At 40.8% G+C, this 144,179-nt stretch overlaps 4 protein-coding genes across 7 annotated transcripts; 1 reads left to right on the top strand and 3 right to left on the bottom strand.

Moving 5' to 3' along the window:
- The first annotated feature begins 2,376 nt into the window (after positions 1–2,376).
- LOC115374175 (CCN family member 3-like) lies at positions 2,377–7,487 on the top strand. The gene is made up of 6 exons (XM_030072952.1): positions 2,377–2,526; positions 2,875–3,141; positions 3,422–3,650; positions 4,507–4,761; positions 5,531–5,760; positions 6,017–7,487. Exons 2-6 carry the CDS (start codon positions 3,097–3,099, stop codon positions 6,308–6,310), a joined length of 1,053 nt encoding a protein of 350 aa, XP_029928812.1. The 5' UTR covers positions 2,377–2,526; positions 2,875–3,096; the 3' UTR covers positions 6,311–7,487.
- Positions 7,488–10,290: 2,803 nt separating this feature from the next.
- On the bottom strand, positions 10,291–13,803 carry LOC115374174 (CCN family member 3). 2 transcript variants are annotated; one of them, XM_030072950.1, is made up of 6 exons: positions 13,686–13,803; positions 13,090–13,378; positions 12,254–12,482; positions 11,554–11,808; positions 11,191–11,420; positions 10,291–10,936 (listed from the first exon to the last, which is right to left on the bottom strand). In XM_030072950.1, the coding sequence occupies exons 2-6, from the start codon at positions 13,135–13,137 to the stop codon at positions 10,643–10,645; spliced, it is 1,056 nt and encodes a 351-aa protein (XP_029928810.1). In that variant the 5' UTR covers positions 13,138–13,378; positions 13,686–13,803; the 3' UTR covers positions 10,291–10,642. The 2 variants fall into 2 exon arrangements, with proteins under 2 accessions (XP_029928810.1, XP_029928811.1); XM_030072951.1 differs by having other exon boundaries at positions 13,090–13,415; positions 13,686–13,793.
- Positions 13,804–28,701: 14,898 nt separating this feature from the next.
- Positions 28,702–42,763, bottom strand: LOC115373795 (secretagogin-like). The gene is made up of 11 exons (XM_030072368.1): positions 42,611–42,763; positions 42,040–42,110; positions 39,998–40,090; positions 35,953–36,042; positions 35,219–35,275; positions 34,433–34,510; positions 32,595–32,650; positions 32,346–32,391; positions 32,151–32,210; positions 29,913–29,981; positions 28,702–29,345 (listed from the first exon to the last, which is right to left on the bottom strand). The coding sequence occupies exons 1-11, from the start codon at positions 42,684–42,686 to the stop codon at positions 29,217–29,219; spliced, it is 825 nt and encodes a 274-aa protein (XP_029928228.1). The 5' UTR covers positions 42,687–42,763; the 3' UTR covers positions 28,702–29,216.
- A 3,003-nt stretch (positions 42,764–45,766) lies between these two features.
- On the bottom strand, positions 45,767–137,253 carry LOC115373899 (F-actin-uncapping protein LRRC16A-like). 3 transcript variants are annotated; one of them, XM_030072528.1, is made up of 39 exons: positions 136,857–137,253; positions 130,888–130,985; positions 104,401–104,451; positions 97,016–97,075; positions 95,153–95,274; positions 94,468–94,565; positions 93,922–93,992; positions 93,465–93,538; positions 93,186–93,261; positions 88,499–88,587; positions 87,952–88,046; positions 86,233–86,319; positions 84,283–84,386; positions 82,798–82,875; positions 81,299–81,375; positions 77,339–77,443; positions 76,525–76,594; positions 74,594–74,605; positions 73,917–73,998; positions 73,676–73,775; positions 72,373–72,427; positions 66,259–66,431; positions 65,456–65,524; positions 62,501–62,594; positions 62,204–62,302; positions 61,408–61,536; positions 60,825–60,956; positions 59,962–60,137; positions 59,685–59,772; positions 58,808–58,948; positions 53,797–53,863; positions 53,404–53,630; positions 52,866–52,975; positions 52,015–52,314; positions 51,652–51,862; positions 50,287–50,323; positions 49,483–49,752; positions 49,184–49,327; positions 45,767–47,296 (listed from the first exon to the last, which is right to left on the bottom strand). In XM_030072528.1, the coding sequence occupies exons 1-39, from the start codon at positions 136,894–136,896 to the stop codon at positions 47,121–47,123; spliced, it is 4,287 nt and encodes a 1,428-aa protein (XP_029928388.1). In that variant the 5' UTR covers positions 136,897–137,253; the 3' UTR covers positions 45,767–47,120. The 3 variants fall into 3 exon arrangements, with proteins under 3 accessions (XP_029928388.1, XP_029928389.1, XP_029928390.1); XM_030072529.1 differs by lacking the exon at positions 74,594–74,605 and having other exon boundaries at positions 77,339–77,446; XM_030072530.1 differs by lacking the exon at positions 74,594–74,605.
- Positions 137,254–144,179: the final 6,926 nt, after the last annotated feature.

The following is a 144,179-nucleotide window of genomic DNA, read 5'->3' as shown; positions in this document are numbered from 1 at the left end:
GGAACCTATGACAGACAAACATAATGAACAGGTTGTCCTGCAATACTACAGTAGAAGAGTTAGAGTTTACCTGCTTACCAATATTTATTGTATTCTTGGCCTGTATGACCAACCCATTGCTTTGGGTGAACTAAATTCAACCTACTTGCACTTTGCTGCACCCAAATGAAGGTCCACACAGCAGGGAGTACACAGAGGGGAGCTGCCCACAGAAAAGAAAACATGTCGGTGTCTTAACATCAGACACAGTAGAACTCAGGAGTCATCAAACTGACAGCCCACAGGAGGAGCATCAACTCAAGGCAGCCCAGGAGTCAGTGTTACATGCACACTGTAAAACTAGCTCCTTCTTATACACTGCAGTGATTTACAAATTGGAGGATTGGTGTGTGGGTCAAGCTGCTACCTCACCAGTGGGATTCCTACAGAGGTGATTTCAAAAACCCATTAAGGACCACGTTCCCTGTCACATATACTAATGTGGATTTGTACATTCCAACATTTTTTAAGCTTAGCAGCTTCTACCCCTGAAGAGAGTCAAATACATGTCATTCTCCAGGTTTTGTTGTGCTAGGTCAGAGTGAGAGACAGATTTTGCTGGAACGAGTGGTGTGAGAGAACAGAGATGCGTATATGTTCAGAGCCAGCAAACACAGCCAAGCTGTGAATTCTTCAGCTTCCAGTAGCAAACTGTTTTAGCAGCATTGAATCGAAGATTTGCCAAAGCTATTCACCACAAGTAATTTAGAATATTTTCTTTGTCTCTCACTCTGTCCATCTGTCTGTCTGCCACTCATTAACTGAAGAGAATGACTCTGGACAGACGGCAGCCATACCGCCGACCACTTGTTTGAAGTGGTATTTTCTCTTAGGAAGAGGGAAAATCAGGGCAGCATTGGAAAGTGGGAATGGAAGAAATGAAATTCAGGAATGTGAGGTATTAAACTTGAACATGCATCAAAATGTTATTCAAAACAGCTTGAACGATCATTTGTGTCAGTATTTTCTATGTTGCAGATACTGGTTTCTATTGAGAATAATAATAATAATAAAAATGTAACAATAGAGAACATACAGTATATAACAAAACACTGAAGCAGTGACCAGTTATCACCACTTGTGTTGCCAAAAGCAAGGAAAATAAGAATCTCCAATTTAATGTAGCATTGTATAAATGTAGTAATAGTGAAAATTATTTTAAAGAAAAGGAACTAAAACAGCTCTAACTGGCTTTGGCACTGTGGCAAGAGGATAAACTGTGCTGGCTGTACACAGCTTCAGTCTATGCTCCTGATTCCTGCCGCTCTGTTACCATGGTGACTCCCACACATCTGGATGGGAGAGGCTGCCCATCCCAACTGCTCTTTCCTGTCAGACAGACAGCAGGACTCCTGACGTGGGGCTGGTTTGCTTGTCAACTCTCTGTAATATGAAGCTCAGTATTAGAGAATGTATGGAGATCAGCTTTTACATGTAGCAGTGAACTCAGCAGCTGCTGTTTAGCTGGAACATGCAGGGGAGAGAAAACACACAAAGTGTTGCTGTAAAGAAAATGCCACCTAGCAATTCCATAAGTGACCCAGGCAACTCTACAACTTAGCCTCTTCAAGATATATGGCAATAATTTACACACAGAAAGAGTTTGATGTTGATTTCTAAGACAAGGAGTAGTACTGAGCAAAAATAAATAAACAGTCATTTTGAACAATTGCATGCAAAATATAGGTATGACAAAGCACTTACACAGTTTGTCATGGAAGGACATTGAAAAAGTCTGCCAGCAACTCTTTCACTGTGTGGCTTTTTACTTTTCCTCCAGCCTGCTTTCTTTCAAGCCTGTGTACAGAGACCAACATCTCTGGCAAATGATCAAATTACAGCCAACAAGCAGATGAACCACTGTCAATGATGCCATGTAAGCGCTACAAGATTAATTCAGCATATGCTGAATGCTGAAGATTAATTCATCATATGCTGAATTAATCGCCTCCATTATATATTAACGAACACAAATATCTTGCATAACAGTAATTTGTACACTGAGCATCTGAACTGGACTCAGCATGACAGTGGCGCAGATTGCTGGTGGTGCTGTTCATCTCGGCCTCACTGCTGACCGCTCTGTTCAGGTTCCTAGAGTCAAACATTATATTTACAGTACATTTTAGACATTTGGTTATACTGCAATGAATGCGAGGAAAGACCAACCTACTAACCTTTAACTCTTACATCTGCAAACATTCCCAACATGTCACCCTAGTCATTAATCCATTCACACAGCCTGCTTAGAAGAAACCATCAAAGCTAACAAAGCTGGGGCCAGATGTAGTCACTACAGTGTTGATTCAGGTCTGAGAACTAGTTTCCACTGTGCAGCTATTTCAGGTGGGGTTCAGAGGGAAAGAGGTCAAAAGGTCACTGCACCCTGTCAGTGGGGCTCAGAGAGATCGGGAACCTCCAGCTCCCAGAGAATAACATGAACATCCTGGAGCAGTGTTGGAATAATAAGCAAAAAGGGAATCCCCAGTAAGTGTGAAAAGTGAAAAAAAGTGTGTGTGTGTGTGTGTGTGTGTGAGAGAGAGAGAGAGAGAGAGAGAGAGAGGGGTGTTGGTGGTGGTTGGGGGAAGTAGTAGTAGGGAGCAAGGGGAGACTGAAATTGTGACTGAATATTTAAAAAATTGAATTAATAACATGATCAATAATTCTCTCTCTCTCTCACTCTCACTCTCTCTCTTTCTCTCTCTCTCTCTCTCTCTCTCTCTCTCTCTCTCTCTCTCCCTCTCTCTCTCACTCTCTCTCTTTCTCTCTCTCTCTCTCTGTGGTGCCCTCTCTGTCAGGATCTCACAGTAAAATGTGACTCTCGTCTCCCTCCAGAACTCTGGGCGATCTCTGCAGCATTCCTTCCTGTTTGTTGTCATGGTGCCAGCGGAGCAGCTCTGCTATAAAAGGTCGTCTCCTCCAGGCTGCTCGGCCAGAACGACAAAAAGATTACAACCTTCTGCAACGCCACCGCCAGAGAGGAGGGAAAATTCAACCACAACCAAAGGAGTCGACTCAAGACAATTGAAGTGAAAACAAGTTAACTGGTACCACAGGATGTCAGAGCTCGCAGCATCTTTGTTTTTCTGCATTTCAATACAGGTAAGACATTTCATTGTTTTTGCTATTATTTCAAATATGTAAAGATTTTTTTCTGTCATCAGTAGGGGAAATTTTAGTTGATGTATCTCTCATATCTCATCTCACAATATTAAATGCATATCATAATAATAATAATGATAATCATTACTGTTTGTAATAGACATGATTTGTTCCCTGAACAAATGATTTGAATGTGACTTTATCTACCTAAATCTGTTGCCTTGTCACGAATATTTAAAAAGTATTTAAAAAAGTAAAAGTTTTTCTTGTCCTCCCCCAGATGTTTACACTGGTCTGGTCCCAGGTGTGCCCTCAGAGGTGCCACTGCCCCCAGGATCCTGCCCTCTGTGCCCCCGGGGTGCCCCTCATCCTGGACAACTGTGTCTGCTGCCTGGTGTGTGCCGGTCAGAAAGGAGAGGTGTGCTCTGAAACAAAGCCGTGCGACACTCGTAAAGGGCTGCGGTGTGACTACACAGCCGACATCCACAAGAGGACCGGCGTCTGTGTGGGTGAGTGGGCTGCTGATAGCCATGGCAGGACTTGTGGTGACTCTGTATGCGTGCATCTCTCTCAGTTGATCAGACATGTAACTGGGTTTATAAGATGTTTATATGAGTAATCTTTATCTCTGTCAAGAAGGTGAAAGCTCCAGCATGAGCTTATCTTATTGCTCTGTAGATCTGATTGTCCCTTTTCAGGATGCCTCAGAAAATGCTGGATAGATTTGCATGAAACTTGGTAGGGACGGTTGGTCATGGACCAGCGAAGAAGTGATTAACTTTTTGGGCCAGTTTGCCTCAAGGTATGGCAATGGGCCATTGCCCGCTATATGCATCTACGAAATGTCACAAAATCTGGTTTGGCAGCACTGTCCAACATTCCATGCTCATTCACTTGAAAGAGGCATGTCCTTTACAAGAGCGTTGCTGAAAGGCAGCATTGCTTAGCACAAATAGAGCCATAACTTCAAGCTGTGACCTTGGTGAATGTCTGTGCCCTTTTGAGTGCCATTGTTGCCATGCCATGTTTTGATTTTGAAGCTTTGTCTTACATTAAGTTTGCTTTGTCTTACTTTGTCTTACATATTGGGGAGCTAACTGCTGCTATGTTTAACTCCATTAAAGAAAATCATCTTTCAGCTTTATATGTATCCTGATCACTTTGGGTTAGATATCTATTATAATGAGTTATCTATTGACAAAACTTCCAACCTTTTTTTCATCCAAGCCCCTCACAGGTGTTTATGGACACAAAATCAATAGATCCCATATAAGTGATGCAACATACTTAAGTTGTAAAAACCCCTGTAACCCACACAAAACAAGTCAACTATCTTTCTCTTTTTCTCTCTCTCTTTTCTTCCAGCTCATGAGGGAGACGTGTGTGTTTTGGACGGTTCTGTCTACCAGAACGGACAGACGTTCTTCCCCAGCTGTAAGTACCAGTGTATGTGTCGTGATGGGCAGATCGCCTGTGTGCCGCGCTGCAATGTGGATGTGATGCTGCCTGGGCCGGACTGCCCCATGCCCAGAAGAGTTCAGGTGCCTGGAGAATGCTGCGAGAAATGGGTTTGTGAACCCCAGGCTGAGGCCAGTGCACTGGGCGGCTTTGCTATGGCTGGTGAGCATGCTGGAAATATACATAAGGAATTTGGTAAAACGCACACATGGAAGCACATTCCTCTCTGACGTTGGTGTCATGCCAGTGCGAGACACAGAGTCAACAGACAGACAGCTACATTCCTCTGAACCATACAGAGAGAGGGGACAGCCAAGGAGGTAAGGAAGGATGAAAGGAAAGAGGAGATGAGGAGAGAGAGGAGGAAACGCACAGGAAAGAGACAGTGTTGTCACTCCAGTCTGGAATGTGAGGCAGCAACGTGACGGATCATGCTGCAGTCAGTTGAATGTAAGCACAAGTATGCAAGTGATCTTTTCACAGATGGGTTTGTTCAGTTTATATTCTTTTGAAAGCATTCATTTAGATGAGGCTTGAATACTGAGAGAAAGCTCTGTCTGTCCTCCTCAGGCATGGCAGGAGAACAGTTGAAGAACAATCAGTAGTTCAGCTCTCACTTACCTAAAGAAATTATTTAAACAGTTAATTAAACAGTTCACATTAGGAACTCCCCAAACTATAATTTTCTACACAATGTCTGAATCACATTTTGGATACACAGTGTCATCTTTATCATAATATTCATACCTTGTCACTGGTGAAAATTTCTTGCACTTCTCATTGGTCACATTCAAGTTCAGTTTTAAGCTAATTGTGATACATCCAATTTTTACATTAGTTTTTACACTGTATTACATTTTAATTGTTGTTTAGTACATTTCCTACACTGACACCCACCTTCCTGTCTCCATGTGTCTGTGTGACCCTCCAGCCTACCGTCAGGAGGAGACGGTGAGTTTCGATGCCTGGGACCCCAGCCTCAACTGCATTGAGCAGACCACAGAGTGGGGCGCCTGCTCTCGGACCTGCGGCATTGGCGTGTCCACCAGAGTGACCAATAAGAACCGGCGATGTGAAATGGTCAAGCAGAGTCGGCTGTGCATGGTCCGACCCTGTGATGACCAGCTGGACCAGACACAGCTGACACAGCTTGCCCCCAAGGTACATTTTGTGTTTTACCAGATTTAATGATGATAAAAAGCTTTTCTCTTTTTTTTCCTGCCCCAAAGTCTTAAGTCATGTAGTTGCAAGCATTGCGTAGTTTTTTGGATCAGGAAGCATACCATCGCTGTTGCCTTCTGAACAAAATGTACAGTGGTTAAATCATTCCCATGTTGTTCCTCACTAGCTTATTTCCTATTCTATGTATGTCCTAGACTGGCATCTCTGTTCTAAACAGTCTTGTTTTCCCTTCCAGAGAGGCAGTAAGTGTCAGAGGATGGTGAAGAGCACCAAAGCCATCCAGCTCTCCTATAAGAACTGCACCAGTGTCCAGGCCTTCAAGCCTCGCTACTGTGGCTCCTGTACAGACGGTCGCTGCTGCACCCCTCACAGCACCAAGACCGCTCTGCTGCAGTTCCAGTGTGCCAACGGTAAAACTGCCAGGAGGCTGGTCATGGTGATCCAGAGCTGTGCCTGCCACCACAGCTGCCCCCAAGACAACGCCGTGTGGCAGGCCTCAGACCTGGCATACAGCGGCATGAGGCTATAGGCTCACATTACACACCCAAATTGCATAGCAGTTGAAAAGCTGAAAAGCCCATTTCTATGAGAAAAGTTTCGCTGCACTGTGCTACATGTCTGTGATAAGATGAAACGTGGTTTAGGGAACCATTTTAATGTGATGTGGAGGTATAATGTCAGGCTATTTTCATCTAATTGTTTGTGGGTGTCAGATGCCTCCCTGCAGGTTGTGATAGTTGGGACTCCGAATCAGGATGCTTATAGTGCAGCATCCAACTGCACAGACGATGGATGGATCAAATAGGATGTAAGCACTTAAATTTGTTGGTACATGCTGATGTGGACTTCTTAAGCCAGTAAAGACTGAAGGAAGAATATACCACAAGAAACTGTATAAAAGTGTAGAGACACAGAGGAGTGCAGTGTCCTATGGGGCCTGTATATTAGTAGAGCTAGTTGGAGCCACCAGTGAATCTGATTCACTGGCATTCTCATCGGGGAGCCACTTGTTATTTTCTAAAAACAAACGTTGCAGCTCATCTATTTAAACTGTTCCTCTCAGCCCTGTTTACATCGCAAAGATGGATTTAGTAATGCACCAAATGAATACCTTCAAATACATTGTAAAATACATCTCATGGATCCTCATCTTTTTACAAAGTATGAAGGTTATTTTGCTCTCTTTGATTTAGGCAGAGATGCACGGATGAAGAAGGGATATAAAATGTGAGTATTCCCAGCAGTTACCTTTTGGGGGCGCTGGCATGGAATTACTCCAGTTCCGCCGCCTGTTATACAAATGTGTATATGCTGGAATTTGTCATGAGTGTCTGACCTGCAAAAGTGAAAGGTCATTCTCATCACATAATGCAAGTTTCTGCAGCTGCTCGAAATTGCACCACTAACCTATGAAAATCAACATTTCCTCAGTCTACAAATGAAAATGTGTATTTTCTCACATTTTTCTATTGCTTGATGGTTTTTCCAAAGTCTCAGTAAAGGACACAAATACCTGGCGTAGAGCTAGTTTAAATAAATGTGTATCAAATGCACAACTTTATAGCTATGTAAATATTATTTATATATAAATGTGTTGTTAACCTTTCAGTTGTACTGCTTTTTCAGACTGCTTATTATGAATTACTTTATATGAACAGTGAACATATTCTGTATTTGGAAATAAAGCATTATTTTTTATATATACATTTTAGTGTAAATTATATTGTGTTTTATTATTTGTTTTAGTGTGGGATATAAATAAAGTTGACTTGACTTGTCTCTTTATTATCAAATATACTATAACACCAGATATTGGCTAAAACAATTAGAGAGATCTTGTCACATAGAGCACCAATAAATGTAGAGCATCTGAAATATTCTTAGATAATACTTGACACACATTTGACTGACCTAAAACCAATAAAACCCAGCCATGAAAACAGAACCTGTAACAGAACAGCTGTCACACACTTCTTACACATCTTTCTCAGCACCTGGATTTACACAGCCACAACAATATAGTTTTCTTTCTTTATTTTTTAGATTTGTTGTTTATCATTCTCCGTTGACTTATAGATCATTTTGTACACAATCATATGATTATTTTCGTTAGGGTCCCTCAAGAATTTTCCTTTGGGGAAAGCAGGGACTGATACTGCCACAAGGAGGAACTGCACCCCTAGTTGGGGCTTTACTCTGATCTTTCCTACATTCACCAGGAACTTATGTACTGAGAAACCAAAGTAATAGGTGCTGGTTATCCACCCATCCACCAGATTATGCATTATATATTTGCAATGTAAATATACATACACATATATTCAGTGCAGCTATTGTCACAATTCAGGTACACATCATGATTCTCTTGTCTCTTTGGCTGAATTTACACAGGAACAGTAAAACCTTGTTTCTTCCAAGCTGCACTTCAACTGTTTGAATTATTTGACTTCAATCAGTCAGTCAGTCTGTGATTGCTTTAAACTCTAATGAAACCAAAATTACAAAATAGGCATAATGTAATGTAACGTAATGCTGCTGAGGCCAGGTGTCTCTGGATGTGCTCGCTCACTGAAGTCGAGGAGGGACATTTCTTATTTTCCTTGACAGCACAATAGACATATCCACACACTTCATTTATTTGAGCTGAGCTTTCAAAACAGATGTTCTGATGAAGGTGTTGCTTGACTAAAAGCGCAGCTCAGTAAGTGTTATTTGCAAAGGAGATTAGTGTGTGGTTGGATTTATCCTTTTCCTTCAGCGTCTGTCTCATTTAGGGTCATTTCATTGTTATTTGAATGGGGATGAATAAGTCTTTAAGAGTGCTTTGTGATTAGATTTGTCCTACAAGGAGATACACTGGGACTAACTAAGCATATACTGTCTTCCACATCTTCCTTCAGAAACCAAGCCAAGCCAGTTTGATGCTCATCTGAGCTGAACACCACATGGTTGAAATACATGAAAGCTTGTGTATCAATAATGTGTTATGTGTAGAGTAAGTCCAGGTGCTGAGAAAGATATGTGGCCTTATAATTTTTGCACTCCTTCATATTGTCTTAAACTAAACTGAATGACAACTGTTAAAGAATTTATGTCATACAAATATATGCCAAGAGTTACCTATTAATATAGCCTTTTATTAATGTTGTAAGAATTTGGCTCTGCTGACAACAACTCTCTCTACAATTCATGATACTTTGTTTTAGTCAGTATCTCTGATTTCCAAATTGTAAAATAACAAAGAGATTAAAACTTTGATACAAAAAATACATATTTATTTTCAAATATTGAGTCTGTGCAATATTGTTCATACATTTACTGGAAGAAGCAGTGTGAAATACAATTCAAACAATAAAGGTAATTGTTACAAATACTGTATGTACAGTCCATATTTACACTGTTACTGAAACACTGTGTATTTGATACACACTTAATAATACAAACTATACAGCAAGTATTTACATAACTTTTGTCATTCTATGAAATAACCTCTGCAATTTATACAGTACTGTTAACAAAGACCAAAGAAGTTGTATCATTTTGCATTTAGTGAATGGTAAAATGTATACTACGCATTAGCCATTAGGGAGAAGGATTTCAGGCAGGTGTAAAAAATGCCACAAAGTCACAAGAATGACCTTTCCTCTGTAGGCTGAGCACTTGCTTTGGTTAGGTTTGAAGCCCACAGGTTAGTTATTTCAAAAATGTGCTCTGTAGTTGGAAAATTTCCATGTCGGTACCCATAAAAGGTAACGGCTTGGCATATAGTCCCCATTTTCCATCCCTCCTTTACGGCTGCATCTCTTCTTTATATCAGAACAAATGTAATTTTATCAGGTTCAAGATTCAAAGGTATGTCACAAAAAAGTACAAAAGGTTTTGTAAATACTCTGAATGCAGTGGTAGTATTTGATTTTTTTTTGAAGTTGCTGGTTAGTTTATAGGCCATGTTGCCTAAGCTTTCCAAAATTCTAGAAATGCAACATAGGCTCAACAAAATCATCTATATTTATAGCCTATGAAGAGTTTAAGCCAGCTTGATTATGCCAACCCTGATGTTAAACCAAACCAGTTAAGGTTAAATGCAGATGTTACACCTTGTCTTGGAGCACATGCCGGTCTGCACTGCCCTGTGACTGTGCACCTTCATATTGGCTGACCTCTTCAACAGAGACTGTGTAAAGTTAACCTATGAACTCGTCAGCCCTAAATATCTGAGGGAACTCTTGAGAAAACTCAAAAACAAATAGACATCTGTGTTCTCTTTGTCTGTTTCTCCCTGCAGACTTCAATGGCTACATAAGCGGACAAAATCAAAATCTATCACAAGCATTAAGTGCTTTCATTCAATTTAGCCATAGTGAGGACAACACTACTTTGTACACAGGATATTGAACAATAAAATCCCTCTCCAGGAGAGGGAGATAGAGAGTTATTTGATTACCTACAATCACAACCTCAACAGAGGAGTGTCATACTGCACACACAAGCATTATTCTGACCACTGTAAGCAGGTAAGTAGGCACTGGACATGAATACAACACGATGTTTCTCTCTACTGTAACTCTTGCTGATATGTATCACAGTGTGGAGAAACTCCTTTTATAGTTCTTTATATGGGTATATATGACACATAGATGGGGTATGGTGGGCAGTGCAAGTGTTGCTTCCCTTGACTTATTATCTAAAATATATAGTTAATATATCATCTATAGAAAGGAGGGTCACAGTCCATCATCCCAACTCATATCAGTTCCTGAATTACTGAATTTTCCAGCTATAACCCAGACTTAAATTTGATAGAACCTCATCATTATCATATGATGACTACAGATCTAACCCCACAGTGTGTGATGTGAGCCTATAGCCTCATGCCGCTGTATGCCAGGTCTGAGGCCTGCCATACAGCATTGTCTTGGGGGCAGTTGTGGTGGCAGGCACAGCTCTGGATCACCATGACCAGCCTCCTGGCAGTTTTACCGTTGGCACACTGGAACTGCAGCAGAGCGGTCTTGGTGCTGTGAGGGGTGCAGCAGCGACCGTCTGTACAGGAGCCACAGTAGCGAGGCTTGAAGGCCTGGACACTGGTGCAGTTCTTATAGGAGAGCTGGACGGCTTTGGTGCTCTTCACCATCCTCTGACACTTACTGCCTCTCTGGAAGGGAAAACAAGACTGTTTAGAACAGAGATGCCAGTCTAGGACATGCATAGAATAGGAAATAAGCTGGTGAGGAACAACATGGGAATGATTTAACCACTGTACATTTTGTTCAGAAGGCAACAGAGATGGTATGCTTCCTGATCCAAAAAACTACACAATGCCTGCAACTACATGACTAAAGACTTTGGGGCAGAAAAAAAGAGAAAAGCATTTTATCATCATCAAATCTGGTAAAATACAAAATGTACCTTGGGGGCAAGCTGTGTCAGCTGTGTCTGGTCCAGCTGGTCGTCACAGGGCCGGACCATGCACAGCCGGCTCTGCTTGACCATTTCACATCGCCGGTTCTTATTGGTCACTCTGGTGGACACACCCATGCCGCAGGTTCGAGAGCAGGCACCCCACTCTGTGGTCTGCTCAATGCAGTTGAGGCTGGGGTCCCAGCCATCGAAGCTCACTGTCTCCTCCTGACGGTAGGCTGGAGGGTCACACAGACACATGGAGACAGGAGGGTGGGTGACAATGTAGAACTAGCACATAAAACTTTTAATGGAAAATGCCATACAGTGTGGAGAGATGTGATATCCTTCATGTGTTTCTGCTTCACTCACCAGCCATAGCAAAGCCGCCCAGTGCACTGGCCTCAGCCTGGGGTTCACAAACCCATTTCTCGCAGCATTCTCCAGGCACCTGAACTCTTCTGGGCATGGGGCAGTCCGGCCCGGGCAGCATCACATCCACATTGCAGCGCGGCACACAGGCGATCTGCCCATCACGACACATACACTGGTACTTACAGCTGGGGAAGAACGTCTGTCCGTTCTGGTAGACAGAACCGTCCAAAACACACACGTCTCCCTCATGAGCTGGAAGAAAAGAGGCAAAGGAAAGAGATATACAGTTGAGTGGTTTTGTGTTAGTCATAGGGGTCAACTGATTTTATATCTAAAGCATTAGACAGAGAAGAGAAGCTGGATATGGGAATTCAGTGAGAACAGAGAATACTGTGTTTGATGGTACCAACATAGCCAGGACCAGCTACTAAATGGTGCTTAACTTGGATTTGTGAAAAAACTAATGTGAAATCATGCATCCAAGATCTTTCACATCTTGCAAAGCTAATTACTGCATATCTGACCAACTGAGAAATGTGCAAAGCAGGTTGTGGGAAAATGGGCCTATAACAGGGAGCAATGGTCATGATATAGATTCAACCCAACTATAGATGATGCAAACAGCATGCACTTTGGGCACCAGTTGCCCATCACGCCAGTGTTTTCTGCATGCCATGGCTATCAGCAGCCCACTCACCCACACAGATGCCGGTCCTCTTGTGGATGTCGGCTGTGTAGTCGCACCGCAGCCCTTTACGAGTGTCACACGGCTTCATTTCAGAGCACACCTCTCCTTTCTGACCGGCACACACCAGGCAGCAGACACAGTTGTCCAGGATGAGGGGCACCCCGGGGGCACAGAGGGGGGGCTCCCGGGGGCAGTGGCACCTCTGAGGGCATACCTGGGACCAGACCAGTGTGAACACCTGGGGGAGGGAGAAAAACCATCTCTTAGTATTTAACTTTTGATCAAATGATGATGATTCTTGAAACCAGGGACAATGAAAAATCTATTTTTATTAAATATTAATACTGCTGTTTGTGGTGATATCCTTTTTCATATCTAACTCATATTTAACTGTCATGGTACAAAAAAGGGCTAACATTTTGTAGAGAATACAGTTTTATAAATTTGGTGAAAATCAGCATCATGCCAAATAGTACATACAATGAACTACAAAAGAGAAAAATTCAGATCATTCAGATGTGAAGTGGCATATGAGCATCTTTCGCAGAAGTTAGAATACATCAAATTAGGATATGTCTCTGCTTGATGTCTTAAGTTTCATAATAACTATCATATTTAAAAAAATTTTGTAGCATTGAAAAAGTTGGTTTGATATCAAAGAGCTTGATCTAAAAAATGATCTATTTCATTTAAAACATTTTGCTCCCAATACATAAGTGCGCCTGGTCTGGTTGAGCTAACAAAAAAAAAAAAAAAAAAAAAAAAAAACACTGTCTGATAAAGGGAAAATTCAGCAGAAATCATGTAGAGCTTCCACAAAATCATGTCTTTGTTGTAATACATACCTGTGCAGAAATGCAGAAGACAAAAAGGGCTCTCTCCAGGTTGGACATCTTTATCTTGAGTCAAGTCAGACAGGGTTTAGTTGTCTTTACTTCAGACAAGTGGAGTTGAGCTGATTCCTTTGGTTGAGGTTGAATTTTCCCTCCTCTCTGGCGGTGGCGTTGCAGAAGGTTGTAATCTCTTTGTCGTTCTGGCCGAGCAGCCTGGAGGAGACGACCTTTTATAGCAGAGCTGCTCCGCTGGCACCATGACAACAAACAGGAAGGAATGCTGCAGAGATCGCCCAGAGTTCTGGAGGGAGACGAGAGTCGCATTTTACTGTGAGATCCTGACAGAGAGGGCACCACAGAGAGAGGGGGAGAGAGAGAGAGAGAGAGAGAGAGAGAGAGAGAGAGAGAGAGAGAGAGAGAGAGAGAGAGATTTCACCCTTTGATTCTGCAAACAAAGCCTAACAACCCTTTATACTATTGTTTCATGTATTATTAATTGAATTTTTAATTTTCTCTCACAAATTCACTAATTTTCAGTGACACACAAGCACGCACGCACACACACACACACACACACACACACACTTTTTTCACTTTTTCACACTTACTGGGGATTCCCTTTTTGCTTATTATTCCAACTCTGCTCCAGGATGTTCATGTTATTCTCTGGGAGCTGGAGGTTCCCGAGCTCTCTGAGCCCCACTGACAGGGTGCAGTGACCTTTTGGCCTCCATCTCTGAACCCCACCTGGAAGGTCACAGTGGAAAACCCTAATATTCCCTGAAGGATCTTTACTGCTTCCTTAAATAGCTGCACAGTGGAAACTAGGGCTCATCAGTAACCTGAATCAGTGGGGAGGGGTAGTGGTTGGGGTGTGGGGGGACTGACACACATCTGGTCTCAGCTTTGTTGTGATAGTTTCTTCTCACCAGGCCTGTGTGGATGGATTTGGGTGTAAAGCTGAAGAGATGGAAAATTCTTTTCCATCATCACAATATCACAATAATAATATTAACACTTGCATGTAGCAGTACAATTTTTTTAAAGTGTGAAATAGGAATTGGATGAAATGAGATTATCATTAGTGAAATCTCAAAACTGTCAGCGTTGTCATGAAAGCATGTGAAGAAAATGTTGCGTATCAGCGTATAATTAGTATTGGAAAAGCAAGATATTATCAAGTGGCATTACACAGTAAAAGCAAAAGAAATTTTGGTCTGTGTGACACTGATGACACTGGTGTGTATCATATCAAGTATGATAAGTTGATTTGACAAGTTGACAAGTTCTTATGATTTAATTCAATATGCTAATTTGATTTTGTGCGAGATAAAATTCTTTGTTTTTGGGCTACCTAATATGCAGAATTGCTGACGCCTGCTGCTTGTACATATTTCACTATGGATAAACCATCTAATCCGGATCTGCTCTATGTCTCAGATCTTGTGTTGTCTATCATAACCAACAAGGGCTGACTGGGTGCCACCAACTTAGATGATTGTCTAGGTGCCTGGTGGACTGACCAGCTGTCCCTGCTTAGATTTGTTGACTGATTGACTGACTGCTGACTGACTGACAGATGTATTGACTGGCCAACTGGAAGATAGTGGTGAAACTAGCTCACCAGCTGAGCAACCGCCAAGCTGTAGCACAAACACCCCTGACATCATAAGTGAGTAAAGCCTAGTTAGACTGTTTTTACATTGTGTTTTCTTTGACGCCTCCCTGTCTGAGCAATCAGCCACTGAATCTGGGGCAGCATACAGACCAAATCTAACACGTTTTATGACTGCAGGTTCTTTGCCCTGCTGAAACTGGAAACTGGGTTTCGGATATGAATGAGACCCTAAAACCAAGGATTTGCACAGCTGGAGATGTATTGGGCTGGAAAATGGGAGGAAACTAAGCTGTTTTCTAAATTACACCACTGAAACTCAGTGGTTTGGAAAACAGCCCCTTCAATAGAATACCTCTGAATCTGAATGCTTAATTAACCAACATGTTATGGGCATTCGATGTAAATTTTTTTTTTGTTATTGCTATTTAAACAACCTTTGTGTGTCCTTCATTACTATACCTATGCTTTTTATTCAAAGCAGAAACAAATACCTAAAATACGTGACCTAAAAACTATTACAACCAAAAAGATCAACCCAGCTGCTTTGGATAACATTTTGATGCAAGTCCAAGTTTGATATCCAACTCAAATTCCTTCCAACTTGCTTCCTCACATTCCAATCCTCCCTGGTTTTCCATCTTTCTGAGCGTACATCAATGAAAGATCTCACCTCCAAACACCTCAAAGAATGCCGGGTCTGGACTTTCTATCCATCCACAATCTGTGAGAGACAGAAAGAGAGAAAGAAACAGAGATTCTAAATGACTTGTGGTGAATAGTTCTGCCAAAGTCTTGATTCAGTGCTACTCAAACAGTTTGCTAGTGGAAGTTGAAGAATGTCAGACTTCACAGCTTGGCTGTGTTTGCTGGCTATGTCTGGGTGTCTGTTCTTGTACTCCCTTTATTTATTTACCAAAATCTGTCTTTGTGTTCCACTGCTATGAAGAGACAATATACCAAAAGTCCCAATCCAATCACTTTCTTCCAAAGATGAATAATTAGTGAAGACTGCACAATGCATCTTTGTGTATTTTCAGTAACAGGAATGATTTTGGTGGCTGTAACATAACAGAGAATAGATGGGTAGCGAATTCAAATCTCAATCTGCATCATTAATCTGATCAAAACCTTACACCCTTGACCAAGACATTTAGTCCCACACCATCCTTTACACATATGACCTGGCCTGGGTTACATGGAACTTATATGTCACCTGTCCCATTTTGGGCAGCAACACATACAGTAGTTAGCTGTTGTGGTTGCTTTCTCCTTGTTATCATGGCCAACGTCTCTGTCCTTAGCACATCTTTTCCTCTGGTGTTCCTCAAGGATCAATCCCAGGGTCCCAGATTTTTTTTTTCTTAATGAAAACTCATCTTCTCAAGAAATGCCTTGCTCCTCTTTCCTCAAAATCACATTGTTCTCTTACTGGCATTCTTCCACTACTTATTCTTACATGCTTTTGTCATAATGTGTAAAGCAAAACATAGCCTTCTACCTACCTCCTGCCCTATTTTTCTTTTCTTAGCAATTTTCCGTTGATCTTGTGGTGTTGGTGATGCTTTCATTGTGCATTGCTCTGTATCAGAGTATCAGCTAAATGTCTACACTGAAAATATACATTCTAAATACTAAACATTAGGCTCATCAGCTACGTAACAGGTTGTCTTGTTACTTCCAGGGGAATATATTCTTCCAGAAAGACGCTGGAGGGAAATGGACAGATTGTGTACCTAACCAGTTGGGATATCTCCTTGAAGTGAGGTGGGAAGTCTAGCTACGCACATTCATATTATCTGTGAAATATTTCCACTCTGCTCTGCAACCTGAGGTATGAGAAAAGACGTGGGGAGGAGGGAAGAACATATGGAAGAGGACAGACAGGCGGAGAGACAGCTGGTGGAGGGAGAGAGGCGAGAGAGATGGATGAAGAAATATCAAAGTTGTAGGAACTGAAGTGTCTAGCAGTGTCTTAACTATCTCCACTTGTCTATATGTCTGTCTGCTTGCCAACATGTTTTTCTGTCTGCTCGTCTATCAGAATGCTTGTCAGTCTATTTGTCTGTACATCATGTCTTGATGCCTACATACCTGTCTGTCTGCCTTTCTCCCTCTCTCGCTGTTAGTTTGTCTGGTCCCGTAGGCCAAATGGGTCTGTAGCAGCAGTTTATTCTCGCATTTGTCTGTTGTATACCTTGAAAAGCCGTTCAGTGGTAGGAAATGGCTCAGTGTCACTTTAAATTGAGGTTTGACACAGTCATTTCTATAAACAAAGATGGATCACACAGTCAAAACCTTTGACTAACAGTCTGTCTGTTGGCCTGCTAGGTGTTGGTGTTGGACTCTGCTGTAGGGCTCCTAGTCTATTGCCAAGCCGTCAGGCCACACACTTGATGCCCCCCATGAGAACTCACATTAATTCCCTCAAAGTCCACACTAAAATTCCTACAGCAGTAAGCAATATTGTTTTTGCATCAAAGCCATAACAGACAATAAAAATTCTTGACCAGCAGTTTGTGTGGTAGTCAGATGAACCTCTTCTTCGACCTCCTTGTCTTTGGTTTCTTGGTTCTTCTTCACAGCAAGGACCTGAATGGAAGAAAACAAAAATCAAGACACAAGTTCTTTTCACTTTCAGAGTGACATAGATGTTAAAGTTGTCTTTGTGTTTAACATTTATGGTTAATATACTGGTTTCTTACACAGTGGGCTGGGACCCAAAAATGGATTGTAGGCCTTAGACATTAATCTGGGTCATAGCACAGGAGGCAAAATTCCCTGTTTGGATTCTGGGATAACAATTTTAAGAACTGTTTCTCTTGGCAGGTAGCATTTACTGTTGTTACCAGCTCTTGGATGCATACAGTGCATTAATTTATGAGTTCATGCCTATTAGCCCATGGAAAGATGAACTCAGAATAAGGTAACCTTGTTCTGACAAAAAGGACCAAAACATCAGGCTATTTAGTTATTATTAAGTAAGGTCAGGTACTCACAGCCAATAATCGCTGCCAAGCTTTTCAGTGTTGCATTTAATACCTCTGGCTAAAGCATGGGTGAAAAGGAAAAATCCCACTTCATTAGAATGTTAAATGTTGCATGTCGGGCAACTGACAGACTGGTGTTTCAAGATGTAATGGCAAGTGGACCCACAATGTGGTATAAATCCGGTTTAATTGAAGCTGAAGCCTTTCACCAAAACAGATTTTAGGTTGTTAATTTAGAAAATTTAGTGTGAAATGCTAGTCTTGGCTGAGTACTTCTGTAGATTTTAGGAAGTATTTGGTCAATTAATTTTAAGGACTTCTCAAACAAAGCTATTGTACAAACAAGGCCATGCTAATCCCTGTGGATAAGACCATGAATGTTAATGACCAAAAAAGAAAAACAAGAAAAAAAGGAAAGAAAAGTCCATTGAACTGGAGCAAAATGGTTCTGCAGGCCTGGCAAAGGGCCTCGTGCTAAAGTGGAAATTTGGTAATAGTAGGATGAGGTGGGTGAAGAGGCATTGCATATTTGGTGTCATGTAGTTTGGGTGTGTCATAGACACACACACACACACACACACACACACACACACACACACAAGGGGAATATAAACATTATACACAAGCAATCAAGCCAAGCTAATATGCGCACATGTCCATGGCATGACGTAACATAGCCATGACATGCAGGTGTATTTTATTAAAGCTACTAGTAGCAGAATTTGAAACTTGTTGACCCCTCGAGTCCCACAGTGGTAATATTTCACATCAGCTGTTGCAAAGAAATTTGCCATTTGTTCCCCCCTCTGCAGACTATTGTGAGAGGTCATATGCAGAAGATGTGATGTGAAATTGTCTTAATGCAAAGTGAATAATGGACTTGGAACAACATTATATAAGGAGAATTATTTTTCCCATGGCACAAGATGCATTCATTTGGAGCCAAATTCCACTCTGTCAAATGGTTCTTCCTCATGTCTTGGTGCTTCTTGCTCATCCACTCATCCAGCAGAAAACTAGAAACTGCAGTTGCTAGTTTATGTTTGAAAACAAAACATTTTTTGTTGTTGTCACCTAAATTTGGTGAGAAAAGCTGCTATTTGCATATCAGATTTGGACTTTATCAAGTTTTCCAAGTGCTAACAAAATGGCTACAACAGAACAGCTGGTTCATTAGGTTTTAACCTTATATTATTATAGAGTGGATGTCTTCTACTAGACAATGATCTGATTATTTATATTGTTATCCTGATTATTCCATCACTGTAAGTTCAACTTCAGCAACAGTTGAGCTAGGCACAGCACCGACACTGCATTCTGTATTTGTTACTTCAAATATGTACAGTGAAGCTATCCTCTTCTTGATGTGGTCGAGGACCAGGACACACAGATAAAACACACAGAAATCAACACACAGATTAAAACAAATTTCTCATTCCTGGGAAAACAAAATTGTTTATCTTCTTTGCTGCAAAACAGGTGTCTCGTGAACCGCCTTTTTAATACTGCATGCAAACTTAGATTTGTTTGGAAAACCATCTGGGACCACTCATATTTGGGTCTAAACAGTTTTGACCCGAAGTGCAAATTTGGCTTCAGCAACATCTGGACTTTCTGTAGAAAAGTGATGTCATTATGGGTGCGTGTTCTTGTTTACAGTATTTTTGAGCAATACCTGCAGCAATACTTGTAATGGCATGACATACTAGTTACTTACTGCCTCCTGAAAGATTCAAAAGTGACATGTTTTTCTATGGTTTAGCAAAAACTATTTGCCCCGAACTTATATTTATACAATTACGTTGTGCTATGTGCTGTTAAATATTTTAGTATAGATACTGGATGCTTAAAATATTGAATCAATCTTTTAAATATAACATTTTGAAAAAAAAAAAAAATACTATCTTTGTTAAACAATGATATGATAAAGAGTGATGTATAGTAAGGACTGGTTACATGTTCTCTGAAATTAGTTTGATCTCTCCACTACAATGACATGTCATACAAAATTAAGGCTTCTCCTCATGATGCTAAATAATTTCAAGGGCATATATTGCAAAAACGTGCCAAATATCTGCGCTTTCATATAACAGGTAGAATGACAATTTGCTTGTTCAGTGCTCCAAACAATGGGCAATACAAAAATTTGAGTATATCTGCAATGGAACATCTATAGCTTGCTCATTTTCTAATGCAACATGTACTTCATACATGTTTTTGACAAAAAATGTTGCATGGTAAACAAGTGTTCAGTTTTTTTTTTCTTTTATTATATGCTCTTTTTTTTTTTTTCTAGGGACTCCTTCAATCACCACTGAGCAGCATCATGTGCACACTGCAGAAACGTGTGCAAAGCAAATCAAAGAACACAAGTCAGTTGGGGGGCAAGCTTTATTAGTGTCCTTCCGAAGGAAACTAGTCAAATAACTCGAATAATTTCACATGGCTCACAAAGGAGCATTTCCTTTTGTGCAAATATTGTTTCTTTCCGATCATTAAACCCTGGCTTCCAGACTTCAGAAATAACTTTCGGCATGTAACCCCACAGCACTGCTATTGGTTTACACATGACATCGACTGAGCGGAATTTTAATCACTGTTGATCCATCCGTGTTGCTAGACACAAAATAGACACGTCAGCTTAATGGCCTATACAACCAGCGGGTTAAAGCATTACAGATGTTGCTAAGGGGATTGTTTGGAGACAGTTTCTATTTCCCAGTGAGTTCATCTCAGGCTTTGGTTAGGTTCACAGAGAGTTGAAAGGTCTCAAAATAGGAGGCTGCATGGTGGTTGACCCCAACTGTTGGCATGTTTGCATCGGACCACATAGTGTGTGTGTTGGAGAGAGGTGGGCGATGGATATCACTCACTCTCTCTCTCTTCCAGACACTTTCTCTTGATCTTTCACTCAATCGCTCATTTGCTCTCTCTGTCTCACCGCCTCACTCATTTTCATGCTTTGTCTATCTGTCTTTCTCATCCCTTTTCCCCCCTCTTTTTTCTCACTCCCTCCCACACACTTTTTGGCTGTTAACCTTTTCCACAATTTCGCATAACAGGAGTCGTCTTCATAAATCCAGTCACTAGCCAAGTGACAGCGAAGCAGTGGGTTTCACAGCTTGGGAGGCCACCACAAATCTCTTACCTACTTGTTTGTGGTACGCCACTGTACATGAGCTGTCCTGTGGTGGGTGGTAGTGGATGGAGACAAAATGGAGCTTCCATCAACAAAACAGGTACTATGGAAAATCACATGGGATGCATTTCAAAAGGATGTCAACAGACTTGAGTGCTGACAGAGACAGAGCAGACATGGTGGTACACTCCATGAAAGAGTAGGGATGGCAAAATAGCAGAAAAACATGATGACTAACAACGCATTATGTGGTGCTGCCACAGAATGGATTAAAACTATGAGTCACCACCAATGGTTAAAATAAATACGAGGGGTGCAATTATACTAAAAAATATTTAACTATTTTGTAGAACAACAATAGAGGAATAGAACAATACTTTGTTACTGGTACTTTGAAACCATTCCATATAGCTCAAAAATGTATTAAAAAAATTTGAAAAAAGGTTAAAAATAAAATTTAAAATCACAGTAATGAATCCCTGTCTTATAAAAACTGCCAGGAGCAAATATGGATATGCAGTACATTAATCAATGCTTGCAACACATCTGTAAACTGGTACTTAGAAAGCCTATCATAGCATGATAATTCTGTAAAAAAAAATTGAGAGGAATAAAAATATGATACAAAACGCAGTCGGCTGTGAATGGAGTGACAATATGATGAGGTTCATCAGACTAAAGCCACACTCTCACACTCAGCAGAGCTGTATGAAATGAGCAGATTACACTTAGAGTTGTCTATCAATCAGATGATCAAATAAGCATTCTGTTGTTTTCTTTTTTTTATTATTTCTGTGTATAGATGTGGGGGAATGCCGCTCCTTCGTGCTCGCCAGCCACTACCCTCCTGTTTAGAGAGTGTAGTGGACTGCGTGGTTAAGGTTAGGGAAGGGTCATGGTTGATGTTAGCAAGCTAATGGTAAAAAGACAAGTTGTGGTTAGGTTTAGGCACCAAAATAACATAAATTAACATAAATAACACCAATTAAGATCTCAACTGCAGAATTTGAAGATGGCATGCTTTAAAAAATCAGTTGATAATAATTTTGCAATGTTGAAACTTCAGTGGCTATTGGAAAAATTACACGTGATCAAGAACTCATGCTCTTGCTCTACTCTACTACGTCACTCTGCCTGAGCTGTATCTCCTGTTTGTGAACACTTCTGTCAAACCTCTCCACTGCATGCTTATGAATTTGTAGTATCTGACAGCTAGTTAACATAGCTACTTGATTGCTATATACAGTACCTGTCTGGAAGGGGATGATGACATGATGTTGCCACATGCCCGACCAGCTGTAGGTCAGATTAGTGATTTATGTTCTGTTTCACGTTCATGGTACTCATGGCATGAACCACACGGCATGGTGTCTGTGAACAGCAGGTCATTTATGGTTTGTGCAGTTGAAACGGCAAGAGACAGCACATAAACCAGTCATCTGTTCGCTATGTTACATTTACAATAATGGCGAGGTGCACGGCACGGCTACAGGGCTCTATTTTGACCACTGTTCAGGACGTGATTGCGTCATTCTGCTGTTCACGCTGTGGACATGCACAAATCAGCCTTTACCTTTCTAACCATACTGTCATCCATGACTACACAGATAACTGCTGTTAGCTTTTAGACATCATTATATCAATTTGGCAGCTCAAAATATCAAATTGAGAACATAAAACGTAAATCAGGCACACAATTAGGATAAACACCAGGGCTACATTCAATGCATCACGGAGCTGGTATTTTCAGTGGGAAAACTTAGCAAATTGAAAGATGGACAATAAATTGAGAGGCAGTTACAAGTAAGAATAAATAAGTAAAATGGCTATTCTTATTATTGATGGTGGTATCTCATTTTTTACATATATTATTTTTAATCTCACTGTTGGTTTTTAATTCTTGTGATGTTCTTAAATAGGTGAGGGTTGTGCAGTAGGTTTTGTTTATTATTTATTGGTGCTGTATATTGTCTCATGCCTCATGCCATGTCTTAGTATAGATATATTGCTTGTCATGTGCCTGTACTGTGATGTGGTCTCATTTTGCACTGTGTTTTCTCTGTATACGATGCAGTCCCTTTGCACTATTTTGCCCACAGTGAATTTCCCCCAGGGGACAATAAAGTACATCTTAATCTTAATCTTAATCTTAAATTGTTAACAATATTTTGCTCATTATTTCAATCAGCGGCTTTGGCCATGATCCATCAGTCAAATTGTGGATGAAGGGTTCAACACTGATACATGAGTCTACAAGTCACCCAGATTTAGAAATATTAACCCTTATCAGTGAAAGCAATGTTGCAGTGTCTACGGGTTAACAAAGATAATGCCACTCCCTCAAGTTACTCTCTGCTTATTTGACCGGGTGTTCACAGAAAGAGAGACACCATCTACTTACTCCATGGAAACGTTTGTTTTAACTTCTGGTGGACTGGAGAACTAGAACACATGGCTGCCACTTGGGGCACATCTGTTAGGAAAACAAAAAACATTCAAATTTATGACCACATTTTTACAGGTAGCCTGTTATTTTTAGCTGCGCACCAAGAGCACTAAAAACAGAACAAACCCAGGGAGGTCTTACTGGAGGGATGAAACACAAATATTTCATTGAGGGATGGGGCTCAAGACACAGCTTGAACCTAGATTTTGAAGGGTGTTATTTATCTTACAGATTATCACTCTTTGGATTACGGTTTTCTGAGAATAGTTTACTAAGTTTGGTAAGATTCTTTTATATACTTAGCTTCCTCAGCAGCTTTTGAAGCTTTGTTGCAGTGTTAACTACAGAGTAACATCCCTATTTGGACATATTTTACTATACTAATTCAGTAAGACATTGCCAGACATTTCAGATTTTAGCACCAAACCATGGCACTTTGAGACACGTGTTTTGGGCAGTGCTACATTTTGTTTTTTATGTCGAGTTAATCAGACTTTTTTAAGGAGAAGCTCCTCTACAGACTAATTATTGAAATAGCCAGAAACCCTTGTTGCATTTGGGCAGTGTAAATGTTTGAAGTGCTTGTGAACCACATGAGAATGTCCCATTTCAACAGAAAACAATGCAAGTTAAGGCTTTTCTGAGAAATCACCATTCTGGATATTTACCTTAAACCGTCATGAATGCAGGTCCCCTTTGGTCAGTTTACACATTGTGAAACTGTTAAATTGCCTGTGACGCACATGGACATCACACTTCATCCACAGCAATAGACATACTGTAAAAAAAAAAAAAAAAGGTTTTAGTGGTCTACCACATTACCCTAAAACCCCTTTATTGAGTTGGTGTTCACACAAAGAAGATATCCAAAGTCTTTTGTATGCATTTTTGATTTACATCTCTCTGGAGGAGTTGCATTATGGCTCTTGTGATATATCAGAAATAATAGAGTTAATAGGAACCAAGAGTGATCACATTAATGTTAATGGTTGATCGTGTGTGTGAAAATATCATACATGTGCAACACATGCTGGTTACAAAACATATATGAAAATGACTGCAATGTGCTGTTGTCTCCACATAATTCAATAGACTGTGGATGAGCCCTCAACTGCTCTGAGAGTAATGTTAATATATGAGTAGTTAACACTGAAATAACTCAACATTATTCCCAAAAAGAAACAAAGAAACAAAGAAAACAGGTACCTTCAGCAGTCCCTTCTTTTGTCGCACATTCTTATCTGTTTCTTTTATTTGTATTTAACTTCAAGATATATTTTTAAATGCGCTCCTACTGTAAAGGTCATCAGTCTTCACACAGCACCATGGAAACCAGCGACCTCACTGATCTATATGGTGTGTTACCTTACTGTCCATAGATCCTGTGAACCACTCTGGCATTTTAGGGGTGGGAATGTTGTGTTTCACCTAGGAGAGGGCCAGAAACGTGGCCCTCCAGAAGGGCAATGAGGGGACTTTTAAGGGTTACAATTTACAACACCTGCCTTATTTGCTGTTTACTCTGTCAGCATCTTCTGGTGAAAGAGAAGAAAAGAGAGAGGGAGAGAAAAGAGCTTGAAAAACAGGCAGGGAAGAGTGACGTGGAGGGAGACGGGGGGTCACAAGGGTCATCAGTCTGTCCCTGGGAAAAATCTGGTGATGACTGGTTGATTACATGCTGACGTGTGTGTGTGTGTGTTTACTTCAGTGTATGTTCAGTAGATGATTTGCACGTGTGCCCTTACACAGTGTGAGAAGTAATGTCTGCCTGGCCAAAAGCAATGTTCAGAATTGTTCAGAAGAAAAATTCAGGTGAAATGAGCTGTAGCAATACACACAATGAGGAAACAGGCATATCATCTGGCTGAGGAACATTTCTCCGTGGGATAATAGATCCGTGAGTGGTTATCATGCATTCGTACTGGCCACAACACTGGAACTTTTTCAAATATTGCACAGTGTAACTACCTGTGACCTGTGATGTGCATGCACATTTGTGTAGAAATGATGGGTCTGAGTGTAACACACAGAGTATATGTTGCACAAATAGTGCTCATCATGTGTGCCATCAAACTGGTGTGTTTAGGTGTATACTACCCTCTTCTGGGTAAAATTACACAATACAAGTATAAAAGACAAACTGCTGCCATATTATTTGAAGAATACTATGAAACAATATTGTTAATCAGTTATATTCCGATTGCTTGAGCTGGGTGAATGTACATCATGTTTCTATTTAGCAAAATATTCAAAACCAAAATGCCATTGTTTTATGGCTGCATCATTGCATCATCATTATTAGTTTGTTTTTACATGCTGGCAGTGATAAAAAAACCAATATTAGACTATATATTTACTTAGTATTGGCATAACATCAGTATTGTCTTTGTTGCTTACCATTCCTGCCTGTAGTGTAAGTGCACAGTCTGATTATGTTGAACACGGTGACAATTAAGTAATTTAGACAACATTTATCGCTGAACTGTTGAATGTTTTGCTCTATTACAAAATCTCTTCATTATTATGTCAATTAAAAACATTAGCTTTGCATGTTCACTTTACTAAAAATATGTTTTGAACGCAGACAGACAGGATCAGTGCTCATAGGATTCAAGAGGAAAAACAGTTCCCAAATCTGTCCACTAGAGTGCAGCATTAGAAGATTTAGACTATTAGCAATCTTTTACATGGGAGAACATGTGTTTTTTTCTTTTAAATGAGAGGGAAATACTTCTAACACACACACGCACGCAGACACAAACACACACACACACACACACACACATACACACACACACTCAAAGGACATATGCCATTGCACCAGCTGGAGCCATTATTAGTTCATCAAGTAGCCTCAATACAAAACTGGCCTCTGGCAATCAATTTAAAAATTGAAAAGTGACAGTTGTGATATTGTCAGTGCTGTAGTTTTGATCGAGTTCATGTAACAGAGTGCCAGCAGCTGAAGGTGCAGGTGAAGCATTGTTATCTATCAGTAGTGTTAATGAAAGACCTCTCTCTATCTCTCTCTCTGGCTCTCATGCCATTTTGTGGGTGGATGTACTTCCCCTTTTTTTTCTTGTTTCTTTCCTTGTTTCACCGCTTGTGTTCCCAGCTTCACCTACAGCAGATCACGTACTGGAGCCATAAAGCCTCAGGTAAAGTACCTGGTAATGTGGCAGCATCGGAACACCACTAAATGACTGGGGGTCATTACTTGAAAATGTGATCTGCACTAACTGGTGCTAGCCCATTTAGAAGCTCCAAACTACTCATAGTGCAGCATCAGTGGAAGAGTGTGTTCCACTGAGGCCACAGTTCAAGAAGTACCACATCACTCCCAGCTAAATGGAAACACATTAATGTCCATGGAGACCTACAAGTCATAGACCGGACATTACTCATATTATGCAGCAGCAACCCTTGCTGGCAGGGCTCTGTTTCTTGCTTGACTGTCTCAACATGCAGCTGTAATTTTTACTTGTGCTTTTTCACATTTTCAGAAACACATTTTCACATTTTAGAAGCTGCACATTACATTCACAGAACATTAAGGCACTAGTAAAGGGTGTTTTATCCTGCACTGTCTGACTGAAGTCACTCAGAAGACAATGTGTGTGGCTAAAGATATCATGTTGGTAGGCAGGCAATAAAAATGCATAATAGTGGAAGGAAAGCATATGAATTTTCTGAAATGAAATTTAGTTCATCAGGGACTGACAGCTTGTATAAGTCATGGGAACTGCCATTAAATAAATACATACATAAATAAATAAACTCATTTTTACAAGCCTAGGATGAGTTTTTGCATCTAGTATAATAGTGAAAAAATAGCTGATGCTGATGAAATGCTAGTTAGAGCTGGGTGTTAAAAGACCTCAAACACAGTACTTATGTAATGCTGGCCTTGCACCCAGCAGAGTGTTACACTTTTGCTGCTGTCAGGTAGTTTCACCTAAAACAGGTTGTAATGTGTAGAAAGTGTTGTTCCAGCTTTTCAAGAGCCAGAGTAAACAAAGCTAGAGATACAATAGAGAGCAAAGCTTTCAGCTTGAATGGGAAATGTTTGCCCAGTCGCAGCCATCTGGCAGCTGCTCTGCTCACAGCCATACACAAACATAAGCACTTACAGTACACACACAAACACTCGCAGTACACATTTACTCTATGACCACATACTGTATAAAAAACCCTGTGTTATTTGTGCATTTGTCCGTGTCTCTCTGACTTTCTTTCTCTCTCCCTCTCCCTCTCTCTCTCTCTCTCACACACACACACACACACGAACAGGAGTTAACAAGCCAAAACCCACAGCTTTGTGAGGATTCAGAGGGCAATCAGGTGGTCTGACGCAGAGTAATGCTTTTAGGTCCGCACCATTAGCTTCCTTTCAGTGGCCAGAGGGGTTTCCACCTCTTCAGCTGTATTGCTTTGCTCTCTCTGGCTCCTACTTAACAAACAAAGACTCACCCCCACCTCTCCTGTTGTATTTTCAGATGAAAGGCTCACAGCAACCTGCTGCCCAGGATATCTGATACAATATAGTTAAATTCAAAAGTTTAGGCTACAGTTTATCTCTATAACTTAATTATATAAGCCCTATGGTGACCCTGCATTGAGTTAGCTATTGCTTGACATTTTATTTATAAAGGTGTTCAGCATACATTTTCATTTTAAATGTATGATAATGATGTCTTGGCAAAAAAAAAAAAAGACAATTTCTACTACAGAGAGATGCTAAACAACAGCCTGAGGTCACAGTTCCTCCACTTTGTCACAAGAATGTCAAAGCGTAAAAGTAAGTGTATAGGAAATAAATTCTTCATTCTAGCATTCAGTCACAGTATATTGTTGTCTCTCACTACTAATGACTCATACATTTCTGGTATGTAGTGTGCAATGTGTTGGAAATGCTAAAAATAGTGTCAAAGACTACCAAGGACCATCAACAATATATGGACCTTGTAGCATGTTACCATGTAATATAAGCCAGAAAATAGTAATAAACTGATGTTGACCAAAATGGGTTGCATATGTAATTAAATCCATTAATGTGCTAAATTCTTATGACATCATAATACTACATTAATTAGTGATAATTACTTCATAACAGGGGTTCAACATAATTTTAAGTGATGCAATGATGCAATAATAATACTGACTAATAATGATATATTTGATACGACTATAAAGAATATATAACTCAAGTTAATACATTATTACTCATTATTATTATTACATCATCATCTGTTCTAGCAGTAACTGTGAAAGAATAATGTAATACTATTGCATTGTTCAGCACATTATTACATTAACAGGCTGTATTGCATGTTTGACCCAATTAGATGTACTTTTCATTTATTATTATTATTATTACTATTATTATTATTATTACACCATCTAGCAGTCGATTGAAAACAAACCACACCCAACATTTACCATTAATATTTAATTTCTGAACAGCACATTATATCAAAATTAAATATGACGTACTTCAGACATTCTAGACAGACAAACATGCAAGTGTCCAGACATCAGTAACGGCCAATGTTACTGTAGCTGGAACCTAAAAGAAAAAGACTTTGTATTACAATTATAAAACACTGATACTTTGTTGTTTTCCCTCTGTTTCAAACATTTCCATAAATTAATAAACTGATCAATGTGCCACAAACCATCTAACACAGGAACTTACTTTAGCCATGGAAAAAACACATCTCAGACCTTCTTTTTCTTTGCCTACAACACAACATGCACAACAAAACACTGTCTATCATGTGCAGCCAGTAAAGATGCAAGTGGTCAGTTGTAGTAATGGGAGAAAGAGTTTTAACACAGAGGTCAATAAAGCTAAAAATGGGCAGTCTCGGGTTTCTCTATTTAATACAGTGTCAAATCATATTTCAAGGTTCAAGGTTGTGTGTGTGTCATCAGACTGCCGCTCTGTAACTAAGCATTGAGCTTGACTCCCAGGCATAGAGCAAGCTCATTTTTCTGGATCTTTCCATCTTTGTTGACGTCACAGTGGCCAAGAAGAATGACCCGCAGCTTGTCCAGCTCAGGACCTGTGATGCTGGGCTGCAGGGACAGAAGGATGGAAGGATGGATGGAAGGATGGATGAAAGAGGAGGGAGGAACAGGGAGAGATGGAGAGAGTACTGTAAATGTGGTGTTCATAGCAGAGGAGGAGCTATAGTGTTTATGCTTTGCATCCTTGAATCCAACTGTTGCCTCTGTTAAACACTAATTTGTGCCAATACTATGCCAATGTAGAAATGAGCTGACATCACTTAAGGGTAATTTAAGACTTTTGAATGCCACTAAGTAATATCATATTTTTGTGAGGACAATAAACACCAAAAAATCAACACTTACTTATAATGATAAATATATTCAAGTCTACAACATGGATTCAGCTGAACCAGAAAACTAGCGGTGATAATGCAAAATCATGGCTGTATAATCTGCTTAACAATGTACAGAGAATCTGATATGACTTTGTAGAGGCTGTTATACTATGTGGATTGTTGGACTACTCTAATTACCTCTGATAGGTGTGGAAGTACATGAACAGAGTCTATTTTTGACGGTGAGTCCTTTCACAGCAGCACAACTGATTCAAAGAATGGCAGCGTAGAAGCTTACCCTGACCAGTTCCATCATGTCTTTAACAAAGCCGTCCACCTCAGCACCCTCCAGAGCTCCTGTCTTGCTCTAAACAAGAAGGGAAGAAACAAACAATCACACAATAAGGCAAAACAAATTGAAATTTCTGTCTGAAAGCAAAGAATTTCCATTGTGTTCTTCCAAATCCAGGCCTGAGTGATGTCCATTCATTACTATTGCTGATGACATATCATAATTTCCATCCAATCCCACCTACGTTACATCCACTTGACAGGTTACATATGAGCTCATGCAGATTTAAACCAGTGCTGTCCTACTCTATCACAGAGAGAGGATAAAATATGAGGCTTCTGTCCCTCCCTCTCGCTGCTGTCAAACCGAACTGACCACTTGGGCTCAGCTGAGCCCCAAATGAGAAATATAATATCTCGTCTTGGGACCTAGGCTCAGTAAACTGTGTAGATATTGGTCATATAGAGACCCCGTTTTATGCCCTGACCCATAGTTTGAGAAACCAGAGGTGATTAAAAGCGGACAGCAAGTACAGACGACTCCTTATAATGCTTCCCAGAGAAAAAAATCAGACCTGACATTTAAGACACATACACCACTTGACTGTATAAAAAAGATAATGTAACTGTGATTATGATTATATGGGAAAGAAGAAGCTAGTGATTCTTGATGCTTGATTTAAAAAAAAAGAAGTACTAATGAACTCTCTAGAGCTGCATGGTGAAGGAAACAGTCTGAGAGTTAACTCATCAGCCCAGAGAGTGACTTGACAGCATAATGGGTGCTTCATTTTATTATGTTTCATTATAGAGATAAGAGAGCTAATTGGGTTGACTGTTGCTGTACCAGCTCCGGTTATGCACACCCACCGACACGCAAATGCAGACATGCATGCGCGCACACACACACACACACACACACGCACACACACGCACACACGCACACACACACACACACACAAACACACACTGATGAACTCTCAAATGCATCATATCTTAGTCAGTGAGGATAGCATGGGGATTCACTTTAACAAACAGAGAATGGAAAAGCAAATTTTATTATTGCTGCATGACAATTATACTCATGTTTTATTTTATTAGATGGGTTCTGCATGACATTCAGCAGAATTGATACCCCACTTGGCAAGAAAGCTGCCTTATCTGTGATTTCTAAAAAAAAAAAAAAATAAAAAAATTAAAAAATAAAATTAAAAAACCTATAAAAAATAATCCTCATTTTACTTCCTCTGGAAAACAGAGGATCGTGTTAAGAATGTATTCTTACCTTTTAACTGGTATTTACCCTTTACATATTGTTTGAGCTCCTACAGCTGGGGCTGTTAGATGAGTAGCCCACTTTTGAAGCAATTCCCTATTCAGTCATTCATTCATTTTCCAAACCGTTTAGCCTTGTAAGAGCTGCGGAGGTGCTGGAGCACCCTGGACAGCTCACCAGTCCATCACAGGGCAGACAGACAAACAAGAACATTCACACATAGGGGCAATTTAGTATCTCCAATTCACCTGTCCCACGCAGACACAGGGAGAACACGCAAACTCCACTCCACACAGGAATACAACCCAGGACCTTCTTGCTGTGAGGCAACAGTGCTAACCACTACACCACTGTGCCGCCCCACAATTCCCTATTTTACACCTTATTATCAGATTGTTCATTAAATTTCATGTATGTAAGGTGACAGTGTGCATGGAACCTTCTGTTTCCTCTGATCTAAACCATTTCTCCAATGCACATTTTTAGGTGTGTCCATATTCACCTTTTCACCTGAGTTTTTGTTTGCAAAAAAAAGCTAAATCCAGACCCTTTTAAAAGAGAAATGTGGAGAAAAAAAAAAAATTCCAAGTTTGAAATGCCATCTTAAATCACAGACTGTGACAGGGATGATCGTGTGAAAACGCCATGTATTTTTCCCACAGAGAGAAAGCATTGAACTGAGAATTCCATATCTGAGGTTTGAAGATGTTTGTAGTCAACCTTATATCTGATTTCTGAGACGTATTGATCACACAACAATCACCACCCATATTACTGGACATTGCACCATTAAATGTTTTGGAAGTGCAACAGGCTCTGGAACTACAAATGGGATGATGAGTTTGATTTTGGAGCTGTTCTTACCAAAAACAAAATGCTGGAGGGGAAAAGCTGATCATTAAAGAAAAATGGTCTTTATATTATATTATGAGATCAAGATGCTCATATGCTCCCCACTACAGCACTTACGACATCATAATGGGCAAAGATCTTCTCAAAATCTCTCTTCCGCTCCTCTTTACTGCAGGCCTGCAGATGAAACAAACAGAAGTGAGGAGAGACATGAGATGAAAACAGAGGAGGAGACTTTACCTTGGTTGCAAGCTGATTTAACTAAGTTGTCATTTGCAAAAACTTTATGAACAACATGAGCTGTTCACTCACATCCATCTGGAACTGGATCAGGAAATTCTCTTCTAGAGCCAGAATTCTAATAAAAAAGAAATACATGCTGTAATTCAGATCAACAATAAGCACATCACTTACCAAAGAGACATTTAGCTGGAGAAAAATATCCGCTCTGTTAGAGCTCTTTCTCTCTCTCTGGCTATTTAAATATCCATTACCAGTCTACCCAACACAAACTTTTCTTTTTTGAATTATAAAAACGAGTTTCACACTGTTTGAAAATACCTTGCCAAGTCGTTCAAATCCAAACGCCCATCCTTATTTTTGTCAAAGATTTTCATCTGTAAGAAAAAGAGGATGCATTGGAAAGTGTGGAAAGAATTGCAGGCAGTGGGAATCTCTCTCTCTCTCTCTTGTTCTCTCTACTGTTTTCAACAGAGAGTTTTGACTTTGATGAGTTATTTTCTCACACCACCTGTGACTCTAGAGCCGTCCCATCATGCTATCTAGCTAGAGATGTGAACCAATCTTCTCCAAATGGAAATAGTGAAATAATGGGAATGGAGAGTGTAAAGTTAAAAGTTTTTGGGGACTCAGTTCAGTCTCAGGCAGGTGATGAATTGGAAATCAAACCTGCCTTCTGTGTCTCTGTCAGCTGAAGCATGAAGTAACATCTCCTTGGAAAACTGAGCAGAGGGACTTCAGTTGATTGAACGATGTGAACTGTGTTTTATCCAGCATCTTACCAGACAGACATATCACCTCAGGACACATTGTACTGCTGCATCCACACAGCAGCTTGTCAGATCATAAAAACATGATCACTGTTGTCATATGGAAAGTTCCTGACTGGTTGGGGTCTGAACAATTTTTGATGTCAGACCATGCCTCAAGATTTTTCTTCAAAATGAGAATATAGTTTGACTTTTTCACCTTGTTCCTAAATATTTTTGGCAAGCTATGATGACATGGCATTTAGGCACTACTTAGACTATTAATGTAGTTCCTATTGTGGTTATTTCCTGGCATGATTACCTTGCTTCCACACTGCAGGCAACACAATTTCCTATAGAGCTGCGTGACCAGGGTAACTTGTCTAATCGAAAGTTGGCTGCAGCTGAGCTTTCCATGGTCATTGGCCATTAACAGCCAATCAGATTCCTTGTTTCCCAACCTCTTGGATCTGATTTTTTTGAACAATATCATCTGGCCAATGTAAAATGGTTGATTACAGCTATTCAGATCTTTCCAGTTCACTACAACATTCATTTTAAAGTCCATAGCTATTTTTTTTTTTTTTTTTTTTTTTGGCTTAGTTAAAGCTACTTAACTAGTGCTTATATATATTCCCTCCTTTTGTCTTGTAAAGCACTTTGTAACTTTGTTTTAAAAAGGCCTACATGAATAAAGTTAATTTATGAACATCATTATTATTACTAAATGTGATCAGAGCCTCTACACACTGTCTATATTGGCTACAACAGAGCAACCAATAAACCAAGTTGCCTGCAGTGTGAATGCAGGGGTTTTGCAAGAAAGTGTCCATTGGCAAGGACCCATAAACCTTTTTCACAGCGGCCATTTTTGGCATTAACCTTCATTAATGCTCCTAACGGCATTAATGACTTTTCTGTTGAGTTTAGGTCCCATGTTCTTCATGCTCGTTCACTGGAAAGACTCTGCTATACTTAAATATAACACAGCCTTAATTGACGTCATCATTAGTTTTAGAAGAACTTTTACTTTGGTGTGTTAGTGTTGAGATGATGCTCTCAATTATTAATTATTGTTCTTTGTTTATTTTGTATTTATGATGGGCAAACTTAATGTTATGATGTTTGGATTGATTGATTGTTTAAGTTGATGGACACTGATTGACTGACACTGACAAGCCACCTGTGTATTGTGGGTGTGTTTAATAAAGCCTTGCACCCACAGCTAAATTCAGCAGTTAATGCGTGTGTGAGCTAAGAAGCAGCAGAGCGTCTCCCAAGTTTCCATTTTTTATTTCAAGTTTCCTCCGTTTAAGTTCGGTGTTTTCTGTTTATCTGTCTGGGTCCAGAATGCAGTGCCGCTGTATAGCCTTACTCTGGCAACAGTAAGAGTATGTAGAGCGTTACTACCATGGCATCAGTGTACTCCTCCAGCTTGTCAGATGATACTGCCCTGTGGTGCTGCTGGAACAAATCTTTCAGGAAAGCCTGGGAGAAATATGACAAATCAGATGTTATTAAATAGAACTGACTAATAAAGCAGAAGAGTCAGACTGACCCCACCGTCTAAAGGAGACAATGTCCTCTTTTATAGGACAAGATATTCCATTAACACACACTACATCACCTAGCTTGCGACATCTAAATCCAGAAATGCACATCTTTTGTCAGCTGTAGACCTTAAGCAACACAACATGTTTATTTTATCTACTCAGCGAGGGTGAAAAACGATATGACAATATCAGTTATTAATTCAAGTCAAGAAAAGCATTCAACCAATTTCCTGTCAAATTTACGGTGATTCTTACCCATATAATGGTCATCCTTGAAAACAAATTTCTGTGTCACTGCTCAAAATCACAGAGAATGAGTTAATAAACCAAACTTGATGGATGTATCACACTCACACAGAGAAGCAAATACCACTATATGGGTAAGAATCCAAGCTGTCACTTTAAGGAAGCAATGAATGGAACATACCAAATTAACTACAGCAATCAGTACTTCATAGAATATGGATTAAATTGCTTGCTTTCAACATGAACCATTTTTCATTTTAAAGTAAATTGTCACCTTGAGACAAGCTGAAAAAGTACCAACATCTGAGTCCTACTGTGTGACAGAACAGGGCGATTGTTGCTGAGGGTTACTGAAGGCTGCTCCTTTGTAATAAAAGATTTGTGCAAGCAGTCTTACCTTGAGCTCCTGAGCCGATATATAGCCACTGCAGTCAACATCGTACTTCCTCCATATCTATAGTAGCCAGGAGAAAGCAAACAATCACTGTTTACGTACAGTGGAAACTATGGAATAATGTTAAGATAACTAAACTACCTATAGCACCATAAAATCTAGTTAATAGTTAAAGAGCATTTAAAACATCTGCAGACCCTCAGAAAACAATAGACTTTTATACTTTTATACAATGACTATGCAATGACTGAGACATTATCCAAAAAAAAAAAAAAAAAAGGCTCTTGGGATGACATTGTCCTCTTGACTTTGAAATTTCACACCTCTGAGGTGTTTGGAAAAGTTCCTCATCTTTGGCATACGCTGTGACTCCAGTTATGTGTCTATCCTAGTCATGATCATAGATAGTAGAAACTGGTCATAAACAAGGATGGGGCAGCAGAGTCAGTACAAGGAAACCTTACCACTGCTGTGCACCTTTTTGGTTAAACTGAAAGAAATGTTTACTGGTGCTCATGTTATTTAAAAGAAAAGGCTAATTCGGTTTTCATGCTATTGACTGAACCAGGCTAGAATACAGATAAAATTCATAACTGACTGCAGCCTGAGTCCCAGTGAGAAATTTAATGTCATAATGTGGTACCCCGATTCCGAGATTGCCTTATCTTAACACATAAGAGAAAGTGAAACTAATTTTGTCGTTTCAACAAGTTTTGATATAAAATGTGGCCTCTCACCTTCATGAAGTCAACACTGTTGTCGAGAGGAGCTTCTCTGCGAAACACTAACAGGAAGTTCTCATCCTCAGGAAGGATCATATTGGCCAGCTGGAACACAAGTGAGAGGCCAGGGGAAGAGTGATTAGATAATGATGCTTTAAGGTCTTTATCATACATTTCAGCGGAACAATAAAGATTTCCACCTCTTTTATTCCAGTACAGTCTAATGTGGTCCATGTTGTGCTACTGCTATCATGGACATTTTCCTCCAGTCCTGTCTGGTCTGTTTCAGTCTACTTCACTCCATTCCAGTCTAGTCCAGTCTAGTGTAATCCATTTCATTCGAGCAGAGAGGACTGAGAAAAGCAGTAACCACTGAGCTGACTCCAGCCAACCAAGTCCAGTCCAGTCCAGTCTGATCCAGTCCAAGTCTTTTATTCTCCCATCGTCATCAAAAATGTTAAATAAAAAGCAACTCCTCCTGGCTTGGCTCCAGATCCCACGACAGCCCTCCCCTGATCTATCTATTTAATAATATCAGCCTTGCATTAGCAGATTAAACTGGAACCCCATCAACCATCCCTCTAAAATACAGATGAATCTGCAGGCGTAAGGGTCACAAAGCTAAATCAAAGCTCGCTGTCATTCAGAGCGGACAACCGCAATGCAGCAGCAGCTGTTTCGACTGCAGAGGACCCACTGGAAGAACATCATTCTCCAGCTAAAGCTACTAAAATGAGTATAGGAGCCCAAGCAAGAGACACAATATGATGATGGTTTCACTGTTACCATGGCACTTCTACCACACTGTTGCCATTAAAAATTTTCTTTGATGGAGGCCTGTTAGCTGAAAGTCAGATTGTGGTCCTTAGACTATGCATGCTGTATACAGAACAGCTAATCAGTTAAATGTGGGCAGCCAGGAAGGCCCTGAGTCAGCAAGGACCTGCTGAAACTGTCGCTGAGCAAAACACCAGCCTCCTGCAGTGGGGTATAAGTGAACAGTGAATCTCCCAATCAGAATCAAAGAATATTATTCTTAAACATATCACGATGCAACAGTGCAATACCAGTGAATGCATAGTGTATAAAACACACTGCAGGGCTGCTTTCTCACCAGCAGTTCTGTGAACATGCAAGGGTGAAACAAGGTGGCACTGATGCTGCTAAATAAACCACTGGATGCAATTTCCTCGCCTGGTGTGATAGAGAGCTGTGAAACTGTCAGTAATGTGCAGACAGACCAACCATATTGCCAAACAGGATACTGTGGTTTTCAGATAAACCCAGTGACTTCCTTCCAAATGCTGCTATGTCGAGGATGAGACAGTGTGAAGCAGCTGCACCAAAGAATAAAAATAACAAAAAACTTAAAGAACAAAGAGGAAGAAAAAGTATATAGTGTTTATGCTGTTGGAATAATTAAAGTTGTATAACCTAAAGTTGGCTGAATTGGTTATCTCAGGCTTCATTTAAGAAATAAAAAATACTAACTGTACCTTACAGCACTATGGTGTACCTTGACTGTATCCCTGCCCACAGCCTCGACTACACATCAGTGACTAGATACCAGTGGTGGAAAGAGTACTACAAGTTGCTACTCAAGTACAAATACTGTTACTTTGCTGATATTTTACTAAGTAGAGGTAGAAGTACTGCTGTGAAAATATACTGAAGTAAAAGTAGAGAGTAGCTCATTTCAAATGTACTGTAAAAGTGACTGAGTTCCTTTTTCAACACAGTAACTGTGTTCGGTGTGATCTTGTTCTTTTAAAGGTGCATTGCGCAAGATTTGTGCAAACGTGCTGATTAAAGTGAGAACCCTGTAGACTCAACTGACAAATGAATAAGCACAGAATGTGAGTTGACATGGTTCTCATCATCAGGGCAACTCACTGATTCATCCCCTTCTTCCACCCTTCTTCCACATTTTTTTGCCAGTTGAGTCTAAATGGCCCTCGCTTTCATCAATCATCTGCAGTTTTTCATCATCAGGTAAAACTGATGTTAAAAAATACTCCAAAAAGTACAAGTACACAAAAAGATATTCAATTATAGAAAAAAGAGTAAATGTAATTAGTTATTTCCACCTCTGCGAGATATGATATAAAACCTTCATTCCTGTTATAAGCTGGGCTCGGTAGCTTCAAGTGACAGATCTCTGCCTGCATTTGGCCACTCCTGTATAAGTCACTGTAAATCAGTGCCAGTCAATCGGCCACTTACTGCACACATGTATTGATTTTCCACCCTATGAATAATAGCCAAAGGATTCTGAGTCAGATGTAATGCATTAAGGGTATAGCCTAATAAATAGGCAAAGCTTCTTCTTTTTCAGACCTGAAGGAAATGCACTTTATTTCTCTAATGGAGTACTGGTGATGCGCCAGCAAATGCTTAGTCAGCTATTAGCTTTCAGTTTTTTAAGCAATCAATTTTGCCAATTCCTCAGAGTGGAGGCTAATTAAGCAGTGTCACCAAAATATGGTTTTAATTTTCTGAGAAATAGCCATGGCTTGCTCAGCTGAATGTCAGTTTAGTTTGGTTTGATTAAAGAAATTGACTTTAGTCAAAAAGTCCATTGGGAATCCAACTAAATTTAATTAGTGGTGAGTTGCTCTGGAATTGTTGGGGTCTTGTTGTACAAACCTAATAGGATCATTAGATTACTTTTCATTTCACAGGACTTCAAAAGGATTGTTTGATTGTTCACGCTATATCATTATACAACAATCTAACTGGACCTTTTGGGTCTTCAAAGATTCAAAAAGAAACAGAGTTTGTCTCTTATCAACAATCACACATCATCATGACACTCGCAGAAAGTTAATGGTGCACCGCTCCGCCTCACTTCAGGATGTTGTCTTCCTCCACCAGTGGCAGTGATGCTTCCTTGTTTACCACAAAGTGTCTATACTTTAGTTGGAATCTGAATATGACTGATATGCAGTGTATAACAGGTAAATTATCTCCACATGGTTTAAGAGGACAGTTTCTCTCAAACTCTTTTTGTCTTGCTCCCATCTCCCCAACACCGACTTGTTTTATTCAACTGACAACATACAAACCATGGCAGCAGTCCTATCTTGTTTACCACAGAGTGTCTATGTTTTAGTTGGAATTCCAATATATGACTTATCTGCATTGTATATAATAGATTATGTGCATGCTTCATCCTTGCCATAGTAAAAGAGGAAACTCAAAAAGTGGTGACAACTATTTTTTTCTCTAGCTCCCAGCCCCGCCCCATCGCTGCCTTTTTTGTCTTTTTTCCAACTGATAACTTACAAACAAACAAACGTTCAGTCGACATGTGCAGATCTGACAAAAGTTTCAAATACTCAATGCAAAATCCCAAACTTGTCAGAGCTCTTTCAGATAAAGAGAAAAAGTAAGTGGGCATAACTAAATGGGGCTGTAATGTTTCACAGATCAGTTTGATTTAATGGCTTAGGTGGGTCAGCAGGTCTGTTCTGCCACATGTTTTGTTCTGTTTGGGCTCCCTGATTCCCTTCACATCCCTTCACTACGACAGGATAGCTTAGCATGACCCTCAGTTGCCTCGGAAATGAGATTTCATTCTTCACTGGCAATGGTACATGCTGTATCGTAGACCTGGGTACACAAGATGAATAGAAGATGAAGGAGAAAGGGAGTGGAATAAAAGGATGGGGAGGGGGTACAGAGAGAGGGGTGAGAGGAAATGAGGAGCAAGCGAGGGTGGATGAAAGAGAGAGGGTTAGTTACAGAGAGGGAAGGTGAGGAGCACAGGGAGAAGAAAAAGGATCAAAAGGTAATAGGGGTGAGGAAGAAACAGAGACATTAGGATTTGCTTGTCTGCACAAAATACAGAAAGAGACAGAGAGAAAAAAGAGAGGATTAGTGGTGTAAACAAGAGAAGGTAGAGGGAGGAAAAAAGTACCTATGTCTGTATGGAGCCGTCCATGTGATGCTCGATGTAGCTACTCTGTTATATGTCTACAGAGACCATAAAATCACTGGGAGACTAAACACACACACACACACAAAGAAAAAGAATGATGTAATCCCGATTGTGCTGTACCTCTTGTATTTGTAGTTTTCCATCAGCAGTGATGTCATAGGCCGACATGAACCTTTGCTTCAGTCTCTGAACTCTCTCCTCTGTTGCTTTCTCCTATTAGAATAGAATAGAATAGAATAGAATGGAACAGAGTTGTATAGAAGACTTTTTCACGTTGATTTCACATTGTTTTTTTGTCTTTTTTAAAATCAAGTACATGAATCTATTTGAAAAAAAATAGACTTTGTGGGTGTAAAACTTTACAAGCTGAGTCACAGATATTTCAGGCTCCTGTCACCATGGATACGCCTCCTATCTTTTACGAGTTTTTTCAAGGTCTGCTCTCTCAACCCCAGGCTAACTGATAGTAGAGCATCTGATTGACGCCACATGTCCAGTTTGTGTTAGACAAGGCCTGGCTGAGATAAACACCTGAGCCGAACATGTTTTTTTTTTTTTTTTTTTTTTTTTTTTCTGTAAATGGGTTCCGCTGTTCATTTTCCTGTGTCTCTCTGTAAACCCCTGGTCACTGTAGCTATAGTAACCTGTTGATCTATGCTGTCATACAGTGGAGAACACACAGTCCACAGACTAAATGGTGCCAGTAGCTCATTGTAGAAAGACAGCTCTTCTGACTGCTGAAACACACTCTTTAATATGTGATGTCATGTCATTTGAAAAGGCCAACTCTGATAGTGATGGGCCACCAAGGACATGGACGTTTAGTAATCAATCAATCAATCAATCAATCAATCAATCAATCAATCAATCAATCAATCAACCTGTGGGTTAAGATAATCCACTTGTTTCCACTGAAGTTTCATGTCACATGACTAAGTATATATATATTGAAAGAAGGCAGAAAAAGGCAGATTGACCTGCTAGGATCAATAAAATGTCACTTTATTCAAGAAAATTCTGGAAACAAGTTGATTAGCCTTGGAAACAAGGGAGTTTATCTCATCCCACTGGCTTTTTTTTTTTTTTTTAATCATTTGAAGAAACACGTCCCATTTGAGCAGTTATTCTAATAACTGCAAGCCCACGAAGGGAAAATCTGTAAAAATGGTGATGTACAAATTTGAGAGGCCACTTCAGATTGAGCCGTCTCTGGGTTTAACAGTCTCCAGTCTAATTTATCATAGCATTTTAAAGTATAGGGAAGCAGAGTCCCATAGAAGGGAAATAAAATAAACAAATCAATAGAGACCAGCCATCTGGTGAATGCTAGCTACACTTAGCTTGAATAGAGGAGACAGGAATATAGAAAAGAATACAATAGAATAGAAATAATAGAATGCAATAGAGGCAGTACCTAAAAGTCTTTTACACTTAAAAATTCATGGGCAGTGGAAGGATGAAAGATGAGTGAACTGTGGTCAGTGGTCTGATTGCTTCAGTACAGTCCCATTAGTATACTACAGGGAGTTAACCAAGGCTTTTCCTCAGCTTATGTGCTCTGACAGTGAACAGAGCTCTTTAATTGTGTTGTAGCCAACATCCTTAACACCACCCCACCCATCCAGATAACTGCACAGAGGCTAACCATGGCTCAGCTTCCCTCACAGGAGAAAAAAAAAATAATGCCACATACTGTTCCCTGCACTTGTAGTATAAAATCAGGAACTTAAAAAATAAGTAAATGAGCAGTATTGACAGCTTACAGCGATTGTTGCCACAGTGCAAAGAAAGAGGAAACACTTTATTAATTTTGTAATACCTAGGATGCGCAGTAAACCAAATCAAAAACATACCATGTTGTGATCTGTAGAGCTGCAGTCAACATTTCATGGTATCAAATTTATCATCTTGAATCAAAATGATGTATGGCCTTTTGTCTTCTGTTTACTGTCATCAAAGATGTCACATGCTGGTTAAGATCATAACTCTCCACTAAGAATGTCTGCAATAATTATTGTCAATTTCAAATGGAAAAAAATGTTGCTGTCCGTTTGTTTGTGTCACCTCCAGCTACCTTTGACAGATATTATAGTGAGTAGCAACATTCAGTGAAACTGAATGTTAACGTTATGCATGAATCCCCAAATAAAAAGCTGACTTACCTGTGGACCCAGTGTCTTCATCATGTGACGGAAAAACTCATCAAGCTCTTTTCCTTCAATGTAGCCATTATCTGTTAAAGTAAAGTCATATTCACCGGTTTAGGTTGTCAACCTGAAATTGTAACTCTAGATCCAATTTATAGTCCATCTCAATCAATTTAGGATTTTGATTTCCTTCATAATCCTAATACTGGAAAAAAATTTGCAGATTTCATGAGCATATGCATGTCAAACCTGTTTGTGAAAGCATTAATACACTTCAGCATTAATGTGCCCAATGATATTCTGTTGCTCAGAAGATGCTGTTCTTCTCATATGCAGACAAGTTTTACTTGTAATGAAATATGAAACATGATATGAAAAGTCACATTACTCCTAAAATACAAGACAATCACATTTGTTGGCATTATAAATGTGGATGGCCTTTGTATCAAGGTCCAGCACCAGAAGGGAAAAAAAAAAAAAACATAACTATGTCTCCTCTATGTGTCCCTACTTCTCTCTATAGTATGTTTATGGAAAAAATAAAATAAAATAAAAATCTTATCAGCATGTCATCAACAGTCCTCACCGTCTGCATCAAAGTGTTGCCAGATCTCCAGGAAGCCAGCTGCATCAAGGTTATCAAAAGCACTCTCCATTTCCATAAACAGGAGGATTAGCTGAAGTCAACTTTTACACATAAAGTCAATAAAGGCTATGGTGAGTGTGTTCTGTACGGTTCAATTTCCTACTTGTTAAACATATGGGTCCCTCTGACTTCGTAGAGACCACACCTCCTGTATGTGACTCTGTGTGTGTGTATGTGTGACACAGAGTGTGTGTGTGTGTGAGTGTGTGTGTGTGTGTGTGTGTGTGTGTGTGAGAGAGAGAGAGAGAGAGAGAGAGAGAATTGCTTCTCCAAACTGTTGCAGTTTGCCATCTGGTGGCTGTGTTATTACATTGCAAACCTTTCACCTTTTTGTAGTAGTCACTATGTTCGAAATTTCAGAAAAGACAATGCAGACATGTTAAAGCCTGTAAAATTATTTTAATCAATATTAATATTCACATGAAGAAATGTCCAACACCAGTAGAATGACTTAGTGAAACATGTCGATCCATGACTGAACGGAACAAAAAATGTACCGCATAACAAGACTCAGGATGAGCAAACACATTTTTTTTTTTTCAGCTCAAGGGAAAAATAGTCAGTTGTGAGTCATTTGTTTGTTTGTTTGTTTTTTAAATCATGAAAGCAATATTAATTGATTGCATGTAATAACAAACCAATACGTACAAAGAATTAAATTCTGCATTATTATAAACACAATGTACATGTAAACGGAAAAACAACAAAGGATCAAGACATCACCGGCCACTGTTTGCATTTTTTTTTATTCCAAATAAGTTACATACAAACCCCTAGTGTAGTAATGTACTTAGTACCAAAACATTATAGGATTTGCTGTGTTCACATAGGCGTGTGAATAGATCACAGTGTATATATTACATGTGCATATATTACACATACATATATACACACACATACCTACATGTATGAAAGCACATATATACATACAGTACAACTCACAGTCATATCATGCAGTCACACACACGTAGACTCAGGAGTCCAGACTCAATGCTATTGGTTATTTTCACTTTGTCCAGTCTGTGCCTCGAATGAAATGAAGTGGATGGTCACCAAACGGGACAGGAAGCGACCGACAAAACATGAGGCAAAGGATTAGGAGAATATAGACTCCTTTTTCTTTTTTTTTCCTTTAATGCCATTCTTCAGGATTGAACAGGAAATCACCACTAACCTTTCACACAACTTAACAGAAACACAGCCAGCTGCTTTTGAAATCCCATGAGGAAAGCAGAGAGAGAGAGGAGAGAGAGAGAGAGAGAGAGAGAGAAAGGAGAGGAGGTGCCCAGATCACTTCCTTACAGGAAAAATGCTCAAAAATGTCTAGAACATACAGAGCCGCGTGGATGTTTGGCTTTAAATGTATCTTGCAAAGTGCGTGAAACTTTTAGAGGGTCCAAGAGCACCTGGACTTTTTCCACAAAAGTTTCGACAGAAAGTGATGTTTGAGTTTTTGGGACTGAGACTGCTAAATCAAAGCATTCATTGACATCAGAGACAGGTTACCTATGTACAACAGCAAAGTTCCTTTTTTTTTCCCAAGCCATGATTACTGATAAAGAAGCAAAAACTACTCACAAACCTACAAAGATACATTGAGAGACACCACAGGAAAAGGTGCAAAAATAAGACCTTTGGCCCTGACCCTTGTACAGTACAATACAAGTTGTGCCCCTTTCACACTGCTCATCCAAAAATAAAGGAATGGCTGGTTGCACGTCCACCATTAATGTTGAAAGTTTGGCACAGAACAACAGAGCATATCAGAAAGCAATGAGTAGTGCAACAGTGGCCCAAGTTCATCTCTTTGAGTGTAAATTCATCTAATCTGGAGTTCACACATGCAAATGTGCATAAGGCATTGTTTAAGAATGACAGGCTGAATGTCTGTGCCAAACTACATGCACATTGTAGAGTGAAACTGTATAATTCTGCATCAGAGAAGACCACTAACTAAATGCTTAGCCTATTGACAAGTTGTAGTGCTCATGTGATGTTTTTAACTGTGTCAATGGATAAAGATGATTTTAGTGCCATGATTTTTTGGGGAAACTTGTCACAGGTCTGTGTCACAGTGTGAAAAGGGCAAAGATTGGTCTTCAAGAAGAATAGAAGAGGAATCAGCCTGAGAGCTGCATAAGTGTGAAGCATTCAGGTCCTGAAAGCAGTATTTACATTACAGCCCAGAGGTCCACATGAGGGCTGAGCTCAACTCACTTTCAGTTTAGTCAATGCACGCTCAGTTCTTTCTTAATAGATGCATTTTGTCATGTGTTTTTGTTTTGTTTTGTTTTGTTTTGTTTTAACTGACTTTCTGCATTGAACAAAGTGAAAGAGAATTGAATTGCAGAGCCATGACAGAGAGGCTCTATCAGCTTTGTTATAGCTTAAGGAATGCAGAGGAAGAAGAGTGTTTGAGGGCTGGAGTTCCCTCAGTGTCTGGCTATCACACAAGGAACACACTGAAGATGCTACTGTCAAAACCCTCCATACAAGCTGATGAAATGAGAAGCACATCGAAAGATAAACTCAATGACGATGGCTCCCATGTCACCCCAAAAAAACTATTCTATTTGACATTTCCTTGCTTTCATTGGACCATCAGTACATCAGGGGTATATGAACACATGTAAGATGTAGCCAAAAAGGTCAGGACCTACCTGTCTTTATGGGCAATTCAGAGTCTCCCTCCCTACATGGTGCTAGAAGTTCTTGCCAGAAAATTTGAAAGCTGCAGCAAATACAGAAAATATGGCAAACAGGTTTGGTAGACAGGAGTATAATGCCGCATAAACAGGCAGTCATCACGGCCTCCGTCTTTGCACTGGCCAATAACCGCCAGAGGTGTTGTTTCTCTGACTCAGCAATGTCAGAGAAACGCAAGAAGAAACATATGCACTGACACTGTATTGCACTTCCATGACAGACATACATTCCTTGACCCTACATGAGATTTCTACCCCAACAATTAAAGGTTAACATAAGTTAAAGGTTGTTTTTTTCCCCCCACAGTGTCTAAACACAAAGAACAGTGTCATTTAACAGTGCTTAAGCCTTACTGATTGGTTATCACTTATTATTATTTTTGAATTATTACTGTAAGTGTACCACAGTCCTCTCAGCAACACTTCATATGGTCACTCCAACTCTCTCACACGTAAGAGACAGACAAAGTTGAGGAGCTTGATTTAGTTTGCCTGGACACCCAGGAGGTTGGGACATGCGCTTTTGAGGCTTTTTAGTTGTATTAATTCCTCCATTCAAGAGTCATGAATGGGCGAGATACCTGCTTAAAAAGTCACACAGAAGCTCAGGAAAGTTGCCAACAAAGTCAACGAGGACATTATTGCTGGTTTGGCGACTAAAAGTCCTCGAGTGAAGAATCCAATCACCACCCCGAATGACTCTTAGTTTTGCACTTTTAGGCAAGCTAAATCAAACCGATTTCATGTGTGTGTGTGTGGTTGATTTATGTGAGCGCTGAGATTCTCAGCTGAACCTGTATTTTCCTGTTAAAAGATGAATTGCATAATGGCTTCAGTAACCCCTGAAGGCAGGAGAAAAAACAGTATACAAAGCAAAAAGTAACTTGCACATATATAGCAAATAGAAAACTTCTATACAAATATATAGAAGGAGAAAAATCCTACTGGGCCCAGGTCTGGTTGTATACTAGAGTTAAAGTACAGTACAGTGATAATTGTTATGTGTTTGGTCCCTGGGAGACAAGCTACTGCAGGCTATAGGTGACACAAAGTTTGATTCTTTAGGTTTGAGAAAGTGACTTTAGGTCTGCACTCAGTCTTTTGGGTTTGATGCCACGGCTGCTTGTATCAAAATTCTGCTGTCTCCTGAAAGCATCATATCTCCATTCTAGTGGTTTACATGCTTCTATTATAGAAGGACTTTTATGGGGTGAATAATTTTTGTGACCCATCCAGGACTGCAAAAATACATGCCCGAGCTGAATTTTTAGGTTTCTTTCCCTCAAATCCTGAAAAGCTTATTCATTTGGAGAAATGAGATTTTCACCTAACAGCAGAGAGAAGGAACAGGCTGGATACTAGATTGAGAGAAAGGCTATTTGTGAGAAGGAAGCTCTTGGGAAAGCTAGCTCAGTGTGTGTTTACTTAGTGATGCAGTATGAACAACAGGGGAACTGTTATCTAACAGGGAGTGTTAATATCTACCAATGATTCGACCACATATAATCAAATTAAATGTTATTAGGATCATTAATGGTAATACCTGACGCCACAGCTGCTCTTGCTGTGACCCAATCATGAGGTCAACCTTGAGGTTTATGGGTCACATCGCACCTATTTATGATCTCAACACTTCCAATACAAATGAAAGCATATCTGTTATGTTTCACATCAGTTGCTTTTTTTTTTTTTTTTTTTAGGAAATCATATGAGGCCTGTTGACAGCTTTTTGCTGTAGATTTTACTCATATTAAAATGAAGTCTTTGTCTGCCTCTTCCCCAGAGTCTGATGATTTCGTGCCTGCTCCCTTGTCTTTGTCCCGGTTGGGGGAATGATCCTTGGTCTTGAAGAAGCCGTGATCCTCAGAGTTGATACGGAGCGGGCTGGGACGCTGAACCGAGTCCACAGACGCCGTCCTCACTGGAGATACACAGAGAGAAAGAGGAAGAGAGGAGATGATACTGTTGATTATGCTTTGGTTCACAGCAAAAAGAGAGGAGACAGAGAGAAGAGCAGGAGGAAAAGACGGGGGAACAGGAAAGGAAATAGGAGGTGAGGAGGAGAAGGGAAGCAAGATTTTTTTTTTTTTTGCATTCCGTATCATGGTTCAGGGGCTTTTTTTTTTTTTTGTTCTGTGTATTGTCATTTCTGGGGATCCAAACAGCATCTTGTGACTATTGGGGAGGCTAAAAAGTCAATCTGCCACCTACATAACACTTGTTGTTCAGATAACTGTGGGTTGCTGCGATCTCCGAGTGATGCTCTTCATCTCTCCTTATGTCCGTTTGTCCGTTCACAGAGACACAGTCAGTGTGTAGGGGTCAACATGGTTACCATGGTGACAGCAGAACAAAAATACAAAAAACAGTAAATGTTTAGACTTGGTTCACAAGCCATCTACGAGCTTGTGGTTTGGCTGGAAAACATGGAGACATGGTTTGAGTGTTTTCTCCTGTGTATTTTTCTGCTCAGCCTTGCCTCCCCATTCATAACAATTAGAGCTGGTGTCCCTAAATCAACTGGTAACTTGTTTGGTCAGCGTGCCGCCTGTGGTGTCAGCCCTGACATTTATTAAAATATATTGGCTATGGAAAAGTCAACATGGTGAAAGTAAATTGGCCACAAAAAATGTTATTTGCGATAAGCTGGGACCCTTGTGGCTCTATGAAACCATGCAAAAGCCATATACAGTGTATTGATTAGTCAAAACAATACATCCTACTCTCATCACATAATTCCTAACTGTTAATCTCTTTCATTCACTGAGGACACATTTATCACTGAGGTCATGCACACTGGCCTCATCGTGGTTATTGCTAATGCAACTTTGGAATAAATATATATAGATAATGAAAAACATCCAATCACCAAAGTGGGAGGGGCTTAAATGACAATCATTTCCAGGTCTGATGTGCCATCAATCTTGCCAGTGCAACTTTAAGATCTACAGATATAGATCAATAAAAACAGCCTGTTAGGAAAAGGGCAGCGGCCTAAATGACATCTGATCAACACAAAGCTGATTATGCCAGCTGAGCTTTCAGATGAACAGATACAAATCTAAACAAAACAAAACAAAATAAAAAAAAAAAACAATGGGGAAATGGGAGGGGCTTAGATGACATAACCAGTCAGGAGAGTCTGACAAGGCATCCCATGTATCTCTGACAGTCACAGGAGGGTTTCACTGACAACATGGTAAAGAAGGGAAGGATGGACAGGGGAGGGAATAGGGGAGTGGAAAGCAAAACAGAAGGGAGAGGGGAAACAGAGTGAAAGAAAAATAAATAAGTGCCTGAGCTGCCAGTCTGCTTGTTACATAATAGATGATAGACCGTGGAGCTGAGAGAGAGAGCTGCGACCCCAATCTGTCAGTGCGGTCTCTATTGTGCTCATACATCCAGACAGACAACAGCCAGCCTACGCAAAACTATCAGACCAAAAGTATCACCAGTAGCCAATTCAGTCTAATTTAAAGCAACCTAGTGCTTGTCTTGGGCAGTTTCAGTTTTAAGTAAGATGTCATGGTTTAGTGAGGTCAGGCACATTTTATACACTCTACAGAGAATGGCTAAGCTGATCTATCTGTAATCAAATCTACTGTGAAGGAGTGAGTGATGGAGAGCAGAGAGGGAGTGAGAGAGCAATTTGACATAAAACATGGACCAGTCTGTCTGAGGGAAATCTGTTCTGGCCAAAGGCGATACAGCTTATTACAGATAATGTTGCATGCCAGTGCAATGCGTTTTATGGGCGTGTGGTAAGTCAAAATTTTACAGAGGCAGGAAAAAAAACTTTGCAACCCACCTTCCTGAGCGGCTGAAGTCTTGTTGGCAGAGCCTCCCTGCTGGCCCTCCTTTTCCTTCTCTGACAGCGTCCTCTTCAGGGTGGGAGGGAGAAGTGCAATTTTAGGAGACACGCTGCCGCTGCTGGGGGAGTCGGGGCTCTCGTCTGCCAGTGAGATGACCAGACAGACAAGCAGGTAAGCAGATTTGCTTCGTAACAAAGACCCCTAACAGTGGAGATGCAGGAAGTACAAACTGCACCAGTGGAACACCTGTCTCCTCATTGTAGAAATTTGTTTGGATACAAGGCTTGAACAGTACCTATGCTCCTGCTGCTGGCAGTCCTTGGCTTCTGTGGGATGGTGGGCCGGGCAGCCAGGGCAGGCTTAGCTCCCTGGGGCACGGGAGGTTTGGGGCTGACTGGTCCACCAGGGGAAGTGGAGGACGAGGTTGCCCGCAGACGAGGGGCCGTCTCAGGCTTGGCCTCCCCACGGGGGGGAGTCTTATCTGGAGAACTGCTCGCCAGAGGGTCAGGCTTATTAATAGAGCCACTGGGAGATTTGTTTTCTGCAGGGGTGGGCTGGGGCTTGGCTGTTAAATGAGGGAGATGCACAAGGAATGCACACATACACACACACAAACACATACAAAGAAAGAAACACATGCACACCAATAGAAAAGTATGAACCCAGTCATTCTACCGTGTTGTATGTTCCAATTCAGTGATGCCTGAGAGTCAGACCTTTTTTCACAGCAGCCATTCTGACATAAATAAGAGGTAAACACAAGTATTACTAATGACATTAATTAAGGTTCTGTGTAGTTTAAGTGTAGCAGAGCCTTTCCAGTGAGCCAGCATGAACAACACCAGGACCCTGGCTCTATGAGATCTAAATGGAACAGAATTTAAATTGATGTCATTAGTGACACTTGTCTTTACCCTGCTATTTCATGTCAAAATGGCTGATGAAATTAGCTTTTAAGTATTCAGAGGTCCATTTGGATCAGAAGTGGCTTTTCTCTCATTAAATTTCCGGTGCCTTGTATTTCAAGAGAGCACCCTGGGAAAATACTGTACACAGTCAATACAATAAAAACACCAAAAAAAAAATCCCAACAGCTCACCTGATGCATTGCTGTCAGGTCGGTCAGGGCTGGAGGACTGGAGGAGACGAAATGGAAAATGTTGGCTCACTTTGTGCACGAGTACAGCTCACATACCCAAGGCGAGTATTCATAGTGTGCTTTACTGTATAGCACACTCACACACACCCACACCCTCACCCTCACCCTCACCCTCACACACCCACACCCACACACACAGCTCTCAAATTGCTCTTATTAAACACTCTTCCAGTCATTCACTTTCTCTTGAATCACACACATGCTGGGTGGCTGACAGGTGCTAAGTGGATTCATGGGATATAAAACCTATGTTGTCTGAGGAAAAGTGACACCTTTCCTATTCTCTACTTCTTGCTTTTTGTGCTTTTAGGGAAATGAACAAGTGTGAGTAGACAAGAGGCAGGGAAAAGAAACATAGTAAGTAGGACCCAGGAGTGCTTTTGGAGCATTTTAGACAATTTAGGAATTTGAAGTGGATGAAAAATGCTCAAGATGTTTAGATGCTAATGTGACTGATGACAGAGAATTTGCATATCAGTGTTTCCTTCCTGTCTTCGCTCTGTCTCCATTTGTCTGCATCCCTTCCCTCACTCCCTTTCACCTTCTCCTGAGAGGAGGGCTGTTTGTGTCTGTGTGCTGAATAGCTGACAGGCACAATGACTGGCCAAATGTATGCACACAGCCTCAGCTGGGCATGTGGAAATGCTTTTTATTTTGCACTCTCTGCTGGGATCCATTTTTTCCTGTGGGCTGAACAAAACAGTGTTGACAAACGGAGATTAAACACCTACAGTGCTTTGACCCCATAACAAAAATCTCCCCTGCCCTCATTTGAAAAAACTAGAACCTCTACTTGTCTCAGAGTGTTTTATCATTGTTCATACAAAGATTTGATCAGTAATTGACAGACATGTTGATTAATTAAACATTCTAACAATTCGGAAATTTCCATAGTTACATAGTTACTCATTCATACAATCTAATATTAACCATATCAACTGTTATGACCGTCTATATTTTTGTCTCCATAAAAAAAATCGCAGCAGCCCAAAATGAAGCAGACAAGCTTTTAATTAGAAGTGAATGAGAGATCATGCAATCCCCCTGTAGCCATATTCTGATACTAATACTAATTCTAATAATCCCTGATGAAAATACAATAATTCACAAATTCCCTGAGATTGCTAGAGGCTTATTTATAAAAATTTAATTGTGACACCAATGTGCATTAAAAATGAATGAAAAAGTTAAAAAAAGGTCAGCATGCAGACTCTGGGCTCATATTTGGCACAAGACCTTTTTGCATGTCATTATTTCCCATTTCTCCTGTGACTCCAGTGCTTCATATTTAACCCTCCGCCTCACCTTGTAAGCTCTCCTCTCCTGCTTGGCCTTCATCTCTGCCAGGAGGCCGCTGCCCATCATCTGCAAGCCCGGGTAGCGCCTGCCCCCCTGCGGGCTGCCCCGGCCGTCAGAACCCTCCCAGGGCTCGTCTATGGAGTCTGGAGTCCTGAGCTCCTCTGAGCGGTCTGAGCTGCTGCTGTAGTCTGTGGGCTGTGAGCGAATGGAGGCGTCTCTGGAGAGGAGACACATTACACACATTAGCAGACACTTTACATACAAGTGTGTCTAGATATGATGTGATGACATGCATTTGAATTTAAGTGCACTTGAGTGGTAAATAGTTTATAGCTCAAGAGACGCGCTCCAGGCTGTGTTCAGCTGTACCTGGACTTTGGCTCCGGCGCTGGGCTCTTTACTCCCACTTTCGGTGAGGAGGGCTCCTCTGGGATGGTGGAGGTTGGGGCCGAGGCTGCAGTCGTCAGTACAGAGGACGGAGGGGCCGCCTGGTTTTTCTCTGACTTGTCCGACTTGTCCGATTTGTCTGATTTATCTGATTTATCTGACTTATCTGATTTGTCTGATTTATCAGATTTGGATGAGCGTGATTTGATGAGGTTGAGGAATCCTCCTTTGCTCTTCTTTTTCTCTCCGTCCTGAGAGTCTGCGCTCTTCAAGGGAGCACGTCTGACAGACAGACAGACAGAGGGACAGAAGGAACAAAGAGAATCACATTTAACAACTGAATGGACTGTGAAAATAAAGCAATAACCTGAGCATATTCATGTAATTATTTCAAAAACATGGGGAAAAAAAACTTACAAGCAAATCAGCAAAAATGACCTAAAAATTAACTAGCAAAAATGTACAAGAAAATTAGCTAATAAATTTGCAAAATAATCAGAAATTATTTTTTAAAAAAATCCTGGAAAATGTGTTTTTAAAAAAGGAAAATAAAAATACAAGAAAATTATAATTATTCTAAATATAAATTTAAAATTAAATTACAAGAATTTTCAGGTAATTTTGAGACAATTTCATTAGTAGTTTTGATTTTTTGTTTTTAAATAAATTAACAGATAAATAAATCAGTCAATCAATCAAATAAAAAAATAAAAAAATAAAAAAATAAAAACCTTAGTCCTGAACATTCTGTACCGCTCACTTTTGAAATGATGCCTACACCCTTGCTGTCTAGTAAGCCTGCACAGCAACAAAAGTAAAAATAAGCCTCTTACTTGGAATCAATCTTGGTGACCTTCTTGGAGAAAAACTCATCCACGCCCTCATCCACCCTTCCCATGAGGCCGTTCTGCTCACCATCCTGAGATGGAGCACTGCTGATTTGCTGAAAGAGAAGAAACATATGGTGGCTGTTAAGAGTTGGGTGTGGACTGGCCAGATTTCCTCCTCTCCACTGCTTTTTTGTAGTAGCTGACACATCTGCTGTTTTCAGGAAAGCGTGAGCATTTGGTGGTCATCCCACGTATTGCTCCTTGATCATATGTGGAGCAAATATATCACGGTTTGAAGTCTGCCAATGCAATGAGTACTGATCTTTAAAAAAATAACTGAATATCACTAGAGCCTCAGGAGGCTGTTCATTTGTTTGTGTGATTATATCAAGTATACCACAAGTACACCAAATATTTCCACACATTTAAAAATGCATTTGAAATATCTACATATCTAAATGATATGTCAAGATGACACTGACGCCTTATTTTATTCATGGAAAGTGTTCCGCCTCCTGATTTTCCTGCTGACAACACTCACAGGTATTTTGCTGGACTGTGTTTTCTTGTTCCTGCGGGGTCGCAGTTTGGTGTAGTGCTGCAGCTTTTTTCCCTCTTCAGATGGCAGCTCTCCCATCGCTCCTGAAGGACGCTTCTCCAGCTTGAGCGGGGCCTGTGACGGGGTGGGTGGGGTATGAGATGAAGCGGGTGTATCCTCCACATGGACAGGGATGTCCTCCAAGGCTTTGTCCAGGTCAAACTCCATCTCTGTAGGTTGGAGGGTTGTTAGGAAAGTTGCTTACAGTGCAGTCAAACATAGTATGCTTATGAAAGACAGGAGTACTGCAGCAGCTAAGAGGGATAGCAAAGTATTTGACAGCATGCAATATCATCCTGTACATAAAACAAAAAGAAAAAAGAATACAATGCTCACCAAAGGCACGAGACACTGGCCTCAGCATTCTGCTGTGGATACTTTTCCTCTTGGATTTAGGTGTCATCTGAAGAAAGAAGATATTCAAATAATATTTAATGTATTTGTTAGCATTACTCCGCAACATTTATTCCTTCAACATTCAATTAACTAGAGACTGGATGACATTTGAGGTGTTCATAAACTGAAGAGGTAGCCAGGAAAGTATGTACTTCTGCACGTGCAGACACATGTACACACAGAAATATCAACAATATTTTAACAAAAAACAAAACAAAACAACAAAAAAACAACAAAAACCAAAAAAAAAAAAATATAGTCCTGCAATGAAACTAAGCCTGTAGTAACTGGATTCTGGTTTCCCATTAGGAATAAAGTTGATGGTTTACTTCCACCTGCACAGGACTGTATATTACAGCCTACCAGCTTGTGCAAATACACAAAATCAACTTTCCTTACACGCTGTCGAAACTTGATGAGCACACTGAACAGGTTATAATCTCTAATTTGTCAATAATATAATCTGTTTCTTGCAGCACTTTCTGCATTGATGATATAAAACAACGATATACAGGTAAACAAATATAAGATAACAAAAACACCTCTGTGCGGCCAGCAAATTCAGCAGGGGCAGTGATGAGTTAATATTTGGCATGTCAGATTAAAATTGCTTCCTGGTGAAACTGGATGAGCAGGTGTGGCAGCAACACTTTACACTCACAAGCTTGGGCGGTCAGCCACTTTAGAATGGCACAAACATTATTTTTGTACAGTCAGTTCAAATTAAAGGCATATAGTAGAGAGTTACAGCAATGTTGTTCTCACTTTTGTGGGGTTATGAAGGCACATCCATTTGATTCTAGTGCTGGAAATAATAGGTGGAAATACATAATAACATCCTGTTTTACCTTAAATGGGATTTTTGCCCACATTTACAAGGTGGCGATGACTGACATACAGTAGCACGCTGAGTTAAAGGAGGAGGAGTGCAGTGTGTCTGGATGCAACAGCAATTGAGGAATTTTATGTTAGACATTCTAAACCAAAAAATACTAAGAGAGGAATAAAGTTTAAATTAAAGACACATGGTTAGAAAGAGAAATAAAGCACAACTCAAACTATAGCTGGGCAAGTAACAGAAACTCCTGGTAAACATACAAGGGGTGAATTTCAGTGGTACAATTTCTAATGTACTGTAGGGGAATTCAGTATGTGAACACAGGAGACTCTTGATTGTTACTGAAAAGGCAATAGCACAGTGTACAATGCAGCAGGCAGGCACAGTGAAGAGATAGAGGGACAGTAAGGACAGAGGAGGAGAGTGGAGAGTCCAGAGTTACTTACACTGGTGCAGCACAGAGTCTCCATGAAGCAAAGGTCGAAAAGAGAGAAGAAGGAATGGAGGAAAGGAATATGGAGGAGAAAGAAAGAGAACACACAGTAAGCCCTACCAAAGAGACAAAGAGGAAAGAACGAAAGAGGCACCCACGACAGCCAAAAAGGCAGCCTGTGAAAAACAGGAAGAAGGGAGGTCTAGAAATTGGCGGAGGATAAAAAATGAAAAGAAAGAGCAGAAGTTCAAATGGATGAGGAGAAACAAACAGAGACACACACAGAAGAACATGCAGCTTCCTGTTTGGCGCTGGCCTGCACTTACTGTTTGAAACATATGAATGACACGACTTATCATTCAGTACATATACAGTAGAAACTTAAGGGAGGCACCAACACCACTTTATGCACCAGTACCATAAAAAATCTAAATAGTGACCAAAACAACAACAACATAATGTCCCCCATGCATTATGCAGTCTTTTTTGGCCTTATCTTCGAAAATCATGTGACCTAAAGTAAACGAATTATGTTTTATATTAAATCTGAACCTTCGAGGACGGGACACAGGAAGAAAAGTCTGCATATGCTTTCTTACATATGCATTCCTCCAGGAAATAGTCAGCGCTTAGGTCAGTAGAGAAGTCATCCTTTACTGCATGTAGCACAAATGTGAACAATATTGGAGTGAAACGTCATAGCAAGTTGACTGCTACCCTTATCGCCATAACTTGGGAACTGAGACAAGAAAAGGAAACATTCTTTTTGTTGTTGTTAGGAGAGATCACCTAGGATGAAAAGATGTACATTACTACTAGCCTATTAGCTACTCTTATATAAAGGTGAGCTTCTGAAGTGTTTGCAAATGTAAATTCACCTTGAAACAGATATTTTTATTTAAAAATAATAATTGCACTAAATGCTTGTAGTTGTCTGTCATCATTTTGAGGTGTGTGTTTTTACTTCATACAGTTAAATAGTAGCAGCAGCCTGGGCTTGTGCTTGAAATTGGGTTCTGATCGGATGAGGCTTTCACAATGGTGCCAGCTTGGTTCAGACCAACAAAATGTGGGCTCAGGTCGGGACAGGAATGTCTGGACCTCCGTTATCCAAGTTTGGTCAAAATCAGACCAGACAACCACCAGGCTTATGAATGAAAAATGAGCACTGTCTGACAGACAGGCAGCACAGAAGGTATTGCAGGAATTTCCCGTGAGACTGAGCAGTGATTTGACCCATTATATATATGCTGTATTACTGACAACACAGAGAGCTGGGCTTGGGGGTAGAGTGGGAGCAAAACATGAATTGTTAAGGTATAATGCATAGTTCAATAATTCAGAAAACTCAATTTGTCGACTCAGTTTGTGAAAAAGACAGAAAATCAAGTAGCTTTGCTTTGATCTGACATGCAGGTGTCTCTTGGTACAGAGGTCTTTGAGCGTGGATATTCTCTGATATTAATAACCTCATTTTAGCCTGACATCAGTTTGATAACTAATAGTAGTACTGGTATAGCCACATTTCTTGAAAATAAACTGTACATATTGTGCAGCCAGGACAGTTGTAGACCTGGAGAAGTAATAGTGGAGTGTGTTTTAATACTTCCTTAACTGATTTAGCTGAATAGTGTTAGTGCCCTTCTAAAATTGTTTAAGTCTCCTGCAGGTTAAGCCAAGCACAGCTCAAGCTGGTGATATATTTGAGGCAGCATTATTTATTTGTGCCCAGGTCTGCACAATAGGCTAGATAGATGTAGTGGAGAGGGCTGAGATGGAGTCTTGTGCAGAGCTGGAGCACAGACAATATTTAATTTCACATCCACACCATCACCCAGAAACCTAGAAGACAACGCTCATTTTTCATTCATAAACCCGGTGGTGGTCCAATTTTTAGCGATTCCTCCCATGCCTCCCTGGTTTATAATAACATACCAGCTGACCTAATCACACTTGACAGGTACTCTATGAGTTTGTGATTGTGCAGGAGTGTGTATATGTGCGAGTGCATTTGTTTCGGCGTAATTGCATCTGACAGATACTATGTGTATGTGTGTGTAAGCATGCATGTGTGTGAGCCTGACCACACCTGAAAGGAAAGTGTGCTTTTCTACACAAACTAATATTACCATGTTCCCGGTTATACCATCCCCAACCCCCCCTTTTCTACAAAACACCATTCATACCCAAGTTTTCTTTTTACCATCTTGCTTTCTTTCTCCAAATATTTCCAATCTCCTGGCATTCAGATTCTCTATTTCATCCCATTACTCTGTTAAATATTTAAAATGTCATCATGAGCTGAACAGGAAGCATTCCTCAACACAGTGTCACATTCAAAACATGTGCAAAGACCGAGTAAACTTGAATAAAACATTTCAGTCCTCTATCCACCAGCGACTTTTCACCATAATCTCCTCCCTCCTGACTGTTCTTGCAGTCTCTCCTCACATCACTTCTCATTACATTTTTACTTATTTTGCAGCATCTCACTCTCTCTCAACCTCCATCTCTCACCATCCTCTTAGTCCTGGAGACTAGGCTTTACCGTACAACTTCCTGTACTTTTCTGTTTTTCCTCTGATACTCATCTCTCACAGGTTCCTATTCATTTGGGCATAATTCATTTTGTTACATTATACATATCAGCCTGTTACTGTTACCAGGTGATATCGTCATTTTCAGCTCATTAGACAAGATAATTCAACAATACCAAGCTGTAAGTGCCAGTGGCATCTTCATACTCGGCAATACCCAATTTGTCCATCAGAGGGTGATATTACGTCAGATGTAAGCGTCCTCGGCTCCATGCTGGGCAGTTTAAATTGCTTGCCAGTATGTGTCATGTAATGTAATGACTTGGTTTTTCATCTGCTTTATCTTGCCAGCAATTACATGCCTTAACCCAACATGCCATGATTGAGACTGATTACAAATGTCTGCAAATTAGCCATGTCACTAGGAGGCCAATGGTAGTAGACATACAAAACCAGGTGTTAGATAGGCTCCATTTTAGTTAATTAATTAATCTAAACCAATTAGTGGGACAGACATTGAAATCTTGTCTGTGAGCCACAAAATAGAACCCCTCAAATCTCACTAGATTAGGTCACTGCCTTTTCACACAAGCCAATAATTCATCTTTACAAATTTTTACTAACTTATACTCAAATTCAGCTAGTCAGCACTAACCCTCCAAAGAGCTCTATGGACAAATTAGGACAAAGAAACAAGCACTTCATGACTCAGTACTGGTGTGGTAAATCCTTTCTCTGACAGGCCAGGATGTAATCATTTATTCAACCCAGCCGTCGATACTGCACTGAATTTCAGAGATTCATAGCTAAATTCTCAAAAGGACAAACGTAAAACCAAAATTCGGTAACTGACATGTATGTAAAAATAATATATCCTGCGGGCCGTTATTGCACATTCATTTACTACTTCAGGACTACCTCATTTCATGTAGTTTGGGGATCAGGCACAGCACAAAAGGCACTGCACTTCATTTAACCTTCTATTCATAATGCCGTTTCACATCCAAGCTAATGAGGGCACGGCTCTGAAACAGGCCATGTCATCGTAAAAGAAAGCTCCCACATCCTGTAGGTCAGTTCCCTCTCCAAGAACACAAAGCCGATGCCAACAACTCCCCCACCCCTCCCGCTCCCCAACTCTACCATGCATGTCTCCAGATCCTCCAGCCTCTCAGCCTCCAGTATCTCGGTCGATGCCCGTTTGGGAACTTTCTCCTCCGGGACGTCCAGATCCACTGACTCCTGCTGCACCAGGGGGCGACCTCGACGCACCAGATGGTCTGCCTGGGGGTGGAGAGAGGAGAGGAAACCGGGAGAAGGGGAGACATGGGGAGAAGAGAGGAGAAGGAGGGTAGGAAGAAAAACAGAGGAAGGAAAAATCGAAGGGGGAAAGGAGAGGTGAGGAGATGAGGGGGAGAGAAGGAGAGTGGAGATGGGGAGGGGAAGAGAGGGGTTAGGAGAGGATGGAAGGAGATATAAATAGATAAAATTATGGAACAGAGCTTAAGAAAGTGCTTGAGGAGAAGGAAAACTCCTGACAGGCTGCTTGACACTTGAAAACTCTAAACTATTCTCCTGCATCAGCTTTTTGCTCTGCTTCTAACTGTTGAATGTGTAATATATATTTTTTGAAAAAAATCAGTGATACCAAAATAAAATAAAATGAAATAAAATAAAAAATGAATGCACTTTTTGAAAAGAAAGGACACATAAAGTGATTTCATTACAAAGCACAATCATCTGTTGCCTGAGAAGATAGCAATGTCAGACCCCTCATTTACTTGGAAATTAAAAAAAATAGATGCAGCTGAAAAAATGACATGATAATTCTGGGACTTTAGATTTGTGAGGTGTTCTCCGTTTAGGCTAAAAAAGAAAATGAATTGACCAGCTGAGGAGGGAAGCAACAAATGGGTGAGTAAGTGAAAACATGACCAGATCAGCAGCTATTATGAGCGAGTGAGTCAAAGACTGACACAGAAACTGAGCGACTGAAGGGCTCGAGTGGTTGCAGTCTTACCAGAGTGTGTTGTGAAGTGGAGAGAGCGTCTAGGATTTCATCAACGATACGGTCAGACAGGAAGGACGCCAAACTCAGCTTCACCTCACTGAGAGAGAGAGAGAGTCCAAGCAAGAGTGTGAGAGCGGCCGCAGCGTGATCCAACATGAACACAACCAGAAGTACACACACAGGTTCAGTGACGCCTCTGGTGTGCACCACAGCCACATTTGCATGTTCACATTTGCATGTACCGTATAACCAACAGACACACACACACACACACACACACACACACCTGATCTTGTTGATAATATCAACTCCGGACTGCTCCAGGAGAGTTTTGGTGACGAAGCTCCTCGGTACCACCATCTTGGCCGTGCTGGACTTCATCAGCTCCTGACGAAGACTGCTCCTCTTCATCACGTGAGGACACAAAGCTTCTGCTGCGTCTACCATAGATTCCAACAGAGTCTGGAAGGACGGACAAGAAAAGGACTGAGCTGATTGTGTGTGTGTGTGTGTGCATGTGTGTGTGTGTGTGTGTGTGTGTGTGTGTGTGAATGACTTAGGGCTTTGATTAAGTACTGTATAAATTCAGAGGAACTCTTACATGAGGTGTGTAAGACATCTAAATTTTTGAAAATGTGTCATACACCTAAACTGGTAGCCTATGAAATCCTTTTTTTCCATTTTCCCCCGTCTTTGATGCTAACATCCTTTGCTGTGTAATTTGTGCGCCCAGTGCCGTGACGTCTTTTCCCTGGGCTTCTCTGCTGATGAAATATCAGTTTCTGTAGATGGCGCTCTTCTCTTTCTCTGTTCACTGCTCATGCCAACTACCCACTTCTTTTTTCTATTTATTCTGAACAATTCTATTTATTCTTACTTTAATATGCACATAATAATATAATAACACAAACAGAATACAAATAGAAACCTTTCTAGCAATACATTTTAATCTGTCTCTGATAATCTCTGTTCTATATTTACAGCAGGAACTTCAACGCCTGGGTAATATTAAACTGGTGTGTCATGAAAGTTTGATAACATCCAGGTCTTTGCTAAGAATAAAATCTGGCTTAATGGTTATCTCAAAGAATTATGATTATACTTGATCCATCTTTTATTTCACTGCTGAGGTAGAAATTATAAGCTCACCTGTAGTTGTTGGTCCATGACGGTCGTCACCTCCCCGGCCATGGACTCCAGCTTCTCCTGGATGGCTCCCACCGAGGAGCCGTTCATCTCCTCTCTGGAAGCTGCTCCGAGGTGGTAAAGGTTGGGGAGGAGCTGGAGACACACAGAGAGGACATGGACAGAATTAAGTTGGAGAGAAACAAGAAAACATACAGTTACTTGAATTTTCCTGTTGTAATCAGACTTTTGAGATTTGACAAGGTGGCGTGCAGAGGTGGTATTGTTTTATTCTGATTTGTGTTGTTTCACTTTGTATCATAAAGATGTAGTTCAGTATGATACAATTCAATTCAATCAATTTTATTCTATCTAGACTCATCTTAATCAAGGGCCATACTGTAGCAGACGCAATTTGTTTTGGAAGTTTGGAAGATCAAAATGGTATAATTCAAAATATATATAATTTCTATGCAGCAGTAATACAGGGCCAGTACAATAATCATGTTGAGAGAAACTCAGCATAAAACAACATTTGGCTGTTATTGTAGGTCTGTGAAATGACAAAGAGACATATTGTACATACAGTATAATGTGCTCTCCTTACCGTTTTAGAGTTCCTGGCATCTTTGATGAGGTTCTCCGCTGACTTGACGTCCTCCAGAACGGCGTCTGTCTCTGAGTTCCTCAGAGAGTTCAAGTGGTCCTGCACCTTCACACAAATCCTGTCAATCATCTGGGGGACAAAAATAACACAGACGTGAAAATGTGGATGTGACATGAGATGTCTTGCTTTAAATATATATAAACTGACAGTGCCTGTCTGCATTAATGGACATGAACTTCAGTACCTAATAAACATTTCAAAAACAGCTAGACAGTCATTTTGATTGTATGAACACAGATACCAGCGTTGACACTGTGGAGACAAACTTACTGATTTACCCTACACAGTAACATCTATAATAAACTCTCTGCCCAGAACAGGAAATTTTACTATCCCATTGGCTTAATGTCTGGACATTTCCTGCCTGGTTGGTGAAAAATTGTTTCCTCTAGGCAGAATCTGAATGTGGCTTAGCAGAAATACCAAAGTGAGAAATGGGCACTACATAGAATAACTTAATACCTCTTCAGAATCCAAATCTCCCTGTCTTTGCCACAGGGGAAAAAACATTCAGCAGAAAAGAAATGACTTCTCCTCTGACAACCTATTCTCTTTCTGTTAAAGTAAAATACGCCTCTTAGCTACAAACAAATTTACCATGCAGCTTCGGCATCAAATTCTTCTAAATTATTTAGCCACAATCACAGGTCATTAACAGAGAGAGCAATTACAAATCTGTTGTTTTGTTGTGATGGTGTGTGTGTGTGTGTGTGTGTGTGTGTGTGTGTGTGTGTACCTGCTGTGTGGTTGTGGTGACGATGCCCTGCTGAAGCCGATAGGCCTGTTCCTGGAGGTACTTCCTGGTTTCATGGTTCCTGTATAGATAGTTCTCAATCTGTCAGGGGAAAAACACAAGTTCGTTTTTCTGACAATAAACCGATATTATAAGAATGCAAAACAGTGTTATTCTTATGTCATATATCAATGTTTTAGGACACAATCTCTACTATTGATGGTGTATAGTGTATTGATGCAGGATAAACAGGGATTAGAGGATCCTGTTGGGATTCCTGATTAAGAATAAACCGTGAACCTTGAGCAGGGCATCCTCCGTCTTCTCAGGGCTGGCCTTCAGAGCCTGGGAGGCATCGATGATAGGAATAGGCATGAAACGAATGGTGAAGTTCCTGATGGAGACGCAGACAGAGATGGAGGGGTTAGTTCAAATATAGATCAAAGAGACAAGAAATACACAGATATACAATCCACTTGTTATAACGGCTATGTTCATTCACAACTTCCAACGCTGATATTTAGTTTTCTGTCAAGCACATCCCATTCATTTCAAGGCCTCTTTGCTTTTATGCATATCTAACCGCAGCATATACATACTTGAATGGATGATTTCTTTCATTTACCTCAGTAATGAAAAGGAAACGGCAAGCGACATGTCACTAAATTATGAGAAGACACATATTAGCCATCTCAGTCTAATCTGGCTTCATAATAACCTCTTTTTAGCTTCAAATGAATAAATCAGCCTAATGTTACATTAAAAAGTTCCAGAAATATGAAAACGGGATTTTCTTTTATGTAAATCAATGTGACACTGTAACCTCTTTGAAAGGAGAGAGAAAAATCCAATTGTAGTGGATGTCAGAGTGCAATGCTTGCGAAATGAACCCTTGATTGCTCTGCATGTGTGAGCACATTCGTGACCCGACCCCTCAGCTGATCTCCAATCGGTCCGTCACAGAGCCATGAATTCACATCTCATTACACAGATCCTGAAGCAGGAGTTAGAATACACTAATAATATTCACATGATATGGGAGAGAGGCAGACAGAGAGAGGAGTAGATGCAGAGGAATGGGAATCTGCATGAACTGAGACAGAGAGAGGTGAGGAGATGAATGGAGATGCAAAGAAAAGATGAGAGGGAGAGATAGATGATGGCTGAGCCTCTGAGGTAAGTTGTTTCATCTTTTATTCTGTTAGGTCTGGCTTTAGAACACACACAGAGATACACACATACACACACACACACACAGAGAAACAGCATAGCACACTGTTGACACTCTCAGTAAAGTGCAAATAAGAATGTGACTTCTGAATGAACCTGCCTGCTCTCCTCCCTCCTGAAAGAAACAGCGTGTTCAAGTTGCACCATCGCACCATCACCACGCTGTTTAGTCAAGAATGCCCAAAAAAGGAGCTTTCTGCAGGATTCAGGAAGTCAAATGTAACATGTTTAAGGTTATTTTTAATGCTGCATAGAATTGGATTTATCTAACTTAGCATCAAAAATAAAAACACTACTTTTGACTGAAAATCTAATGAATGTTTTGTAACTATAAAGGCCATTCTATTAAAAAAGGACACCGGGTAATTAGCTATAATGTCCAGTTATGTGATGAAAACATGTGCTTTAATAAACTGTTGCACTGAACTGTTGTGTTAACCCTGTTCTCTATTAGTCCCATCCCAATCATTGGGTGCAATTTAAATATGACCAACTGGACGTGCAAATACAGAGTTTGGTTACACTGCACTGTTCATTGCATTATTTACTTTGTTCAACCTACTTGTATTGTTGAAAGGTCTTAAATGTACATAAATTAACTCATTCAGACTTTTTAAGGACCCCTCCTGAGGCAATGTGTGACAGCCAACACACACACACACACACACACACATACACACACATAGAGAAGCTGTGCAACATGCAAGGGTGAGGCAACAGGAAGAAAGGCTGGTGTCTGACAGTGCCCACCCAGGAACCTGCCAGTCAAGTGAAGATGGCACCAATGTGTCGAATCCACAACACCTGTCACCTCGGCAGCTTCTCTCCCACCTTCAACCTGCCCTGATCAGCTGTCTCTAACCACACACTCTATCCACACACTTGTGATCACCAAATGATCAAATTCATTACACATTTTATTATGGCTGGTGGATGGAAAAAAAAAAAAAAAAAAAATCACATTGACTTTGAAAAAATAGACATTTCAAGTGCATAGATTCACTTGAAATGTGTTGCTGCTATATTCTGTAGATCCTGAGGGCTGGGGAGTAGAGTTTGTCTGTTCACTTGAAAATGTCTGTTTATGTATGAGAGAGATGGAGACGCAAGTTGTTTTGCAGTATTTAAGATCTGAGGAGGAACCTTTGGAGCTTGTAATGCAAAACATTACGGAGACTTTTCTGACAGAGACGACGGAAGCATGGCAGATGTATTGAAGGGAAAGCAAATGCATGCACACAAACATACGCCACTGCATTGCTGGATAAGAGAAACAGCAACAAGAAGAAAACAAATTGAGAAAAAGGCCATTTCAATAATACAATATTGAGAATATCAGAGAATGCAGCCAGTAAAGAGAGGAAATAAGGAGATATGTGGCTGGGAGAACAGGATAAACAGAAGGAGGAATGAAAGTGGAGAGAGGGAGATATACACCAGGGGCACAGCTGTGTCCCAGACGGAAATTTGTTGAGATGCACATCTCATTTCTCACACCCACAGAGAAATTGAACAAACAGGCACTCAAACCCACAGACACACAATACAGTAGGCAAAAATCACTTCGGTTCCCTCTTCACCTCTCGGTCTTTCTCTCTCTGCTCTGTCCTTCCCTCCTCTCTGTTTCTGAGCAGCTTCTTTGCTCCTTTACCTTGCTTTGTTCCGTCTTTGTTGTTGGGTTCTCTGTGTCTAAGCTACCCTGTCTGACTCTCCCCTCAGCTGTCTCTGCCCCTCCTTCCCTTCCTGTCTCGCCATACCTCGAGGTTTCCTGCTCAGTACAAAGCAAACTGTCATCCGTGCCTCCATAGCCAACCAAGCACCCATCCCTGTGTAACACACCAGGGCAAATGCACTATGTATAGGTATATTAAAATGAAGGCATGTAAGATTTAGTGGACCTCACGGCTGAACCCATGCATTGTAAATGTTCCTCCGTGCATGTATGCAAACAAAACCCTACCGTAAACATGACCACACAATATGCAATACATGCACTTGCAAACAAGCTCTGATGGTGCTACTTACTTCTCCAGAGCAGCTGCTACATCCTGCAGACCCTGAGGGCTGGTGTTGTTCTTGTCCCAGATCACTGTCCTGCAGACAAACACACCAAGTTAGGCAAGGAGTGACTTCACTTCAAAGCTGATCTGCAACCACGTGCTTTCTATATAGTGACAACCATCCACCTCAATGCACCAATATGGTAGCCATAGCCATATCTGATACCTTTCCAACCACAATGGCTGTTACTTCTATAATATAATTTTGTGGCCAAATGCAGGTGCAAAACAGTTTGAGCTTTTCAGACAGACTTTTCTTAAGCCAACTGGAATAAAAGTGAAGTGATACACTTCAAGAAAAAAAAAAAACAGATCTCACAAGTGCCAATTTCATGATTAGTCAAATACTGCCAGTAAAAATAATCCCAGCCAACACTGATACTGCTTTTTTTTAATTTATTTCCAACAGAATGTAATAATTTAATTTCTTCTCATATCTTCCCATGTAGTGATTGTTTTTGTCACAGTGTCACTGTATGACTTTCAGTGCATGTCAGTGGGCATTGTGTTTGCTGTCATGACAGTGGCTTCAGGCTATGTGTGGGTGGTCTTTATCACTTCACCCTGAATCTGCCTGCTCTAATCTTTCTATTGTGCAAAATCTGGCTTCATAAACAAAACTTCTTATACCCAGAAATCCCTCTTCCCCGGCTTCAAACAGACCAGGACAAAGTCAAAGGATGATGTCGCATGATGTGTGCACTATTTTTTGTGGTGCAAAAATTACTGGAGCCGTTTGTGACCCCTCACATGCATAACAAAACACACCTGAGTTTGGAGTTGATCTGCAGTGCCTTGGCCAGCATCTTGGCTCCCATGTCCCCCATGGCGTTGCCGCTGATGTCAAGCCTGGTGAGAGAGGAGTTGCTGCCGAGGGCGTTTAGAACAATCGTCAGATCGCTCTTTAGTCTGGAGTCTGCCAGAGACAGAGAGGTGAGGGGCTGGGGAGCGAGGGAGGGAGGAGGGGAAGGTGTGAGGAGAAGATTCACATTATGAGGAGAAGGAGTAGGAGAATCCCAGTATGATAGACTGTGATGTCTGCTGTGCCTTTGACAGTTTTATTTGAGAGCTGGACAGTCTGAGGTTTATCTGCCACCTGCAGGCCACTGTCCACTTACTAATGAGCATTCAAAAGAAGCTACCATAGCCGTCTGCCAGCTCTAACAAGTGCTATTATAGTGTCTGTCACTGAGGACATTAATATTCTTTTTGACAGCGCCAAGCCTTTTTTCCTGTCAAAAACACCCTCATCTTTATTCACTGTCCCTAGATGCTTGGCTTCCTGGTCTTTTCAATTCGCTTGGTTACGTCGCTTTTAGGTGAATATTTGTGATTTGTATTAAACACCTTCAAAATATATGAGGCCTTGTGCTCATATGTGATCCTCAATGTCTCCCAAAGAGAACAGCCGTCATCAGTTATTAAAGAAACTTTGACACCTTCAAGAAAGGTCTCTGAAACTTCCTCAAATCCATCAAACATACATCAAACTTAATAAGACTATATCACATTCAAAGCCAGAAGGAACAGTTTGTCAACAAGAGCTTTACTAAGACTATTTTTTGTTGGAATATTTAAAGATCTGAGGAGTTTGCTATATCCACACCCCCCAACCCCGAAAAGTTTGTGAGGAATCTTCCTTTAGCTTTTTGCAAACAGATTTTCAATCACAAAACTGTACATTTCTGTTAATGATGTCTCTATAAAGAGTGAACCACTATTAAACATTTATCATCAGTATAAATGTTATGTAACAATCGATTCATTCATTTATTTATTTGGAGACTTGCAACAGCCGAAATGAAACATTTAGCATCGGATCAAGTGGATTTCTTTATGATGTGAGAGTTATTTGGGGATTTACAAATCTCTGACAGCGCCCCTCTGCTCAGCAGAGTGTGGAGCTGCTGTATTATGTATGCCATTTACACAGCTGGAGATTTCTGATCCCTGTGATCTGCCTGCACTAAGCCAGCCCTTTTACTGTCTGCCTACTCAACCAATTAGGATGGACACACACACACACACACACACACACACACACACACACACACACACACACACACACACACACACACACACGCAGGCACTTTTTTTTTTTTTTTTTGGGACACCAGAACAGGGATACAGTTACATCAGGTCATCCCGTATTAAAGCCTCACTGCTGAAAAGCCTAAAATTATGTATTGAAAGCCCTTTTTTTCCCATGCTTATGGAGATGTGGCTGCATTGTTAATCCGTCCGCTGGAGATATTGCCCCACAAATGCAGAAAAATGATGTAACAGAGGGGGATGAGCGACTTCATGACTTGCCTGAATACTTAGTCTCTCTCTCGTGGGGGAAAATAGAGAAATTCTGTGTGAAATTACAGAACATTTGCTCCCTGCAAAATGAACATCACTTAAGACAAAACCCAAAAATACTTTCTGTATTGTAACAATGAGAAGGCAGCAGCTGCAACTAATTGTGCTGCTGTCCTCCCTGCAAGAAAAAGATCTGGTATCTCAATGAGGCCTATAAGGCTAAATAAGAGATAAATAAAAAAATAAATATAAAATAAAATAAAAATAATGGGGCAGAATCTTAATATGATTTCAGAGCCTCTGCCTGCTGGACAGATTAACTAAGCTCAGTGGATAATTCAGCACATCAGCAGCAATGGTCATACTTATAAATGTACACACGCATGTATACACACACGCCAGCGGCATGCACATAAACACAAACAGAGGCGCAAACGTACACACAGCAAAGGAATAAGTGTGATGTGTTTTACAGCTGCAGTGTGTGGCTGTGAACTGAAAACAGGAAGAGTTCAGAGATTATCAGCTCAGCTCACACAGCAAGCAGCTCGACATCGGACTGGTCAGAGGCAGAAGGCAGAGGAGCCAGCGGATCAAACCCCCTGTTTGTGTGTGTGTGTGTGTGTGTGAGATAACAAAGTGCATGTGTGTGTGTATGGTGGTATGAAAGGAGTGTGTTTGTCCTTTTTCTTGAAAGCGACAGAAATAATCCTGGCATTTCGTTCCCACGCACAACGGGGAATGTGTTTTGTGAGAGAGATGGGTTTGTGTGTGTGTGTGTGTGTGTGTGTGTGTAATAAAATAAAGAGGAGGGGCAGCTGATTTATGAATGATGTGTGCATGGTGGTAATAAGTATTTCCCTGTTTAATAATGTGTATTTTTAAGAGGTGGGGCTTAACAGAGAGAGGATGATTATGGGATAATGTTCTTCGGGAGGGGCTGTGTGTTGATGATGTGGTTACTGTGTGAAGCAGTAATATCAACATGATAATAAAGGCTGCAAATTACTTCTTTGCATCTCTGAGGATGCAGACAAGAGAATCATATTTAGTGCCTACACATGCTCCGATGGGGTGTGCAGGCATTAAACATGTAAATTTTCCCAGATATGAGCTCATGCAGTTGTGGCCATGGACGAAGACTGTATTTGTCCTGCATGCAGTTTTCATTAGCACTGCGGCGGCCACTGCGGACTTTTTTTTTTTTAATCTCTATCTATCTCTGTGGACTATTTTAAATGATGTACAGTGGAAATGACTTTCTCATTCAGCGGGGGTGCCAGATTGCTCCTTGCACATTCTGATAGCTAAAAGACGACAAAAAGCTGCAGGTTATCCATGCCGTAAAAGGAGAGACCTCTGTATGTTTTTTTCCTGCAAAAGTCATGAGATTCCTGTGGTTGAAATGACTTGACTAACTCACCTCAGCAGCGGCTCTGGGTCTCAGTCGTTGCTAATCATGGAAATTATGAAAATCATTACTAATGATGTTAAACAATCTCTCGTTTACTAATGCTCAGAAAGAGAGAAACTGCAATTCATGACGTGCAAATGAGTGTGATCTTGAGTGTGACCAGAAAAAAATGAACCTATTTAGTGTCCCTCCATAAAATGATGGATAATACTGTTCAATATTCAGATGAATCTCATTTACTCAGCAATCTGTGATCAGCAGTATAATACTGAATTACCGAAACAGTGCTTTGAGATTTGTCTGTGTTATGAAAACCATGAAATTCTTATTATTGCTGTTTATTATTATTCCGTGCAAAGTGCAGGGAGCTAATTTCACCTCTTCTGATTTATGTGCCATTACTAAACCATAAACCTCCATTCAGCTTCTACCTGAAACATCCCACTAGTGAGGTCTCAATATTACTATTAAAACTTCAGCAAGCACATCTTTTGTCATTTGCACTGCATATTTTTTATGTCCTTGATTTGAGTTATTTTATTGTCTGTACAAAAGTGTAACCGAGATTAAAAGTTATAGTGTAATACACAGGAATTAGATGGCTATATTATAACTATAGGTACGATGAGATAAGCGAGATGGGAGCTGTTGTGTATTCTCAACTCTAAAACACACACACACACACAATACAGTGTGTGTGTGTGTGTGTATGTCTGTCTTTCTGCAGCCAGGAGCTCGCTACATGGGCCAGTGCACCTTGACAAATCAACACAACAGGGCACATCTATAACCTGGAGATGTTTCTCTCTCTCTCTCTCTCTCTTTCTCTCTCTCTCTCTCTCTCTCTCTCTCTCTCTCTCTCTCTGTCTCTCTCTCTCTCTGTCTCTCTGTGTGTGTGTGTGTGGGGAGGGGGTATGGGTGTGTGTGTGTGTCTGTGTGTCAGCATGTCGTCCTGGTTAAGTTCGGCCACAGAGGGAAGGAAGGATCTGCTGGTGAAGAAAATTTCAAATTTGTTATCTGTCCAAGCCTTCACTTATCTTGCGTTTGTGTCAGCTGCGGTTGTCTGCAACACAAGAGACCAGTTACACACTTGTCTCTTTCTTGCACACAAACACACATACAGTGAGATGGGAAAAGAAAGATAACATGAATGAATGTGCGCACACACACACACACACACACACACACACACACACACACACACACACACACACACACACTACACCTCTCAGATGTTACCCCACAGGCCTCCCAGTCTAAGGCATTAAAATCAGTGGACAACACAGTGTCTTTATTAATTATTTTATGGTGCACTTTGATACTTTTAACTTTTATAATTAGCATATTTATGTTTTTAAATCTATCCATTACTTCTCAGTGTGCAGGCTGTTTTTTAAATTCAATGGTGATGATGTATCGGCTCTGTCTGTGCTGAACTGCCCTTATGGACATAAACCTGAACAAATAATCATACTCCAGTCCTCCATCTTCCTTTATGAACATTGTGAAGCCCATACACTGAGCCCAGCTGGCCAGTGCATCCAACAAACACATTTTATCCTCCATTTTCTCTCCATACCTCCCCGTTTCCCCTCTTTTCCCTCTGTATCCATCTCTCCATCCTGTTCTTCTTTGTCTCCTCATTGTGAGTTTCTCCCTCCCACTCTACTTTCTCTGTATTTCAGCATCCACCTGCACTGGCAGATAACCAGCTCATAGCCCATCATGGCCCTTTAGACACCCACACACACTCACACACACACGCTCACAGACAAACACCGAGAGACCAATCTAGCACAGAGCAGCTCAATAGGGCCATCAATCTAGCGCTGTGGGAGACAGAGAAGGGCAGACATGGGGGCAGAAGCTGTTACAGCTCCCATGATGGAAAGAGAGACACTGAACGAGTGAGATGGATTGAGAGACTGGAAGAGCAAGAGAGAGCCAGGAGCAGGAGGAATTGCACGAGGGATCTCTTTATTTCATTGCAGTAATTAAGGGAAGAGTAGAGCAAAATGAGAGGTTACCTGTTTAGCACCCCCTTTATTTAATAAACTCCCTACTAGATGCAAGTAGGGACATAGAGAGATAAAGTTAGGCAGATGGAAATACAGCAAGAGCTGCCCACTCCGGGTGATTTTTTTAGTCACAGTGGAAGCATAAGCTACTGGAGTTTCTTTTTCCATGCAATCTGATATTGTTTGCGTACAAAAAAAGAGTGCATGATCCTTTCATCACCAACTGTCTATAGCCTCACACCAAGATATCAAGATGCCTCTCATGTCCAGATTATTATGATTTATGAACAATCTCTCTTTTACTTAAACATGGCATTTAAAAACACATCTCGGTGTTCAACAGAGACACAGATTGCCCTTTTCCTCACAACATAATAAACACATAGTGCCAGCCTGAAAACACTCTCTCAGAGTAAAATTGTAGCTATGGGCATTTGTGCCGACTGTATTGCCAGGTAGCTTCTTTAAAAAATAATATTTCATGGTAGAATTAAAAATGTGATATTTTCATCATTCGGAGTTCTGTTAGACATGCCTCCCAAGAACATTCGATGGACATATGATGCATATACTTGAACAACTTAAGAAAGGAAGTACAGGTGACAATCAATTGACAACATTAAGGTGGAATTTCTGGTTCAGGTTCAATGCTTTGGTGTTGTTCTTTGAGGAAACAACTAATCAATGAGAGATGCAATGAAAAAAAAAAAACAGTATTCTCCATCAGGTACTTACAGGTGGTTATATTCCTCTCAAATACTGTATGCAAGGAGTAGTTAAGGATGTTTATGTTAAATTAGTTTAACAACATCCAGTTTAGAACTAAGTCTTAATCTACTTTCCTGCAGTTGTCTGACTGAGATAGCACTGCGGCATGAATAATCAATACAGACAGATCTCATGAATCAGTTGGTTTCAGTTTAATGTGATACTTTATCGATCCCTGTAGTGACATTCTCTTTGCACTCTTCCAGGGAGGTCAGAGGTCAGGGTCAGCGACAGAACAGCTCAGTCATTTTGTTCAGGAACTGAACATGGGACATCCCACTGATGGACATGCTTCTCTTTAACAGGCGCCTCCTGCTAACTCCTCCAAATATTGTTAAGAAAAAAAAAGTAAGCAAAAAGAAAACATGACCGACTCACCGACTCCTCCTCCTGAATCATGTGGACCAAGTTGTCCAACACTGGAGCGAGGTTTCTGAGAGAAGTAGAGGAATGAAAACAAGAAAAATTAGAGAAAATAATCTGAGAAAGTGAACCTCACATAGAAAGAACAATGTTTTGATATTGCACTGCGGGGTGAGGGTGGTTTCTGAGTACAGGCGTACCTCCATCTTGACTTAAAAATCTTGTACATCCTGCAGCAGTCATTTTAACACCCTGCACTTCTGCTGCATTCGCACCAAAGAACAACAGTTCTCAGGAGTGAAGAAACAGTGCTCTGGTGCTGCAGCAAAGTAAAACGCAAAGGCTGCCTTAATGATTACAAGTGGAATATCAAGCGGCAGTTTGAGCCAAAGTCCTGTGGGCTGTTGCTCAGATTTAATGTCAGTGGTTTGGCCAAGTGACAGGCATCTGATGCTCACTGGTCTCTCCCAAGCCAAGCCAGGGGGTCAACAGGGGTCATCAACTGCATTTGTCTGAGGGCCAGAATTTTTATCAGCAGACACTGTGGGCGCCCGACTTCCTAATAACAACATTTTAATTTATTTAGGCCTGATTAGCCTTTGATTATTATATTTCCACTTTCTTACAAAATGAATATTATATTGTTATTGGCCTATATCAGTGTAAACAGACAAGAAAAACAAGAAGAACAAAAACAAAAGAAAAGAAAAAAAAGGGAAATCCATAATAATAACTAGATGGGTTAAATAGTCTGAGTGCAGTCCAGACCTCTGCCAAGGAGGCAGTTCACTGAGGAGAGATGGTTGAAGTCTGTAATTCCAGAAATGTAATTATAGAATGCAGTCCTGATTGGCAGGAAATTTTAATCAACTTTAACTGGCTTTGACACTATTATCCAGTGTTGTGATTGGTAGAAAATGTCCCCATGCTGGCATGAAGATATGGCAAAAGCCGCATTTCAATTTATAAAAGAGGGGAATTGGTTTCAGCTTCACCTGTCCTGGGCTACTGCTATTTAGAGCACAACCAGCGAAGCAAGAGCAGCCTTGTGAGTGAGACAGGCCTGACTCCTGCATCAGGATGTGTGGTTTCTGAAAATAAGCTGACAGGTGCATTCATAACATCTTTAGAACCCACAGGCTGAATGCACGTATTTGGGGTCGATCCCAAATCATTCCTAATAAAATTGGGCTGGATTTGACAACAACTGCCCTACAACCTGAATCACACCCAGCCCTAAACACCAAGCTCTCTCGAACAGGTCGTTCCCCACACTGTGCTGAGCTGCAACCCCCTCCTCTAGAGTATATTGTCTTACTTGGACTTGATGTTGTTGAAGTTCTTGCCCAGTGACAAGTGTCTGATAGAACGGTTTTTCGCCAACCAAACCAGCAGAGTGGACAGGTCTGAGTCCAGGCCTGGGGGGAAAAGGAAGAGAAACAATTTCAGCAATGTGACATTTATTTGGCCCAGGCAATATCCACTTTAACAGCAGCCTATTTTCTCCTGCGGTGTAAAAGGTTGAATGCACATATTGATTGATATGCCTGCTTTCTCACCGTTATCGGAGATATCCAGGTTGGAGATGTTAGGGATCTCAGCAATACAGCCTTCTAGGATCTGAGAACCTCCTGACCGCAACTATGGAGACACAAGAGGAAACTAAAGACACACAGCCACATAAACGCACACAGTACATCAAACATAATCTAAAGTACAGCCTAGAAAACAATTGAAATGTATGTAAGAATTGCAAAATGCAATTTTTTAATCTGCTCTCTGTACTGCAGCTGGAAACACTGCTGCAAAAACAGAGGAGGTCTTCTAAAAAAGCCAACCAGTGTGTGATTATATGAATGTAACCATGCAGCTTTTCCACATCTGCAAATCTATGGGTGTACTGATGAAGACAATTAAGATGACAGTTTCAGACTTAAACATATGTAGAAAGACGTGAAACAACCATGCATTCATTTTCAAAGCAGAGATAGAACTACCGACAGAAATATAGTGCTTATGCAATGATCATTAAAAAGATTCTGCAAATGTCACATCTGTTCAAACAACAACAAGGGTTGAAACGCTTAAAGTGAAAATATAACCACAAGGTTCATGTGACATGTGAATGGAAAAAAAAAATCAGCACAAAAATAATATATCTACCGAAAAGACATACAATTAAAAGACTGGGAAGAATGGGATGTTAATTACTGAGAGTGAGTGGCTCAGTACTTACACAATGGCCAAGCTTACAGAGGCATTAAAGGGAGAGAACCGCATGTCAGAGCCAAAGCCAACAATTACACACAACAAAACACACAGATGTTTAATAATCATACTTCTATTGACAGACACAGAAATGCTCACAAACCAAAATACACAGTTCTTATTTTGTGTACTGTTAGCCCGCTCGCAGCACAGTTTTTGGACGCCTCCGCCAAACGGCTCATTAGGCCATCCAAAAAAGGACGGAACACATCATTTCCCCCGCAGCTTCAATCTGGGAAGATTTCTATGGAAATCTGGAATTGGATTTCCTGTGTAATTTGTATTCATGTGTTATCTTTAGCTGTCCCATTGAATCTGCAGCAAGCTGTCCTTCTCTGTTTGAGTGGGCCAGGAGATGAAGGTAGGACTGGTGTGTGTGTGTGAGTGTGTGTGTGCATGTGCCGGGTTGAGAGTCTTGGTGAAACAATTAGAGAGGGAAGCAGCCCCCCCAGTACACACACACAGACACACACACACACACACCCTAGCCCACCCTTTCCATCCATTCGTCTCTCCCCTTCAGCTCCCACTGTCTGCCAAGTATTCCATTATATGAGCTCTTGAGAGTGTCACTGGCCCGTCAAATGGTTTTGGAGAGCGTCCTAAAAACCTGATTACTCTGGATGCGTATTCACTCCAAACCATTAATTCCACACTCTTCAAAATTTAGGTGACAGGGACCCTTGTACAAATGCTGCTACTAATAATAACAGTCACAATAAAATTAAAAAACGTAAAATCATCTATTGAATCTGAAGCAATTAATGATCTCCCCTGTGGTTTTCAAATCTTTCTAATTCACTCTAATCACTCAAATGCTTCAGTGTCGCCACTTAAATGCACTAATTCCAGTGGACCTGCAACTGTTACTGACAGCCACTGAAACTACAACACTGCCACAAGTAATATGCAATAATGACCTAAGACAGGTTTAACAATGCAATTTGAATTAATTACATTTCATTTTATTTAGTTTAAACTAGAGTTAGATAAGTTTACAAAACATGGCCACTTAAGACAATAATCAAAATGACTGATCAATCAATAATTGATAAATATGAATCAGCTAGTGGGTCACTTCTGACAGCAGCAATGCAGAGAAAAATTTTCAAAAAGGAGGACAAAATTGTGCTAACAAAACGGGCAACATTTACCCCTCTTAAAATCTGCTTGGGTGCAGCTATTTATCTCACTTATGGTAGAAAAAGACAACAACTTTATTTTGCTATAATGTATTTCCGAAAAAGGCAAAAGCACTCCAGAGTGTAAAATATTTGAGAGGGAACCCATCAAATACATACCTTTCATAGTGTTTACAGGCTTTTCAGACACAAAAATCAAGGCGTATTTCAAGGCTGCAAAAAATAGTCATCATCCAGTGGCTTCCCCCTCAATATTTTTATATGTTATTTTTTACTAATGCCTTTTTGGAAAACCCATCTTCCATCCTCCAAACTACAGGACACACACTGCGCCGAGTGCCAGGCATGGTCAGTTTCAAAGGCAGACGACATTCCAGTGATCTCTGTCCTGAATGACAGAATATGCAGAGCTTAATTTATGAAAGTGTCACGATCAAATTTGATTTTAGATTCACGGATAGAACTCCACATGATTTCTAAACCAAAAACACGACATGGAGAAGTTCCCAGCTATCTACCTGACCTGCACACATCTGAGAGGAGCTCACTGCATTGCAAAACAGCAAAGCCTTTGATCTGCAATCATCATTTAGGACAGTTGCAGTGGAGTGGACTGAAGCGCCTAGAGGCACTTCTAATTTATAGATACAAGGAGTGAGTACAAATTCATTCAGCTGTGATCACTTCTATGCATCAGGTGAGTGTGTGCAGTTTGAAAAAAAAAAAAAAAAGTATGTGAAGATAAAGTTGAACTGACTTCACAGCAGCTGAGGTCTAGAGAGACTTCCTTCAGATTGGGGTTACTGGCCAGGCCGAGCAGCAGAGCTCTACATGAGAAGACAGCACAATAATATAATATTAAGCAATATTCATGGAAAAACAAAGATATACTAGAGTTAACAGACTATAGGACTGCTTTGTGCCATAGTAACAGTATCAAATCAACTTTGAGGAAAACTTAAGAGATGGTTTGCATCACAATACAATCATGTATAACTGTTAAAGCCACACTGCAAGAGTAAAGACTTTTGAAAACTTCAATAGCCAGAAGTCTTACAGTGTGGCATCAGGATACTGCACAGTCCTTGAGCTTAAATGTCAGCTTCTTGTTGGCTGTATGAAGTATGGCTATGGAGTGGAGAGAAGGAAAAAAAAATCTTGCAAATCTTTTTTTGCAAAAAAAAAAAAAAAAAAAATCTTTTTGCAGCTGGTTCAGCTCTCCTTGGTGAGTCCAGGTGTCTCTGGAAATTTAAATTTGTCACTGACATTTAAATTTCCCAAATTGCACCCAAATAATAATTATTTGGGTGAACTGGGTAAGTCTTTCAATTAGGAGGAATGGGATGCTCTTCACTGCTGTAGCTCCACTATGTGATTCAGCCTGATTTAATGATTTTACTTTTACATGCAAATTTTAGTGGTGGTAATTTTTTGGTGGCACAGCAAATGGGAATAGAGATGAGGCAGAAGAACAAGAAGAGCAATCAACAAAGTGTGAGAGACTGAGAGAGCTGCAACTCAATGACATTAAAAACTGAAACAGGGAGTTAGAGAAGGACTTGAGTTCTCACTTGAGAGCCTCTGGCGGCAGCTTGGTTCCTGATACGTTGATGGAGCTGAGAGACATGGCACTGCTGAAGAAGTGCTTGAACGACGGGGGCACCTCTTTGCCTTTCCTACTGTACAGAAAAAAGTGAGAAAGGAAAATAATGATGCTGACGGGATACACTGTAGACTTCCAGCAAAATATATCTCCAACTTTTTAGAGCTTGACTTCCTCAGCTCTTTTTAGAGAACAAAATAAGATGCATGCAGTTGCTTCACCCCACCTGGGAATCAGGCAAACATTAAGTTTTCATCACTTTTGTCATGCCTGCGTGAAAAGCCTGTGACCCATTTTAAGTTTGAGGAAACCCTAAACAAAGCCATAATACAGAATTAATTTTGGAGAGACATTTTCACACAGTGTGCAAGACAACCTAGAGCTGAGATGTCCATGCAGTGTTGGAACAAAATACTACAAATAGCTTCCAGGCTGACAGCCACAAGAACCAATATCACCGTTTTTGAAGTTGATTCAAAACATCAAGAGTTGCTTTCTTTGCCACACTCAGCAGCAACAACTGGCTGGTTCAAAACAGGCAGCGACAGCCTAAGCTGAGTTTAGTCACTCTGCAAATTAGCCAGGCTGTGTGTGTATGGACAAGAATGGGACTTGACGACCTGTAGCTGATGCATAGTGACACAACTGCACAATGCTCCCGGAAGGTTTCACTGGCAATAAACAAGTAAAGAAGAAGAGAAGAATGCTCCAAAGCTGTGGCACCTGATGTGATGACAGATCACATTTATGCCCACATGATATTTGAATTGCAGGGTTTATGCAGAAACCAGGGAAGTTAGCATGAATCCAAATTTACTGACAGTGCTGCTGTTCACACACGAAAGCCTTCTCACCTGTCTAAATAAGTGTGCATGCACAGACACAGAACATGAGTGGCTCCAGTTAATAACTTCGACTGTGAAGCCTCAAGATGTTACTGTGAAGGGGGCCATATTGTGCTAATGTGTTAAATAAAGCAATCCACCGCCGACTCCTCTTTATTCCCAAGAGATAAAAGCTGCTTCCCGCCTTCTCTCCCCATCAGTTCTCCAGTCCTGCTGCTCACCCACTGCTCCCTCCTACAAAGTCTCGTCTCGTCTCTCCCCTCCCCTCTCCTTTCCTCCCCTCTCCTCTCTAGTCCAAACCTTCTCCGCTCACACCTCTCCTCTCACTTCGCCTGCGCTCTCTAATGGCCTAAATTCCATTCCTGCCCCCTCCCTCTGCCACCACACTCATGTCCACTGCCCATCCTCCTCCTCCTCCTCCTCTTCATCGCTTTTTCCTCTGCTTGTCGCCCCTCCCATCCCATCCTCTCCTCTTCCCATGATGAGGTCCTCTTTAGTGTCTCCTAAACTCCCAAGAGACAGGCTGGAAAAAGAGATAATAATGGCAGGGACAGACTCTAGCACCCACCTACCCCCCAAAATCCCCCCCGCCCATCTGTTACACACCCAGTGAACACACATGCATGCACGCGACTATAAACACACACACACTGAATGAATGAGGCACACATGCACCAACTTGGCCACACACACATGCACACACACACACAAAAGAAAAAAAAATCACGTGTAATTTCTCTCTGTCATGGCATTTTGTCACCAGTAGATGGCACATCGGCTAACAGACTGACTGGCCTTCACGCTGAACAGTATTACTGCCATTATGACAAGTCTAATCTGTGCTTTTGTGGGCAATGTGGATTTTTTTTGAGACATGGGATGGGCAGTACTACCTTCATCAGGAATGGAGGATGAGGGACGGGACAAAAACAGTTTGACTGAATGAGTGGGGCACTGTATTAGGATACTGTGCATACAAATGACAAACTGTGGCTGGTTATCACTGCAGGTAAAAGCGCTTGATGGACAATGATGTGCAGGAGGTGGCCAAGCATCATGTCAACCCAAATGAGCATTACATTTTTACATTGCCATGACATTATGGCACGGTAAAAAATCATAATAATGCAGCTTTGTAACCTGTTGTAAACCAATGTCAGAAAGCTATTTAGGGCCTGTACTATAGGCAACTTTCTATGCAAGTAAGAGTCATAGAAGACTAGGGATGTCATCTAATCTTTAACTCTATACTTGCACATGTTTGCAATGCTAATACAAGTTGTTGTATAAAAACCTATTCAATGCTGTACTGTCTGATGGGCTGCTTCTCCACAGGAGATGTAGAGTGGCTGTAAAATGCCACTGGGCGGAAGTGCTGGCCGATAAAATGATTTGCTGTATGACACCAAACACCCGCACTGACCTGATGAAGTAATATGTCTTCCTCAGGTAAAAAAAATTCCAAATAAAACAAGGGGATACAACACAATGTAAGGGGCCAGGTGTACAAAGGTTCATCCTGGTCAAAGAGTCCAATATGGACCCAAACTTCCGCTAAAAATTTAGAACAGATCCGGGCATTTACATACTCTGAGCTGAGCGGGAAATGCAATGTTATCAGGCTTTTCCACTGACAGCAGTTTGGTTCACTGACTGAAAATTAACTCTGACCTGTGTGTGTTATTACTTTTGCCAACTGAGGGTTTCAAGTGGGCAGCTGGAATTTAATAATTGGAATCACAATCGCTTTAATTAACAAGTGCAACAGATATTCAGGAATTTAAGGGAGGGTGCTGGGCAAGCAATTTTTTTCCCCTCTAATTTTTCCTCTAGGTTTTCTAAAGTGTAGTTAATAAGTGGTATGGCTTCAATAATTGGCGCTGGCCTTTAATCTCCCTCTGGTGCTCAGAAATATTTAATGTGCTGCACAGGGAGAGGACTGTTCTCAGAAATGTCTCAACAACTGACCCGGAGCGCTGAAGTCATTAACTGCATATTCTGAACTAGGCAAAAAAAGTATTGAGTGTGTGACTCTGGATGTCTATGTAGGCATATGCGAGTGTGTGTGCGTGTGCACGCACATGCACAGCGTGAAAACAGGGAGTTCAGAGTCCTTTCATCGGAGAAGCAAGACTGTGAAGGAGGCTGCATGGGGCTCTGAGCCAGCCTGCTAAGGGTAGTGACCCGTGTGTGTGTGGTGTGTGTGTGTGTGTGTGTGTGTGTGTGTAGACAACAGGAACTGTGTCCCTTATATGGAAATATGTGAAGCTCACTACAGCAGCTGCTTACACCAACTGAAAACGAATGGAAAAAATAAAAAAAATGAATACATAAATTGAAAAATATACATTACAAGTGCCCTTAGTTTCTTAAACAGGCAAAAAGTGGAATATACAGAGATCTACATAATGAAAAAGAAGCACAGTATCAACAAGTTCTTTTTTCCAGCGTCTTTCTATGGTTTGACAGGCTCTAGTATAATCTACACAGATATCATGAGAAACAGAAGAGCCCTTGTGAGTGATCGGCATTGTTTTGATTGTGGTCATGGACTAGTTTACAGTAAAGTAGAGACATTTTCTTGCTCAAGCTGAAAATTAAGAACTTTATTCTCTCTGGCAAAGTGTAGTTGGGCCCCTCTGTCAAGGCTAAGCCAACAATGTCAGTTTTTGCACCGTTGCTTTTCAATCAGTCATAATCTTGTTGTATTTGGCAGTCCGACCGCACGAAACCCTGTTTTCATTTTATATCTAGCTTTTTTATTGTTTGCTGTCTCAGCTTTGATTTATTATTGTTTGTGGAACACTTTGTAAGACTGATTTGAGAATTGAGTTTTTAATTATTAACTAATCCCAGAGTTGCTGCAGCTCAGAAAACTACATCTCTGTTGAACTCGAATCAACTCGAGGCGCAGCCTTTAGTCCAGTATCAAAACCAACTGTGTTACAAGGGAAAAAAAGATTAAATTCCTTTAGTAAGATCCCAAAGTTCAAACGAGGGTTACAACAACAACAAGTGAGTGAGTTTGCCTCGCTTCCCATAACGCATCTGTGTGTGAAACCCAGGTGGGGAATCTTTCTTACCTGTGAGGGAAGATGCTCTTTGAAACATTGAGAACAGAGAGGTGTTGGACTGAGCCTCGCAGCAGAGCAGAGCAGACCTGGAGCACAGACACGGTACACTGTATTAACACTGCGGCGCTGTGTAAGTGTATGTGCATGTGTGTTAGAAGACGTGCACAGCCCTGAGGTGTTTCACTCAAGTAGAAATGAACTCAAGTGAGGTTAAAAATACAGCATTTGTGTGGAGCTTCAGTCAAGGAAAAGTTGTAACGTCCTTGCAGAGAGAGGGAGAAATATACATCAAAAATAGTAACAGCATGATTTACTCAAAAAAAAATTTAAAAAAGGGAACTTTCGCAAGATTTTGGTTTTAAGAGACACCTACAGAGATTTTAATTCAAAGGAGTTCTGGTTACATCAAGTGCTGCAGTCCGGGCCTCATACTGGCTAACCTGGTTCATCCAAAACCAAACTATCGCCCACAGAATGATGCCAGTCCCTGTTTGTTTTTTTTTTGTTTTTTTTTTTGTTTTTGTTTACAGCAGCCTATGAGTTAAATTCAGGTTCAGAGATAAATTGATGATGCATTAACTGTGGTGAACAGACTCAAGGTATGCCCAACAGTTCTGACGAAGATTTATAAGCATCTGCCCAGAAAATAATGACTGTAGGAAACTCTCACATCATGTGCATAAAAGTACCTAAATCACTGGAGTTACATCAAATACAAATGTTATTCAATTTGAAATTCAATTCTGGGAGGAGAAGGAGGAATTTTTGAAAACTCTAAACTAATTTATGGAAAGGTCATGCAAGTTTGTTTTTGATTTTGATATATTACATAGTCATAGTTTTGCTGAAGGATACGAATTGATTTATGTCACTGCTATTTGAAATCTAGACCCATCAGCCGTCTCCAGTATGTTTTGACTTGTTAGTTTCCTCTATTGCATGGAATGTGGTGCTTTAAAAATGTTATTATTATGGGGGGGAAAATGATTTGGTGCATGTGCTGCATTTGAGTTCTTCGTTGTACAGTAACCGTGTCAATGCACAGCATTTATGTGTGTGAGCATGTGTGTGAGCGGAGAATATGAGTTACGAGCCAATCAATATCCTCAGTGACAGGCTGACAGCTGGCTACATCTCAGCCCAGTCAATGAGCTGTATTTGGCTCTCAGATGCACGTCGATACATCACATACAGTATTCAGACCCCTTCACCGGCAGTGGACAGCAACAGGGACTGAGTGGCTGTATGGAATTGATTAAATGCACTGCAACACAGATATCAATGGGCAGCGATCTGTCTTATGGCGCAACATAAAAACTTACAGCTGTAATTGCATGTTATTTGTTTAGTGAAAATGTGTGTGATTGATGATTCTCTGATCTTTCAGGCGATGCTTTGGCTATTAATTACTGATTGATTATTAGAGTTCTCTTTCCGTATTTAACAACGGCGATTATTTGCATAGGAGCGCAAGACAGGATGTGATGTCAGCATGCCGTCTGACTCACCTGGTCCAATGAGCAGTCGGTGTTGGAGAGGTCGAGGGTTGCCAGGCTGTTGGGCTGACCCAGGAAGTGGTAGAAATGCTAAATGCAAAACAATAACACACATTAACACACAGTTTACCGGCACACACTGTTGCAAGGGGAAAGGTGAGACCATGACCAACTTAAAGAGGTGTGACGCCATTCTTCCAAAAGCAATCCTGCAGTTTTGTGTGTTGATATAATATGCTGCTGTGGAATCTAATGTCAATGTTCATACTAAAGCCTGCCATGCCTATGTGATGAAATGCTATTTTAAAGCTGAAATGAAACTGAAAATGACCTTTAACATGTTATTTAATGTGAAAGCACAGTGGCAGTTTCACACAGTCAGGGAGAATTCAGTTCATGACAGACTTTTTTTTCCCCCCAAAAAACCCAGCGAGATACTGTGACAGGTGTGAATGCTTTCCTGCAGGTTGTAAATTAAACCATTTTCACTTTATGTTCCTGCAGCACTGAGGCCATTTCACAGTGTGACAGATGACAGTAACCTCGGTGTCACTTTTTCTTGCCCAGCTACTAATACTATATATTTGTATCACAATGGTGAAGGCCAGTTTAACTGCTAGGCTGGATTGTGATCTACCTGCAGGAGAAGGGTGAAGGCAACTCACATTTTGTCACCTAAATGTGTTGTATTATGGAGGACTTCAACATGTTTCACAACAATAATAGCACAGAACAGTGTGCTGTTGTTGAATCAAACACAGGCACAACTCTTTGTGAGGTGCATGGACTGGTCAGCAAACTAGGAGCAAAAGGATTGTAAAGTAAAAGTACTTCAATGTTAAAAGCAACAACAATAACAATAAATAAATAAATGATATAAACAGAGAATTATTCAACTAGTTCTCAGTCTTAATAAACAGATGCTACATAACCAAAGACAGGAAATTTCTCTTTGTGGTGAAGCAAAGTTTCTGCAAAACCCCCATAATACTGTATGGGACAGAGCACTGGATCCCCAAAGTTAATGCTATCCTACAGAGCGATATGCCATCTGAAAAATGAAAAAAAAACAACAAAAAACCAATGAACTAGCCCATGAATACCTGGAGGACTGAGCAGTGTCAATCGATGATGTTTTATTGACACTAGCTTTGTGTTGGATGGGAAAGGAGGGAGGATCTCTGCGTCTGTGCCAGGACTCACATGCAGTTTGTGTATAAGAGTGCATTCATGTTTATGTGCATATGCATGTGCATGAGTGTACTTGCATCTAGTAGCACATGCTATTTGGTAAGTGCTTTTATCCATTCATGCTGTCCATCATATGTTTTTAGTGCTGGTGGAACCATGGCAGTGTCAGTGCCTTGTTCCATTAAACTACACACACCGTTCATGAGAGTTTGCATCTGCCTCTTGTGTTTTTGCCTTTACATGCGCTTACACTCATACATGGAGGACTGTCCACAAATGTGTGTATGTGTGTGTGTATCTGTGTACCTGCATGTCGTCTCCTCGGAGGACATTCCCTGAGAGGTCCAGATGGACCAGGCTGCTGGGGATGGACGGGTTGGCACTCAGTGACTGGCAAAGGCTGTTCACCCCTAAAGCCCCCACCCAACACACACACACACACACACACACACACACACACACACACACAGTGTTAGTATGATAACATTCAAACCCTCCACTTCATGTTCTGACAGCATATTGAAGGAAATAGCAGAGGAAATGAATGAAGAGGGAGGGAACACAGGAAAAAACATCTCCGGCTGCAGAGCATCTTTTTGTGTTGTGAATATAATACCATGTTGTGCGCTATTCTTCTGGTGAATGTAAAGCTTTAACGGGAACATATGCAAAAAAAAAAAAAGCCACGCAGAAAAATATTTTGGCTGGATTTTGTTCTTTTTGTGTGAGCACTGACATGCATCATGAACTACTTCCAATGCTTTGCTATGCATCTGGTGTGTCAGACACACAGCCTACTGCTGACTATTCACTTCTGCACTATCTTACTGTGCTCTATTCCCAGTTATCAGTGCTACCAGTGCAGTGACAGTGGTCAGGGAGAGAGTGTGTGTGCGGTATAGCTAATTGAAGCCAATACTTCTGTTCACACTGATAAACAGCAAGCATTAGATTAACTCAAGGGCTCTGCAAGTGACTGACCCATGATCCATCTATCAGGACTGACACAGTGACCTCTCACCCTCAGAAAGTCCGGACTGTCTGTCAGTGTATCAAGATATACGACTGAAGGCAAAGCAGACAGACAAGACGAGATTTAAATGACAGGGCTGTCCGTCAAGTGATACACGAGCTACGAGGGAGAGAGGGGAGAGGGAGAGCAGAAAGAAAAAACAGGATATGGAGGAACAGACGGACAGATAGGAGGAGAAGAAGAGAAGCTGACAAATACAGTGACAGAGAAAGATGGAGAAACAAAGAAAAAGAGGCAGCGACTGAGAGAAAAAAAACTCTCACACTTTCTGTTCACCACTTCATCTTAACACTCACTGAAATGCTATATCTTTTTTCTATATCTTTACAATGAAATATCACTGATTAAGCTGTTGGAAGTCATTTGATCTGGGGAATTACAATCTCTAGAAAAAACAATGTCAGCGATCCTCTGCTATTGCAAAGCTTGGCATTTGAGCAGTGAGTAGTACCGTTTTGTTTGCATTTGGATTATGAATTAGGCCTTCAGCTAGGTCCACGCAGCATGACCCCCTCACTAACCCACCACTGAGGAATATGATAGCTCCTTATTGATTGCCTGAAAGGGGAACATGTTTAGAGTGAGTCCCAGCAGACAGACCCTGGTGCTGGAGAGTTTACTCTTGGATGAGGTACAAGAAGAAATTTTTACCTGCAATTCTTTACAGCAGGCACATTTAAATAAGAAATTACAACAGAAACCAGTATACGGCCTGTTTTTTTTTTTTTTGGGAAGCCTCTATTGGCTGCCATAATCAGAGCAATATTGCAATCCTGGAGGGACAGACAAACACATTCATTGTGTTTCATTAGAGGCCATTACCGCTGAAGGATTTTTCATCAAGCCAAGAAGCTGCTGATGGGAAAATTGAGTGGAGTGATGTAGAGCAGCATTCAGGCAAATAAAAAACACAAAACAAGCTTTCTCTGAGTATTCTGTCGCCAGGGAAACATTTAGATGATTGGACCATAAAGATACAAAGCCATATATATCTATATCTATATATCTATCTATATGTATATGTTTATATATATCTATATATAGATAGATATATGTATCCAGAGAGAAAGAGATAGATAGATGTGTGTGTGTGTGTATATATATATATATATATATATATATATAAATTGCTCCATCCATCCATTCAACCATACCATCAAAAATCATGACTCTCCCATTATAAGCAACTGTATACATATACAGAGAGAGAGAGATACATATACCTTTGGGCGTTAGTGAGGTTTTGGAGAAGTTTAAATGCTTGAGCCCCATGCGAAGTTTGGCAAACTGAGCACCCAGCGAGGAGATACCTGAACACAGAGAGAAAAAAGCAGACAATGATTTTCACCTTTTCAGTTCTCTTTCACACCGTCAACATGTCATGGGTCTGCTGAATGAGCTCAGCCGGGTCCGATCACAGCGAGTGCATCTATCAGGGCTCAGAGGGTGCGTGGCCCCTCACACAGTTTTATAAACACACGCCTGCTCGCTCGCTTTTTCATACTAACCCATTTTGCAGCTTATTTCAAAATGCAGCTGGTGTAGCTTCTCAGCTTAACTCTTCCACTATGTGGGTCATCACCCCACCAGGGGCGCTGAATTGCTTCCGCCTCTGTTACTACAATGAAAAAAAGGCTCATTTTGTTCCCGTTTTGAAACTGTATTAAGTCAGAGTACAGAGCCTTATCAGAAAAAGTGACACTTTATAAAGTAACACAGTGTCATTGCCTCAAATAATGTGATTTGAAGGTTTTTGATGTGCTTAACGTGTATTTTTCCAGAAACACTTGAGGCCCCTCCATGTGAACAATAAACACAAAATGACAATCCATTAGAAGAGAAAGATGCAGTCTGGGGCGGAAATTCATATCACAGGAAAATGACAAGGGACCAACTTGTAAAAAAAGGTAGAAATGAGAAAGCACATTCAACGATAACAAAGCCCTCTGGTAAATTTTAAATGAGAACAAATGAGGCGGGGATGGGTGAGCTCCAGACATTTGTTCTAGATGTACATGTGGGGGCCTGAATATTTGGTGGAATGTATTTCTAATTTATGTGTCCTGGATAGATTGAGAGGCCATGGGGAGGAAGTGATGAAATATGCAACTGCTTGTATACAGTGCACCATAACAGGATACCCAAACTGTGTACAGTATGTTACCATGTTACTCTGTATGCATGCACGGCATATCGGTGACATCTGACAGGTTAGAATGAATACTGGTGTTGTGCATGTGACACTTGGCATCTGAGACCTGACTGTTGAATGTATTTGCTATAATCACATACATACATGTCTCAACTTGAGGTCTTGCTCAACCTCCAGCAGTAGCTGCTGTAAACTTTATTCACCTCTGATGTTGTGATGATGTCTGACTTTTTCTTTTTTTTTTTTAACTCTTATTAAGAAATACACCAAAGCAAAACCCCTTTTTATATTTTGTAAGTGGTAGCAGTGATATCCCAAGGTATCTTCCATTTTTTCATGAAAGCCATTTCCAAGACGTTTTCTAAATCTTAGAGTTTGAGAGGTGACTTTTTTATTATTATTATTACTTATAAAGTGAGGTGTTGTGAAGCCCTTTGAGACTGTAACTATGATTAAAGGCTACACTCACATACTTGGCTTGAAATCACTGTGGATACCTGAGGCATCTTGCTCATAAATCCACAGGAGAATACACATGCTAACCCTAAAAAAATGTTCATCTACACTGTATTATCATTTAAAGCTGCTGATACAATGCTGTACCTGTGCTACAGAGGGAAGACCAAATATACCACAGCAGAGCAATATAAAGGAGACATAGCAGGACGAAATAGAGCAGAACAGAGCGGTGTAGACTGTGACAAAGCAGAACAGAATCGAGGTGCGTGCATTTGGGTGGATCAGAGCAATGCAGAGGGGAGTAAAGCAGAACAAGATGCAGATATCACACCTCTGTCCTCCAGTGGGTTGTTGGCAAGATTGATGGTGGTGAGTCCTGAGCTTGGGTTATGGGCCAGGGCAGCAGCGAGCTTCTGGGCAAAGTCACTGGAAAACAGAGTCAAACACACAGAAGTTACTATAAAGCTATGAAACGATAGTGGTTGTTCTGTAACACTGCTTTCTTGGTGATAGCCATTTTTTAGATAACAGTTATAACACTGATACCAAAGTCAAACTCTCCATTAACACAAATGCTTCAGCATCCACTCAGAGTCAGGTTTGGGTATAGAAAACTACCCATTAGCTCTACTGACAGCAGTGCATATAAACTTTTATAATGCGCTGTAGCTCAAAAGCAGCGTGCACATCAGCAAATGAAGAATGTGAATGACTTTTAATCCGGGCACAGATACTTTGAAGTTGTTTTTGGTGCTAATTAACGGGATACTTGTTTGGAAATTCGGTTCATTAGTTTGATAGGCTAAATCATTAATTCCCTACAGAGGTGTCTCTCAAGTATATTTCAACTTTTGAACTTTATATTTGCATAATCTCACGTTTTGAGTCCAGCGTTGTCCAGAACGATCTCCTCCAGCCGACTGGAGCGGGACACCACGCGGAGGATCTGCTCACACACATCTGCAGACTAGACACAAACACACACTCACTACAAGGGTACTTTTGTCATTCATCATTTTGAAGGCAGTACTTTTTAAAAGTCAGGAAAATAAATGTTTTAAATGTAGTTATTTCTGCTTTATTCTGTAGTTTACCATGAAGGGTGACAGGAAAGGTGGGAGCAAGAGGAAAGAACAGAAGATGAAATATGACCTATGATATTTGCCAGTTTCACATTCACATCATAAGTGCATGGTAAACATTTTAGCCTGCTGATCCAGTGAGCGCCTCAGACCTTTTTCATCCAAAACACAGAATAAGTCAGTAATAAGTAAATAAATGCTGGAATGCTACAGTAAAACCAGCTCCAAGGATAAACAAGCACCTTTAACTTTGGAGGAACACTGTTCAAGCTCACAAATTTTGACTGAAACATGCAAGGTCATAAGAATAACACATATAAATTCAGTTTTAGGGTGATTTCTTTTCCCTGAAGCCTTACTGTACATGACGAGAAACACAAGGAAACCAATTTGGGTCGCTGTTACGCAAATCAAAACCACATTCAGGGATTCACGTTTGGAGACTGTTTAAGTGAATTCTGCCTCTTTCTCTTAAAGTCCACTTACGCGTGACAAGGAGTGTACTTGAGAAGGAGAGGGAAAGTTGTCTAGCTAGTCCCAACACTGCAGGAAACAGAGCCAGGGGAGTAAAACCACTCAAATTTCGCAAAGATGAAAAATTCAACAGTTTGAGGCATTCATAAGCTACCTCCACATTCACTGACCCAGTTCACCGTGTGCCTCGCCTTGTCTCACTGACTGTAAGTGAATACGTCATGCATTTAAGCACACTTAACTTTTGCAAACACACGTTCTGTTTGCCTTACAGTGCCAGAGTAAATCTCTCATTATATGCAAACATTTGCCATCACAATAACAGCACTTCACTGGATTGTTGTCTTGTCGTTTTTTGTTTTTTTGTTTTTTTTTTGAGTAATTGACATTCCGGCTGTAAGCGCCTGTTTCTCTCTGCCAGCAGCCTCGGTGCAGCGAAACACTGGTGACATTGTCCCGCACTGTTGTCTTACAGCAAGGGAGAGAGAGAGAGAGAGAAAAAGAGGAGGGGTGAAAAAAGGCGAGGGGGGAGTGTGTAGAAAAAGAGGAACATCCATGGAGGGGGGCAAAGATAAGCAGAAAGGGAAATGGCCGAGCGGGACAGAGAAGACTGTTGTTCACGTGTTTACTGAAGAAGCAGAGAGAATGACAGAGAAGAATGAGAGGCAGCGATGGATGACACTAAATAGAGAGAAAACGGAGTTATGGGAGTAGTGAGGGGTGAAATGGAGAAAAAGAGGGAGAGGGAGGAGGTGCTGGGTCCTTGCATTCCACTGATGGGGGAGAGATGGAGCGAGACAGAGAGAGAGAGAGAGAGAGAGAGAGAGAGAGAGAGAGAGAGAGAGAGAGGAGAGAGAGGGAGAGTACAAAGAAGACTGTATATTCCATAAGAGCCACAATAATAGTGTTGATCACAGCATGGTGACACGGTCAGTGTGAGTATTGTACCATTTAACCGTTTATTAGCCACCAGCTTTGTCTCGGTGTGCTACTACGACCCCGTGTCATGCTGAAATAATGTGTCTTCATACACGAGTGTGCGCCCACACACATGCTGCACCGCACAAGGCCTCTCCTCTCCTCTCTCCGCTGTCCTCTCCTTGCCTCTGTTCTCATCTTCAGCTCAGCATCTTGATTAGACCACAAGACAAACAGCCTGACTGAACTGAAGATGAGCATCATAATCCCTCGCCCTCGACGCCGGCTCCGTGTGTGTATGTGTTCTCCACCCCAGTGCCTTCAGTGATTTCTTATCCGTCAGATAAAGACGGTTAGGCTGTAATTTAAGCCCTGGCTTGTCTTGTGTAGTTATGGTTACCCGCTGTGCTCTCTTTCTTTTTTATCCACTGTTTTTCACAGCCTCACTGACCTCATCTTTTTCACTCGTTATTCATAAAGCAACTGCTTTGCGCCAGCAGGTTGTTCGTTGTAGCTCTAGTTGTGTTGCAGCAATAGGCAGAACAGGGCAAGGTTACCCTTGAGTTGAACTTTTGTTTGCCGACAGACACCAAAGTGCGGTAGCGGTGGTTCACATCCACTGACTTTATCTGTGGTTGTGGAAAAAATGGATAAAGAATGTTCAGAGGCCGGGTTCCCATGCTGCTTGTGGTGGGAATGCACAGTTCCTCTTCGGTCCATCTCATCTCTCTCAGCTGTACCTCTCTAGACTGCCGCTCTCTGACTCATTCACTTACTCTGTCATGACTCTCTCTCACTCCATCCGCTGACCTCCACACCAACCTTTCTCTTGCAATTCTTCTTTTATTTCCATCTGTCTCTGTAGCTCATTCTTTTCTTTCTCTTTATACACCATTGCTGCAATAACATCTCTCTCCCCCATCCTTATTCCTCCTATTAACCTCTACATATCTGACTTCCTCCAATTTCCCTCTCACATTGTGTCCATGATTTGGGGATCAAAATCTCATTGAAAAACAAAAATGCAAAAAGCCCATCTCAGCTGTCCTCATGTCTCTCTAGTTTCTTCACTGCCACCAAAAAAAAAAAACATTAGACAATGGACAGAAATTTCCTCAAAAATACCCAAAGGAAATATCTTGTTACCCTATCACCAGATAAGTGTGCAATCACACACGCACACACACACACACACACACACACACACACACACACACACACACACACACACGGAAAAGTCCTATCTCTTTACGAGGCAAGTGCGAGCATTAGATTCCATTCAGTCAAACCTCAACACACACATACTGTCCAAAACACAAAAGGTGGTATCTATAGCAACCTGGACCCAAAACAAAGCAAAGCTACACACTACAGATCATTCACATACACACACACACACAGAGACATGCACGTGCACACACACTCGCACACACATCTAATTACCAACACAAAAGCCTTGGGCTCTATTATAATGCACCAAAACTAATCTGGGATAACAAGGATACATGCTGGATGGACACAAGATGTGCCTGTATGTGTGTGCGGCTATGTGTGCACATGCATGCTGAGGGAGGTAATTTAAAAATTTGGGATACTAGCAATTGGCTGTGACGGGATGTGTGATAATTGTTTGGACTGAGGAAGTTGTGTGTGGTAATTGGTGAGACTGAGTGAAGCCCTAAGACACAGAGTTAGTAATGGAGTGCTGCAGGGGGGCAACAGCCTGAGTCATTGAGCCCCTTTTGTCTCGTTTGGATTAACAGTCTTATCACACAGGAACATTGGACTGATCCTCTGTCAACGGACAGGAGAGGAAGACGGAGGAAACAAAGGGAAAGACAGTAGTGTACAGGCTGACATACATATAGAGGCAAAGGTAGAGGGAGAGATGTACATGCAGACATAAATGCAGAGACAGGAGCACAGGATGACAAAGACAAAAAGCGAAGGGGACAGATGCATATGTGTTATAGGCAGACACAGCAAAAACAGAGGTAACACAGACATAACCAAGTGAAGTGGACGTGTGCATGAGTATTGATTACTGTCTATTGGAGACTCTCTGATGTTGTAATGAAATGCCTTTGTGATTATGCTGCACACCAATTTCCCCACAGGTACAAATAAAGCTTCTATCCATCTATCTATTAATGATGCAGGTGCCAATTAGAAACAAGTTGCACCTTCTCTAAGAGTTTAATCCAAATCAGACTAATGGTGTAGCAGTTATGGCCTTCCAAAGTTTATTTTAAACAACAGGACACAGCCCTGAACTGTGGTATCCCTTGGCTTGGGTCGATATTCAATGATACGAAATAACACTTATGCACAGAGTAACAGTACGAAAGTACATAGGTCATTTTGATTACACAAGTTATAGTTTTGATTCATGTGCAGAAAATATTACATAATAATCACAAAAATCTAAAAATAATATATAATAATGAAAAAAAATATATATATCTTTTAAATGATGGGTCACTAAAGCACTACTCTATAGTTTGGATATTGGCCAAGCTTAATAATGTCTTCATCTAAATCAGACCAGTGGTCTAAGATGTCATATTTGACAGCCAAACGCAACCTGATCCAAGCCCCTGTCTCAACCCAGATGTCGCCATGTGGGGGGAAACTGAGCGACAGATTAGCTGGAGGATTAACAGATAGAGCGGTAACCACTGCAGAAGGCCCTTGAAAGAGCAGCAGAGCATTACAGTGCATCGCGGGAGTGAGAATTATTTTATCTTTATGACGGTGATGAGGAAGAGAGGAGAGGCAGGCAGGTGGAAGGGGTGAGAACAAACAGTAGTTTCCTGAAATGGCTCTTCCCACTGCTTAACTTTGAGATAGGATTAAGTCTGGATTATCTCACCACTATCTGGGAGCAGACTCACCACACTATTATACAGGATAAGTGGATAAAGGAACCCTTGCATTGGGTAATTTAAGAGTTGAAACAAACTATTTAAAGCCCTTGGAGTAGACACACATACTTGTTTCATATGGTTTTGATTGCCAGTTAGAGGTAGGCATAAAAGTGGGCAGATAGATAATGAGTTAGTTGGGTGATTTCTACAAAATGGGAACTGACCAGTTTGTAGTCCTTGGTGGAGAGCTTGGTGAACCACTGGTTGAACTCCAGGACTGCAATGATGGCCACCAAATCCCTAAAGAGGAGCACACATGGACAACAGATATTTTCCCCTGTTCTTTAAAGAGTTACAGTACTTTTTGGAGATAAATAACATACACAATTGCTCCTGGCCAAAATATGTTAAAAAAAAAAAAAAAAAAAAAAAAAAAAAACTGCATTGGCAAAAAACTTCTTCTCCAGCTTTAACGTTGTTTCAGTTCAGGAACCAGCACTCACCTGTTCTCCAGATGGCTGAAATCCTGCAGGTTGAGTTCTCGGCTGTCTTGTGTCAGATAGATGGTGTCCACGTCCTGGGAGAAAACAATCACAGCTGGAGTGTTAAGAAAACACTTTCAGGTTTGTGACAAAAATGCATCAGCTTACACTAGGGGGCAAATACAAGGAACCAACCAAAGAATCAATTATCAATCATTAGAACATATAGACACACAGCTGGGGTAATATATGATGGGAATCATTAAACTGTGGACAAAGAGAAGCAAGAGCTTGAGGAAGAACATTATTATTATTATTATTTATTCATTAAAAGTTATTGTGCATTCTTATTCCCCAGCGTCCTTCAGTAAACAGCATTAAACATGTAGCTTAACCAGTGGCAGCACTCTGTGACCTGCACCACATGCCCTTCAGCGCTGTGAGACTCCACCAGAGAAACGTTGTAAACAGTACTGACCCACTGCACTTCCTCTCTGTAAGGCAGGCCCAGCCAGTCACACACACATCTGTACATCTGAGAAAACCCACCTAGATACAGACAGAGGGAGAGAGAGAAAGAGAGAGGAAAGTTCAACAACTTCAGAGTAATTTGTATGTGTGGCCATCTATCTGTGCCTCTCTCTGCTCTAAAATTACAGTTCAAAAAAAGGCCTGTAATTTGATAGAGAATCAGATCAATATTAGAATCAGAATCACTTTAATTCACTAAGTGCTACCAGTACATTCAAGTGCATCCACCTTCATTTGGAATGAAGAAGTAAACAGCGGGTAGAACTTCCATTTTTTTGTGCCACTCTTTTGTGCTGCTAACTAGTTTGACTAGCTGACGATGTCGTAGGAGAACTTCCAAAAATCAATCAGTTGTTGTGTTCGTTGCTGTGGTGAAAAGTGAGTTAGCTAGCGAATGAACGGAAGTCCCTGACATGCAAAAAAACAAAGTGGCTGTGATCGTACTTCTGTTAAAAATACAGAGAGTCAACAGAGTAGAAGGACAGTTCCCTACCACAGGGTCCAGGTTCAGCAGGCTTGTTGTTCTCCCATAGCGTCTGCAGAGAGCTCAGTCTGTCTGGGGGGTCCATGCATAGCTTCTTCATCACCTTTCTGAGAGGAGAAAACAGATACAATATAATCAACAACGCACACGCCGTCACTGCTCTTAAATGATGAGGCTGGTGCGCATTTCTGTCTCTGTTTTCAGCAAACAACTAAGACATCAATTAGTACCTGCTGACTCACAGGGGTGCTGATTCTCCAAATGAAACGAAATGAAACCGTATTACACTCCTGCAGTGCATCTAATACACTGAACATAAAACCGAGCCAAGCCAAACATAACGACCAAATGCTAAAAAAAAAAAAAAAACGAAACTGAAGTAGCATCTGAATTGAGCACAGCAGAAAAAAAAAACAAAAGCTTCTCAGCCATTGGTGTATTTGAAGCTTTGTTAGTTCATGGCTCATTTCTGCATTCATCTCCATACTCCATACATACTCTCACAGAGACCTACGAAAAGGCAGTTTCATATCTTCAGACGTAATTTAGGATATGCATATAAATTTCAAAATCAGAACGCATGCACGCTCACACTAAGGCCAGATTAACCAGAACAGCAATATCACAGGCTGGATATTATATTCCCAGTGTTTGTAGATGATGATAAATGCAGATGCCACACACGGTGACTCACCCAGGTGGTAGTCCAGGACATATCCTGAGCAGACAGTTTCCTATGTGAGCGACCACCTCATTGACCTCCTCTGTGGAGAGCAGCTTCAGAGAGAAGGAACCGCGCTCGTACTCTACAGAGAGCTGAAAGGACAGAGGGGAAGTTCTCTATTAACCCAAACCGCCATCCATATAACTGTACTAATTTAGTGACTAATGAAAGAAAAGGACACTTTTAACAGTGTTTGGTTTCACGCTGCATTTTGAAGTTTTAGCCCTGCATTGTTGGAAGAGTCTCCCCCAATCTGTCAGATCTGCCAAACCCATCAGCTGTTTTAAGAAACGCCTGGAGACACATTTTTATAGGTTGGCCCTTTTACGAGGTTTTATTCTCGTTTTTAACTGTGCTGTTGTAATTTGTAACTGGTAACTGTTTTAAATTGTTCCACATTTTTTTTTAGGTTTCAACTGGTTCACTTGTTTCACTATCTTAAATTGTTTTTTTATATATATATATATTTCTACTGTATATTTTAACTGTTTTATCTCTTATTCTTTGTCTTATTTTACTTTATTTCTAGTTTTGTGTGACGGACTCTGGAACTGTGGGTTTTTAAAAATGCAATAGATAATTGCTATTCCCTTCTATTCCTCCATTCAAACTAGTTTTAAGAGAAGAAGCTCTAAATGTAGTTTATGGACACTGAGATTATGCAATAGAAAGGTATTTCATATATATCCTCTTATCTATCCATAACACATTTTACATTTCTACGCATACTCATCTTTCAACATATCCACTGAGGCGTTTAAGCAGACACTGTAAAAATATCTTGTCTGTCCATCCATCCATCACCGATCTCACGGCTTCACACTTAACTTCAAAGAACGATTTAATGACATATATCACCTATTCCTCACTACCAGGCTAATAAGGCCAGCGTATGATTTAACCATTCACTGCAGCTATGGAAATGAAGACTTCACAGTGCTGCATGCCTCTGTATAGGCCAAAATTACCATAATTTCAGCTGGTACTTATTAAACATGGGAGATCATCAGTCTTCTGTATGGCTGCAGCTGATATTAAGAGGATTGACATCTCCTGAGATAAGTATGAGAGAGGTTCAGCTTAAGCAAAAATGCAGATAGCACAGGATTATCATATTTGGGAAGTAGATCATCCTGAACGATGACTAGATAACTAAATCAAATATGATAAGTAGCAAAGGAGCAGCCATTTCAAGGCCCACAACTGTGTTTAGGGTCAGATTCTATAAGGATCACACAAGTGTTCAAAAGTCGTTTTTTTTTTTTTTTTTTTTTTGGTTCATCTTGTAATTTTTGTGTCTCCTCATGTCAGCCAGCATCTCCCCTGTTGAAGGGTTCTTGAGCAAAACTGGAAATCTCTATAAGCTTCAGGGTTAATGCTCTAACCTCCAGCCTCCCTGTGTGGGAGAGGTGAAGGAAAACTGAGCCCCAAACACAATAAATAAACTGTACACATTATTCACAAAGTTTTCATATGAAGTTTGCATCCTTTTCCACTCCGCCACTGAGTCTCGAGGTCATATTTACTCACAGTACAAACCTCACCTTCGATGTTAAAATTAAAACAGAGAGGTCAAGGGCAAGGAAGTGTAAAGAATGCAAAACTGCAAGAGTTTAATCTGCTGTGAAGTGTGTGTAATCACACAATGCTACACGACACATACACACATGCACGGGTGATACAAGCGTGCATAACAACACACATTGTGCATTCACATGTCAAACAAACTGGATATACCTGGTAAAAGGACAATTTCACATTTCATTTACTCAAAATGCCACTCAATCACATTAATGTGGTGGGAACTGTTATATTTCCTCCATGGATGTGTACCTGTGTAGGCTTGTTACAAGCAATCCCCTGGATCTCCAAATAGTTAAATGTGTGTTCCACCTGAAAGAGAGAACAGAGGCACCCTTACCACATACTGCACGTCATATACAGGAATAGACCCTGACTTACTGAACACTGTCTCTGTTAACAGTGGGGAGAATAGAAACACTCAAGGATGCCCTAAATTATGGATCAAGCCCAAATATGAGTGATCTGACACTTTCTGATCTGTTCCCCTCATGACACAGACCAATTTCCAGAGTTAAAAATAAAATAAAATAACAAAAATACAGCACTGAGTCAATGGGTGACAAAAACACAGGGACAAGAGGCATAATATGAGTAATGTGAGGCAAAACACACTCAACAAAACAGCATTTTGCAGCTGTTTGGGGCCGCTTTTACCAGACAAAGACGGCGATTATGATATTTGTGTGCGAATGAAAGCAGGTGCAGATGTGGTATGCATGTGTTTGTGTAATAACAGTCTAGTCCAGTGGTGTGAGTCTGAGGAAGGCAGTGTAAAAATAGGGCTGTTCTATAATTAATAGGTTAGGATCCAGGAGTTTCTCAGCAGCTGTGCAGACTATACACCAGTGCTGACTCACTCACTGGTACCTTTTGGGGACTTGAAGAGGCATATTTTAAGGATAAAACAAATATGGAGACAAAAACTAAGTCCAGCATATGGGAAACCATGATTCAATTAATGCGACTGACAGTCAGTGTTTTTAAAAAGCAGCTAGGAAGCAATGTTCAGTTTCTTGCTTGCAAGTAACAGGGCTGTTGTTATGAATTTCATGTAGGCTTTCACAGGGTGGGTATTTTAAAATTTCTTTCACTATTTATCTTTAAAAATATGCTTCCTGACTTGCCTGAATTTAAAGTGAGTTAAGGCTAACCAGCACAAAGGAAATGCAAAAGCCTTATCCACATTTCTCTCTTCACATACGCAGTAAAGACAAGCTTTTCAAAACAAGTCAAGTCTTACTTTCACATTTTCTATTTCTGTTTCAAGAGAGCATTTCAGGACAAAGAAAACAAAGAGAAGCAGCCGCCTGCCTCTCCATGCCTAAAAAGGAAAGACGAGAAAGCCTTCGACGTCAAAAGGGGCACCTGAATACAAACACACACGACTGTATATCGTGCATGCGCTCTTTCTGTGCACTCTTTCTCTCTCCCATACACACACACACACACACACACACACACACACACACACACACACACACACACACACACACACACACACACACACACACACACAAACACTCATACAGTGCCTGAGGGCAGGCCAAGGAGGAAGGCCAGACTATTCCAGGTGGGCACCGCTCTTGAGGCTTGGCTCAGAGATGAGAGGAGAGAATAAGAGCAGACTGTCTGTCTACTGTCTGTGGGGGTGTGTATTTGTGTATGTGTGTGTGTGTGTGTGTGTGTGTGTGTGTGTGTGTGCATGCCCATGAGTGTCTGCACGTGCATGTGTGTTTATTTCAACATCAATTGTGGTTACTCACTCATGGTAAGTCTGTGAGCTAGAAATAATTTTGTAATGACAGCCTCACTCTTATCTGTGGTAAACTGTAACTATACACAAACGCTTCTTCATGTATACACACCTCTACTCATCCGTGACAAGTATCCTGTATTACACCTGAGTGGACTGATTAGCAAAAAGGAAATGAGTTCATATATCTTCTAATGACTTTACAAAAAAATGAATCTGTGCTCAGTTCATGACATGTTGCGCTGACAAAAAGAAAACGTGCAGAGGAGTTATCTAGGTTGAACAGCGGGAGGTCGCACTGCAGTGGCGACGATGCTGAGGCCAAATGCTCAGTGACAGTAAGGTCTTAGTCAACCAGATTGCACTGCTGTTGCTGTAATTTAGTGGGATCATTGCACTTGAATCACCAACATACTGCTCTGTGGTAAAAAAACAAGGCAATAACACTTTGTGCACATTACCTTAGTGGGAAGCCTGCCATGGCATCTCAAGCTCGCTAAGAGACGTCAGTCAATATGTTATAGCCCTGCTCTGAATGAGGCCTGAGCACAATAATCATCATTAAGTGTTTCCAGAAAGAGTGTTGTTAACATTATGCATCGGGCCCACTAAATGTCAATGTAAAGTCAATTAGGCCAAAAGTCAGTTTCACTGACAAAAGACCGCGGCAATGGGATACGAATTTGAAATAATTTATCGTATAGTGGAAAAATGAGATACTGTAGGAGGGATGGCATGAGGTGGAGAGGGAGGGATGAGAAGATGGAGGGATGAGGGGATGAGGGTTGAGGGAGGAAGGGATGGAGGGATGAAGGATTAGAGAGGATGGAACAAACTGAGACAGAGGGGAGAGGCACTGATAAGGTGTGCCTAAATACTTCTGTACAGAAATGGATGCATTCAAGGCTGAACTTAGATATAAAACTTCATTTAGTTTACTCTACTGTAATTCTGTGAGAGCAGATTTGTGTTACCTGATAGTTCATGTATTTTTTAGTCGATGCATGTTTACACAATCACTATTATGTGCAAATACTTGCTGACTAGTCAAATTAAATTAAAGTATACATTATCCAATGTATCGATACTTTTTATGTATTGTTAACTATCTGCTGCAAACAGTTTTGTAGACAGTTGGAAGTTTACTGTGTTCAGACAAAAACTGAAAGAGGTCAGTGTATTTCATAAAGCAAATCGATAGCACGGTGTCGTGTTGAGAGGTGTGTGTGCTAGCCAATGGTGAGCAGGCATGCTGATAAATGTATGAGATCTAGCCAATGGCGAGACATCACGCTGAGAAGTGCAGGGAGGAACCAAATGCCTGAGTAATTGCATCGTTCAGTCATTCATTCATTGTCCGTCTGTCAACTTTGGGCAGAGACTGCAGCTAGGAACCTCGATCGTATAAATGCCTCCATTGTGAACTACAGTTTGATATAGCTGGTAGGAGTTTAGCTTACAATTTGCCCAGCCTTCAGTATATTAGTAGGTAAGAGTGCCATTTCCATTTTAAACTGACATGTTCATAAAGGAGTGTGTATTTTACACAAAATAAAATACACACGCCTTTATGAACATGATTATTATCACACCTCCACCTGTCTAATCCTCCCACATTTGGACATCAGTACATAGCAGGTCAGACAGACTGCCTTTCACACAGGTAGACAAAAGAAAAAAAATCAGAAACAGGGGGAGGAACATGTGCAAATGACAGAGAGAGAGAGAGAGTCTAGCCAAAGTCTATATAAACACACAAAGAGTGAAGAAGGCAAGGCGTAGTGTGACAGTTCAGTATAAAGACAGCAGTTTAGAGGCATTAGGGAGGTTTTATGGATGGTGTGATGCTTTATCACTTGGCATACTGCTGCTGGGGAATGTGTGTGTGTTGGGTTTCTAGGTTAGCAAAGGTATGCATCTTCTGATCCTTTGTTATATGAACTCCCTGACCCACTACAGCGATGCGTTGCAAAGGGAGAGTGAGAGAGAGAGAGAGAGAGAGAGAGAGAGAGAGAGAGAGAGAGAGAGAGAGATGTGGATGTGAGACAAAGGAGGAAGGGGGAGATATGGACACATGAGGTGGAGGGTTTGAATGTTATAATACTGACACTGAGTGTGTGTGTGTGTGTGTGTGTGTGTGTGTGTGTGTGTCTGTGTGTGTGCGTGCGTGTGTTCAGGGTTAGAGAGGGGCTGACAGATTGTAAGGCCCTGCAGCTTCTCAATAAGAGCCAAACCATCAGTCTGAGACCTTCTCTGCAAACACACACGCACGCACACACACACACACAAACACACACATGCATGCACACTGGTAAATGTATGAGAGAGCTAGAGGGAGATTTAGATCACTACTGAGAGAGATACACTGTAAGTGTTTAACAGGGTTTACTGCTCCTGCACTACAATGCTTCAACACTGAGGCCTTAGGCTTTTCTCAGAAGAGCGACGCTGACGAAATCCCCGCCTCTGGATTGTTCTCCTGTGTGTTTTAGATGTATCTCTGGCACTGCGTTTTCACAGACAGAAGACGGATCAAAGACATCAGCCACAGTGAGGGGGCCAGACACATAAATAAACACTAAAAACAATCTCAGCCTGGATTCAATAAAGACAGGTTTTATGGAACCACTTCACTGAGTCAAGGAGTATGGTTCATATGTACTGGAAAATGAGCTGAGTTTAGACTTTTTTGTTTTCATGCTTTTTTACTCATCTGCACTATAATATAGATTTCATCTTAAAAAAATAAATAAATAAATAAAAGGAACACAATGACATCTTGCAGCAAGGTAGGGTGTACATTTAATATCTCAGTCTTTCAATAAAGCAGACGATGAACAGTTTATTTAACTATGATTTTAAGATCTGGGAGTGGAAGTTGCTACTAAGGCTGGGCGATATCGACAAAATCAAATATCATGAGATTGTTGAGCAAATACCTTGGAATCAATACTGTGGCAATATTGTAGGGATGTTGCTGTTTTCATAAAATATTTAAACAGCAGATTTTTGATAAATAATCATCAGTAATGTGGATATGATATGACCAAGTAGAGACAAATAACAGAACAGCCTAACAATTTCAGAAAATGGCATCTCCTTACTATGTTGCCGCCATTAAAACCAGGACAAGACAACACTTATGTTAAATCAGGATGTTACAATGTCCAAAATAATAATATCTGTACATTGCCCAGCCTTAGTTGCTAGTGAACAGAAATCACTCTGTATGGCTATGCTGCAGTGAGAGAAAATCCTGCACAGGTTACTTTTAACACAGAAAACCATTAGATCCAATTGGATTGAATTTAAACCTTGGAGGTCAATATCCCTGCTGACCTGTGGCACAGTGACCTGGAACCCAGATCAGGTCAGAGGGGAGAGGGAGACGGAGAGAAAGAGAGATGGATGAGTGAAAAGGGAGATCGGGAAGGCAGGGAGCAGAAGGGATAAAGAGAGAGAGAGAGAGAGAGAGAGAGAGAGAGAGAGAGAGAGAGAGAGAGAGAGAGAGAGAGAGAGGAATGAAAGTAAAAAAGGTGAGACGGAGGTAATCTGGATTGGAGGCGAGGACCGGAATCTGCAAGCTGAACGAGAGGCTTAGAGGAGAGAAGAAGAGGAGAGCAAAGGTGACCTGTGGCAGTAATCTGGCTAAGCAGACGGCGAGAGAAGAGGATAGAGGTAGGCTGCCAGCGGAAGACCTGGCAGCCGAATGAAGAGGGATCCTGCATCCAGTGTGGAAAACACAGAACCAGAGCGACTGTTGTCAATTAGTTCAGATATGATGAAACACAAATAACAAAGAGGAGAGTAGAAGGAGAGCAGGAGAGGGGAAGGAACATAGAGCAAGACAGAAAGAGGAAAGAGTGACAGACACATAAAAGTGCAGAAACACATTGATGGAGAGGCAGACATAGACAGAGACAGAGGGCGATGGAGGAGATGGGGGGTTGGAGTGGGGGCTGGGGGTGCAGCTCCTAGTGAAGCAGGTGTCTAATCCCTCCAGGTCAAAAGAGATATAGCAAATAGAAAACAGATGCTAAATAAACAGCTCAGGAACCAGCGGGCCATGACTCTGGACACAAGTGACGTCATTTGTAATGTGGTCCGCTACGATGCTCTGTATGGGCTTTTTTTTTTTTACCCTCGTAAACTTATAAATCAGTTTTCAGGCAGCCAATCAATCAAGTAAACTGCCCCTGGGGGTTTTCGTATTGACTGGGAAGTGCGCATCCTCTTGCACGGCTATTGTAAGTATTTCCTGGACCTCGGTCAGAACGTGATGTTATGTGCCGTCATGACTCTGCGGGGAAAATAACAGCTATTGCTTTTTCCTCCCAGGAGGGATCTCTAGCCCACATAGATATAATGTTGGGTTACTGTCTGTTTCCACACAGTCACAACCCTGTTTCAACACCACAAGTTTTACTGTTACAACTACTACTGTGGAAATAATAACACTGGATAAAGAAGAAGAAGAATATATTATATTATTGTTTTGTGAGAGCTACATGCAAACGACTATGTAATTTGTGTTTCATTTAATGACAATATGACATTATTTCTAGTGAAGGACTATCGCTGCTGGATGAGTGTAGTGCAGGATTTAATAATCATTTTTCAGCAAAATGATGAATTGAAGGTTTGACAAAACCCACCTCTTTCTGAAAAGCAACCACATCCTATGAACATTTTATTTTACAAATGAATAGACGATCTACAATTTATAAAGCTCCTTTGATAAAATCACAATTTTAAGAGGCAGTTCATTGATTTAAGCCTAACAAAATTGAATGGTATTATGTTTTTTGGGGGGCTTTTATTTTGCCATCAACAGAGCCAATAATTACAGATAATACTGTGTCCTTCAATACTCTGTACACACAAAGCAAAATGTCTTCAGTTAGGATTTTTTCTGTTGTTTTGTTTTGTTTTATTGACACTTAAATCATTTGATTTTCTTTGATAAAATGCACTTGCAAAGCAAGTTGTCTAACTTCATGAGGAACTCCAAGCAGAGGGCAGCATCAAACAGACATTTTATTCTATAGATCTACTGACAAGTTAAATATACTTTTACATCAGTGGCTCAGCACCTACAGCTAGAAACACTGCATTTTCAAGTTTATGAGGAGATTTGCAGTTGTTGTGGATGTGGTGGGTTGGTCAGAAACAGCTAGCAGGCATGACCGCACATCTGATGTGGAGCAAACACTGGCAAGGGGCGATGTGGTGGTGGAAATAACAGTGCACATCTGCACTGTGTTATGGCACTGATGTTTTTGAATATCTGTGTGGCGGCGGTAGTGATAATGCGGCCGGTAAAGATCACGATAGATGTTTCATTGCTGCTGAAGTTGCTAAGAGTTACCATCTGTGCTGCATTATGGCACTGTTTACGCTCCATATAAAACACCGCAACTTGTTAAGCAACTGTAAATTTAGGCTTAATTAGGCTTTATCAAGTGTACTCCATTCAAAATATCAACCCTGCAAACACACACAATCATGCATGCCTGTGTTTGCTGGTTAACCTGTGTCTCAACAGCAACAATATGTGAAGGTTCAAAGGAGAGGAGGTGTACTCAACATGCGACATATTTGCGGAGCATGCAACATATTTGCGGTATCTGTCAAAGACTGGGTTTGAAACCAAAAATGGGTTGCAGGATGACTGAAATGGGTCACAAAATTATTCTGGAGAAATCTTCTACACTGTGGCATAGGACAAATTCATATTTGCTTGCAGGTGACCTAAATACATAGGAAAATTTTACTGTTTCTATTTCAGGTGTAAAGGCTGTTTGTATGGGGGAAAAAATGTGTAATGCTTTTGTTTACACACGCAGTACAATGAGGACTGAGACTGAGTTGCTGGTCTTACCTTGGCGGGAATGCGCGCTGTCAGGAGGTAGGCTCGATGAGACGCCAGGGCCTGAGAGAGACCGAGAAACACAAAGACTAATGAGCATGTAGCTGTAAATACACACTGTACAACAAGAACAAGGTAGTGGCAAAGAACACAGAGCTCTCCTGTTGACTCATCAAGATGAAAAGCCTTGTGACTTTGAAACATGGAGATGAAAAGAGAGGGAAAAACAGGCGAGACAACAGGGAGCAACATTCCTCCACTTGGAAACAGCCATTCAAACTGACGTTCATCACACATTAATTTATCAAGGTGCCAGAAGAACAAGTGCATGGCATCTAACTAGAGCAAAACACTTGGAAACCTAAGGGGGAAAAATGAGTGGGAAGCCTTTTTTACATGAAGCTGTGATCTCAAGTCAGTAATGAGGAGGTTGATTTTGTTTTGTTTTTTTCAAGAGCACCCACTGTCTGCGCCAGGCCTTTACAGGTCAGCGTGGGGAGATGTCTCGTCTGTGTCGCCCTACCTGCTGAGCAAACTGGACACCGGCTGCATGTGTTTATTAGTGCGCTGGAAGAGGAGCGCGCGTCCTACTGTACAGTAAATGCTCGGAGAAAGAAGCGTCTGGCATGCGAGGCTAGAGCAGGCAACTGGAATGCATAAACTTGACATTCCTATCATGATTAAGAAAAAGCCTTGAAAGGTCATCCAGCTGGTTAGCTTAAGATGGCCGACACGGAATATGTGATAATGTTGCGCTGAAGGGCCGATTTGCACAGCTCATATGACTGAGAAAGCTGACGTCTTAACCGTGACAAACATCTTTTTTAGATGCATTCAAGTGCTTGTGTGCATTAAGTAACATTCAAAACGGCTTTAATTCACACACATAACGGCACTATATATTCACAACATAAAAATCAAGTATCTATATACAGCGCACGTTATAATTTGAAACACGGTTTTCAGGTTACAGTTGCATACATTTTGATAAGGATACTTTCACAATAAGTTCCCATTCTAATTTTTTTTTTAAAAATGATAATAATAATTATAACAAAAAGCTATTTTCTAATCACTATGCATACTACACAAACATCTTTGTCCACACTACATAATGGCATCATTAGAGCTGTGTGCGCTAATTAAAAGTTCAAAGCAGACAATGGAGAGAGCACAACAGTGGAATGTAAATTGCGCTTTAAAACTGTGGAAATTATCAAATGATTAACTGTTATTTTCAATTAATTATTATTTAATTATATTATCAACGCAGCTCACCAGATATCACCATGTACCAATTAATGGGGACCAAGTTTAATGGGTAAAATGAATGCATTTTGTCAATACAGCACAGCTTTGTATGCTTTTTCAAGATGTAGACCTATTCTAAAAGTAGCTAAAGTGCATTAGTTAGCCCATTAGTTAGTTGCTTTTACATCACATACATATATTACTGGCTGCCTTTAGGATAACATAGTCAGTATTTGGTATTATCTACTTTTCCAGGCCGAAAGCTGTCTACACAGTATAATTCTCAGCTGGAGGGATTCGACAGAGAAGTCAGCACCTGCAAACAGGCTGCTTTTTAAAACAAAAACACAGAATTATGTTCTTGTTTTACTCAGTGTGAGGTTTAAAAGCTGAGGCCATGTGCAGGGATAGTTCCTCCAGGCGGTTTCTATAGGAAGGATGACACTGACTGTACAGGATGCTGTCTTTACCCATGCGTGTCTTGACACAGGATTATCCCCCTGTCAAGAAAATATCACAACATGCTGAGAAGGCTGACCTTCAAACAATTACAGGGAGTGTACACTGTATTTTCTTGGAAAGAGACGCAGCAGTCGGTCACCCTGGTTGGTCAGTGGGCCAAGGCGAACACCATGTGCCTGCATCATCATGGCAGAAATCTGGCTCATGCCCTTGTGGCATGTCATCTCTTATTTCTTTCCCATCTTTCCTGTCATTCTTCACTGACTGTACAGTGTGAAATAAAACTAGAAAGCCATAAAGATAAGCTAACAAATATATGTGAACTTTATATTTTGACATTATATCCTCCAGCAGAAAAGTGACTCAGGACTGTTGCTTTTGGAGGCAAAAATATAATCGCAAAAGACAGAGAAGACTGTGTAAGAGAGAAAATGGGGATAGAATAAAAAAGAGGAGAAGAAAGAGAAAAGAGAAAAGAAGACAAAGATGAAGAAAATGAAGAGAGAAAAAGAGCTGGACAAGATGGAAAAAGGAGGAGATGAGAGGTGTGATGACGAAGAGACAGAGGGCGAGGTAGGAAATGAGAAAACCGACAGCAGAGAGAGGGGAGGGAGAGGGAATATTGAGCAAAGGCAGAGAAGATAGAGAAGGCCAGCGAGAGGAGTGAAAAATCTGATGGCACGGGGACAGAAGATGAAATAAAAGAGAGATAAAAGAGAGAATAAGGATGGAGGGGAGGAGACAGCGCAGCATACTAACAAGGCTGAAGTAAACAACAACTGGCACCACAGGGAAGGCAAGACGGATGATAAAGGTGAAAAAATTAAAAAGGGATCGACACAAACTATAACAAAGACATGAAAAAGGGAACAGGGGGGTGAGAGGGAGGTAAAAAGGATGACAGTATCTCCCAGGCCTCTGCAGCTCTGCTCCACAGGCAGGGTCTGTGTGGTTTGATGTGATGGAGACAGACAGGCCGGCTGCTGTGACCACAGATAACCTCTCCTAAAGAGCACCAGTCACCGCTGCTATGCTCTCCTCACCCACTCGCTCTCTGTTTTTATCTTCGACATGCAGTGGCGTCCTGCTCTCTGTGTGCATATGTGTGCTCCTGCATGTACATGGCAGATGATGCAACGAGACAGCACGGTCAGGAAAGTCATCACTACATTAGGCGTATATTAAAGCTAGATCAGATGAGAGTTCCTCATTTATCTTATTTATGTCAGATACGGCATAGCTCCTCCGGTCTGTATTAATGTCTGGGCTGAACGTTATGTTAACAAAAACCCCAACCCCATAGGTTGTTTATGCAGCAGCTTATTACGAGCAATGCTTACATTTTAAAGTGAAGCGACCTCTAGTGGTCCTGTATATGACAACTCTGTGGTATCAGAGGAGCGACACAGTCCATATAAGGAAGTTGGTGGGACGGTGGATGCGTCAATCAACATGACTGTCACTCAACCAACCCCAGTTCAAATCCTGTGTCAGCTGAAAACAGTGCTCACTTAATTTCAACCAAATTTTAACAAACGTTAACCTTAACCATGACCTCTTCCTAGCCTTAACCATTACAACAAATCTTTCCCTAAGCTTACCAATATTTTTTCCTAACCTTAACCAAGTAAAAATAGCTAAAATACGCTAATGAATATTAACTCGCTAGCTCAATAGCTCGTTAGCCCATAAGCTATTTAGCATGTTAGCTCATTAGCTCTTTAGCATGTTAGCTCATTAGCTCTTTAGCATGTTAGCTCATTAGCTCTTTAGCTAGCGTGCTCAGGAAAAGGTCCTTTGGGTCGTATTAAAGGGCCGGAACAAACAATTTACAGTGGTTCCTCGTTTATCGCGGGGGTTACGTTCTAAAAATAACCCGCAATAGGCGAAATCCGCGAAGTAGTCAGCTTTATTTTTGACAATTATTATAGATGTTTTAAGGCTGTAAAACCCCTCACTACACACTTTATACACTTTTCTCAGACAGGCGTTAACATTTTCTCACTTTTCTCTCTTGTTTAAACACTCTCAAAGTCCAAACCTTCGTAGAAAGATAAGTCCAGTATTATAGAATGAAACAGGAGACATGGCACGGAGGAGATTGATTGACAATGGCCTACAGTCCCTTAACCAATCAGAACACAATGCACTGTAAAAAAAAAAAAAAAAAAAAAGAATTGCACAAAAAAAAAAAAAATCCGCGAAACTGCGAGGCTGCGAAAGGTGAACCGTGTTATATCAAGGGATAACTGTATGTGGTCTTGTGAGTTGTAGGACATAGTGCAATTAGTTTCACAGATTTTACAACTTAGTAACAATGATTTCACTTTGTATCACTGGTTACACTATACAAATAAACTTTATTTATAATTTTATTTATCATTATCATTATTATTACATGTTGCGACTGCGATATGATTCATTAATTTAGTGTGAACTGAAACTCCTGCATCATAATTTTCACTGAAAAACTACCAAAATGAGGATGATGTGATTTTTGCTGGGTTCTATACCAAACATTTGTTGTTGTTGTTGTTGTTGTTTACATATTGAGAGTAAAATCCATTGGCCAGTGCATCTCTGTAGCACTACACCACTTCATTTGTATTTGTATTTCGTAACATATTTTACATTTATATTCAGCTCCTGCATTGTAAATACTGCACTTGGCCATTTTTAAATTTTAATAATATTTCAATTCATTCTTCAGCCCTAATTAATGCTGCTGTTCTCTTTCATGAATTCCTTGCAGACCAATGGCACAGACGTGACCCAGCAGGCATGTAAAAGATGGCCTTCTTCAATGGCTATGTCTGTATTTTCTCAGGAATGTAATGTAATATATGCAAAGCCAGTGTGTCCACCAGGAGCCATTTCATCCCTCCTTATTTTCCCCACAAAGCAGCCACGGCTGCATGATTCTCGCAGCACCGAGATGTGGTTTCAGGCCTCAGTGCACCCAGCGCCGAAACTTTTGGTAAAACAATGCCACGCTATAGTGCGTTTTCTGTCTCTGAGTAGCAACAGTGGTAGTCATGCCCAGCACTGATCAAGCATCTGTTAAGTGCCTCTAGATAAAAAACACAGGCACTCTGAGGCTTTATCTTTGCTGTGTGGTCTCATTAGAGAGGGCGGTAAATACTTAATAATAGATGAATGCATCATACAAGTTAGTTAATAGCAGTTCAATACAGTATGAATGCTTTCAAAACACATAGAGTGCTTTACATACTATATACCATGGCATGAGCCTGGGTATCATTTGGGATTTTGGCTATTGTAATATCGTGATAAGTGTTATAAGTGTTGTCTTTTCCTGGTTTTAAGGCTGCATAGTAAAGGAATACTGTTGTGGCTATCTGTTTATTTGTGCCTTTCTGCTTGTTCATCATATCCACATTACTAATGATTGTTCATCAAAAATGTCTTGTGTGTAAATACCTTATGAAAGCACAGACATCCCCTAAATATCAATAGAGATATTCAGTCAAAGCTTGTGATTGTGATCTTCATTTTGACCTTGTCACCCAGCCCCAATGTGGATGCACACTTCAGAGACTTTTGAGTCTACCCGAACTGAACAAAAAGTTCACACAGTTGAAGTAATATTCAAATCAACGCCTACTTCGTCTGCTTTTCTGAACTGGTTAACCATATTCACCATGTGACAGCTGCTACAGGACTGACCGTTCAAAGACAACGACGGCTTAACATAATACAGTAAACAAAAAAGAGGAACTTCATTTACAGTAGTTAGCTGTGGGGACAGAGGGAGACGGAGGCCCGGGACCCTCTCGCCTTTCCCCCTCCTTTTTCATTTTCCCTTCCTCCCTCTCTCAATGCATGACTGCCCCTCTGCACTCGCTCTTCGCTCTCTCCATCTGCCCTTTTGAGTGGACTAAGCCAAAGACTCCCCCTTGTTCTCTCTCTGTTTCAGTTCCCCCTCCTTTTATGTAATTCTCTCTCTCTCTCTCTGACCAGTTTCACCTATAAAGTGGACTTGCAGCCTTGAGCCAGCCTATCAGCCAGTCATTTCACAGTGACCACCACCCCGCCCTCGGTGCTCAACTCCACCAATCAGAGACCAGTATCTCCAGATGGCAGCAGCACTGGGGCATGCCTACAAGACCAGAGAGAGCATCTGCTATCTCTCTCTCTCTCTCTTTCACACACACACATACATACACAGAAAAACACACACACATAGACAGTAACGGGTGGCTAAGATACAAGATAACTGCCACAGGCTCCGCAGCACCATTTGTCTCCTTGGCCTGTAGAACATATACTGTACACACACACACACACACACACACACAGCACCCCTAGGGAATTCCCAAGCCAATGCCATTGTTATTAAGAAAGTGCTAATCTGACACTGATTTGCTTGATGCTTTTTTGCTGTTTTATTTTACATGGATGAAAAAATCGTTCATATTAGTAGGATATTTAACAGAATATGCAGTTCACAACTCTAGACTATTTTCTGTTTCTCACACACGCACACACACGCACCATGAGAGTAAGCTGACAAGGTCTTGAAATCCATTAAAAGGTCAGTAATAAAGACATAGTGTAGTTTATGTAGTTATGGCTCTGTGAGTGTGTGTGTGTGTGTGTGTGTGTGTGTGTGTGTGTGTGTGTGTGCCTCAGTTCCATTCACAGCATTACCATTCCCAGATTATCCTTTTTTCTGTCAAATTGTCAGCCCCCCTGGCCCCCTCTCATTGGCCCAACACACATGCGCTGCGTTACTATAGCAACACCTAGCCTGTAGCGCACAAACACACACATACATACACACACATTTGTACACACTCACTCACACATGAAAGTAGTGTGCCACTGTAGCAAGGCTTGCCTGAGAATGTCAATGAGTGCCGGCTCCTCCATGTAACACAGACGATGGCCTTCAGTTAAACTGAATCTCTGCAGGCCCTGACGCAACACTGAGCAGCTGCACACATCAACCACTGCAAATTTACCCCCACTGTTAGCAAATTACGAAAAGAATTTGAAAACATCTTCATCCGCCCGTGATGTCTTGGGGTACATTCACGCTGCGCATGTTTGGACTGGTGGAATATATGAGGTAAATATTGGACTTGGAATATTGGGCCCCACAGCGCAATCAGCCGGCTTGGATTGGATTATGTTACATGAGGTGTGTGGAGTGATTTTATGGTCAATTTTTGCAACTGTAATGAACTAGTTTTACAGAGAAAGCTGCTTCAGAGTCTGCGCTTGCAAAGTCACTGTGAGTTACTCACTGTGTGAACTTCACCGGCGCTTCGACTGACATGAGAGTGAGTCCATTACGAATGAAGTTTCATTTAGTGATGAAATATTCATTTGTGGGTGCTCTGGTAGCCAGTGGCATAACAAAATTGATTCAGGGCAAACCACAATCTGGAGTGATGCTCCTATTCAGCTATTTCCTAATGAGTTCTTGAACTTGAGTACAGAGAGCTAAAGTTACAGCATCTGGAGTGCAGGATGGGCTTGACCCAACACTTTCACATTCAGGCTGGAAGGGAGCAAGTAACAGTTTCCTCCTTATTCAAGTCATCAGGCACAGGTGTAAGGCAATCAGGTGGCAAGTCTAGCAATTCGTCATTAGTAATGGATCTTGACAAAATGCCTGTCATAGAAAGTTGAAAAATCATAGGAAATTTTTTTTTAAATATTTGCATATTTACAATACTACTGGATATAAATCTGTACACAACAGGCTTAGATCAAAGATAACTGCTCAGTAATCTAATGAAAGGATTCACATCTTTAGTTTGGAAAACAGCTCAGATAATAACACTCATTCCATGTGGTCTCAGTGAGTGTAACTTCTGTCTGTCACCTCCCCTTGTTCGACCGTGGACATGATTAAATACCATCAACCTCAATTCAGTGACAGCATGGTGGGCCCCATTGACCCGCTCTAATCTCATGCTCACACAGAAGGCTAGACATAATCCAGGAAAGTGCATTCTATTGGATGAGGGCAATTCAGTTAAAATCACATTTGCTGCAAGAGGTCAAAGGTCACTTCAAATGTCCTTAACTGTATTTCTGAATTAGCCATCGCTTTGGTATGCACTCCGGTCAAAATCAAATATGGGCGTCTTGCAGCGGACACCCTAAGCTTTCAGAAGAGGTTCAGCTTGTCAGCTCTCATTGATCTTTTGCTCGGGAATCTCGTCAAAGAATAAAAAGGTAAACAAACAGTGGCCGAAAGCATCATCACCACAAGAATGCACAAGTAGTTTTGCTCTGAAAAAGGTCAGTCACTCAGTTAGTCAGTGAGTGACATTCAAGTTTCTAGGCCTTCCTCTATAAATGTATGTTTCTGCAGGTTTTGCTGTCTCTACTCTCAAAAGAGCAGTACAAATGAATAACTGTGCTGCTGCTGAAAAGCATTAGATGCTAAATGGCAGTGTAATTGTAATGGTACAATTGTACAAACATAATGTATGCATACGCTGAGCCATGGGGCAATATAGTTGATGGAACTGAATTTACATACCACCCTTCAGCTCTTTGATACAGAATTATAAGTAATGCCCAGCCCAGTCAGAACTTGTGCTGAGGCAGACGCACTACATCGCAACCACTGACAGTTCACTGAGAAAAATGCAAAGCAAGCCAACCACTGCAATTACACTGTGAACCTTGTACACCACAATGTTAGAGGAAAAGGGTACTTAAAGACTTTAAGATTTCATAATTAAGTATTTTTACAGGAGATTTAATGTGTAAAAGCACTGTCGTTTGGTGCGTGCATGTACAGTCTACACTGGGGAGCTGATTAAGCATATAGAGGCAATAAAGTGACGGCATGAGGAACAAATGGAAAGGGAATACAGTGTTGACGGAAACCCTGACAGACAATGCCACAGGAAAACAGATTTGTATTGACTTGAAATATCTGAATTCCTTGAGATGTGTCTGAATCCTTGTGCCACTTTAACATAAATGAACATGCCACTGGTAGTATTACACAAATCAACTACACTGTGTTTTCTCATGCATTTAAAACATGTTCAACTATCTTTTTGCTCAGGCTTGGCAATTCATACCAACGAGCATTATTTTTATCCTCTTCTTAAACTGCATCATATTTGCACAACAAAGACACAGGTACGTACAAAAAGACTATAAATAGCACTGTGGAAAAAAATAACAGCCACAATATTCTACCAGGTATATTCGTCCCCCTCTCTCCACTGCTGACACACTCTCTATTGCATAACTGATATAAGCGTGTGTGTGTGTGCGTGTAACATTAATGAGTAATGATGTACTGGCTGCAAAGCGGACTTGTCAACGCAGCACAGTGGAAATGAGAGAGAAGAGTAAGGAAAAGAGCTAAGACAGACAGCGTGAGTGAGGGAGGAAGAGGAGGTGGAAGGGCAAGCAAGTGTAATGACTTAATAGAATCTAAGTGCTGTTTTGCTGATAGGAAGCCAACTTTTAAATCCAATCAGCAAAGAATATATTTAATGAAGGGAAGTGTTTAACAGCCGTTTCATCTCCATGCCAAAACGGAGGCGTGTGTCATGACCCCACCTTAGCTCTTAATACGCCAAATCTACCGGCTCTCGCTGGACGCGATGCAGTGGATTTCTCTGCTCCCCTGATGCCTCTCCTCTTCACTTTCCCTTCCCACTCCCACACTTTCTTCCATTCCTCCTCTCTAATCTCTCAATGTCCTCTCCTTTACCTTTATCTTTTCTCTGCCCCTCTCCTTCCACTTACACAGTGCCATAAGTAGGTTAATGTGAGGAGCCCAAAAGAGTGAATGTGAGTGAGTGTGCATGTGTGTGAGAGAGATAAAACGAACGAGAGAGAGAAAACAATATCAAGCAACAGCCACCAGCAGTAGGCGTTCATGTTGTGATGCCGCATTGCAATATTTCCCTTTAAGACATGTGAAAATAAGTTTTCAAAACAGCAAGAAAGACCAAGATGTTTGTTAATATAGAACAAAATTGTACTCCACATGTGAGATTTTCCTCTGTGATATGTATGGCTACTGGACAATGGAGCCATCCCTGCACAGAAAAAACCCATTATGTATAAGAAGAAAAATGTTCTGTGTTTGCTTTTAACCCTGCTTTCATGCACTTTGTCTTCCTTATCTCAAATTGGCTGCCAGGTGGATTATGCTGCTCTCGAACAAATGTTTTACACTGTATGTGGGCAGGGTAACCATAAAACATACGAACAAATTTGAACAAAGGAGTTGGCGAAGCAGGTGTAACATTTCTTTGCTTATTTCTTTCTGTCTTCCTTTTTCTCTTGTCCCCTTTCCATGCTTTTACTCCTTCCTCCCCCTCCCTCCACTGTATGTGCGTTTGAGTGTGTGTTTACGTGTGTTTGCATATGCTGGACATATTGCACGTGTACGAGCAAGAGTGCATGTGTATACCTAGAGACACCAGCCTCAAAGCAAAGCCGTTTTTATCGTTGAATAATCAGGGATGATGTAATGTGGTGCAAGAGAGGAGCAGGAATCTCTAGGCCAATGCTCAACAAGCCACTGTAGCATTCAGATGAAAACACTGTATCACTAATACCTGCGAGTCAAAGATAAAACCAGTGACAGATCATGACAAGCCAATAAGAGGATAAGAGGATCATTTTTCATGCTACTCAGAATTAAAGCCCTAATCCACAATTTATTTTGGGGTATTTAGTTTCTTGACGAGTCTGATGAGAGTAAGCTTTTTTCGAACTTGCAACTCCAGATGCAAAGCAGTTTCACTCCAGTGTTTCCAAATTCAGCCAATTTCAGTATAACTCGTGTAACTATCAAAAGTGTTTAACTCATAAATCAACACATAAGCAAATGACATAAGGACATGGAGACATAAGGAGGACATGGAGCTTCAAAATGAAATTACTATTATGTATGTTTATCAAACATATATAGGCAAACTATAGATAAACTATAATACACTATTGTCAAAAAATCTCTTGTATGTAAATATCTCATTGCAGCACTGATAATCATTCCTAAAATATCATCATGATGTCAAGTATTTGGCCAAGGACAGTGTGATATTCTGAAAGCACAGCAACACCAAATCTGTCACAGCATCCTGGGAACAACCCTGGACACAGACGTTAAAGCTGTTTAATACCCTCAGTTGCAGCAAATGCACATTCTTGTATTTTCTCTCCCTGTGCCAGTGGGGGAAATTGGCTCCAAAGCCAAAGATATCTGCTGCATCTGTGTCGATACAGCAGGAACAGTGAAGAGGGACACACAGCACGGATGACATGGGAGGGAACGCTTCAGTGGGATCTGATCTGAGGCCGGCGTGGGTCCACGCGGTTCCGGTGGGGAGGATCACGAACCCGCCACTAAATTCAGGCGGAGAAATTATCCGTGCTTTACAATACATTGACTCTCCCCAGCCAAGACAAGCTGCTGACAGAGCAGCTGAGGTCTACTCCTGTAATCTCTGCAGACTCACACTGCGCCAAAACCACAGCCCAGTGCTAGTCTCCGCCACACCACAGCAACTCTCTCACAGCACCACGCTGCTCGCTGATAGAGCAACTACCATGATGTATGGCCTGGCTCTCTGCGTGCGCACTCCCACCTTACTATAACCACCAAACAATAGCCTTGTTCTACAAGCGCCAAGACAAGGATAAATACCGCATCATACTTAAATATTTAAAGGGTATCATCACAAAACAGTATCCACTTGGAAAAAATAAATTACTCAGTGTTTAACTGGTGTAAATACTTCCATCCCCAGGTATTGTAACAACTGCTCTGATATCTTAAGGTAGCCATGCTAGTAGTCATTTTGTCAGGGTGGATGCCACTTTATCCAAATTTACGCATATGTCAAGTAGAACAGAGCCATTTTCTGCAGTGCATATCCCGCTACAGCGTACCAGCAGACGGGAAGAGCATTAAGACAGAGACATCAATTTTCTTTTATCGCTGCTCTGCTCATCATTATGTGTTTTACTGCTGAGGAGATGAGCATGGTGTGGAACAAAGGCAGCTGACAGTCGTACTTCCTGAATGGATCTGATTGGCTGGCCTCGTCACACCACTGCTGCAGCTGAGCTGGAACGTGGGTAAATGTTGTGCCGTCTAATTATGATAAATTCCGTGGTTTACCTCTTATTTTGCCAAATTTTGTTGTGGGTTTTATCCTCCGCCGGAATACAAACTGTCAGCGAATCCGCACAATGTGTTGAATAATGAATGAGCTGCATTAACAGCCCGAGCCGGAGAGGCCATGATACATGGGAACATTTTTGAGGCAATGAAGATGCGCATCACTGCCTTCAAGAGAGAGATTGCCAAAATTAACAGCACATGCATTATTCAACACATAAGGCATCATTTCTGATCAAAACAAATTGTTTTAATGGGATAAAATCAGCAACAAGAACTGTAAGAAATTATCCATCTACATTAAGTTTATATGGTGGCTGCGTTAGATCCATCTAGCAAGAACAAATATCCAGTCAACCTCCCAAACATCATCTTCTACGCCACAGCTGAGCCTGTCCAAGCCTTCAAAGAGCTGCACGAGGGACTGATGATTAAGATTACAGTCAGTCTTGGCAGGACGCCATGTAATGTTGCATATATATATATATCAGGATTTATTTGATAGATGCTGCCAGCCAGGACTGATAGTGGGGTCCCATGACTGGAGGGGTTCCTCTTAGCACAGCGTCCTCCGACAACCCTGTGTGTGTTTAGGTAACACAGATAAGGAGTAATCACAAGGGTTCATTCATTCATCAGCATGCCAGCCAGACACAATGGGGTGGAGATTTGTGTGTGGGTGTGTGTGTGTGTTTGGGGTGTGTAGCTATGTGATGGTGAGCCAAGGTTTCTGGGTAAAGAGGATATCGCTGCAGACCACAGGGACAGGATACAGAGAGCAGAGGGGAGACGGAATCTGAATTTTAAAATGCCTTCACGTTCACAACCCAAATAACACAGAGAACCGTGCAGCAAAAACCCTCACCAAAATATTGCATGTTGTCTTGCGAGGGAGGGGGAGAGAGACATAGAGCGAGAATGGCAGACCAAAGGAGAGAGAGAAGAAGAAAGGAATGACAGAGACAAAGGCAGCAAGGGGAGAGGGGAGGAGGGAGGGGGACTCTGTTGTGGGTTAGTTGGCATTACCCATGGTTTCCTTCTGGAGTGGGTAGATAACATCAGTCTGCACTAATAACACACACACACACACACACACACTCACAGAACACAGATCTAGATGATAAAACACTGTTAGTATTCTCCCTCTATATCTCCCTATAGCTTAGACTGTGGGTGAAGTGACCCACCTTTCACAGCCCTGTGGTAAAGGATGTGGTAAAGATAGTTACTTATCACGGTATGGATTATCGATACAAGATGAAAAAGATATGGGACTTGTGCTTACTTTCCTAAAGGGATCCTACAGTCTTTCTTGTGATGGTACTGTAGGGATGACTATGTAAACACAAGGGATGTCTGATAAACAACAGACATAATGACCAAGAGGCAAATAACAGAACTACAACAGCCTGATAGGCTCAGAAAAGTACATCCCTTTTTACTGTAATGCAAGAAAAAGACACTTGTGCCTTATCACAAAATTACGATATCCAAAATCTTAGACAATATCTATTTCATGATACTAACACAGTATAATATCAATATACTCCCAGAAATATATTTGCTTACCTTGATAGAAACCAGCAAGTTGTACAACAAAACTAGAAAAGAGAGGTACTGCTTTTGCTCGAGTTTCTCCCACATCAGCAAGCTGCTGTCAAATAAAGTATGATTTTCCATACAGTTAGAGGCTTTAAAAACCACAATGCGCAGCAAAAAACATGCGTACTGCTGGCCTGTCAATTGTCCAGGTAGAAAACTCCAAGCTCCAGAGCACACGTGCACGCACATACAGAAATTTTGAGGCTGCACATACAAATGAACAAAACAACACTGATCGTGGAGGGTACAAAGGCCGGTATTTCCTATAAACAGCTTTGTGGGATTTGGACCCAGAATCAGCTCATTAAACCTACACAAACCTACACAAACACCATATGAGTTTGTGTATGTAAAGATAAATATTCTGCTAGTCTGCAGAAGGCAGCAGAAAATAAATTAAAATCAAATCAAATCAAAGCATTTAATACATAGTAAAAGCGTTCAAATGCACTGGTAGTGAAGATAGTACAGTTAGGCAAAGTGGCAAAGTGTCCAATTTATTTCCATTTTTTCTTGCTTATCACTAGTGTAAGGCAATAATCTGCAACGTTTCCATCTAAATGAATGGACATTTTGCTCTTCTCTTTCACCAGACACCACACAATAGTTTCACCCATTTCATCAAAGCTTTTCCATTTGCCACCTTCAAGGGTGTGCAGCACAGCACAATCCTGTGCTGCACAAGAAGTGATCTGCTCCATGTTTACAGAGGTAACAGCAGCATGTTGTTTGGACTAAATACAAGAGGGCAGGACCAACGCAAGCCGCAGTTTACACTGACTGTCTTTATTATGATAGTATGTTGGGCCAGCGTCCACACTGAGTGACCACTTACAACCACAAGTGTTGCCAAAATCAAGAATCTCACAAATTATCACTTTTGACAGAAAAGGTCTGTTGACACTGGATACAAACTGCATTTCCTAGATGAGGTTTTTCACAACACCCTCTAGAGTAAAATATGGATCCAAGGACACATTCTCATCATAAGTGATTTATGATACGGTCATTTTGAAAAGATAAACTCACAGCACTATCACCAGTTTAATCGTACTGGACTATGAGCTCCACTGTAAACTCAATTCATTCAGTCAAATCCTATCAGGGAGAGCCACACCAGATCACTTACTTTTATCACTTGGACTTTGATGCTTTGACACAAAACATCACATCGATTTGATTTAATTGTGTTTGTGGCTGTTTACTATGACATAGTGAACAACTGCCATTATCATCCAATCAATGCTGACAGTCGCTGTGACCTACAAACCCCATTCAATTAAACTCAATGAGAGCAGGCTGACACTGTAGCAACCAGGCCATTCCATTACATCCGTTTTTCCCTCTGCACTGCTGTCAAGGGACAGGAACGGTACAACATGTTGTTGCATGCATTCATGCTTTTGACTGTATTTACAGTATGTGCCAATTATTATTTTAAACAACCCCAGCTGAGAAATTAATTGTTAATTAGTGAAATAAAATAGTAATCCCTGATTTGCCCTATTGGGTTGTGAGGTTGAAACCAGAATAGTGCAGGCCAGTAGTGCGAGATTATAAAAATCAAACCCATTACGCCAACGACCTCAAGCAGGGTCAGCTATAGTACTAGGACTGCCTGAGTGACAAAGACCCTGACCTATGAAATAATGAAGATGAATGACTCTGGGCGGGGCATGCATGAAGCTAGGCATTGTCATTGGTTAATATCTCTCCAGGGAGGCTTTGTAGGGTATTGTGGGTTGGAAATATGCAAAGAAAAAAAATCCCCTCTCAGCTTGGTTGTGGGTAATATGACACATAAGCACACACTGGTCAGGCCAGTATAGAGGGAGAGAAAGAGAGAGAGAATGGACCAGAGGACATAATGAGCATGTACCTCTCCACTTATTCTGAAAGCAGCCGCAGCAGGAATAGTCTCACACATGGAGAGAGAGACACACAGAGAGGGAGAAAGAGAGAGAGAGAGAGAATTCATGTAAATGCTTATTATATACACACTTTACAATGTGACCAGAAGTACACACATACACTCAAATACAGCGTATAGACCCGCTGACAGCACTTTCTCTCTCATACATGCCGAGCAAATGTAAATGGTTACATATACACACACAAAGGAAACTGAACTATAGGCACAAATTCGCACACACATGCTCGGAGAATTGACGCCCACAGAGCCACATGCGTGATTCTTGCCAATTAGCCAGCTCATTCAGCTGAGTCCTGGCTAGCACTTTAGAGACACTCATGGCGAGGCTGAAAAAAGAACAGTGTCTGATAGCACGGTGTGGGTGTGCAAAGTGCTAAATTAGGCTCCCTGTCTAACCTAAACTGGTATCCACATTCCAGCTATTCTGAAAGGCTGCTTTTGGTTTAATTGGTCACAGTCTGACACAGCAAATCAGCCTTTAGTTGTGCAGAATCACTGGGATGTGTGTGCTGGTTGGTTTCATCCTGTTTAAATGCATGAAGGGATGACGCACACAGCTGTTTGTTGGGAAGTAGAGCTAATGAGATTATTTTAGACTAGAAACATTGAATGTTTAAATATATCACTATTCTGACCTGTCTTGTGTGTGTGTGTGTGTCAGAAAGGCACCAAGTCATCACCGATGCACCACAGTAAGGTTGGACTAATAACAATGGCTCCATAAAAACGGTTACACACACGCATCATAAACTGAACTCAGTATAAATATGAGCATTTGTATACAAAGTCAATGGGCATGTCTAATTTGCAAGGCACCAATGCTACTACACTGGTGTAACAACTGTGTCCATAATTTTACATGAAAACGAGAAATTCCCATCTTCCATGTATTTACATGAGTTGAAACATTTCAATTTGAGCAAAAAATGTGTGGCCGTTTTTGTAGTGGTGTCATAAGACCTGTTTCTTAGCAAAACATCTCAAAAAGTTACAAACTCATTTAGCAGACCTTTTGTGGTCAGACAACCCCCAGCACAAAGATCAGTTGATGAAAATACACAAACATTTTGGCACGTCTTTAAATGTCAAGACACTGATGGTACATGCATCCAGCTTGTTGTGTGTGAGCCATCCTCTGTTTTTGTCTTCATATTGCACAAACCTGACTTGTTAACCTTGTAACGAATAAGAAAATTAATATACTATATAGCGAAATACTGCTTTAGGAATGTAATTAATGGGACTAGTCTATTGACAGTATTTGTTTTGGCTTAAGGTCTAACAGCATTCCATTCAATGCAACAATTCAGAGGACTGTGGAGGAACAGTATAGAGCACTGACCTGTTTGACCCATTTTTTTCTGCCTGGTTAACTCTCATTTTCACCCCAATTATGTTAATAATCACCGTGGCAGTATGCAAGAAAACACAGAGGACCTTCAAGCAGTGTTAACACGTTAATAGACAAAGTGATTATATGCCTAAGCACCCTATAAGTGCCTGAACTCCGGCTGAACCAGGCTGAAGGGCCAAAGAACAAAGCAAATAGTATTACCAAGTCCACTTCCACTGAATAGAACAAGAACTTCAAACACACACACACACACACACACACACACACACACACACACGCACACACACACACACAAAACAATTCCCAACCTCAAGCCTAAACCAGGACTAAAAATACATTTATTTTGAGAATGGAAGACCCCTGGTAAGGTCACTGTGGTTTTTGCTCAGACTCTGTCACAACCACGGCTATCAAAAAATAAACACCCCCTGAATGAATGAAAGCAAAAAGAAAGAAAGGAAAAAGGAAGGATACATTTATTCATGCCCACATCTACATCTATCACAAAAGTCACGGTGACATCATCCTCAAAGCTGCGTGACACTTCAACAGTAAAAAAAAGAGAGACACACACACGCACAGTAGGTGAATGAATGTGATGTTTGCTCTCTGTATGAGCCACTTAAATCTGTTAAGCGCTGCAGTGCAAAACTGACATTAGAGGCTCTCACTTAGTAAATATGCAGCAAACAATGAACTCAATAACAGGTCAACAGATACTTGATATAGATAAACATACATCAATAACAAGGAGATAAGGATAGCATATAAGGTGGACAATATAATTTTTATATCAAATAATAAATAAATATTTTTTAATCCATTCTATCTCACTGTTTAGCTATATTTTGGGCAATTTGCTATTACATGATTATTCTGTGGTCACAGGAAAACTGTGTGGCCTTTGAACTTACCCTCACTGCCTGCTAAATGGCTAAAAAGTAGCCGTAAATGTAAATTTCACAAGATTCATGACATCTTTCTGAAAAGCTCAAGGGTTTGCAATGGTAGTGCACTTGAGAGGCACACGGTGAAACACTTCAATAGGCTTGAGCAAAGGTTGAATAAGCCCGTGGTCTATTATTCAAGGGCATTTTTTAGTGGAGGAAACGATGAGGATCCTTGCTCAAGCCTTCAGGGAACAGTTTTAGTGCCACTGTACAACAAAAAAGCCCGGTGGACTTCAGGTTCCCATCAGGGGACATTACAGGTGACCATCTGGGAGTTAAGAAGTAGGTCACAACCATTTGTTCACTACTCTGAATGGTAAAGAGGGAAAGGGAGGGGGATGGTGAGAAGAAAAAGGAGAAGAATCCGGGCTTTTGTCTTTTCCTGAATGTGAGCAGTTCTTCAACATTCTCATCTTAGGATGCAAATTGAGTAATAATTAGTCTCACATAGTGCCTTTAGGGTTACAAAGGCATAGTGGTGCTCTTGTCACATGGGTCTTACAGCAGAAACCTGCCAAAATACTACACCAGATCACAAAAGGACACTGAGGAGCTTAGACCTGGTTGTACCCCTATTAGCCTGCCTGACACATCTTAGGAGGTCAGTGTGAAAATGATGCTCCTCTAGGAATCACATCTGCAGCACGTCAACCTTTAAGATGGCAACTTTTGTGGGAATCTGGTACTGTGTTCATTCTTCACCATGGGAAAACTGAGGGAAGAACTGTGCGGGACAACTTCACTGACTCACTAACAGACAACCCTGCAAGTGCCAAGCAATATTTGGGACCAAAAAATGAGTAAGCCCTAGTTGCTAAAAAGCTATTAGCTGCTATTTAGATAAGGTATATCATGTTCACCATGAACAGATTGAAACTAAGCTTAAGCATGTCATAACTTACAATGTGTTAAATCAACTGTAATGATATTAGCCTTTTCTGCTGGCTTCCGCTTTCAATGTCAGTGATAATATGATGGGATTCAGTCATGGAGGACATGACCAGGAAACTCCTAAAGTCGACCAAATTAAGGCTGGAATCTGAAACTGTGCTATCTGTCTAAAGACAGAGAGTATCTTCTTAGTCCTGACCCTCCACCTCAGTTGGTCTAATTGCCACCTCAACGTTTGTCTCTCCTCTTGATGAGCAGTCTAACATGAAATGGCCTGAGTATCAGTAAAAAGCCACATCACTGTGGTTACTTGCACAGGATGTAAATGCAGCTAAGCATAAATGCATTAAGTTGCTAGCAATAAGGAATCATCCAAAAAGCAACTATTTTCACAGAAAAACATATGATGTGGTCCTAGCACTGACACTGAAACACAAAATTACTAAAAGGCAACATAAGTCAACATAAACTCTTGCCACATGGTAATAAGTAGTTCAATCAATTAAAAAAAAAAACCTCTTCTTTGAGAGCCAAGCATTTAAATGATTACAGAGGAAGAAGCAAAGACCCCATAGCATCTATAGGCTGTAATCAGGCCAGTCATGTCAGGACAAGCTGTGAGAGGTGAGTTCAAAGGCCACCACTAAGGTGAGGAATCTGACGGAGAAACAGAAACACACAGCAGTTTCAGTTTTGTTTTGTTTTTTAAAGATTTTGATCCACCCAGATGTTTGTCTCGCCCGGACCAAGTGCCACACCACCCGGCAGATAATTATTCTTCAAGGGAATAAATCTCACCACACAAAATGTGTGGTTACTTCTCCAAACTTTCTTTCCAAATTGACGTTGATGATTTCATGATGTGGGAATTTGTCCGCACACTTTCAGGCTGTCCAGGCTTGTGAAGGAACGACAGGCACAGAGAGAGGTAGAAGAGACAAACAAGGAAAGAAATGCAGTAAAACACAGTTTGAGACTTGTGGGGCGACTTGAGGTAGCGCTATCTAACATCCTGTGGTTTGAAAGTCTAAACCACAGCTCAGGACATTACATAATATGACCCTGAGCTTCACAGAGGGGATTCCCTTGAAAAGAGAGAGGGAGAAATTGAGAGAGAGAGAGAGAGAGAGAGAGAGAGAGAGAGAGAGAGCAGTACAACCTACTTCTATAAAATCTAATAATAGCCATCACTGAGGGAATGTGGAAATTAAATGTGATACATGTCTAGTACATGTACTAAATTGTTTTAGAGCGCCTACATTTGTCATCCTCAACAGATTTTTTTCTTCTCAATTCTTAATTCTGGTTTCCAACTGGTAGTTTTAAGAAACACTACACTAAAGCTACTATTTCAATGGGTTTCATGCAGCTTTTTGACCTCAATATCTTGATGATTCATTCATTTTGAGGCATCACATGATCACCACAGAGAAAACTCTCGTCTTTCAGCTTCTACGCTGCATTCGACACCGTGTGCCACCAGTTCCGATTGGCCGGGACACCTGCTCTGTTGCTTCATGGCATGAAGAGAGATTGCTTTATGGCACCGTTTCGCAGAGATGTCAGAGTTTCTCACGTCGACTGATGGAGGAATATGGAAAAGGTCAACGGAAAAAATCACTTCCTCTTTATCATGCGAAAGAGAAGCGGGATGCGAGGGAGGACAATGTGTAAAAAGTCACGTCCTTCGTGGTCACAGGTCACGTTCTTTGTGAAAGAACTTTTATGAGAATTTTTTTTGGAATGCATCACCACTAGAAACAGCACTAGTGTGAGATAGAGGCTACTATTCATATCAACCATGGTCTCTTTTGTTTACAGTAATTATTCCAAGGTATCACAATTAATTTCACAAAGACATATGAGCTGCTTAAAAAAGGTACACTATACTAAACTATAAGGCCAGCAATAATGAGATCCTAAATCAAGAAGAGCAATTATAGCAATAACACAGAAAACAGCACATACCATACCATAAATTTACAATATGATCAATACCGAATCTGAAGGCTGACACAGTGCTTTCAGTGACATTATGTGAAACCGCCTGCTTCATCATCTTGAAAGGAACCCTCCAGTTTCTGTGGCTCACCCATCAGCAGTTTGTCAACATGAAACCACGACACTGTGTGTGCTCGTGTTTGTGTTGTGATAATAGAAATTTAAACCAGTATCGGAGAAGCCTTAATGGTGCTGATGTGCAGTAACGTGTCTGCGTTATCTGCTGCGTCAGTGCCACTCCTCCACAGAAAGCAAACAATGAAATGCAATGAGACACAGTTAACTGTTGCCGACTGTCACACACACACACACACACACCCACACATTCTCCTTTGTTTACACTGGGAGATCAGGAGGAAGTCGGACGGTGAGCGAAAGCGCTGGTAGCCCCCGAGGCAGACTGAAGTGCAAAGAAGAGAAGAAACACACAGGACGTTTATACACAGACAAACTGTAAAAGACACACACGCACACACACACACACACACACACACAGAGTTATATGTCTTAGTAGCTGATACAGTGAGCGGCAGGACCATGGAAAACAAGATCCTCCCACAAGAGCTCATTCAAAGATTCAAAGTACCTCTGAGAAAGTGTACTAATTTTTAACAATGTGATATGAAGCAATTATGCAAACACTTCGAAAAACGTATCGATCATCACAAGTCGCTGACTCTCATTAAGATGAAACAACTTGCAAAAAACTCGCAAAACTCTCAAATCCCACTTTTTTTCCAGTGAAGTTTCACTTGTTTGAGGAATTTTTCTGGGAAATATAAAAATGTTGAAACAAGGCAGAATACAGCAGCTGAGCCCACGAGCATCAACAAAATCATTCAAACACATTCTGGAAACAAGCAGGAGTATCTCATCCCACTGCAAGTTTTAATTTAACTTCACTATTATATAATTTAACACTGAGTGAGACTAAATCACCTCAAGGAGCCAAAATGTTTCCTAGGTTGTATTCCTTCTTTCCTGCCATTCTGTCTATCTCGGTCAGCTTCTATCTGCTCCCATGTGACACTTTTACAGTGTTCATTATTTTTTTGGACCTCCCCTCTCTCTCTCTCCCTCTCTCCCTCGGCCCATGTGTATCCATATGACTCTCACACCGTTTTCCTCCTCGTCCTCCCTCCTCTCCCCCTCCCCAGGGTGTGTTTGATGGACTGATGTTATTATCTCTACCTCCTTCTTCAAAGAGGAGATATGACTGGATCTCTCAGGCTTTGGTGTGCTTAAGAGACGCCTCGGGTGCTCTGCGGCTCCACTCCCAGCCTGAGTAAAGCTTGTCCGGGGAAAGCCTGGTGTGGATTTGACAGACTGCGAATTGATAGTGGGAATAACCATATTCCTCCCTTCATTAGGTATGTGTTTGACGGATCGATGGCCAGTGTTGTCTGAAATAAATGCAGCGCCCTGTGTGGCTGCACTATATTATCAATGATGTTCAATAAGTGTCAACAAGAAACATAAAACCTGAAGGGGAAATCACAGTTGGAAATAATAATATAAAAAAAAAGCTTGGGGATTTGTCATTTTTGGTGATTTATACTGGGAATAGAGCACACTCCCATGTAGCTTATATGTCTGACAGGTAGATGTACAACACTGATGGACAGAGGCTCAATATTTATTTACATTGTGGTGTAAAATCTCATGGAATGTCCATCAAAATGACAAAGAGAAACAAGGGAAGTGAGTGTGCGCCTGTGTGTCTGTGAGTGTGTCGGTGAGTGTGTGCGTGTGTCAGTGTCACACCCATAGGTGGGATTTCCATTCTCGCAGCCCGAGGACGCAGATAGCTGAATTAGTCAGTCAATTAACTGAGTCATTTTTCTCATTAGTCACAGAGTCGATTACTCTCAAACAGAGACAGAAGTGGTGCTTTTCATAATGCTTGTGATTTCCATCCATGGTCTGTTAATAAAGTTTGGACATACATTCATCCTCCCACTTTGTCTCTGTCTCCTCTCAAACATGCACATACACACACACACACACACACACACACACACACACACACACACACACACACACACACACACACACACACACACACATACATATGTATATGCACCCTCCCACTCATGGCAATGCATCACAAGTCCTGTGCGCCATTGTTTGCCACATTCAAGATATTTTATCTTTATTTTCATTTCCCTTATTATATTACATGTTTTTCTTGTGTGCCTTTTGTGTGCATTTTCCACCGTGTCGTGTTTTGAGCTCATTTAGATTCTGTTATCCAGTCCGCTTAAGTTATCTCGATATGTCTTGGTTATTTTGCTTATTTCTTGCTTTGTTCTATTTGTTTGGGGTTTTTCATAGGCTAAGCCATTTGGGTTTTGTATCTGAGCTGTGGTTTCCATTTAATTTTCTGCTGTTTCTCTCATTCTTATCAGCTCCCTGAAAATAAACTGAGCTAAATTAAACTGAACAAGAATGTTTAAACGACAAGTTGGCATGTCAGCATTTAAATCACATTTTGCTGCACCACACTACAGCATGCCTCAAGAAACACAACACCTAAGTGATAATTGCTGCAACATAGTGTTGCAATTTATCATAATTAGATTTGAAAAATCCTGTATAAACCTTATTCTTCCATCTATTTTCACAGTAACATTAGACACTGACACGGCTCTCAGAGGCTGCAATTCTATAACATGTTTGTTTTCCCTCTCGACGACTTCCTCCATAATCAGTTTTTCTCTCTCTCAGTTTTCAGCAGAACAACAAACAGTGGTTTGTTTGTTCAGTTCGCTCGAGCAGAGCGTCAATGTGAAATCACAGAGTCATTCTCGTGCTCCATGTCTGGAAAAAAAATACCAGAACCGCTGGAATTCCTCACTTCCACATACTGACTCCTACATCTCTGCATTGTTGTGTGTGTGTGCTCTACTAGCCTCTGTTACCAACTCCCACATGGAGACATTGTTGTGTGAGAGCCACACCAACGGAGTTAGCCACAAACCAAGCACTGGACAGCTCTGGCTTGGACTAAAGCATAGAGGGATAGCTGCATGGGATGTTTTGATCCCCCCCTCATTCATTTAGAAAACGAAGACAGACAAGAAAATGATCAGTACCCTCTTATAACGCTTAGAGGTTTGAAACCACTCGTAAAAAGCTGTGTCGAAATGACACAGGATGTGTTGCCCTTAACTAAACACATACAGATCTGCTAGACAAGGATTCAAGCAGCACATCTTCGATGCAGGGCGTGTTCATTTTTTCCAACATAAACTGCATGTTAACAGGAAATGTGTTGAGTCAGGGACAAGCCCAAATTGGTATGGTTGAACTCAGCAACAGTGGAAACATCACACTGCTCATATGGACTCATGCCGACTGAATTTCACAGAACATTTGACATAAATCTGTAATCTGACAGAGCAGATCCCCATAGCAGATTGCACACATTTTACACCATCCGCCTCCCCTTCATAGCATCCCATATACATCAGTGACAAAACGATTAACACGTTGTCTGAGTATTTCTTGCATTGTTCAGGAGATACTCCCTGAAAATGTGCATGGCAATATGCTGTGCAAACCAAAAAAAAATAACAATACAAAACTCATTTCTCACATTTCCTTCTGCATGAAAAGAGCCATTTCCATTTTTGGGAATACATTAGATTATTCTCCATGAGTGGTGGTTACAAACTTGCAGATACAAATTGATGACTCCGGCTTCCAGCAATGACAACATGTCTCGAGTTTCCATTGTTTCCACTGCACAAAGTGACGCATGCCATTTCATTGTGCATCACTACCAAACAACTCAACCCTCTCTTTCTGTATCCAGCTGATTCTCACCACAGTTCACTCGCAAATTATTCAGCAAGTCCAGTTGGAATCAAAGTGAAGCTTGTCATTTCCATCTCTCTCCATCGGCTCTCTCCCTATAATCCCAGTTGACTGCAATATCATTATAGTTATTTCAAAAGCTACATATGTACTGCTAAAAAAAAGCTTGAAAAAGCCTTACACAATACAAGTAGTCATCCTGCCAAGAGGGTCTGCCCTGTCAGGCTCTGTTCATGACCAACAACATCACAGCCTAAACCAGACAAATCCAACCTGGCTATGTAGGCCACACCATTCAAAACTCCCTCTTCAGTCTAATTTCTTTGTCTAGTCCACCTAGAGCTGTATAACTAAAAGGTTCTGACTCCATGGAGAGTTGTATAACTAAAAGGCTTTGGCCATTTCCACCCGGAGCCGTACATGCCGAGCGCCATGCAAATTCATACCCTGCATCTAAAAGGCTTCTGATTCAACCATCAGAGTTTATGGACCCTACTCAGGCAGTGATTTGCTAGGGAACTATTCTGCCTTAACTACCTGAAGCTTTTTATCCTTGTTCAGCTCAGAAAATGACAATATGCATTTTTAATGGTCTGCCAAGTATGAATTATTCAGCATTCAGTGGATTTACTGCTCTGTGGCCAACAGTTAATGGTCTGAGCTGCTATTTCCAGCTGGCCAAGACACATAACCACGCACAGACAACGGTGTCCATGAATGAATAAATGAATGAATGAATGAATGAATGACCTGAGCGGTGGGTCACAGAGCTAAACTTGGTCTTATTTGTTGCTGTCATTTCACTAGCATGACTTTGCATTGACGATGAATAATGCAAAGTCAACAGCCTGATCTCTTGCTGGATTTAAACTCATGTTACACTGTAAATGAGTCAACATCAGTGACACACGGGCTGTAATTGACTGTCTAATGCAGGGTTTTAATTGTCTATGATCACCATGGCTAACTCCAACCAGGCTAAACAAGGATAGTGCAAATGGGAATTCAGTGTGCTTCTAAACATCTGGATTCTCCAATTTCCTGCTATAAATATGCAAACGTCTTGTGCTTTCCTCCGAGTTCTGATTTATAATTCAAAATGCCAGATTTTAATGAACAATGGGAGGATGTGGAAAATGTATACATTTTCTGTCCCTGACCCTGTTAAAGGCGCACTATGCAAAAGTGAGGACAGTTTAGATTGACAAAAAATATGGAATAATCACATAATTTATTGGTGAGTGGAGCCAATAATGAGAAACATGTAAACACAACTTCCAAATTCTCTGCTTATTCCATGGTTTTTGTTAGTTCAGTTTAAATGGCCCTCAACTGAATCAACCATTAGCAGGCAATTTTGCGCAGTGCACCTTTAACTGAGGAAATGTTTTGATTTACCATTTTGCCACATTTTACATGACAGACATTTACTATTATTATGTTTACTTTGACATACACGGGGACTTGGTTCATACTGGTTTCACACTGAGTCAATTTAAATAAATTTAAAAAAAAGGATATTAGTGTGTCTATGTCTTCCCTCTCGGATATAAATCAGGTTATTCCCAAGCTCTCTGTTTTTTAAGATTTTTAATATTGTATGGCAGTATCTCTCCCCTTTTTTGGATCTAAAATAGTCTCTGATTCTGATGCTGTGCCCAGTCCAAGCGCTAATTAGGACCGACTCCACTTCACGCCTCAGACTTGAACGAGATAGGAGGTTTTGCGGTTGATTCGGCCATAGGCAACTCTCAGTCTGTTCTAATCTGTTTTTCACAATATCTAAAACCTTCATTTGTAGCAAATAATCCTGCCATCAAAGTCTTATATCCAAGTTTAAAAACGCAGACTGAATTTTATAGCACAGTGACGCTCGCTGAAAAGGCTAAACAAGAGGGAAGAGAAAGAGAGAGAGAGAGAGAGAGAGAGAGAGAGAGAGAGAGAGAGAGAGAGTGGGGCCAGGGAGAGATTTTGATGTGCTTGAATGAAAAATACACACTCTAAGATCAGAGCCAATGGAGAGAGAGAGACAAAGACACAGAGAGAGATTTGCCATAATGAAGAAGTAGTGTGAAAGCAGTGGGAGTTGACTCACCAGGACTCTGTTCTCCGTCTTGTCTCCTTTGATCTCCAGTTTGACTCTCTTCCTCAGCGACAGCTTCACCTTCCTCCCCACAGCATCCCTCACGCTCTCTACGCACAGATGAAGAGAGAGGGGGAGAAATATGGAGATGATCAGACTCAAATTCAAGTACTTTAACAAAACCTGAAAAACACTTGTGTGAAAATGTCACACAAATGCAGTTCACCTCTTACTAAGATATAGTGAGGGAAGAGAAGAGAAGAGAAGAGAAGAGAAGAGAAGAGAAGAGAAGAGAAGTCTTACCAAGATGTTTGTCGCACATTATCAGGAACCTCCCTTTCCCTTTTAAGCAATTTCTCCACACAAAGAAGTCTTAACTCTGACTCCATCTAAATCAAAAGCTCAGACTTGATTCAGTATTTCAACATTTTGACTTCCTCAGCAAAGCAAAGATCAGTGGATTTCTGACTGAATAAATGTGCCAGAGGGGGAATAATCCCCCATATCCGCTGATTAGAAAAAAAAATGTTTGATGAAAAATTAATCGATTCCAATTTGAACACAGCACATGGGAATCATCATTCTTCTAGTTTTCATTTCATTTTCTCCTCATGAATGTATCGTCTTGAGGATTGCCTCCTTTGTGTGAGCTGTGAGCCCCAGTCCTCATTGTCTGCGGTGAGATTTGAACTTGTCCCCCACAGTGTCTGACAACTCACCTCAAACTGACAAAATTTGTCTGCATGTGCTCATGCACCATACAGATTATCATACATATAGGTATACACATATACAGAGTGTGTGTTCCGCTCTTCAGATTGATTGTTCACAGTCAGGAGAAGCCTCCACAGTGAGGGGAACTGGCTTAGAGAGCAGAACTGGGTCAGCCGCCTTTTCACGCTGCTGTGGACACACACACACACACACACTCACACTGTGGTTTATATACTGTGCACATGTATGTCAGACAGAGAGACAGATCCTGTTTGTGTGCATGTCCTCATGTGTGTATTGTCTACAGCAGTGATCTTCAAACTGTGAGTCCCAGTATGGAGAGGGGTGGGTCGTGCACAGCCGTCCTCCACTATTTTCTCAATAACAGAAGGCAAGATTTGTTTAAATCATGCACTGTAGGAACAGTTTCTCTCCATCAGGCCTCTTAAAGCACCACTGACCTTGATGCCCTGCGAAAGCAACAATGACTAGCGAATGGAAGCTACTTGACATGGACACATTTTGTAAAGCCCACAGTTGCCGGGACGCTGCCAAAAAACAATGATAAGGATAATACTCCACAAACAAAAGAGGCACCACATGGAAAGAGTGATGAATCGCATTGATTACAGTTTTGTCTGTCAAAGACCTGATTGTGAGGAAGCCCCCACGTGTGCTTTTTGCATGGAAAAGTTGTCATGTGGTAACATCCATTTCCAGAGAAATTTAAATGATGTGATGTCCAACAAATAATAATGAATCTTACTGATTTGCTCATATTGCATAGAAAACCATGTTTTATGGCAAAATACAGAGCATTAAGCAGAAAGCAGTGGTGGACAGTAAGAGCACAATTACTTGAGTACTGTACTTAAGTACATTTTTTGAATATCTGTACTTTTTTTTGAGTATTTTTTTATCGTTTTTTTTTTTTTTTTTTTTTTTTGGAACTTAGGACATTTACTTCACTACATTCCAAAGACAAATATGGTACTTTTGCTCCACTATATTTCGGTGAAGGTTGTTGTCACTCGTTACTTTTAACACAGCTTTGAAGACAGCTGTCAATTTTTTTTTCTTGTCTAAAATGCAATTGGCCAGACACTGTGTTCCTCACAGAAGAATAACCAATCACAGCACCCGCTCTCTACTAGGTTTGACGTAAAGGCGGATATACTTCATCCAGCTCTGTGAAACAAGCACGAGCAAGACATCCGCTTGGTAAGTACATTTGTGCGTTAAGTGGTTTCACAAGCAGGTCAGTGCATTCATTAGGTGGTTTAAGAGAGCTACAACCTTCTAGGAAATGTGTTGTGAAAACAATACAACAATATGATGATATTAAAAGCAAGTAGTCCAGTACTTTGATCTATATTACATCTATCTCTACATTGACTAAAGTATTGGGGTTGTGTACTTTGTCCACCACTGAATAAAAGTATTTGAAAGCTGAGATACTTTTTATGACAACTTTACAAAATATACAGTGTCCTGTTTTGGGTCACGGGACAAATGGGTCCTTGCTTTTATTGGCCTTGCTGAACAAATTCCATAATGTGTCAGAGCAGTTTCTGGTGGCTCCCGGATCTCCATATGACATGAGTGTTGTTATGTTTTAATGAGGCTGGGCAGTTTTGGTCCTGAGCCGGGAGGAATGAGAACTCCTGACAGACTCTGTTCATATATCATTCAGACTGTGGGCTAATTCATGAGGAAGCGTGACAAGACTGGAAATTTTACCAGCCAGCTACCCTGTGGCTCGTATTTTTCAGTCAAGGGAGGCAAGTTCATGAGGCCTCACTGCGCTAAATCTGAATGGGGCTAATGGGGACGGTGTGGAAATGGGAGACCGACAACCTTGTAAAAGCTCAAACAAACATTTCACAAGCCCGTAAAGTCACTCTCCAATTTACTGACCCTTGTGTGACTCCAGATTTTGCCTCATTATTAGATCACAGATTCAAGCCTTGATTTTGGGTTTCAGCTTTAAGACAGTTATTCATGTCATTTTATTTATTTATTTATTTTATTCACGCCATCTAAGATCAGAGGGAATAACGTGTGAAGATGCTTCCTTGTGGATTTTGGCTACATGCTCTATCCCTAGGAATGAATAATTTGAATATGTATAATTAGACAGGAATGCGAATCAGACTAACCAATTTATTCATGATGGATCATGTAAAATGGGGAAGTTGTTTAAGTCATTCTTATGGTTTTATCGTGTGTGTCCCAATTTTAAGTGGGCCTCATCTATTATTTCTGTGCATGTATGCAAAGAAAATAAAAAATAAATAGCATATTTAGAAGTACTTGACATGAGGCTCAACAGCAAGTCTTCCTTATATATCCAGGTGACATTTGGATGTTCCTGCATGCTTATTTTTGTCACCTAGGCTCCTGTATGTACCAGCTAGCATCTGCTTGTTATTTTATTGCCCTGAATGAGTTGGTCCTCCCTAAGCCCACTGACAAGCACCCAAAGCATCAGACACAAAGATTGAAGTGTTGACACTCATCAGCATCGCTTTGCCCTCTTCCACCCTTTGACCCTTTTTTCTAAAAAGGTCCGACTATTATTAGCACTCTCTCTCTCTCTCTACATCTCATCCGTTCCCCATCAATATGTCACTCTCTACCCCTCTCTCTCTCTCGTACGCTGTCTTAGTCATGAATACAGGCATAGCTGGGTAGACCAAGAGAGGTAAACAGGCAAGAATGGACACACACACACACACACACACAGAGAGAGAGAGAGAGAGAGAGAGAGAGAGAGAGAGAGAGTCTCAGGTGATCAGCACGGCAGCATCTGCAGCATACTAAGAGAACAATGCTTCCCTTTCTACAGCGTTCAAACAGTGCAATGCGCCCCCATCGCACCCCGTCCCGTCTTCTCCGCTTTGACAGAGCATGACACCGCTAACTGCTGAAAGGTTAGGGCTTTCCCTCGGCTTGTAAACTCTTTGTCTTCAAGTACCAAACTTTAACACACCATACTGCTAAGGATGTCACTTAGGCCTCTCTAAAAGCAATTGTAAACCTCTAAAAAAGACTCAAAATTACTACAGGTATCCCATTTAGAAAAAAGGAAATCAAATCAAATCTTTACCATAAATCACCATTCCCTTAATTAATTTAAGTCTCTCAACCAATGCTATCATATTAAGCAGGAAAACCAGGAACCATACAGCTGTTTTGGAAGCTGGACACTTCTGGACAAAAATAAAGGCATTAATTTATTTCTCTGAAACTGTACTTAATGTTTGAGCTATAGATACATAATCAACAGTTACAGCATAAATCATATAAATGTCCCATCATGAATCTTTCTTGTGTCATACTGCAGTGGACAATGCAGGACATTCTTTTCCAAATGCTGCAGAGAAAAACTGGTTGTTTGGTGATTCTTAATAGTTTCACTCTGCTGACAAGTCAAAATGTCAAAATAATTTCTCTTTCAGCAAAACTACACTGCAGCAAGCATTCACTGTATGGAAGCGATCTAGCAGAAATCGGACTTCTAAAATGGTTACATCTGTATGCATCATCATGCTGAAACTCCAGCACCATGCCAAGAGTGGTGTTGCATGATGCTGAGTCACCAACACCAGTGTTTCCTACAATGACTGGTTTTATACTCATCCAGACAACAGCACATGACATGGAATTGGGATAAACACTGCCAAATGCCTTATGTGAAGCAGCCAGTTTAGTTAACTGATGGATTGAGACTGGCTAAAGAATCAGGAAAATGTCCTATGAGAGCCCATGGGGATATAGGACATAGGTGAAAGAACATGCTTACTCATGGCCTGATGATTAGAAGTCTGTGCTGCTGCTTCTAGCGCCGGGAGCAACATCGATCCACGCTGAGAGATACACACCTGTGCCCTGCTCTCACATCACCAGCCAAAGCATGTTTTTTTTCAGTGAAGCAAATCAAAACATCTAGTGTGAATTTGCACTACTGGTAGCACTGTGATCCTCTCTATGGTCAATATAGGTATCTTTTTTTTTTATAGCCCTAACCTAACCCTAACCCTCCCATGCAGGACAGGTGGTCATTTATTCTGAAAAGGTTAAGATAAAAGGCTGAAATACCACGTCTTAACTTATAGACAACACTGCCCACCACATTCTGGATGCTACTGTAAGAAGGCTTCTGATCCTTCCTTGCTGTAACCAAGAGGGTCTGATAACACAGTAGCCAAAGTGCAAGGGTTGGGTGTGGAGCGGGGTACAAAGATATAAGGTGAATGTTCCCATAAAACAATCTGATAGTGAATGAGTGACTGTCTAGCTTAATTATTTGGTAAATGATTACGTGACAACATGACTGAGACACTGAAGGACTCAGTGGATCAGTGACTGAGTGAATGAATTGTGAATTTACCTACAAACCTCTGTAAGTGAGAGAGAGAGACAGAGAGAGAGAAAGAGAGAGAGAGAGAGAGAGAGAGAGAGAGAGAGAGAGAGAGAGAGAAATGGCTTGTGCTTGTCCAATATTGCACTGAGGTGTCAGAAGCTGAGCCACTTTGCCTCACAAAGAGACCCCGAGCTAGAGCCAAATAACCTGTTTCTGGACTGTAAGCTATGTCTACAATCAGAGCAAATAAGTCATGGGAATAATGCCGGTAAAAGCTAACCCCCTGGGCAAGTTAAGACTCCCGGCTAGAGATTTGAGACAAGACCATGCAGTCTACAAAGGCTGCATGAGCAGATTGTGGGGCAATAAACCAGTGAAGTGCAGTGGGATGACAGACTGACGGCTCTCCTCTAAGCTTTTTGTTTTGGTCTGACAGTAGGCTGCAATCCATATTACTCTCAAAGTACAGGCACAGATCCTTTTCTGTTAGCGTACTATTATTATTATCATGATCACAAAACAAAAGATCTCTGACTTTGCTCCATCTACAACATGAATAGTCTCACTCAGTACGTTTAAAGAACCAACACAGCAGCCAGTCTATTTATAATCAAAGCTATTCCACCCTTGGGATAAAGACCTATACAATCCCGTGATCATTTGCATACTGTACAAATACCATGGAAAACTGCATATCCCTTTCTGAGTATTGCTGGGATATTATGGTGATACAATAGGAAATAAGAAACAATGTAATACAGACATAAAGTACAATTAGGCCACTTCAAACTCGCCACTGAGGACCACAGACACACTCTAAGTCCATATAAGGAATATTACAGGAATATTACAGTAGTGAATTTCAATTGGGAGACTGCAAATGAGCCGTGTCTGCTCTTACCCAGAAGCTCTTTGGGGACCTCTGACACCTCGTCGCTCATTTTGCAGGAAGATAGTATCCAAAACAATGAGAAAAGCACAGTCAACACATCAAGACGCCTCTAGTATTATGGAAACAGAGAGCGAGAGAGAGAGAGTGTCAGGTGCCGCCGCCTGTGCGTTTCTCCCGGTTACATGCTCCGCTCTCCCCGCGGTGCCAGCCGGACAATGTATCCACGTTGATCTGGGCGCATCTCTTTCACGGTTTGAATAGTCCGGGTATGGGCGGTTGTGTGTGGAGCAAAGGGGAGGGGAAAAGCCGCTAGAATCGTCTTAAAATCATGTTGAAAGCCAGTGGACTCTGCACTTGTGAGGAGAAAAAAAGACCACGGTTCTGGTTTGGCACGCACACTCACGCATCCTCTCTCCGTAGCCCTACCGTAAAGCTGTCGGTAGTACTGGCCAATAGTGGAGACCGGGGCCCCTCCCCGCTCGGTGATGCGACAGCGGGGAGAGCCGCTGCCGTGCCGGAGCGGCGTGGCGTGGCAGGAGGGGGCGGTGGTTGTGGCGACACCATGGGGTTTCCAATCAGAGTCCCGGGGTCCCCCAGTGGTCCTTCATCGGACCACCACCACCACCACCAAATGTAGTCACCAGCTGCGCTGTTTGCAGTGCAGTAAAGTACAATTATTCTGCCTTAAACTGTCAGCTATTAAATGTAACCTATGAAGATCACAACAAAACTGGAAGCCTCTATAGGAATAGTAACCTGTAGTAATACCACATATAGACACACTGGAATATTATAGGAATATTATCGCGATACCACAGGATATCTTATGATGAGGTCACAATAAGGTCGCAATGTAGTGCCACAGACCCACCATAACTCCCCTTTGGAATATGATTATATTGACAGATCTGATTAAAACGGGTGCGTGACCTGATTTATCTGGGGTCCATGCATCTTCTGCACAGTTGTTAGTACATGAACATTTTTATCAGTTTGTTTGTTTTTTTCCCCAATTAACTCCTGTTGAAGAGCTATGAACGGCACTGTCGACAAAAGTTGTTATGAAAACATAAATAGTTTATATTTTCTCCTCTGTTTTAAAATCCCTTGTCTATGAGAGCAAATGGTGTGATGTAATCTCACTTTTCCCCAAAGAATTCGACATCTTATTTGATTAATCATAATCTAGCATGAGTCTGAATTTCATATGTTTATACATTTGTTTTAAATTAGAGTTGAAAATATGCCAATATTCAAAAAAAATAGAATTTAGCTTTTATCAGGGCAATAGTCATTCTGTAATAAAGTAACTCCACCTTTCCAGAGAACTCTTGAAACTAACTGAACTGCAATGAATCAAGTCAGTGCATCGAACTCCTTTGTTATGACTTTGGAGATGATTTGATTGCTTAAAATAAGACTGCAAATATTTTCAATACATGAATAAATCGCTTGTCAGAGAGGTTTCTTTTTTTGCGCCGTTGTTAAGCGGCACGAGTGTGACACCCAGTGGTGATTTTGTGAAATTACAGGCAGGGAAACACGCCACCTTTTTGTCATAGCTCTTTAAGCGATTAGATTTTGTGATTAGATTTATGTTGCACTGTGGGTATTATGGCTCTGTGGTTTTTGCACTTATGTGTTTTTCTTCTGGACTCTTGTTTTCTCTTGATTCCTCTCGTTTGCTGTTTTCCTGTTCTGACTCAAGTTTTAGACTTAAATTTTCTGTCTCCCTTGTGTTCCTTGTATTTTAGTCTTCGGTGCTCATCTTGGCCCTATTGTTCTTCCATACTCTTGTAAGCTTGTTCAAAAGATGCTGTGTGTCAGTGTATTTTCCATTGACATATATTAGAATGGCCATCTGGTCATCTGGAGCAGCTGAGGTACAGGATGAGGGCAAGGGCTGTGATGGTATGGATTTTATTCTTATCACAGTGAAAAAGCAATACATCACACGGTTTAACATCATCAGATGAACTGTGAACAAAACTGTTTATTGCTTTAAAACCCAAGCTAAGAGAACTCACACAGCTTAGACAAGTAACAAAATGTCTAATTATTAATAATTATTAACGTAAAAACAATAACATCAAAGTAACATTTAGTTTGAACATACTTGTTGGGTGTGTAGTGGCATGGAGGTTTAGAGTGTTATAGGTATGTCAGGCAACCTTAATGTGAATTAGTTTAACTTACTTAGACTGGAGGTGCAATAAAATGAATTACCTACAGCCACTCATAAATAAATCCCCTTAACAAAAGAAATTCCTCAGAAATGCTCTTGACAGAAAGATCATAACAGAATGAATCCAAATCAGGACCAACAGCTGCTGCTACACCAGTCACAATTAGTAAGAGTCACTAAGTGTTACCTAAAGACTGCTGTTAACTTATATGATTTACATTATGTTAAATACTAATCTAAATCTGAAATACCCACTACGTGCACTGGAAAGTTACGTCATCTTGATCTCAGATCTCTTAGAATTAAATAATAACAAATGCTGACTTATGAATTCTGAGATCATCACCGTACATACCGTATGTCATTCTGTGTCTGAGAACAACCACAGTTATCAACAAAATAAACTCATGGTAAGCATGGTACACATAAATAATGCTCAAAGGATACTTCTTGACTGTCAGTGCTGCAGGGGAAGGAGGAGCCCTGCTCTACTCCCGCTGGGAGAGGATCAAGTCCACTTGCATCTACAGCTGCTCCTGAATCTGCTGGCACAGCCTCTCAGGAGACAGGTAAATGCTGTCATCCAATGCAAAGAGGGAGTCCTGCCAAGCCATCATCTGGTCCTGAAGAAACACAACAGTCTCACCCATCTGTTTGTGATACCTGTTTGTAGTTATTTACATCATGTTTACAACTCCACCAGGTGATTTCACTGATCACCCTACCTCCAAACAGAGAGGCGGGACTAATCAGTGAAATCACCTGGTGGAGTTGTTGGTTGGAATGAAAACCTGCAGCCTCTTGGCCCTCCATGGCACGAGTTTGACACCCCTACCTTAAATTAAAGCTCAAAATCTGCACTTCAGTCACATCTTAATTACTTCATTTCAAATCCACTGTGGTGGTGTACAAGGACAAAATTATGAATGTTGTGTCACTGTGCAAATACTTATGGACCTAACTCTGTCTGAATCCGTTTGACTTGTGTACAAGACCAAGAAGGTTAAATGAACATGAAAGTGCAGGAAGTTTGTCAAGTCATATCCTGTTGTTAAAAAAGCCCTGGCCAGCCAACGTGACGTGAGGTGAAACTCTCCTCTGACCCTGTGGAAACAACAGATAGATCTTCCATGTCACCAGCGGAAATCCACAATGCCTCAACACACCGTTCACTCTTGCAAGACCAAATGGTATTCCCTTGATTTCTTTGTCAGATGTCTTGTCAGAAGAGCATACACAATCAGACACTACATCAATCAAGAGGGAACCACATTTTAATTTCATTATACAACATGACCAATAAACTTCCTTGTATCCTGGTATCCTTGTACATCATTTTTTGAGTAGCAATTTCATAGGCTAAAGCAGCCATTTAAAAAATAATAATAATAATAATAATGACTTTTTAAAATATTTTTCTTCTACATTTTGTTTGTATTTAATATCTTATTTCCCATTTCTTTCTCATCTGTCTTTCTTTTAGATTGTGAAAAAGTCTTTTCAATAAGATTTAGATTTGGGCTTTGGTTCAGCCATTCCACAACCTTCCATTTCTTACATTTAATTTTGTGTCCAAATAATTCAATTTTAGACTCATCTGCTCAAAGCACATTATTCCACAAGTCCTGGGCATTTGCCTACTTGCTCCTTGGCACACTTCAGTCTTTCATTCATGTTTTTCTTGGACAGCAAAGGTTTCCTCCTTGCACACGGCCCATGAAAATTCAACCTGTGGAGTCCCTTTCTGATTGTTGATGCATGCACCTCCACATCGACTGTAGCAAGTGTTTGCTGTAGATCCTGTGATGATATTTTTGGATTTTTGCAGACTTCTTTAAGCATCTTACGGTGTGCTCATGGAGTCAACTTGCTTGGACGGCCTGACCTGGTCATGTTGGCTGTTGTTTAAATGTTCTCCACTTGTAAATTATTTTCCAGACAGTGGAATGGATGATTTCAAATTATTTTGACATCTTTTTAAACCCCTTACCAGATTCATAAGCTTCAACAATCTTCTTTCTGAAGACCTCAGACAGCTCTTTGGATCTTACCATGGTGTTATCTCCAACTTCAACAATCAAGAGCAAACCAAACTCAATGTGTGAGGTTTAATGAAGGCAAGCCTCCCACACAATGCTCTGTAATGATGTTCTAATCTTTTACACCTGCTCTGACAAACCTGGATATAATTTAGCTCATTGACTATGCAGGTGTCCTGATGTATTCCTCACACAGTAAACCCGGATAAGTTGAGTTTACTTAAAAAATGTTAAGAAACCAGTTGCCTTAAAAAAATTAAGTAATGTGTGATAAAAACTTGAGTTAATACCACTTAAGAACTTGAGTGGCTGACATTGTTATTCTAAGTTCAATAAACTGAATACCAAGTTTATTTAACTCAAAATTATTAGTAATATCAATTGCTTTGCCCAATTATTCCACTTAAGACTCAAAGCCAGGTGCACTAACGTCGAAGTTTATTTAACTCAAAATCATTAGTAATATCAATTGCTTTGACCAATTATTCAACTTATCTGAAGAGTAAAAAAACTTTTCTATTTCATCTACATTTTTAAAATTAGAAATTTCAAATTAAGAGAATAAAAAACAAACCAAAGAAATACATTCAGCATGGCTGGGTGTTATTTGCGTCATGATCATGCTGCCTGTCTATACGTGATGTCTGTCTGTATCCCTGAATGTATTGTATGTGCTGATGTATTGTGTGATTACTGGTATGTTGTATGTGCTGCTTTTGTATGTTTTCATGTGCTGTCTTTGCATGTTTCACTGTTCTCTCTCATCTTTACTGATTTATCTTGTCTCTTAGCTGTCTTAACCCTCTCTTTTTAATCAGTGTGCTGTAATATATTGTTGTTGTTTTTGGTTGTTTTTTAGGGTGCCTATTGTCATCTGGCCAGGGACTACAGCAGGATATTAGCCATGTTGGCTAAAGCTGCCCTTTTTACTGTCATTGAATTGCAGTTAATTAATTGGGACTGTCCACGACATAATAAACTAATAAACTAAACTAAACTAAACTAAATATTCTTTCCATGTTTTATTTAAACTTGGAGCATGAAAATCTTGCCTCAGAATCTTGCATCTTTTGTCTCACTCAATATTAGTGCTGGAACATGTTAAACTGATTCCAAATCACATCATATCAAAGTATGCATCTAATAGAGATGTTGTGATAGTTCACCCAAAAAATGAAAATTCTGTCATTATCTACTCACTCTCATGCCGGCAGAACATCAGGTAAAGTTTTACGATCATCTTTGCACTCCTGGAGTTTCACAGGCTCTTCGTATTACAAACAACTACAGTGAACTGGGACTGTGATTCAAACGTCCAAAAAATACATAATTATCCATTGAAAATCTTCCATACTGCTCGTCTGAAGTAATCCAAGTGTCCTACAGCATACACATGCAAAGACATTTGGAAAAAACATCACAGATGTATGTTTTTGCTGCGCTGCTCTTCCTAAGCGATACACATTAATGGCTTCCTGCCTGCTCATGTGTGCCCGCACGGCACCACAGAAGATTAGGCCATTGCAAACAAAGCTAAAAACACAAGTTTGTGATATTTTTTTAAAATGTCTTGGCATGTGTATGCTGCAGGACATTTACATTACTTGTACAAGCAATATAGAGGCATTTTATGGATTAATCATATATTTTTTCGACATTTAAATCTCAGTTGTTTGTAAAACGAAGCTCCTGTGTAACTCCAGGAGTGCACAGATGATCGTAAACCATCACCTGTCATACCATCAGCATGACGGTGAGTAGATAATGAATGAATTTTCATGGTTGATGAACTATCCCTTTAAAACATAAAATATGTGTCAATGCCATAAAACATGCTTAGATATAGGGATGGAACCAAACTGCTAGATCAGTGCTAATACCATGAGTAATGTACAGTAGGCCAATCGGAATGGAATCAAATAGCAAAATCAGTGGCAATACTTAAAAATATCCTCCTGAGACCAGAGGAAAAAATGTCTTCCAATTTAACTTTTTTTGTGATTTCTTGCCTATTTAGAGTTAAAACAACAACTCACAATTTAGAATTTCACAAAAATATTTTTATCTTATATTTTACAGTACGTCCATTGTAGTGGATTTCACTGTAAAAAAAAAAAAAAAAAAAAAAAAAAAAAAAACAGATCATTTTAAATTTAAATTAAAAAAAACAATCAAATAACCACAGATAATCAATTACAGACAATCAATGCCATTAACAAGAAAATATATAATTTTCATAAGTAAAAACCAATAGCTAAACAATATTTGACTTCCTGTTTCTTTTTTCACGACGTGTTTTTCTGCAGCTGCCATTTTGGCTCAATAGAAAGTGGATGTTTCCCGCATCCCACCTTATCACACGAGATATCATTGGAAAAGCCTGGATGCCCTCTGTACAGTACACCAGGACTTGATAGGATAGTTCAAATGAGTAAAAGGATATAGACGATCAATTGATGTCCACTACAGAGGATATAATTGAATAGGCTGGGTCTCAGGACGATATACATCACAATAAGTAAACATGGTACTTTAAAAGTGCAACATAGCAAAGAGTAAACATGGTACTTTAAAAGTGCATTATTACAAAAAAACAACCAACCAAACAAACAAACAAAAAAACAACTAAGCACCAATATCAAAAACAGTTGAATAACTTTTCAGAACCCTGTTTTACAGAGAGTTGATTCTTCAAAGATTGAATTTTAGGTGCCAGCTCACCTCTGCCCAGGTTAAGCATTACCTGTTGAATAAAAAGGGAGGTGTTTTTCATGTATGTAATCCAGGTGCAAGGCATAAATCTGTCCAAAAAGGCCTGTGGCAGGGTGGCCAGCTTCTCCATCACCACACTCCCTTCCAAGACAATGCCCACTCTGGATGGGTTTAGCTGAGAATTTTCTTCAATGCAGAGGATTCCCACTGGAGTCTCGCTGTACAAGTCCTTGTCAGTCACATCCTAACAGAGAAAGAAACAGACAAGAAGAAGACATTATCATGTCAGTTCAATAATGATGTGTTAACCACCAAAAAGTAAGAGAGGACAATGGTCTTGTAGCTCTGTAGCACACTTTCAATCCCAATCAAGCTGAAAAGTTGTGTAAAGCTAGT

This window comes from Myripristis murdjan, chromosome 16 (assembly GCF_902150065.1).
Source record: "Myripristis murdjan chromosome 16, fMyrMur1.1, whole genome shotgun sequence".
Lineage (NCBI taxonomy): Eukaryota > Metazoa > Chordata > Actinopteri > Holocentriformes > Holocentridae > Myripristis > Myripristis murdjan.
Note: the sequence above shows the minus strand (reverse complement) of the source record. Positions and strands in the feature narration are given on the sequence as shown.

Excerpts from the sequence above, each read along its gene's own strand:
- LOC115374174 (XM_030072950.1), bottom strand. The coding sequence starts at position 13,137 with ATGTCCAACCTGGAGAGAGCCCTTTTTGTCTTCTGCATTTCTGCACAG. Across the intron at positions 12,483-13,089 it reads TCTTCTGCATTTCTGCACAG|GTGTTCACACTGGTCTGGTC; the intron begins GTATGTATTACA and ends TCCCTCCCCCAG. Across the intron at positions 11,421-11,553 it reads GGGCGGCTTTGCTATGGCTG|CCTACCGTCAGGAGGAGACA; the intron begins GTGAGTGAAGCA and ends GTGACCCTCCAG.
- LOC115373795 (XM_030072368.1), bottom strand. The coding sequence starts at position 42,686 with ATGGAAATGGAGAGTGCTTTTGATAACCTTGATGCAGCTGGCTTCCTG. Across the intron at positions 36,043-39,997 it reads GAAAACTACAAATACAAGAG|CTGGCCAATATGATCCTTCC; the intron begins GTACAGCACAAT and ends CTTGTGTTCCAG. Across the intron at positions 35,276-35,952 it reads ACAGTGTTGACTTCATGAAG|ATATGGAGGAAGTACGATGT; the intron begins GTGAGAGGCCAC and ends TGGCTACTATAG.
- LOC115374175 (XM_030072952.1), top strand. The coding sequence starts at position 3,097 with ATGTCAGAGCTCGCAGCATCTTTGTTTTTCTGCATTTCAATACAG. Across the intron at positions 3,651-4,506 it reads GAGGACCGGCGTCTGTGTGG|CTCATGAGGGAGACGTGTGT; the intron begins GTGAGTGGGCTG and ends CTTTTCTTCCAG. Across the intron at positions 4,762-5,530 it reads GGGCGGCTTTGCTATGGCTG|CCTACCGTCAGGAGGAGACG; the intron begins GTGAGCATGCTG and ends GTGACCCTCCAG.
- LOC115373899 (XM_030072528.1), bottom strand. The coding sequence starts at position 136,896 with ATGAGCGACGAGGTGTCAGAGGTCCCCAAAGAGCTTCTGG. Across the intron at positions 72,428-73,675 it reads TTCAACAACATCAAGTCCAA|AAACCTCGCTCCAGTGTTGG; the intron begins GTAAGACAATAT and ends TACTTCTCTCAG. Across the intron at positions 65,525-66,258 it reads CAGATCAACTCCAAACTCAG|GACAGTGATCTGGGACAAGA; the intron begins GTGTGTTTTGTT and ends GTTTGTCTGCAG.